The 119954-nt window shown below is 47.9% G+C and overlaps 8 protein-coding genes and 1 non-coding gene across 22 annotated transcripts in view; 6 read left to right on the plus strand and 3 right to left on the minus strand.

Moving 5' to 3' along the window:
- Nucleotides 1–1424, minus strand: part of Iho1 (interactor of HORMAD1 1) — a 21011-nt gene extending 19587 nt beyond the window's left edge. The window contains exon 1 of the mRNA XM_050139350.1: nt 1369–1424. Within this exon, the coding sequence (XP_049995307.1) occupies nt 1369–1424 (56 nt within the window). The remainder of the gene's footprint in view (nt 1–1368) is intronic.
- A 7326-nt stretch (nt 1425–8750) lies between these two features.
- On the plus strand, nt 8751–22839 carry Cimip7 (ciliary microtubule inner protein 7). Its single transcript, XM_050139356.1, has 4 exons — nt 8751–8777; nt 10697–10810; nt 21805–21861; nt 22423–22839. The coding sequence occupies exons 1-4, from the start codon at nt 8751–8753 to the stop codon at nt 22837–22839; spliced, it is 615 nt and encodes a 204-aa protein (XP_049995313.1).
- Nucleotides 22840–23473: 634 nt separating this feature from the next.
- Nucleotides 23474–28835, minus strand: Klhdc8b (kelch domain containing 8B). The gene is made up of 6 exons (XM_050139354.1): nt 28381–28835; nt 26882–27394; nt 25647–25811; nt 25087–25311; nt 24638–24739; nt 23474–24287 (listed from the first exon to the last, which is right to left on the minus strand). The coding sequence occupies exons 2-6, from the start codon at nt 27255–27257 to the stop codon at nt 24091–24093; spliced, it is 1065 nt and encodes a 354-aa protein (XP_049995311.1). The 5' UTR covers nt 27258–27394; nt 28381–28835; the 3' UTR covers nt 23474–24090.
- Nucleotides 28836–37066: 8231 nt separating this feature from the next.
- Nucleotides 37067–45990, plus strand: Ccdc71 (coiled-coil domain containing 71). 2 transcript variants are annotated; one of them, XM_050139352.1, is made up of 2 exons: nt 37067–37143; nt 39424–45990. In XM_050139352.1, exon 2 carries the CDS (start codon nt 39476–39478, stop codon nt 40775–40777), a length of 1302 nt encoding a protein of 433 aa, XP_049995309.1. In that variant the 5' UTR covers nt 37067–37143; nt 39424–39475; the 3' UTR covers nt 40778–45990. The 2 variants fall into 2 exon arrangements, with proteins under 2 accessions (XP_049995309.1, XP_049995310.1); XM_050139353.1 differs by having other exon boundaries at nt 37092–37114.
- Nucleotides 45991–52292: 6302 nt separating this feature from the next.
- Nucleotides 52293–66053, plus strand: Lamb2 (laminin subunit beta 2). Of its 2 annotated transcripts, none has more exons than XM_050139330.1 (33): nt 52293–52404; nt 52487–52572; nt 52689–52861; nt 52951–53086; nt 53170–53243; nt 53660–53848; nt 53950–54013; nt 54244–54446; nt 54534–54654; nt 54967–55155; nt 55328–55507; nt 55600–55712; nt 55933–56012; nt 56102–56234; nt 56414–56572; nt 56649–56776; nt 60339–60471; nt 60820–61012; nt 61087–61230; nt 61417–61648; nt 61721–61884; nt 61973–62197; nt 62286–62503; nt 62605–62701; nt 62790–63162; nt 63463–63647; nt 63721–63962; nt 64042–64390; nt 64672–64879; nt 64957–65098; nt 65293–65469; nt 65563–65722; nt 65800–66053. In XM_050139330.1, exons 2-33 carry the CDS (start codon nt 52488–52490, stop codon nt 65934–65936), a joined length of 5406 nt encoding a protein of 1801 aa, XP_049995287.1. In that variant the 5' UTR covers nt 52293–52404; nt 52487; the 3' UTR covers nt 65937–66053. The 2 variants fall into 2 exon arrangements, with proteins under 2 accessions (XP_049995287.1, XP_049995288.1); XM_050139331.1 differs by having other exon boundaries at nt 52293–52398.
- A 184-nt stretch (nt 66054–66237) lies between these two features.
- Nucleotides 66238–78563, plus strand: Usp19 (ubiquitin specific peptidase 19). 8 transcript variants are annotated; one of them, XM_050139337.1, is made up of 27 exons: nt 66238–66405; nt 67745–68004; nt 68232–68264; nt 68406–68534; nt 68622–68755; nt 68833–69138; nt 69267–69483; nt 69610–69766; nt 70251–70322; nt 70438–70553; nt 70652–70872; nt 71345–71540; nt 71620–71753; nt 71868–72026; nt 72108–72218; nt 72713–72823; nt 72910–73011; nt 74150–74290; nt 74383–74501; nt 74703–74840; nt 74936–75249; nt 75352–75462; nt 75551–75767; nt 75844–75996; nt 76092–76252; nt 76331–76509; nt 78090–78563. In XM_050139337.1, the coding sequence occupies exons 2-27, from the start codon at nt 67881–67883 to the stop codon at nt 78204–78206; spliced, it is 3972 nt and encodes a 1323-aa protein (XP_049995294.1). In that variant the 5' UTR covers nt 66238–66405; nt 67745–67880; the 3' UTR covers nt 78207–78563. The 8 variants fall into 8 exon arrangements, with proteins under 8 accessions (XP_049995294.1, XP_049995296.1, XP_049995295.1 ...); XM_050139339.1 differs by having other exon boundaries at nt 70658–70872; XM_050139338.1 differs by having other exon boundaries at nt 68836–69138.
- A 4883-nt stretch (nt 78564–83446) lies between these two features.
- On the plus strand, nt 83447–90811 carry Qars1 (glutaminyl-tRNA synthetase 1). The gene is made up of 24 exons (XM_050139349.1): nt 83447–83605; nt 83798–83945; nt 84278–84387; nt 84531–84606; nt 84827–84891; nt 85448–85501; nt 85641–85701; nt 86022–86093; nt 86210–86295; nt 86418–86504; nt 87516–87615; nt 87732–87810; nt 87891–87999; nt 88098–88228; nt 88324–88416; nt 88715–88852; nt 88938–89025; nt 89105–89248; nt 89329–89433; nt 89589–89681; nt 89793–89920; nt 90014–90080; nt 90154–90279; nt 90668–90811. Exons 1-24 carry the CDS (start codon nt 83489–83491, stop codon nt 90716–90718), a joined length of 2328 nt encoding a protein of 775 aa, XP_049995306.1. The 5' UTR covers nt 83447–83488; the 3' UTR covers nt 90719–90811.
- A 138-nt stretch (nt 90812–90949) lies between these two features.
- Qrich1 (glutamine rich 1) overlaps nt 90950–119954 on the plus strand; it is a 43044-nt gene continuing 14039 nt past the window's right edge. The window contains exons 1-7 of one of the 5 annotated variants that reach the window (XM_050139347.1): nt 90950–92071; nt 93474–93597; nt 106063–106392; nt 109938–110969; nt 116534–116711; nt 117287–117441; nt 119778–119892. In XM_050139347.1, coding sequence (XP_049995304.1) covers nt 106084–106392; nt 109938–110969; nt 116534–116711; nt 117287–117441; nt 119778–119892 — 1789 coding nt within the window. In that variant the 5' untranslated portion in view covers nt 90950–92071; nt 93474–93597; nt 106063–106083. Of the gene's footprint in view, nt 92072–92391; nt 92765–93473; nt 93598–106062; nt 106393–109937; nt 110970–116533; nt 116712–117286; nt 117442–119777; nt 119893–119954 lie in introns of those variants that run through there. The other 4 variants (XM_050139345.1, XM_050139346.1, XM_050139344.1 and 1 more) reach the window with 4 other exon arrangements.
- On the minus strand, nt 96481–96591 carry LOC126500063 (U6 spliceosomal RNA). The gene has a single exon (XR_007591241.1). It is a non-coding gene; the product is annotated as a U6 spliceosomal RNA (small nuclear RNA).

The following is a 119954-nucleotide window of genomic DNA, read 5'->3' on the forward strand; positions in this document are numbered from 1 at the left end:
TGGCACACGCCTTTAATCCCAGCACTCGGGAGGCAGAGGCAGGCGGATCTCTGTGAGTTCGAGACCAGCCTGGTCTACAGAGCTAGTTCCAGGACAGGCTCCAAAGCCACAGAGGAACCCTGTCTCGAAAAACAAAAAACAAAACAAACAAACAAACAAAAAACAAAAAACTCTTAGCCAGAGCTGTCATTCTAACCCCTAGATTTTTCTTTTCTTTTTTAAAATCAAATTGGCAAATCTCCTTGGGAAAGTGTTAGAAAGGAAAAAAAACTATCCAGTGATGAAAGCACACAAAGAACAATTTAAATTCCTTTTCAGAGATTTCCCCCAATTTAGAAATGGTAGGCTTATTTTAGCCTAGTGGACACTAGTCTAAAACCTCAGTGGATAATACATACGGCTATGCACAGTCTTTTATTGGGTCTTGCTGGTAGCTGGACTGGCTCTTCTCTTCAGAGCAGCTACAAATTATATTGCAGAAACAAACAAATCTGAACACTATACTGATTTTATTTCTTCCTATTCCAAAAGCATTGTTTAATTCAGGTCATTTTCAAGATTTGAGGCTCTATATCTGATTCTCACAGATCCAGTCCCAAGACCGAAATGTTGCATACAGAGCTGATAAACACAGCTACATTGATACTGCCTATGGGTGTGTCTGTGTAGACGTTAACATGTATATTCATGTGGGTGCAGGTGTATGTATGGGTGTGTACATATGCATGTGTGAACACATAGAAATCAGAGGACAACACAGAGTGCTTGTCCTTAAGTGCCTTCCATCTTTTGTTGGAGACATGATCTCTCATTGGAACTTATGATGTGGGAGTCCTCTTTGTGTGCTGTGATTACCATTAGTGAATAAAGAAACTGCTTTGGACCTATAGCAAGGCAATATTAGGTAGGCAGGGAAAGCGAGACTGAATGCTGGGGGAACGAAGGGCATCCAGGAACCAACAAGTGGCCTCCTTCCAACAAACTTGGCCATATAAGCCAAGCTGGCTAACCTGTGAGCTCCCAGAGCTGTCTGTATCTTCCGTCTCATCATGGATGGGATATCAGGCACATGTCACTGTGCCCAACTTTTTACATGGGTCCAGTGATTCAAACTCAAGTCTTTACACTTGACAAGCAAACACTTTACCCTCGCTGTCTCCTCTACACCGACATCACCTTTTTAATCAAAATAAGTGGGAGAAAAAAGACAGCATAGAAAGGAATAGCAGTATCAGAGAAGAAAAGGAGAGGCAATATGGATGCCTCTAGCACTATTCAACAGTCACTCCAGCTATAGGAATGAGATTTCCTAGGACATCAATAAAACCACAGGACTTAAATGTCTAAGAAAATAACTAGAAAACTTACCCAGAGCCTGAGGGGATACTGAGCATCTCCTTGATATTCCAAACATTAAAATTCATTTTAATACTTCTATTAGAGAACAGAGAAATATTTAGAACATTAACACATCATAACATTTTCAAATGTACTAATTACATGTAAGAACATTTCAGCAGTTTTGTTCTGATTCAATCGGTGAAAAATTCCACTACTTAAATGTACCCGAAATAAAACATTCTCTGCTACCAAATTGCATGATGAGCCAGATGTGGTGGTTACACAGTTGTTTTTTGTTTTGTTTTGGTTTTGGTTCTTTTTCGAGACAGGGTTTCTCTGTAGCTGTAGCTTTTTTGGGGGGCGGGGGGAGCCTGTCCTGGAACTAGCTCTCAGATACCAGGCTGGCCTCGAACTCAGAGATCTGCCTGCCTCTGCCTCCTGAGTACTGGGACTAAAGGGTTGCACCACCACCGCCTGGCTTCCGACTTAATTTGGGGGTACAGGTGGGGGACAAAGAACAAGAGATAGACCTGGAACTCCCTAATACCCCAGGCTATCCTAGAATTTGCCATTCTCCTGCTCCATTTCTGAGAGTCTGAGGCCCTGCAGTGAAACCTTCCAGCATTCCCTCCACACCCTAAGTCCCGTATCCTCTACTCGCCACCACACACCCTTCCTTTAATGCAGAAAGAGCAAGTCTCTTCCTCAGACTTCTGGTCCCTTCCACATAATCTCCAGGAGGAATTGTTAACTCATATTGTCTGATCAAGAAGCTCTCTCCAAGGGCTAAAGAGATAGCTTAATGGGTAAAGGCGCTTGCTGCCAACCCTAACAAGGCAAGTTCGATCCCCAAGACCCACATGAGGGAAGGCGAGATCCAATTCCTGAAAGTTATTCTCTGACCTTCACAAGACTCCCTCCCAAGAAGTAAGTATAATAATACAAAATGTTTTGAGCGGCCCTCCAAGCTCCTGGATGGCCATTCCTATGTGTTTCCTGGATTAGTTCCTTTTTTTTTTTTAAGTTTTGTTCATAACGATTAAAGTTTTCTTTGTTCGGTTTCGGTTTGTTCCTAACAGTAAGGCAAATTCCAGTTGGCGTCTCTGATTCCCCCGTCACTGACTTCCAGGTTGACGCTGGGCGTGTCTCCCTCTGGAAGCCTCGGCCCAGGCTGAGTCTGAGGAGAGCCTCAAGCCCTGAGGAAGGGCAGTCACTCTGCCTGCGGGGTCCCCAGGCCCCAGTCTGTTCCCCATCTCTTCCCTCCCCACACCTCATGCCCCCTCCTCGCCCAGACCCTCGTGTCCTCACCTCCAGCGCCCGCACCACACGCCTCACCTTCAGGCTTCGCTAACGCGTGAGGGAAATCCCGCCGAGGCGAGGCCCCGCCCCCGGGGAGCGCCCACCAATGAGAATGCCGCTCCTTGGCTCCGCCCCACTACCGCACGAGGCCAAAGGGTTTTAATGGTTTTAACGGTTTTAACGGTCCCAACAGTTTTACTGTTAGTCACGATCCAGCACCTATCACTTCAGGGAACGAAGCGCCTTCAGCCACTACCAGCTCATGGACCCCAGGCCCGGCACAAGTCCTCGGCCCCACCCTTCTTCTAACCTGAAAAATGCAGGCCCAGGGTCTGACGAGATGGCTCAGCGGTTAGGGGCACTGACTGCTCATCCAGAGTCATCCAGAGGACCAGGGTTCAATTCCCAGCGCCCCCATGGTGACTCACAACAATCTGTAATAAGATCTGGTGCCCTCTTCTGACATGCAGGCAGAACACTGCATGCATAATAAGTAAATAAACCTTTTGTTGTTGTTTTGCGAGACAGGGTCTCTGTAGTTTTGGAATCAGTACTGGAACTCGCTCCCAGAGGGACAAAGGACTATCTCTAGATGGACGGACCTTTAGGAATGTGATCTGACCTATTTTTAATTTAGTTTTTTTTTTTTTAATCTTTTTATTTTTTTGAGACAGGGTTTCTCTGTAGCTTTGGAGCCTGTCCTGGAACTAGCTCTCTCTCTCTCTCTCTCTCTCTCTCTCTCTCTCTCTCTCTCTTCTTTTTTGTTTTGGGTTTTGTTTGTTTGTTTGTTTGTTTTTGAGACAGGGTTTTTCTGTAGCTTTGGTGCCTGTCCTGGCACTAGCTCTTGTAGACCAGGCTGACCTCAAACTCATAGAGATCCGCCTGCCTCTGCCTCCCAGTGCTGGGATTAAAGTCCTGCGCCACCACCCAGCTTGTTTTGTTTTGTTTTTTAACCAAGGCAGATGGAAAAGAGGAGAAAGCCAAGGCCTGCCAGATTCACACGTTCAAATGGGCTAGTGGGATACAATAGTAAACTCAGGGGCCAGCAAGATGATTGGGCAGATTAAGACCCTTGCCACTAAGACCAAGTTCTGGGTTCGATCCTCAGAACCCACAAGGAGAGAACTGAGTTTTTTTGTTGTTTTTTTTTTTTTTTTCAAAACACGGTTTCTCTGTGTAGCCCTGGATGTCCTGGAACTAGTTCATGTAGACCAGGTTGGCCTCAAACTCACAGAGGTCTGCCTGCCTCTGCCTCCCAAGTGCTGCAATTAAAGGCATGTGCCACCACTGCCTGGCCAGGCTGTTGTTTTAATAAAGTCTCACAGCCAGGTAGTGGTGGTGCACACCTTTGATCCCAGCACTCAGGAGGCAGAGATCTCTGTGAGTTTGAGGCGAGCCTGGTCTACAGAGTGAGTCCCAGGACTGCCAAAGAAACCTTGCCTTGAAAACAAAAACAAAACAAAGCTTCTCACTATGTCGCCCTGACTGTCCTGGAACTCACTCTGTAGAACAGGAGGGCCTTGAACTCACACAGATCTCCGGCCTCTGCTTTCCAAGTGCCAAGTGCTGGGATCAAAGCTGAAGGACACCCTCAAAAAGGTTATTTTAACCTATGTGTCTGTGTGTTCATGCTCAAGCCACTGCATATGCATAGAGATCTGAGCACAACTTTCAGGAATCTTAGAACTCAGTTCTAAGACGAAGCCAGCCTGGTCTACATAATGAGTTCCAGGACAGCCAGGGCTACACAGAGAAACCTTGTCTCGAAAAACCAAAAGCCTGGTATACAGAGCAAGTTCCAGGAAGGCTCCCAAAGCTACAGAGAAACTCTGTCCTGAATAACAAAACCAAACAAACAAACAAACAAAACAACAAAACAAAAACAAACCCTGTCTCAAAAAAATAAAACAACAAAAGTAAACCCAAGTAACAAAAACGATAAAAGAATGATTGCAACAGTGCCCATAAACCTCAAAATAATTATAAGTAAAAGTCAGACACAAAAGAGCACATATTACATAGTTCTATTTATATAAAATCTTAAAAACGCAGATGTTTCTATGGTGACAAAACGGTGCAGCCAATTGCAGTGTGCACTTTCAATCACAGCACTTGGGGTGGAGGCAAGACATTCAGAAGTTCAAGGTCTTTTTCACTACAAAGCAAGTTTGGGGTCATCCTGGGATACCTGGGACCTTGTCTCAAATGAAGTAAGCAGCAGTAAGTCTGGCATGGATGCACAAGCCTGAAATCCCAGCACTGGAGTAGGTAGGAAGATCAAAGTTCAAAGTTCAAAAGTTCAAAGTTGTGCTGGCCTACACAATGAGTTCCAGATTATCCAGGACCCATAGTAAGATCCCATCTCAAAACACAAGCAAAACCCACAACCTAGTTGGAGCATATGTAACATATGGAAGGCCCTGAGTTCCATCATTTGTACAGGAAAAAGTAACCTGAGTCCTGATATCCTAGAACCTGGAAAGCAAAGGTAGGTGGATCAGGAATTGGAGACCAGCCTGGGTTATGTAGTCAGTTCCTGGAAAATCTGAAACGCAGAATGGAAAAACCCTGTCTCAAAAACAAAACAAAACAAAACAAAAAAGTTAGTTGGACCTAATGTCTTGAAACTACAGGCCCAGGGCTTGGGATGCTGAGGCAGTAATATTTTGCTGTAAGTTCCAAAGAAATTTGAGAACCTAAAAACCAAAAAATGATTAAAAATTTAAGAAAAGATAAAGCTGGTCTGGTTCAGGCATCACAAGTACTTCCACGTGACATAAAGTAAGTTCAAGGCAAGTCTAAGTAACTGTCACAAGTAAAAATAAAATAACAGGGATTGTAGTTTAGTAGAAGAATGCTTTGCTTAACATACAGTGAGACCTGTGTTTGATTCCCACAAATATGATGGTGTTGATAAATTATTGTAACATTACAGATAGAAGCATGGTGGTGCATGTCTAAAATTCCAGCATACAGAGGCAAAGACAGGCAGACTAGGATGTTAAAGCCATCTCTGTTATGAAATATTATTTTAACTAGGCAAAGGTGTGTTACATTTGTTTATGTCTTAAATTAACCCATTTCTATTCATCTGTTTATTAACCAATAAGGTTCCTGCAGGTGTCTTTCTCCTTTGGCAGCTACATGGCGTCTCCTTTACTCCATCTACTCTCTCTATATATCTCTGTTCAGATTTCCCACCTGACTTTATTCTGCTCTGCCATAGGCTGAAGCAGGTTCTTTATTAACCAATGATAATAAAACATATTCATAGCATACAGAAGGGAATCTCACATCATCTTTTGGGTATATCCCCAACAGTCGTATTACTGGGTCTTGAGGTAGATTGTTTAATTTTCTGAGAAATCACCATACTGATTTCCAAAGTAGCTGCACAAGTTTGCTTTCTCACCAGCAATGGAGGAGTGTTCTCCTTACTTCACTTCCTCTCCAGCTCTCCAGCATAAACTGTCATCAATGTTTTTGATCTTGGCCACTCTGATAGGGGAAGTTGGAATCTCAGAGTTGTCTTGATTTGCATTTCTCTGATGACTAAGGATATTGAGCATTTCCTTAAGCATCATTCAACCATTTGAGATTCCTCTATTGAGATTTCTTTGTTTAGATCTGTATCCCAATTTTATTGGATTATTTTCTCTTTTGATATCAAGTTTCTTGATTTTTTTTTTATATATTTTGGAGATCAGTCTCTGTCCGATGTGGGATTGGTAAAATATTTTCCCATTCTGTAGGCTGTTGTTTTGTCTTGTTGACCACGTTCTTTGTTTTACAGAAGCTTCTCAGTTTCAGGAGGTCCCATTTATTAATTGTTGCTCTCAATGTCTGTGCTACTAGGGTTATATTTAGGAAGTGGTCTCTTGTGCCAATGTGTTCAAGTGTACTTCAAGAGTAGCCAGTACCTTAACCACTGAGCCCTTCCAGCCCCAGTTTCTGCTCCTTGACTAGCTGAACAATCAACTACCACAAACCATTGCTGTTGTAACTTCCTAGTTGTGATGAATTATGAGACAAAATAAACCCAATATCCCTTAAGTCAGGGTATTTTATCAAAGCAATAGGAAAGTAACTAAGATGAACCCCAAATTTGAAGGCAATTCTGTAACATTTCATGCTCATGCATTTCTAGTACTGGATAGGAGAGGTGTATCATTACTATGAATCATTTCATATTGATGTGCGAGAAACACTGGGATAGACTTTCTGACAACAACAAAGCCACATTTGTCTTCTGTTGTTGAACTTTGTTTTTCTGTTTGTTTGCTTGTTTGTTTTAATTTGTGTGGAAACCCATAGATTTGACTCCATTCCATCTTGACTTAAGGTTCAAACCTATTCTTGATCCTCAAGGCCAGATAATTGGATGTTTGATCTAAGGCATGGTTATTGGATGTTTTGAGAATTTGGAAGTAATTACACTTGCTTGATCCTTGTGTCATGATATGGAAGGATTTTGCCCTCCCTTTCTCCTTGGGGTATATAAGGGTTATGAGAAATACCTTTGGGCAGATACCGTATTCACTGGAAGCCCTTCTAACACTATCTTCTGTTTCTTGTCTACTTCTTTCCTCAATACTCACTCCCCCTTTGAAGCACATTCGAATAGGTCAGCTTGTTTCTGACAAATTTGAGAGTAGAGAGAGATGGCTCAGCAGTTAAGAGCACTAATTGCTCTTCTAAAGGACCCAGGTTCAGCTCCCAGCACCTACATAAAAGCTCATAACTTCCTGTATGTCCAGATCCAGGGAAATTCAACACTCTCTTCTGGTGTCTATGGGTACTGCATGCATGTGGTGCCCATACACACACATGAAGACAAACACTTATTCACATAAAATAAAATGCAATTGGAGGTTTCACTCTTGCCCTCCAGTTCCTGAATAACCACTCAGAAGCTTAATATTACTTCTAAATGTTTGGCTGATGGCTCAGGCTTATTACTAGCTAGCTCTTACATCTTAAATTAACCCATTTCTATTCATCTATGTGTTGTCACATGCCCATGGTGTTACCTCATTTTCTAAATGTCTCGCCTCCTCAGTGGCTGGACGGTATCTCCCAGACTCTGCCCCTCTTTACCTATCTCTATATTTGGATTTCCCATCTGGTTCTACTCTGCCTTGCCATAGGCCAAAGCAGATTTATTTATCAACTAGTGAGAGTAATACATATTCACAGCATACAGAAAGATATCCCACATCAATAAAATAATCTTTTTTCTTCTCTTTCTGTCCTACCTCACCTAGCTCTTTTTTCCCCTGACCTTGCAGTTGAGCTCCTATTGGAACCTTTCTGGATAGCCAGCTTCTTTTGGTAAAAAGAAAAGGATGAACTGCTCGTTTTCCTGTTTAGATAAAACGGAAAGTATATAATTGGCCCAAATTAACGCCAAATCTCTTCTCCCTCATGTAAGCCCTACGGCATTCACTTGTAAAAAGTGCCATTCCTAGATAATGGTGGTGGCAAATACCTTTAATCCCAGCACTGGGGGTTGGGGTGGGTAGCAGAGGCAGGCAGATCTCTGTGACTTCAAGGCCAACCTGGTCTACAGAGCAAGTTCCAGGACAGCCAGGAATACACACAGAAAAACTCTGTCTTGAAACATAAAACAAGACAAAGAAAAATGGCATTCCTAGTCACATAAAACCTGGCATAAGTAGGCAAAGCTTGATTATGAGGCAGGAATTTTTCCTAAGAGCAATCAACTCTTTGATATTTTTTCTGACCTTATAGAATGCTTTCTAAATTGATGTCCCTAGCAGCATTGTTATGGAGTCTTTAAGTCAGTGTTTGCCTCTAACGTGGTCTTTAATGTTTCACTGGCTGTGAGTTCATAGGATCTACTGTGGAGCTCTGCATGTTTGTATAAAGACTCTCCCAGGACCCCAATGACCAGAGCTGGAGTTCTCTCAGCAGAGCAGTCAGACAGGAGAGCCAGAGGCTGGGTCCCGCCTTGACAGCTGCATTGTGCAGTCACAGCCTCCTTTTGTTACTAAGCAACAAAAAGCTGACCTCTTGAGGTTCTCTCTCCTCAGATGTAGCATCAAAAAGACAAGAGGAAAGTTTCCCTTTTTGGCTGTCTTCGTGGAAGGATGCAAAGTGCTTTAATCGGCTCCTGGGTAAGAGTTAATCCTGGCCCTCCGGCCAGTGTGAAGTCATGAAGACAAAGTGAGGTGCCAACCGCATCAGCATCCTTATCTGGGTGGCAGAGGCCTTGAGCTGCCCTCTCCCCCTCCATATCTCCATACCCCTGAAAGTTGCCTTGCTCCCCGCTCTCTTGCTAGCCAGCCAGCCTCTTAGCTTACGGCATTCAGTTCTTCATTGTCTTTCCAAGATTCATTAAACCTTCAGGACTAATTGTTCTCTAATTGGCAACATCGGGATATCAATATTTTTATTTATTTCCTGGGCCCATCCCCCCTGGAACACAGTGAATGGTGTTGAACTCAAATATTGCTAAACCGAGTAAGGAGTGAGGGGAGCCCACACATAGTGCAGGACCAGGTAGACAGTTAAGGTGCAAATCCTCAGTGAAATGGAAGGAGATCTCAAGGGCCCACTGTTGTGCTGGAGGCCAGCCTCAAGCCAACCCCCTCTGCTTAGGGTTATGATTATGGAGGACTCTGATCTCCAAAAGGACTCAATACAAAAGGCTTGAGTCATAAGAGTCCCCCAAATGATATCAGCACACAACAGTCCTTTCACAGAAATTTACTCTTTAAAAAATGAACTTTTTGTTCTTTTATGTGTATGAATGTTTTCTCTGTATGTATATATGTGTGTCTGGTGCCCAAGGAGGCCAGAAGGTGGCATCAGATTCCCTAGAACTAGGAATATAGATGCTTGGGAGCTACCATGTGGGTGCTGGGGATCAAACTTAGGTTCTCTGGAAGAGCAACCAGTGTTCTTACCTAGTGAACCCTCCAGCACTAAAATAAATGTTTTTATTCTTTGGCCATATAATTCATATACGTAAATGTATTTGATCATTTTTATCTCCCCTCCCCTCTCTCCCCCCACTCTGAGTACAACTGAACCCCTTATATTTCCAACACAGCTCCTTCTACTCTCTTATCCTTTGTTTATTTTTTATTTTATGAGACACAGTCTTCCACTGTAGCTCAGGCTAGCCCCGGAACTTTCTATGTAGCTCAGTATAGCCCTAAATTCACAGTACCCTCCCACCTCAGACGTAGCCACTGCTTAGATTACAGTCATAAGCCACCATGCCTGGCTGATGAGCGCTCATTTCTGGTTTTCACTAGTACCTTCCTGTGGTGTATCTGGAAGGGCCTCTATTGGTTATGTTCTCTGTTGGGAAGGTCTTCCTTGAGTGATCCATGTCCAAAGGTGCTTATTTTTGCCCCAGAATAGCAGAGTATATGGGAAATGAGTGTCCACAGCCTTGTCAGTAGGTTAAAGTAAACATCTATTGGATTCTTGGTTCTCAGGGCCCTTGACCCACTATTAATATTATGGGGGAGAGAAACAAAGGGGACATGCTTTCAGATCTAAGGGAAGCACCACCCCACTCAACAGTAGCTTTATCTACAGAAATATAGTCTGGCACACACCTTTAATCCCAGCACTCGGGAGGCAGAAGCAGCTGAGTCTCTGTGAGTTCAAGGCCAGCCTGGTCTACAGAGTGAGTTCCGGCAGGACAGCCAAGGCTGTTACACAGAGAAACCCTGTCTCAAAAAAAGAAAGAAAGAAAGAAAGAAAGAAAGAAAGAAAGAAAGAAAGAAAGAAAGAAGTGAAGGAAGGAAGGAAGAAAGAAAGAAAGGAAAAGAAGAGTATGCTCTGACTAGACAATGCCCTTTACCTTTCACACACACATAGCCCACATAGATCAGCACGCTGAGACCACTTGTCCCAATGAAGGATGGGGACAGCTCTGTGCTGGCCCCAAAGCAGGAGTATTGCTCCTCTGCAAGTTTTAATGTCAAAAACTGGAGGAGTTTCTGACATTAGATTTCTTGGAAGTCTGGGGTAGGGATTTAAGTGGACTTTACCATCATTCACCTCTAACTTGTTTCAGCACAACAGTGGCTTCTACGGGCACTACCGGGGTCAGGTCAAGAGTGAGAGCGCTGGAGAGTACCGCCTTGCAGCCAAGCCCCCTCCTCCAGCAGTGTTCCTGCAGAGATGTGAGGTACAGGGCATCCCTGAGGGCAGTGGGAAGGAGAGGGCTATTACTGCCTCTTTCTCTCTCTTTTTGTTTTTTTGGGTTTTTGTTTGTTTGTTTTTCGAGACAGGGTTTCTCTGTAGTTTTTATTTTTATTTTTTATTTTTGAGCCTGCCCTGTAACTAGCTCTTGTAGACTAGGCTGGCCTCGAACTCATAGAGATCCACCTGCCTCTGCCTTCTGAGTGTTGGGATTAAAGACGTGCACCACCACCACGCCGGGTCTATCCCTGCCTCTTCTCAAGAGCATCACCTCAGCCCTGACAAGACAGGCAGCTGGGAACAGCCTACCCCTGGGACAGCAGGAGGTCTGGACCCTTGTCCTTGATTGAGGTCAGATCTCTACCAAAAGGGTAGAAAAGAGTAGGTACCAAAGTAGGCAGTTTTGTTTATAGGTCTTTCTGGATGGGAGAAGGTTCTAAGCCAAATTAGGGTGGGTAGCAATGGGGAATAGAACCTTCAAAATCAAGAAAGCAAATCTTGAATTTTGCTGAATTGCCCTTAATTTCAGATTTTTTGGGGCCCCCAAAATCCATGACCAGCCTCCCAGGCCTAGGACTTGGGCATGAGCAGGAAGCCTCCTCTTGGGCAGGTGGTGCCTAATACCAGCCAGCATACCTTGCCGGGGAGGACTGGGAGGACAGGGAGCACAGGTGGCTTAGAAGAACAGAAATGGAATTCAAGAGCCGAGGAGGGGGATGCAGGCCTAGCCCTCCACCATTTTCATGCCTGTAGACAAGGAGAAGCTGAGATGTGTACACCAGTCAGGGTCGCAGCACTGAGAAGCACCCTCAAAATAGGAAAACTCAGGGGTGTTTGCTTACAAAAAACAGCAGGTATGGAGGCCTTAGGAAAAGATGGCCTTACAAGATTTTGTTTTGGAGGGAGGATAAGAATTGAAACAAGGTCTCATTCTGTAGCTCAGGCTGGCCTTAAACACATAATAATCCTCCTGCTCCAATGTCTCAAATCTAGAATTACACCCGTGAGCCAGCACATCCAGCTAGTGTCACTGTATAACAGCCAAGTGTCTGGCTTGGTTGTACATGTCTGTAATCTTAGCTACGTAGCAATACCCTGTCTCAAACACATAGGTTGGAGGTGTAACTCAGTAGCTCAGTAGTCAGGTAGAGTGTCTGTCTAGTGAGCACGAAGCCATGGATTTGATCCAGAGCATTGAATAGACAAGGCACATGCTCATAATCCCAGCACACAGGAGGATCATGTATTCAAAGTGTTCCTCAACTTCATAGTGTGTTTGAGTCCAGACCCTGTCTCAAAACAAAACTGATCAAAGAAACCAAAAGACTGGCAAATGGTCTTTATTGTTATCCCAGAAGGGCCGAAAGAGATCTTTCAAAAGAGGCAACATGAATTCTAGAATCCAGAAGAGAAAGGTGTGCAGGGAGGAGCCCCAAAAGAATCAAGGCTCCTGAGAACAGAAACGTAGTCGGCCAAGGGCAGAAAGGGACAAGAAATATCTCCTATTTTCCTGTCTCCTCCCTGGGTTTCCCAGTGGTCATAGTGATGTACATACTCACTCTGCCTTCTAAACAAGGACGGGGAAGAGGAAAGCCCAGAGAAACACACCCCACCCACTGAAGCTTCTTGTTCCCCAGCTTTTTGCCAGATCCTCTGGGATCTGCCATCTGGGTTCTTCAGGAACTGCTTTCTCAGGCTGACAGCTGGATCTTGGAGGTTGCCATGTTTCTTAGCATTCTTAACATTTCCAGTTGGAAGGACTTATTGTCAATACTTACAAAACTGGGCTCAAATGCAGCTTCTGATTGCCCATCAGCACCCTCCTTCCTTTTGAAACCTGGGTGTGGTGGCATACGCCTGCCATCCCAGCACTTAGAAGGTAAATTCAGGAAGGTCAGGAGTTCAAAGGTAGCCTTGCTACATACTGAGCCCGAGGTCATCTTGTCCTAAGCCAAAGAGAGAGAAAGGAAACGCGTGAGCTGGTAGTACAGAGGCAGAAGCGATGCAGAACCTTGCCGCTGGATTTTAACACTTTCCTTCAGACAGCGCTCATCCCAGAGCGCAAGCATCCTCTTGATTTGTTAAACCCGCCCTTCAGGAACAGACAGGAGACATGTTTTGGCTGATGAGCCAACTGAAGACTTGAGGCATTTTCTAGTATTATCAAATGCCCCAAGCAGCTTGATGTCTATGTATTGGAGCTTGATTGAATAAATGTCAAGTCTCATTGCTCTTTCTCAGTCTAAGCCTATTTTAATTAATAGGGCTGCCCAGGGAATGTGCGCATTTTACTTCCCATTGGCTGAGAGGCGCCAGCTTCAGCAGGCTGATTGCAGCTCGAGCTGTTTGTTTAAAAGCCTTTCTGAGATGCAGCAATGCTTTTCTCTGGGTTAGAGCAGGTGAAAATTTCATCTATGACATTCGGGTATGGGAAAATTTTTTTTCTTCTTTTATTTTCCTTTGAAACCAGATGGATTTTTTCCTAGCCTTTACCTGCGTGGCGCTTGGGAACTGTAATGTCAGTCCCGTTTGTTCCTGAAGTCAGACAAGAAGAGTCACAGACACTCTTGGACGCAGCAGGTCCTTTGGCTGCAGTGCTGTGTCCCTGTCCCACCCCATGCACTGTCTCCTTCCGACACAGAACCCCACTGACTTGACACTGTCCAGTTTCCCCAGGACCCTTGGCTCTCCCAAGTGTAAACACTGCCTCTTCCCAGCGGAACCTATCTTTCTTCCTAAGGCCTCTTAATCAAGACTTATGTCTCTAGTCCCACGTGCTCAGATACCACGGGCCCCTCAAGAGAAGAGAAGCCTAAATGGTTGGGAGACAAAAAATGCAGCTGATGCTTCTTCCGAAGGACAAGAGTACCCAGAGCTGCCTGGGCGGGGAGGAAATGACTCCCTTCTCACCAGGCTCCCACAGTTGTGAGCGAGCAAAACTGGAATCAGTGGGAGTTGAGAGATTATCCTGCCACTGTAGGAATAATGAGCTTCCAGAGCCAGAGTTGTCTCCAACAACAGAGGCATCCGTTCTAGGCTGTGTGTGACTCTGCTGCTAAGAATAGAGATGGGAGGAATCTAGAGGTCAGTTGGAGCTTGTCCTGGGCTTTCAGAATGTCATTTGTGTGTGTGTATTTGTGTGCACATGTGTATATATATATGGATGTCGTCATATCTACCTTGAGACAGGGGTTCCTCTATGACTTGGGATTTGCTAATTCAACTAACCTGGCTGGCTAACAAGTCCCAAGGAATCTTTCTGTCTCTGCTTTCCCAGGCCTGAGGTTACAAGAGTGCACCACCATACCTCACTTCTTTTTTTTTTTTTTTAATTTATTATGTATACAATTTTCTGTCTGTGTGTGTGCCTGAAGGCCAGAAGAGGGCGCCAGACCTCTTTACAGATGGTTGTGAGCCACCATGTGGTTGCTGGGAATCGAACTCAGGACCTTTGGAAGAGCAGGCAATGCTCTTAACCACTGAGCCATCTCTCTAGCCCCCCATACCTTACTTCTTATGTGGGTTCTGGGGATGGAACTTAGATCCTCATGTGCGCAGAGCAAGCAAGAGGACTGACCTAACTTCACAGGATCCACTCCCCCCACACCTATTTATTTATTCTTTAAGGCTGGCCCAGGCTAGCTTTGAATTCCCTATGTAGATGTGGGTGAACTAGAACTTTGTTGCTGTTTGGGAGAGAGGGTCTTTAATCATTTGGAACTAAAAATGGCCTTGAATTTCTGGCCATCTTGCCTCTACCTCCCAAGTGCTGATATCATAGGAATGTGCCATCACTTGCATTGTAACAAGACTTTTTCTGTCCTGCCAGATAACTCCTAAATAATGACATGGAGACTTCTTATTAATTATGAAGCTTGGCCTATAGCTTAGGCTTGTTTCTAACTAGTTCTTATATCTTAAATTAACCCATTTCTATTACTCTACTATGACACGGCATTACCTTTCTTCCTCTCTTACCTCCTGTTTCCTCCTATGTCTTCTGGTGTCTTCTGCATGCCTAGATTCCTACTTTTCTTCCTTTATCTCCTATTTATTGTCATTCAGCTTTTTATTACAACAACCACAGCAATACATCTTCATACAATGTACAAATGTCCCATAACATTTCCCATTTTCTGTCTAAATGAAAAGGAAAGGTTTAACTCTAACATAGCAAAACTATATACAGTAAGAACAGTTATCAGGTATGAATTACATTCACAATGTCCAGTTCATTAGTATTGGAAAATTCAAGGAAAACACTCCATTATCTATCCAGTCTTGACGAGTACAAACTTTTATACTTGATTTACTGTCTATCAAAACTAAGAAAATCTGTAATAAATATCTAATCTTCAACCCCGTCACAGACTCGAGAAGGATATAATATTACCTGATTAAATAGGAAGGTGCAGGGCAAGCAACTTCCAAAACTAAGAAACAACAGAGATAACTGACTGCCTGGACAATCACCAAAGGTTCCTTTGCAATATTAGAGTATACATCTTTTTTTACAGGCCTTGATTATCTGACAGGCTTTTTGGTAAATCAGGAATTTTGAAGGACTGTCCTACCTTGTCTTGGCAAAGTTTGGCAGTTTTGTGTTATGCTTGGCCAATTTGGACACCATACTTTCAGCAGTAGAGGTGAGGGTAGTTTCTTGCCCAGTGGTTAACTTTGCCACAGTAAAAGCAAACTCCATATGGAGGTTCTTTGATACCCATCATCTTTTTTTGAAGTAGATTTGTTGCTGTCAGGAGCAGACACATCTCATTGTCATGAAAAAGCCTTATTTTATTAAAACATATTACATGCCATACTTTATAGCTCTATCTTTGAAGACCATCTATCTAGCTAAAATATAGCTCTATTTGACTGGGAAAACATATGTAACATGACTATAAGTTTAATTGTCATAGATGACATAGATGGCTAACCTGTATTTCTTTATTATCCTAAATTGCTTTCAAAGACTAAAACTTCACATTATTTTTTTCAAATTCTTTTTTAAATAATTTATTTATTTTTATTTTATGTGCATTGGTGTTTTGCCTGTGTGTATGTCTGTGTGATGGTGTATATTGGTGTTGGAGGTCCTTCTGTCTATGTGTTGATTTTATTGGTTAATAAATAAAGAAAACTTTAGCATGGGAGGGGGAAGGCAGAGTCAGAGAGAAGTCATGGATCTATCGCCTAAGATAGACACTGGAAACTTTAGCTGGTAAACCACAGCCACGTGGCTATACACAGAATAATAGAGGCAGGTTAGTTTAGGATATGATTTTAGCCAGAAATATGCTTAAGCTATTGGCCAAACAGTATTGCAAACAATATGGTTTTCTGAGTGGTTATTTCATGGCTGGGCAGCCGGGACGAACAAGCAACCCTTCCCCCAACAGCATATAGGTTGGTTTACTTCAGCAGTTCCTCCCACAATCCAATGTCTTTCAGCAGCTGCTATTTGTTTAACATTCAAAAAACTCAAAGTCAACAAAGCCCCATACAAGATCCAGATGCCTTGTGTATTTCCCATCTTTATGTGGCTTGTTTCCTTTATATTACTTTACTCTCTCTTTAAAGACTTTACTTCATTATTTTTAAACTATTTTTTCCTATGACTATACCCATTTTTTTTATTGTATATGTTTAAAGGTTTTCTTGGTCTGGACCACTTTACAATGTGCCTGCAGCCTTCTCTGATAACATGAGGAAACCTTAAATCTGCTTCTCGGCTCTGCACATGGCACTGGCTGGCTCACGTCTGCAGGCATGGCTGGGAGCCACGTCTCTGTATGTTGTGGCCCACCTGAGAGACTGTGGGACTAGGAAGCTGTGTCTGGTTCCATGTTTGTGCGTTTCAAACTTTTAAAAAAAGCTTTCTCAGTTCCTATGTGGAATACTTGCCCCTATGTTGGATGCCATATTTAATGAGTCTTTTTCTGTTCCACCAACCATCTCTCAATTAATGACACAAAGACTTCTTATTAATTATGAAAGTTGGCCTATAGCTTAGGCTTGTTCTAAACTAGCTCTTATAACTTGAATTAGCCCATTTATATTAATCTACCATCACACAGCATTACCCTTCATGCACCTCCTGTTTTCTCTCTGTGTCTCCTGACATTTCCTGGATGCCTGGATTCCTCCTCCTCTTTCTTTCTTTCTGCTTTCAGAAATTCTACCCGTACTTTCTGCTATTGGCTGTTCAGCTTTTTATGACAGCAAGACATCTTCACAGAGCTTACAAATGTCCTACAGCATTGCACTTTCTGCACTGGTGAGACACCCTCGAGGCTTGTGCATGATGCGCGTACTCTCCTAACTGAATGCACCCAGTTCGACCTTGAACTTATGCTCCAGCTACTTCCTTTGTTTTAGGATTACAGGGGTACACAACAATGCCTGGTGACATTTGCTTATTTACTTACTTCATCTTACAGGCCTTAGATTTTTTTTTTCATTGAAATGATTATACATTAACAAATGCTTAAAAGAAATACTAGAGAACCCATCTGTAATTTGCCCAGTTTTCTCTTAAGAGAAACATTTTACAACGCTATAGCAATTAACATGATTGCAATTCACCAATCTCATTGAAAATGCCACGTTTGTATTTGCATTGGTATACATGTACTTGGATTGATAGGGTGTTACTCAGCGCAGGTTCACATAGCCACCAGCAGAGTTAACTTTCTGACAAGCATCACCAAGAACCACGGTGCTGGCCTTTTACCAGCATACCTGCCTGCCTCCTGTGCCTGTGCTCCTTCCCAGTTCCTACCAACCTGCCTTCACTTCTAAAATTCTGCTGCTTGAAAATGCTTAGATAAGTGTCACGGTTCACACTTAGAATTCTGCTACTAAGAAGGCAGGAAGCCTGTGACTTCCAGGTCAGCCAGGCCTACGCAGGGAGACCTTGTCTTAAAAGAAAAAAAAATTATCCAGGCATTGTGGCCCACCTCTATAATTCCAGCACTTGGGAGGCTGAGGTAGGAGGATGGCTACAAGTTTGAGGCTAGCCTAAGCTACACGGTGAGCCCAGGACAGTCTGAGCTGCAGTGTGAAATCCTGTCTCAACAAATCAGTGACTTAAAGGGGGAAACTGCCATCTAAGTGTAATAATACAGTATGCAACCTCGGAGCTTGGTTTTTCTGGCTCAGTGTAATTTCCTGGAGAGTCATCCAAGGAGTTATGGCTATAAATAGCTCATTTCTTTTCATTACTAAGTAGTGTTCTATGGCTTGTATGGATTGGATTGTTTGAGCATTCGCTTTATTAAAGGGTATCTGAGCTGATTCCAATTTTGGCTCTTATAAATAAAGCTGCTGTTAACATTTGTGCAGATCTTTGGGTGAGCATAAGTTTTCTTTTCTCTGGGATAAATGCCCAGAAGCTCGGTTGCTGGATCATATGGTAGTGGCATCTTTAGTTTTAAAGAAGCTGTCAAGCTGTTTTCCATTGTAACCTTGCCATTTTACATTCCCACCAGCAGGGCATGAATGATCCAATTTCCCTGCTTTTCCCACTAACACTTGGCATTGTCTCTATTTATAGTTTTAGCCATTCTGATACGTGGGTGATGAGGTTTTACTGCAATTTTGATCTGTGCTTCTCCAGTGTTTAATGCTGTTAGGCATCTTTTCGTGTTCTTTGCCATCTGGATATTCTTTTTTTTTTCTTTCTGTGAAATATCTTCATGTAATTTGCCCATTTCTTGTTAGATTTGTTTGTTATTTTACTATTGTAATGATATCGATCTTTATATATTCTAGATTCTAGTCCTTCTTGAGGATGTGGTTTGCAAGTATATTTCCCCCCTGTCTGTAGCTTGCTTTTCATCGTCTTCTTATGGATTTTAATAGGAAAATCCTTTTGGGAGATAGGGTCTCCCTGTGTGGACCAGGCTGGCCTTGAACTGGTGACCGACCTCCCACCTCAGCCTCCTAAATGCTGGACAGCTGTCATGCCTGGCACAATTTTTTAAAATGTTTATTTTTATGGGTGTAGTGTGTGCCTGCATGATTTTCTGTGTACCAAGTGTGTGCAGGAGCTGGAAGAGTCCAAAAGTGTTTACCCCTGCACCTGGAACTACAAGTGGCTGTGAGGCACCTGATAGGAATGTGGTGACTGAACCTGGATCCTCTGCAAAAGCAGCAAGAACACCTAAGCACTGTAAGACCTCTCTGTAGTCCCCAAGAACAGAAATATTTTAAGTCTGATAAGGTCTAGTTTTTAGTTAGTTTGTTTGTTTAGTTGGTTGATTGGTTTTTGTTTTTCTTTTTTTTTTCTTTTTCGAAACAGGGTTTCTCTATGTGACGGCTCTAGCTGTCCTGGAACTAGCTCTTGTAGACTAGGTTGGCCTTGAACTCACAGAGATCTGCCTGCCTCTGCCTCCTGAGTGCTGGGATTAAAGGCTGCACCACCACTGCCTGCTGATCTGTCTGCTCCCACCTCCCACCTCCCACTTGCTGGGTTGACAGCATTGCCTCCCACACCTGCCTTGCCTTTTCTTCTTTGACTTTGATTTCAGTGTCAAGTCTAAGAACCCTTGGCCTGGTCTAGTGTCTGAAGAGTTTCTCCTTTTTTCCTTCTAAAATATCTTGATTTTTGGTTTGCTAATTATTAGTTGATTTTGGGGTTTGCAAGTGTACGTGTGGTGTGTGCTGAAAACCCACTCCCTACCACTGAGTTAAGGCCCCAGTTCCAAGAGTCCTGGGATTTTAGTGCCAATTGTTCATAAGAAATGCTGGCCAGCTTCCTGTCTTCATCGAGTTATGCCGTTTGGAGATTACTTCCAGATATATAGTAGCTGAAGTAGGAAGTGCCTAAAGGTAGACAGTTCTACCACAGGCTTCATTTGACTGAACCACCAATCTTTGGTGAAGCTAGTTCCCCCCCCCCTGTCTCTCTCTCTCTCTGTCTCTCTGTCTCTCTGTCTCTCTGTCTCTCTCTCTCTCTCTCTCTCTCTCTCTCTCTCTCTCTCTCTCTCTCTCTCTCTCTCTGTCTCTCTGTCTCTCTGTCTCTCTCTCTGTCTCTCTCTGTCTCTCTCTCTCTCTCTCTCTCTCTTCTTTTCTCTCTTTTTTCTTCTAGTACTGGGGATAAAAATCCAGAGCCTCAGCCCAGCTGGACTAGCACTCTACCACTGAGATACCCCAAATTCTGCATTTTATCTGAGCTTGTTGCCAGTCCTTGCTGATCCCATCGGTGGAGATCGCACCAGGTCAGGACTAAGGAAGGAATCTTTGGTGTGTTTAGAGAGACTAGTATGGCGGAAGTACAGTCAGAGAGAAGGACCTTTGTCTTCCTGCTCTCATGACCACTATTATGATTTTGGTTGTTACAAACATGAAAAGCTTTTTGCAGATTTTTGGCGAACAAGATGTGGCCTGGTTTCTGTACACGGGAAGTTCTGGCTAGTGAGAAGACGATAGACTGGAAGTGGGGATCTTAAAAGCACAGGCATAGGTGCAAAGCTCTTGTGATAGTTCAGGCAAGAGGTGATGATGGTGGTTTTGACCAGGACAAGCCAAGTGCAGCCTTCCAGCACCTGGGAAGGACCTTCAGGTTCAACCTGGGCTGTATAGTGAATTCCAATTCTGCTTGGGCTGTGTAGCAAGACTTTTCACAACAAATAGGAGACTCAGCAGCTAAGAGCACTGGTTGCTCTTCCAGAGGTCCTGAGTTCAATTCCCAGCAGCCACATGGTGGCTCACAACATCTATAATAGGATCTGACACCCTCTTCTAATGTGCAGGTGTACATGCAGAGCGCTCATACATACATAAATAAATACATAATTTAAAGAATTCAAGCAAGTGGCGGTGGCACACACCTTTGGAGGCAGAGGCAGGAGGATTGTTGGACTCTAGTGTCCAAACACCGAGAAGGAGTAGCCCCCAGAGACCACACACCACAGCCGATGCAAAAGCATGAGGATTTTATTAATTCTGTCATGACAGGGTCCCCCAGCATTCGGGAAGCCAAGGGACCTCGAATAGCTGGTACAGTCTATTTTTAAAGGGGCCACAGAAGCAAGGGATTTATTCTTTGACTATTCTGATTGGCTTATTCGAAAGGGCTATTACCAATAATTGACTGGAGAGCTGTTGCCAGATCAGATGAGGTAAGAGGTTATTTTGACCCCATTTCCCAGGGGACCGAACCAAAGCATACGTATATGGGTAATTGTTCACGAACTGAGTACGTGCGAGTGTAGCTGTTAGGTCCTTGGTTCCCAGGGGAGGAAGGGAAGCACTATGGCACAGAAGCTGAGAGGATTCAGAATTGTCAAAAATGGCTTCAGGGTTGTCTTAAAGTCTTACAGGATCTCTGTGAATTCAAGGCCAGCCTGATCTATAGAGTGAGTTCCAGGACAGTCAAGCCTACACAGAAACACTGTCTTTAAAAAAAATAATAATAAAATAAAACAACAAACAAACAAAAATGGAGAGAAGACTCAAGTATTTGGATCTCGCTGTCAGGTGCCATGGCCTGAACTCTAGGGAAAATGAGTTCGGAGGTGATCCATCAGTGATGTGTTTCGAGATGCTCTGCCATGCCTTGTCACGACGATATGGAGTTGGCAGCTGATTACTGAGCCTGGATCCAGCAGATGCCCTCAAATAGAGACAGACATAGTCATTTCCAGATGTCATTGAGGGCACAGAGCTTGGCTGTGCTGTCAGGGAGTGTGGGTGGAGGAGGAAGACTGAGCCTAATCCTCAGGAACTTAGACTGAAAGCTGTCCACCAATGACAGGGTGTCCTGGCAGACATCCACTGGTCCCAGAGCTTCTATTTAGGGCACTCTCAGGACAAGAGAGACGGGGTGGGGTGAGGTATTGCTTTCGTTCCTCTTTACCCTTTCAGGGTGTTGGCACTTTAGCAGTTTAGAAGTAGCCTCCCCCCCTCCGAAGGAGGCATCTGCAGGAGCAGGTAAGCATGCCCCTCCCCTTACCTTCCTTCTCATCTTCTTTCAAGGAGCCAGCAAGGCAACACTTCTTCTCCAAGCACGACAACCGCACTTCCTTCGACAAAGTGAGTGCTGGAAAGAGGAAGGGGGAGCCGGGCGGTGGTGGTAACCCTTTAATCCCAGCACTGGGAGGCAAAGGCAGGCGGATCTCTGTGAGTTTGAGGCCATCCTGGTCTACAAGAGCTAGTGCCAGGACAGGCTCCAAAGCTACAGAGAAACCCTGTCTCGAAAAACTAAAAAAAAAAAAAAAGAGGAACGGGGAGGAGTCCCTGACTGACAGAGGATGGAGCCGGTAGGGCAGAGACACAACCTTTAGGAGAGCAAAGGTTTCTTCAATAAGCAGTTTATCTATTTTCCCTAACCTTTCCCACGGCTAAATAGCCCATTCCCCAGACAGAGGCAACTCTGCCTTGGTTTTCTTGGCTAGTTTCCCCAACAGTGTACAAATATCCCAGGGCGCCACTCAGGGGCTTCACGCTAAGGTGGATGGCGTTACTGAGGATGCAGGGTACAGGTTAGGAGGCCTGGGACAATGCCAGCATCACCGAATTGTCATGGGATTAGATGGGGCCCAAGCAAATCCTGGATGCCAAGACTGTGGGCCAAGGGCCCGTACCGTTGAGAAGGGCCCCTACTGCCTGCTGCAGGGAATTGGAAGACGGAAAGACCTGGAACGCCTGTGGAAAAGACACACCTTCCTGCGCTGGGCACCCTGCGAGCTGGAACTGAGCCAGCAGCCGCCTCTGGAATCTTCCTACCAGATTGATTTCCCGTCAGGCACAGGACTGGCTAGGCTCCCCCAGCGCCTCGTCCACTTTGTGCAGGTCCAGCCTCCCTATGCCAATACCACCTACCAGCACAACTTTTGCCAGTCGTCCCGGGGTGGCCCTTGTGGTAGTGCCAAGGTAAGGCCCCAAGAGCCAGTCACTGAAACGCTGCCTAACCTCCCAGGAATCCCGAGGCCCAAGCTGCTGCAGCACTACCTTCATGCTGGAGTTTCTGAGTGTTTAAATTGGTCCCAAGCATTAAACAGGGTCAGCTGACATAGCGGCCTGTTTGTACTGACAGCCCAAGGTGTCTCAGGGGCCTGTGATCAGCTTGCTACCAGGTCCTGTGTCTGGCTCCCATGGCATGTGTGCCAATGTTTGTGTGCTGGGCTGGGGAGAAGCTGTCCAGGGAGCCCTGCCACTAAGTGAGAAAGGCTAGGGCCTGCGGCAGACTCAGAGTCCAAGAAGGTCGCCTTGACCATGGGTGGATTCTAGGGACCAATAACTTCTCAGTAGCTGTACCCTCTTCTACTCAGTGGAGCTATGGGGAACATAAAACCTGAGGGTCCTAAGTGAGCAGCCTAGAGAGGGCAGCTCCCTCCAAGGATCCAGGTGCCTTGAAGGATTTGACCCTTCGGCCACACAATCCTGCCCAAGAGATGTCTCCCCACAAGGAGACTGCCCCAGCCACCACACCACTGAGCCACTGGGACGTGATTTCAAGGTCATCCTAACCTTGACACTCAAGACGCCTTACGTTACCTAAGCCAGAGCTGAGGCTTAGCTGGAGTTGAGACACAGGTCACTTAAGGCTAGAAAGCATAAGAGGCTCCCTGTGGGCTCTCGTCCCTGGGAGTCGAGGCCTCCAAAGGAGGGCAGGGCAGGAAGAGCATCAAAGCCGCACAGCAGATCTCATCAGGTTTTTTATTTCTACATCCAAACTCCCTGGGTCCTCACAACAGCCCTGTGAGGTAGGTGGGGCAGGAAAGTTTCAGAGCTCCCCATTCACAAATGAGGATGCCGAGGCACAGAGAGGTGAGACGGCTTGCCCCAGGTTAGAGGGCACAAAGCCGGCAGTCCTCTGAGCCTCCGGCAGTCCCCATATTCTCTCCTCCATTTCTTCTGTGATCTCCAGCCTCAGAATACTCCTAGGGTCACAGGGACCCTCAGGGAAGGCTGGACGCTCAGACTTTTCCAAGAATGGCCACTGGTGAAGGCCTGGTCAACTCTCGGGGCCTATCCTGGGAGACCAAGGCTCTTCTCTTCCACTTCAGAGTTGACAGAGGACCTATAAGTGCTGGAGCTAGCTATGGTTGTGAGTGGATGGTGGTAAAAACAGGTGTAAGCATGTGTGTCCTGTGCTAAAGACAAAGGCTCCTGCAATCCCAGTACCTAAGGCAGTAACTCAGCTGCCCTCTCCTGTGCCTCCCTCATCCTACAGAGCCATGGGGAGCTCCCTCAGCACTGAAAAGGAGCCCAATCTGCTTCTCTACTGAGCTGCTCTGGTAGACAGGTCTCCCCAGGCCTTCAGACCCCATCACGCAGACACAGTGCCTCCACAGCTTGACTGGGGCCCTGGGCCACACCTCCAATAACGAACAGCCGGGGCCCAGCCTGTAGGCTGGAACAGGAGCATCGGGCTGTAGGCATGGCAGGCAGTGCCTCCCAGCGTCGCCGTGCCAGACTGAAGCTCTCCACGGAGGCCAGAGGGCACGGCTGGTTCCCTGCAGGAAGGACATAGATGGTGATAAGGGGCTCAAGGCCCTTTTACTCCCTTTCCCAGACAATGGCCCAGTAAGTACTACCCCAGCACCCGCTCGCTCCCAGTGCTTGCTCTTCGTTGCCCAGAGTTCATCTTTGTTTATTCATTTATTTTTGCTTTGGTCATCTATTTGGTCACTTCCCCAGTCAGGCACTGGGGGACGCCCTGAGAGCTGGGACAACCACAAGGCCCCTGATTTACAGATGGGCAAAGCGACGACAAAGCTCTGACCCCAGAGTCTAGAGAAGGCGGTCCTTCTAGAGATACTCTTTTCTGCTTCGTACCTCCTCTCCCTCAGCTCTGCAGACTTACCGAGGCCCCCAATAGCCACAATGTTGCCCCCTAGGGAGCCGACCACAAAGTCAGCCCTCTTATCCCTCATTCGCAGGCTACGAGGCAGCTTAGTCCAGGACCCTGAAGGAGAGAAGACATGAGATGCACACACATAGACACACACAGCCGCGAGGAAGAGACGATCTAAGATGTATACGCACATATACAGATGTGAGGCATGCCTGCACAGACACACGCAGATGCAAGGGAGAGAAGACGTAAGACGTATGCACACAGATGACATATACAAACGTGAGGCATGCGTGCACAGACATATGCAGCGCGAGGGAGAGAAGACATAAGGTGTACGCACACAGGCACAGAGATGCACACAGACATAAGGGTATGTGCGCACACGCGCGTACACACACACACATTGCTCTTGTATCCCATAGGGAGCAGGACAGACTAGAAGGGGTATTGCTCACCATGCTCCAGGTCAAACATCTCCACAGTGTTGACAAAGTGTGGGCGGGAGTAGAAATTGTGGGGCCCAGGCTGCTGCAGGCCACCCAGGCTAAAGACACTGCCTTCAGCCATAGCACAGCCAGCAAAGGCTCGGCGGCTGGGCAGGCTTGGGTGTCGGGTCCACGTACGGGTCTCCAGATCAAAAGCTTCAAAAGCAGTCACTGGGAGCTTGCCCTGGCGGCCTCCTGTCAAAGGAATGAAGCACCCGGGATAGAGCCCCGAGGGCTTGGTGGCATCTTACCAGGTAGCTGAACTGTCCATCCCAGGCCACTCCACCCAGCTGTGTACACACCGGACTATCGGTCATTCATGAGACCACGTAAACCCTCAGACGCTGAATTTAATTTTCCAACCCCAGTTGGGCCACCAAGGAGGCCTCAGAATAGGACTGGATTACCACCGACAAAACTTGTCAAATACTGACATCTCAGACTAAAACTGATCCCTAATCCAGACAACCTATAGGGATGGAGACATCTGGACTCCTTTTTTCCCCTTTCCCACATCCTTCAGCCCTTACCCAAGACATAGATCTTGTTCCCATGCAGGAAGGTGGAGGCCCCGTAGCAGGGTGTGGGCATAGAGGGTAGCGACAGCCAGCAGTCCCGGCGGGGCTCATATACCCGTACCTGGGCCTGGGGGGCCGTGTCAGGACCCATTCCCCCCAGGGCATACACCATACCATCTGCACAGAGAAGAATAGTACTTCAGACCCCACAACCATGTCTGGCTGGTGAACCCCACCCTGAGAGCTCCTTTGGTCAGGCCCAGGGAGGGGATGGAGACCCATGTGTTTGTCAAAAACTTTGTTGCCCATCTGAAGTGGGAACTAGGAGACTGGGATTCCAGCTTTGGCCTAGGCTCCTCCAAGTGAAGAGCAGGAGGCAGCCGATCTAATTATAATCCAGCACTGTCTCCCTGGAGACGCTATGGCAACCAAATCTGGCATCTAAGCAGGCTAGCCTGGACTGGTGGTCAGACCAGGAGGCCACAAGGTGTGTGTGTGTGTGTGTTTAGGGGGGGACTCCCCTAGTGGGGGAGGGAAGGGATAGATTAAGACAGTGGTAGAGGGAAAAAGAGACTTGCTCTGCATGAAGCTCAGTCTGGGAAGGGAACTCAGGGGATGAGCGAGGGGAAGACCTGGGACTGGGAAAGGAGCGGGAGCCTGTGGGACAGAGCCGTGAGCCCCTGGCAGCACCTCTGCACCACGCTGTTTGACTAGAGGAGGTCCTTGCCTTCTGTTAGGTGTTCAGAGTCAGCTAAGGGCACATCGACAGGCCTTTGGGTGATGTGTCAGGCAGCTGGGGGCTTCCATGGCAACCACCTCCAGGTCAGCTTGGCCTTTGTCCACATCAGGATCCCTAGTGTGTGTGTGGTGGGGGGAGGTCTAAGCACTTAAGCACTTGCTGGGCTCAGAGCCAAGGCCTTGCTCCCCTCCCCCACTCCAGACTATTTATAACTATGGGAGTCATTAGGCCACACCCCCCACTGTCTCTTAGTAACAAAGAATGGAATAGGGTAGTGGCTGGGGTCTCCCATCTTTCTGAGGGGCCTTCTGGACTCTGACCCCCATCTCACAGCCCAGAAAAGGCAATAAGCAGCAAGTTGCAGAAAGCCTAGATAAGAGAGGATTCAGGAGGCACAGGCATGTCTAAGACAGTACCTATCCAGTCTCTGAGATAACAGACCCGGTCAGGAGAAGAGAAAATGTAGGCTGTAGGGCACCTGAGGGACGTTCCTTGATGAGGCACTCACCTCTCTCCACAGTCGCAACCCCCATGGCTGCTTGAGGGAGGGTGGCCCGACGCTCCCAGCGGCCTTCATCAGCCAAGAAGGCCTCCACAGCAGCTACTGGGCTCTGGACTTCATCCACGCCACCCACCACTAGCACCTGCTTCCCCAGAACCACAGCAGCTGCACCAGCCCGGGCAGTGGGCAGGGGTGCTAAGGCTAGCCATGTGTGTGAGGCCATGTCCAGTGTCTCAGCAGTGTCCAGAGGTAACCCAGCCCGGCCACAGCCCCCCAACACCAGCAGGTGCCCATCCTGGTGTGCCACTGTGCCATATACCCGGCAAGTGGGCATGGGGGGGAACACCTGCCAAGCAAAGGCCCGGCCACCTCCTGTAGCCATGTTGCTCACTGCCAGTGGCAGGCCATGTTATTTGTTCAGGCTGTGGGCCTCCCTGAGGGGGACACGATAGGGCCTCATCTTGAATCTGCCAGGGCTGTAAGGCTGTGTCTGACCAGTCCAAGGGACCTTGCCTTCACCTGGAGGAGAGATGGAAAACAAAGGATCAGGGCCACTGTCAAGAAACAGATGAATGACACACAGCTAGAGGCAGGCCAGGCCCGAAGTCACTGATGGGGAAGGATCTGCTCCCTTTGACTAACACTCCACTGGTGAAGATCCTCCTGTAGTGGAAAGGAGGATCGACTCCAGATTCCCAGGCAGCTTTCTCACTTCCCATAGAGGCCTGGGGGGGCTCCCCCCACCCCGAACACCGAAAACTAGCAACTAGCAACTTCATTGCTTTGAGTGGAACGGGAGGTAAAGTGACTAGAACCCAACTCTCTGTCCCAGCGCCCTTCCTTCCCAGTAAGACTTATCCTGGTTTTCCAAGAGAGGAGTTCTGAGTCCTCTGCACACAGGCATCTAGTGTGGCCTGGACAGCCATCAGGGTCCCTCCCCTGCAGTCCTTGACAGGAAGCAGCCCAGTCTACAAAGTACAACCTTTATATCAGCAGTCAGTCAGTCTTGGTGTGAGGGATTCAAAGGGGACAGACCTCAGAATTACACACTCCTTTCCAAGTCCATCCTCAGGGGTGTGGCAGTGCCAGCAGATTCCCTGGGAGGGATGAAGGGACTGGTGGGGGGATCTCATGAGTACAGGATTTGAAGGTGCCTGAGTCCAGGGCTTTTCATGGAGGAATAAACAGCTGGAGCTGGATTCCTGAGCCCCCTAAGATCACATTCTTTAGCCTTCCCCTCTCTCTCTCTCTCTCTCTCTCTCTCTCTCTCTCTCTCTCTCTCTCTCTCTCTCCCCCCCCCCAAGTGTGTGTGTGTGTGTGTGTGTGTGTGTGTGTGTGTGTGTGTTGGGGGTCTTCACTCAGTCCCAGGATTTGGTAGGACAGCCTCCTGGCCCCAAACTTCCAGCTCAGAGGAGAGTGGGGGGCGGGTCTGTCTACTGGGCTTAATTAAGGCTCTAAGCTTCATGCCCCAAACTTCCCTTGAGCGAGCCTCCCGCGGGACTCACCCGCTGGATCTCTGATGTCGCCAGGGCACCGGTCCGCTGTTCCGCCTCCGCTGACGCTGGTTCTGGCTAGGGCTGAAGCTGGGCTCTGGTGGGGCTCCGGCACCGCTCAGGCGTGGGGCGGGGCTGGTCCAGTTCCGCCCCTCGCTCCCCCTCCCCAGATTCGGGGAAACCTCCTCCCGCCTTAACTCTGCACATGCCACGGCAGGAGTAGGGTGCACGGACCCACGGTCACCCAAAATGAACAGACAGGCATATGGACATCCAACCGGCCAGGATTTAGGATTCCACCTGGGGCGATGACAGAAACGAGGCAGCGGCGAGCAACACAACACCGGTATGGTGAGCTCCGAGGCGGATGTCGTTCTGAGTCGGATCCCCTGTGGGTGCATTCAGCAGGAGCTAGCCAGTGGAACCTGAGGCCTTTTAGGGGTCGGAGCCCGCCCATCACAACTGAGCCTTGAGGTGTCCAACCATCAGCTTTGCAGCGGCGCCCCCTGGAGGACACTAGGGCTGTAGCCTGGGCCTTGGGTTGGGGAACCCAGCTGCCCTGTCCTAACCAGGACACAACCTTGACACAAAGCCAGCCACAGAACAGATCCTATAGTGTACACTGAGACCACTAGCAGGTGCGGCGGAGGAGCCGGCTGTGCTAGCCTTAGGACCTATCCCGTCCTTCTTTACAGAGAGCCGGGTTATTCTTGGTTAGATACGAGCAGATGAGCTAAAACAATCAGAGCCCAGGTGTCTCCGCCTAATCCTATACATCCTGAGACTGGGGCTACTCGGGCTGGGTGACTGTCCATCTTTAGGATACAGGGCTTGCCTCTAGCCAACTCTGTGGTCATGTTGATAGCAGGTTGATGTATCAAAGACCGACCTCCTTCCCATTCAAGCCTTGGCCCTGCCTATCTTATGAACTCCTTGCAGTTTGTTGGCTCAACGGCTTTGTTCCCCTTTGGGTACAGTGTTTAATTTTCCCAAAGCAGATCCCGAGCGAGCAGGTGACCTGAGTGCCTGTAGTTAGTGTGGGAGGTGGAGCCTCTGCTGGAAGCACCCGCAGAGGAGTAGCAGGAAGACCAAGGAGAGCAGCCAAAGAAGGAGGTGTCATCAAACTAGTTACACTCTGGGTGACTGGAACCAAACACTCCTGGGGATTCTGGGAGCTGATGAGGAGCGTGGCTCTTACACTGACACTGCTCCCAAGGGAAAGGGAAACTGCCGAACTGAGCTGCACACCCCATCAATCACAGGTTGAGAGCTGTTTGGAGGCATTAATGCCTTTGCCTGCTCAGAATGTGCATGAACCCTTCCTTGTGACAAAACGGGGCCTATAGCGCTTTCTGAAGCTGGTGGTTCGAGGTGGAGGGCATGCCCAGGAATGGTGGTGCAAAGACTGGCTACAAACGCAGAGCCTCTAAAAGGCCCCTGCTCGCCTATGCCCCTTCTCCAGCTCCCCAGATTGCTCTGTCTTAGGGCACCGGTCTCTACCCTCACAGGGCTACACGTACAGCCTCACACTCACCGTGTCCCCTCCCTTTTCTTTACAGCTGCTACCGGTTACAAGCTAGCTGTTTTTAAATGTCTCCCATCACTAAGTCAAGGTCATCTAGTCTTGCTCTCTCCAAATTTTGAAGCCATCTGTCCCCACAGATTCCACCACCTTGTTATCTGCCACCTCAGTCTACTGCCACTTCATCCTCCAAATTGTTATTTTTCCCACAGTTGGTTTAGGGGACTGGAGAGATGGCATAGTGGGCCTCTTCCAGAGGACCTGGGTTCAATTCCCAGCACCCATACAACAGCTCATAACTGTCTGTAATTCCAGTTCCAAAAGATCTGATACACTCACATGACACCCATGCAGGCAAAACACCAATGCACATAAAATAAAAATAAATTTTAAAAATTAGTGTTTTTCTGCTTTGAGACAGAGTCTTCTGTAGCTCAGACTGGTCTTGAACTTGGTACATAGCCAAGGATGACTTTGAATTTCTAAGTCTCTCATCTCCTCCTCCCAAATGCTGGGATTACAGGCATACCACCTTGTCCAGTTTGTACAGAGAGGAGGAGGAAACCCAGGGCTTCCTGAATGCTAAACAAGCACTCCACCAACTGAGCTGTGCCTCCCACCCCCAAAATTGCTTTTGAAAGTCACCATGTGTATTAGTCAAGATTCTCTAGGGGAACAAAACCAATAGAATGAATACATGCTAAAAGGGGACTTAGGCGGTGGCGCCTTCAATCTCAGCACTCAGGAGGCAGAGGCAGGAGGATCTCCGTGAGGTTGCGGCCATTCTGGTTTAGAGAGCAAGTTCCAGGACAGCCAGGGCTACACAGAGAAAGCCTGTCTCAATAACAAACAAAAACAAGAGATTTAGACAACAGATTGGTGGCTCAGAGGTTAAAAGCACTGGTTGCTCTTACAGAGTGTAATGGTAAAAATAAAATGGCGCTGTTCCTCTAGGACAGCAGCGGGGGATGGGGTAGAAGGGTGGGGGTGGGGAGGAATCCACGAGGGGCAGTAGGTCCCAGGCAGGGAGAGACAGGCACACCATGCAGAGTGAGGTTGGATATTTATTTAATGGGTTGTGGAAGGGAAGGGGGAATGGAAGAGGGAGAGGAGAGGAAAGGAAAAGAAGAGAGAGCTCAAAGCTGGGAGAGGAAGGAAGATCTCCTTGCCTAGGTGGGGATGGGAGTGGGAAGTGGTGGTGTGTGGGGCTTGTCTCTTAAAGGGACAGGACAGACCATTACACAGAGGGCCTGGGTTTGGTTCCCAGCACCCACATAGTGGCTCTCAGCCATCTGTAATGATCTGACACCTCTCCTGACCTCTGCAGGTACAGGCATGTACATGGCACACATGTACACATACAGGCAAAATACTCATACACATAAATCTTTAAAAAAGATTTTTTTAAGGAAAAGGGATTTACTAGACTGGCTTAAACTATACATCTGGGCAGTGCAACAGCAGGCTCTAGGGACTCAGTCCTTGGCGCCTCAGCAGTCCCAATCTAGCACTGAAGGCCTGGAAAGCTTCTGGGAAAACCACTAGTCTTCAATCCACATTAGAATCCTAAAGAAGCTGGGTTCTGGCACCAGAGAAGGAATGAAATGGCAGTGGTGGCATTGGTAGCCGCTGAAGCAGCATCATCAGTCTAGAGGAACCTGCTAGCAAGACTCATGAAGATAAAACAAAAAACAAAATCCTTTCTGTCGGACCTCCTTCATCAGCTGCTATTAGAATGTGCTGTTCACAGTTAGAATGTGTTTTCTCACAAGGATGTCAAGTGTCTCTTAGTTTATTCCACTTACAGTTAAAGGCTAACACGGTGGTGCACACTTTTAATCCCAGCACTCAGGATGCGGAGACAGTCAGTCTCTGTAAGTTTAAAGATATTCTGGTCTACAGTGAATTCCAGGTCAGCTAGGGCAAATAGTTAGGACTTGTCTCAAAACAAAAACAAAAATGGGGCTGGGAAGATGGCTCAGTGGTTAGGGTGGCTCCTGTTCTGGCAGAGGACCTGAATTTGGTTCCCAGTACCCGAGATGGGCTGCTCACAACCACCTGTAACTCGAGGTCCAGGGAATCCAGTGCCCTGTTTCAATGGGCACTGAATGTTATGCACATATGTACATACATATATATAATTAAAATTTAAAAACAAGGGCTAGAAAGATGGCTCAGAGGTTAAGAGCATTGCCTGCTCTTCCAAAGGTCCTGAGTTCAATTCCCAGCATACACATGGTGACCACAACCATCTGTAATGGCGTCTGGTGCCCTCTTCTGGCCTGCAGGCATATACACAGACAGATTATTGTATGCATAATAAATAAATATTTTTTAAAAAAACTTTAAAAACAACAAAAAATTCAGATTCAGTCAAGTTGACAAGATTAACCATCATGCCACACCACCGTAAGACTGTTGGTGAGATTTTGCAGGCTCTTCAAAGTCTAACCCTTTGTGACTTTGACCCCTTGGGGGCAGGTTATCTTGCTTTTTAGAATCTTTTGCAGGACCTCTTGCTCTTCTCAGGGAGTAGCTCAATGTAGCCCTATAATTTAGGGAGACTCTATCTCAAAGGTGGGCCTGAGACTCCAGAGCCATCTCAGTTGGTAATGTGATTGCTATCCAAGCAGGAGGATCTAAGTTTGATCCCTAGAACCTACATTTTAAAAAAATCCCTGTGTGGAACCAGGTGGTAGTAGTGATGCATGTCTTTTATCCCAGCCCTTGGGAAACAGAGACAGGTGGATTCCTGTGAGCTCAAGACCAGCCTGATCTACAGAGCGAGTTCCAGGACAACCAGAGCTATAGTGAGACCCTGTCTTAAAAAACAAAACACAACAAAACCTCCAGGAGTAGGACTGTAGAGAAGACTCAGCAGGAAAGCGCATATCCTATAAACACTGGCATTCTTTGGAAGCCACACAGAAGCCAGGCAGGTATGGCAGCCTGCCTGCAATCCCAGAGTGCTAGAGGCATTGAATCCCAGACTAGGCAAAATGATGGACTCCAGGTTCAGCCTGTGACCTTGTCTCATTACATGTGGTGGAGAGCAAGCTGGGGAGTTGACTCATAAGGGAAAAGTGCCTGCCACCAAGTCTGACAACCTGAGTTTGATTCCAGAAAACCTACATTTTAAAAAATTCTAGTGTGGAGCAATAGATGAATGATAAAACCAATTCCTGAAAGTTGTTCGTATGCCAAGAATGAAAACACACAAAATAATGTTTAAAAATGAAAAGCTGCCAAGGCATGGTGGCACAGGCCTTTAATCCCAGCACTTGGGAGGCAGAGGCAGGCAGATCTCTGTGAGTTCTAGGCCAACCTGGTCTACGGAGTTAGTTTCAGTATAGCCAGAGACCGTGTCTCAAAAAATCAACGAAAACAAGAAGGAAGGAAAGAGAAAGGAAGAAAGAAAAGCCAGGCATAGTGGTGCACACTTATTTGTAATCACAGTACTGAGAATGTGGAGACAACAAGCCTTAGGGCTTGTTGGCCAGTTAGACTAGTCAAGTCAGTGAGATCTTTTCTTTCTTTTTTGGGGGGGGTGTGGGAGTTGAGACAGGGTTTCTCTGTAGCTTTAGAGCCTGTCCTGGAACTTGCTCTGTAGACCAGGCTGGCCTGGAACTCTCAGAAGTGCTGGGATTAAAGGAATGGGCCATCACCACCTGACTTTGTTTTTCTGAGACAGGGTTCCTCTGGGCAGCCCTGACTGTTCTGGAATCCAGAACTGATTTCTTTGAGCTCAAGGCTACCCTGGTCTATCTAAGTGAGTTCTAGACCAGTCAGAACTACACAGTGAGACTCTGTCTCAAAACAACAGCAAAGATAATGGCTCCTGAGTAACACTGATACCTGAATGTGTATTCTGGTTTACACAAACATGTGTGTGCATGCACACACACACACAAGAAGAGAGATCTAAGTGCAGTACTTACTTGTCTAGCATGCATAGGACCTAGGTTCACACAGCTGACACCCATGCCCCCAAACAGATTTGGCTCTGGTTTTCCAAAGTAGCAAATTTAGAATTTATTGGGAAAATCTCTCCCAAGCTGCATCCTTTTTCATTGGATTACCAGTTGTGTCTGCTCTGGTAGATAAGGGTTAAGGTCACTCCTTGTAAGAGGTCAAATGAGACCAAGAGTTGCACCAGTGAAACAAGGTGTCTCTCCCCACCTCATCCTTATCAGCAGTTATCAAAGACCAAGGTCAAAGGTCAAGTGATAACCGTGCTCTGGTGACTGTCACCTGAGAGTTCCACCTCAGGCTTAATATCAGGACACCCCTTTGATATCTGGGTACCCCTAACATTCACCATTCCTTCAGTAACCATACATAGAAGGGGCACAGATAGAATGGACCTAGCCTTCTTGTACTCCATTTTGCTTTGACTTCTGGACAATTCCAGAGAGGAATCTCCTCCTAGGACACACCTGGGCCACTGTCAGCCCTGGGCGCACCAAGCTCTGCCTCCAGGAAAGAATCTTCTGTTTGCCCAGTCTTGGTTCACCTGGAAGACAGTTGTGCTCAAAAGTGAAGTTCAAGCCGGGCAGTGGTGGCGCATGCCTTTAATCCCAGCACCCCGCAGGCTGAGGCAGGTGGATCCTGGTCTACAAGAGCTAGTTCCAGGACAGGAACCAAAAAAACTATGGAGAAACCCTGTCTCGAAAAATCAAAAAAAAAAAAAAAAGTGAAGTTTGATTGGTCCCAAGAGTGAACAGACAATCCAGACCCCCAGCTAGGGACAAGGACAGAGGCAGAAGTCACCCACGGTTGGAACCTGGAGGTGCTGTTGGAACCTCCTGATGTAGGCCCATAAGACCCTTTGTTTTTCTACCAAGACAAATGTTTAGAAGCACCGATCCCAGATTATCAGGAGGTTTTGTGGTTTCTGTCGGATGCCTTGGCTACCCTTGAAGGTACTCAGGACTCTCCCATGGGTGTCAGGGCCCTGAGAAGTGGGACCTTGGGCATTGCTGAGTTGAATGGATATTTACATTTCGGGGTGCCTGAGTCCCTCTAATTAGGCTGGGAAATAGAAAATAGCTAAAGGATCTTGGTGTCCTTTAAAACAAGAAGACTAGTACCCAGCTAAAGGATCTTGGGGTCCTTTGAAACAAGACTAGTACCCAGCTAAAGGATCTTGGGGTCCTTTGAAACAAGAAGAAGGCTAGTACCCAGCTAAAGGATCTTGGGGTCCTTTGAAACAAGACTAGTACCCAGCTAAAGGATCTTGGGGTCCTTTGAAGTAAGAAGAAGGCTAGTACCCAACCCCTACAGAAGGCATTCCAGCCACTCTCCTATCCGTTCCAAACTCTAAAGGTGTAGTGATAGTTTGTGTTTTAACAAAGTTTGCCTGAGGAGCAGAGTGCAGAGCCAAGCCACTAGATAGAGTCCAGGCAGTGGTAGCATGCACCTTTAATTCCAGGATTTGGGCGACAGAGGCTTGTTAGTTCCAGGTCAAGCTGGGCTACACTGAAATTGATCCAATATAAAAGAGAAATAGAGTTCACACAAAGGTCATCCTGGGACTTGGATCTTGTGCTCTTAATCCCAGCACTAGGAGAGGTGGAGATAGGAGTGATAAGGCTGGACGGGGAGAGGAATATAAGGCGGGATATAAGGTGGGAGGAGACTGGAATTCATTGCAGTTTGAGGAGCAGTCTAAGAAGCAGTCTGAGGAAGATGTCTGAGGCAAGATCGCCCCTTTGGTCTGAGCATTGGTAGAGGTAAGGACTCTAGTGACTGGCTACTCTGCTTCTCTGATCCTTGATCCTTTAGCTTTCACCCCCTGATAGCTGACTCTTGAGTTTTTAAGACCTATTAGAACTTGCATTACACAAAGGTAGCACCATTGTGAGGATTCGGGAACAGAGCTGTAGCAATACTTCTGTCTTGTGGCTCCGGTTCTGTGAAAGGGCCAAGTGCTTCCACTACCTCATCCATGAAACCCAAGCTTCCCTCATGACTCCCAGCCTGGACTAGGAAGCAATTGTCCAGGGGGCCCTTTGTTAAGTGCCATGGTGTCAGCATGGTGGTGCTTGCCTTCGATCCCAGCAATTCAGGGCTGTGCAGAGACACCGACTTAAAAAAGTTTTGAAAAGAATTTTTGTTGTGGGAGGTCCTTCCTCAACAAATTTTGACTGTTCATCTGAGCTCTCAGGTTCCTAGGGTTAATCTCGACCTGGGTCCTCAAGTGCTGTGAGGGGTGGGCTCTCATCACCCTCCTGCCTACAGGACGTAGGTAGGAAGGCCGAGTTTGCAATCTCCCCAGCCACAGGGTGGGGACTGTGGGCAGAGTTAAGACTGAAAATGGGACTTGGTGCTGTTGAAGTGAACTGGCTGAGCCACATCTTGGCACTTCATCTTTGCACACATTCCTGGGCCAGTGTCTTCAGGCCCACGCTGATGCACCATGACTCACAGACTGACCATCTGGGACCCCAGGTTTCCGTGTATCACTTGTAGCCACACGTATACACCAGTCATTCATGGAGTAAGCTGGGGTAGGCCCCATGCTCAGGAGGAGAGGAGGGCCTCCTGCTTTACAGGAGGTTTATTTGTGGTGAAACAAGGGGACTATCCTGAGACACTCCTACCACACACACTCCATTTTGACCTGATCCATTGCCGGAGACAGAAGTAGGCCCTGGGATGTAGAATGTCCTAGACATTGCCAGGAGTCACCCTGATGTCTGAAAAGGCTGGAGGCAGGGGCAGCAGACCAGAGACCCGACCTTTCAACCCCAGATCAGGCTCTCCTTTCTGGAATTCCCCTCACTGCGCTTAAAAGGAGCTTGCGACCTTTGCGGGTCGCCACGTGCCACCACAACACTGGAATTAATAGAGTGCTCTTGTTATTGCATATGTGACTGGCAGTCATCTTTGGGGGCTTCTCTTGGACCCCAACAATGTCCTATACTATACATTAGGTTATTTTAGAAAAATGTTCAATAGCCCCCAGGCCAATCCTAACTGGGCGCCTGTGGCTCTTGCCATGTACGTGCCTCAGACTCCCATACTGAATCAGATGGGTTTGAAGTTGTCTTTGTGGCCACCACCTCCAGGCAGCCCTCCCTGGCACTCAACCTGCTCCGCCCCCAAATTGGGGGGGATTAGAGGTCAAGGGTCACAGGGCGGCCCAGGTCCCGGAAGCGGAAGCGCAGTACACTTCCGGCTCGCAGCAGGCGGCCATGTTGGAGCGGCGGAGGCGGCGCAGAGGTGCGTCCTGGGTCCCCGCGGCGGCGCCGGTAGGTTGGAGCCGCGGGCCTAAGGGTGCCGCAGAGTGGCGGCCGGTGATGCCGCAGGGCGGCAGGGTGATGGGGCTGGCTGGCCGACCCTCCCGGATCCTCATTCTCCCCGGGCTTGGCCGAGACACCCCACCCCCACCCAGGACCCCACCCTGGGGCTGTGCGGATCCTGTCGGGCTACCACTGTCCACCTTACACATTTCGTCGCGCCGTGACCCCGACTCCCTGTCGCCGTTCGGGTCCCGGGGACGCGGTCTCAGCCTGAGGGCCCCGGTCTGCCCCGACCCCAGGCTGTCTGATTAGTACTCCTATCCCCAGTTTTCGGTCAACTTCCTCTGCCTGCTGGCCCCAAAGGAATGTGCGAAGGCAAGTGTGCTTGGCTGCAGCTCTGTTTACAAAGCTGCTTGGAAGCCAAGAAGCACTCCCAAGGGCTCAGACTGACCTAGGCCCCCGCCCCACACTCTCAGCGCCGGAGGTTTGGGGTAGGAAGTAGGTCCCTCTCTGTTATACAGTTCACAGCCTACCCCTTCAAAAAAAAAAAAAAAAACAAATAAATAAAAAAGAACTAAAGTCATGTGCAAGGATTGTACTTGGAGAGCATCCTCTGGGGGAGGGGAAGTGCCTCAGACACCTGAGGATCCAAGAATGTTTCCAAACAAAGAGCCCCAGGGCACTTTCTCTGGGGATTCTGAAGACGGCCTACCTGCTCCATTAGAGCTGTGCCGAGCGGCTGCACAGACGGGCCTCAGGGCCCCAGGGATCTGCCTCATCCCAGCTGATCTTTTAATGCTCCAGTGCAGCTGGGGAGTTTACCTCTAGAATCCCTCCAGTGCTGCAGCGATGCTAGCTGCAACTCACGATTGCTGCTCATCACTCTTTAAGGAGGCGTAGCGCAATTTGCGGGGTCCCAGACAACTGCATCTGTGCCATATTGAGGTCTGCTACCCTTTGAAGTCCAGTTAGGACTTTTAATGACCTTTAATGACCGCTTGACCTATCTTAGATGGAACTTTATCTTCCATTGGTTTCATAGCTTGGACTCCTTGGTCTAGCTGCCTGGCCCTTGCTCTCGCTTTAGAGATGTTTGCACCTGTTATTCAACAGCTTTTTTTTTTTTTTTTTTTTTTTTTTTTTTTTTTTGAGAGTCTAGCTCTTTTGTTGGGGGGTTGAACTCCAAGACTAGAGCGAGGACTTGGTCTTTGGAGTACCCTGTCTGTAGACCCTGAAAGCAGCCTCTGCTAGGCAGGGAGATCAGCCACCCCTCATTGGAACACTGGCAGCTGGGGTGGACACCGAGTATAAGTCTGGAGCAGTTGGGCCTGTGTTCAAAGCCCTCAGTCTGTGTTTTCAGCAAGGCCCCACCATCCGCCGTGTGTTCCTTACTCTCTTACTTCACAGCCACTTCATAAACTGTCACCCTTTTGCTCCATCTGTACCTGCTGCTTTTGTCACTCGCCTAGAGTTACTGCTCTCAGGAGACCTTTCCTAACCTCTTAGTAAGCTGACCTGGGGACACCATACACTCCCAGGAAACTTCATGGTAATTGTGTCCTGACTTCAGGACTGGGCTCTTAGAGGATAGAGATATGTTTCTGTATTCCTGGGACTGAGTCTAGATATTTGATGTCAAGAAAAGACAAAACAAACCAGGCATGGTAGTACAAGCATGTTGTCCTAGCTGCTTGGGAGCCTGAGTGGGAGGATCACTTGCACCAACCAGTTCAAGACCAGCCTGGCAACATAGCAAGCTCTATTTCAAAGAGTAGAAAAAAATACAGAATTTAGCCGAGCTCTTGACACACGCTTGTAATGCTGACACTTGGGAGGTCACAGCGGGAGGATTACCAATTTGAGGCCTGTTTGGACTATATAGCAAGCTCCAGAACCGCCAGAGCTAATGAGACCCTGTGTTCCAAACGACCGAGTATGGTAGTGTTTGCCTGTAACCTAGCACTGGAAAGCTAGTGGCAAAGGGATTGGGATTCAAGGCCAGGCTAGCCTGTGTGAGACCTTAAAGCAAGAAAAGAAAAATGCCAGTGATTTAAAATGAGCCAGACTGAAATCTTCCCAGAAGCCCAGCAATAGGCTAGATGGCTCTGAGGTGTTTCTGATCATATATCCTAAAGAAACACCAACATGGGAGAAGGTCAGGAGACTCTAGAGAATGATTTGTAATGGCCAGACCCATCTTTCATAGTGGGAGCCTTGCTTGACTTACCAGCCTGTCCTAGGTCATACCTTGGTACCATTCTTATCAACTCTTTTCTTTTTGTTTTGGAGGTGCCAAGTGCTGATTTGTGGATACCAAGGCAGATTCCCAGTGCCTAATGCCATGAGCATGGTAGTGCAGCATGTGGAGGAGAAAGCTGTGCACTCCTGGTCACGCATCTCCACGGCAGGGAAGAAAGCCCTGGAAGAGGCGCTGCTTGTGTTTAATCCCATGAGCCAGGATCTCAGTGCCACAGAGGCCCAGCTTGTGGCCTTCCTACAGGGCCTACGAGACGATGGCTTCCAACCGACCATTCTGCGAAGTTGTGATGTCTATGGCTATAGTTCATGCACAGCCAACCCCCCCAGCCAGACAAAGCTACAAGCTCGCGCCACCAACCCATCTGCCACAGCACTTCCAGCCAGGGGTCCCCAGACTGCTGTGCCGCTTCCTGCAAGCCAGGCCACACTGCTGCCTGTGCCACTGTCTGGCAGGCTGGCTAAGGGATCCACACCAGCCCTGGCCAAGCATGCTACCACTAACCTGCTGCTGAGCTCCCTGAAGCAGTCCAGTGCCAGCCACACCAGTGGTACCACAGTCGGCTTCCCTGCCCACCTCTATCCAGGTGTCTACCCTGCCATGCGGCTCTCTGTGGTCCTTGAAGCACTGGTCCCACTCAAGACTCCTTGCTTGGGGGATAAACACAAGGCACAGTCTCTGCAGCCGTCACTTGCAAACTCTTCCCTAAAACTGAAGAAAGGTTCGGGGAACCCACAGTCCAAAGCATCCAGAAAAATCACAAGCAAGGGCCTCAAATGCCTGAATAAGAAACATCCTGGGGCTTCTCAGCGAGGTGCTGGGACCCAGAGCAGTGGCCTACGCATAAAAGGGTGCTCCGCCTCGGGCACCAAAACAGTCCAGGCCAAGGCATCTCGAACACTGACCAAAGCTGCTCGTGCCCATGCCAGTCGAGCTCAAACCCAGAACAAGACAGCAAGGGCCAAGGCAGCAAAGCCCAAGCCCAGGGCAGCCAGAGCCAAAGCCCAGGCCACTGTGGTGAGGGACAAGGCCAAAGCCAAGGTAGTCAAGGCCAAGGCCAAAGCATCTCGGACCAAGCACAAGGGAAGGCCAAAGGGATCTGTCCATACCAGAACTGGAAGGGCAAGCCTGAAAAATTGCCCTGAGACTGTGGGGAAGAAGAGGAAGAAGGCTGAGGAGGTAAAGGGTCTCCCTCCTAAGAAGAGAGCACGGCTTGTGCTCCGATCCCCTAAGGCATGGCTGGGGCCTGGAAAGAAACCTCACAAGTCTCAGACTATAAAGGTAGACAGGAAATGCTCAGATGATGAGGTTCGACAGTGGGCCCAGCAGATCCTCCGCGTGAACCTCTCTCCAGTAGTGTGGCTGCAGCCATTGCTACCGTCTTGATTCCGTACTCAACATCCTGAGCTGTCCGTGTGACCAGCAGCACAGTGTGCCCTGCTCGTGGACTCTGCAGCTCCCTGGACTCTGGGTACCTTCCGAACCCTTGTGGTCACCAACCTCCTTTCAGAAACTGAGGATTTGGGAAGGGTGGGTGTGGGAGGGGTGTTCTCATGGCTCAGTGCACTGTGACTTGTCCCTCGAGTTGTATGTCTGATGTTCATCTATCATGTTTTATACCTTTCCACCTTGTGGTCTCCCTGCTCACCCTCCATGCTCTCATTGATGATTGATCTTGCTGTGTGGGGGCTTCTGGCAGGAGCCCGCCAGAAGTAGCCCTGGGAACAGGCTTGCAGAGAGTACCCTGGCAGCTTGAATGAAGTAGGCCATCGGTTTGAATGCTAGGGTGATATTATGGAAGGACAAAGCTCCCAGGCTTCTGGAGAGATGTGGGGAAATCCGGGTGCTGCTTCTGTAGATGTGAGAGAGAGATCCTGAGGGCGGGGCAGAGCCGCGACGAAGTAGGGCAACTCACCTTAAGTGTCCCAGTTTTGAACCAGATGGGCCCCATTCAAGATGGGGAGCCACTCTGGCAAACCCCGCAGCTGCAGGGGTTTAGGCCAGGGAAAGAAGCCTTTGCGGTACTGCTCTCTAGAGGCCAAGCTTTAGGGCTTTGCCTGGGGAGAAGGAACAGGCTTAAGAGGTGTGAGGTGCTGCTTCTCTGCTGAACGTGACTAGCCTCAGTTTTCTCCAGAGGCTGGGCTTCGAATCTGGGCCACTAAACCTGCCCTTACTGTCCAAAAATTTTCGCTGTAATTGGTAGTGGATACAGGAAGGCGTCTACCTGTACCTCAGCAATGCTTTCTGACTGGATTCCACATGCTCCATCTTCCTCAGAGGTCCAGCCTGACCATCCCTTAACATGGCCTGTGCTTTGGATATTGTTGTTACCTTCGGCTTTGGAGAAGAGGCTGGGTCATCTGTCATCCACTGTCCACTGCTAGCCGCTCAGGCTGGAGGAAGGTAGTGGTTGGGAGGTAGGGAATGTGCAGTCCGTGCACTTGGGAATTTGAGTATGAGTTTGAGGTCAGCATCAGCTACGCCCCCCCCCCCCAAACCTCTCTCTCTCTCTTTATTTTGTTTTTTTTGAGATAGGGTTTCTCTGTGTAGCCCTGGCTGTGCTGAACCTCTCTTTGTAGATCATGCTGGCTTCGAACTCAGACATCCACCGGCTGGGAATACAGGTGTTTGCCACCAGATCAAGCCCAGGGCACTGGAGAGATGGCTTAGTGGTTAAGAGGACTTAATTGCTTTCCTGAATTTGGTGCCCACAAAAAGGCAGCTCACAAAACACTCCAGGGGATCCCACACCCTCTTGCTTCCATAGTCAGAGGCAGGCAGAAAAAGGCAGAAAGAAAGAAACACATAGACAAATCTTTTTTTTTTTTTTTTTTAAGGCACAACTGGATAAAACATCAACTCTTTGGGAAAAGGCTATCTTGAGAATCTTGAACTTTAGTGATGTCGATAAGCAAAGGAATCGTGTGAAATCCCTTAAATAAAAACTTAACTGGCTAGGCTGGAAAGATAGGCTGGATTTTAAGAGCACTGGTTGCTCTTCCATAAGACTCAGGTTCAGTTAGGCATACATGTAGTGCAGACTTGTATGCAGGTAACATCCTTATACACATAGAAACAAATGAGTTATAAAACTTACTGTCTTTACAACAGCAGTAAGAACAATATTAATCATGGGTCAAGCCAGGGCTGGGAGATGGCTTAGTTGGTGAAGTGCTTTCTGTGCAAGTATGAGGACGTAAGTTCAGATCCCTAGAACTCCAGTCAAAGCCAGGTGTGTACCTGGACACCAGCACCGAGTCGGGCAGATCCAGCCAGTCTAACTAAATTAGAAAATCTGGGTTTAATGAAAGACCATAGCTTGAAAAACAAGATGGAGGCTAGAGAGGTGGCTCCGGAGTTAAGAGCATATTCTCACACAGAGAACCTGAGTAGTTCTCAGCACTCGTTAGCTGTCTCACAGCCACCTGCAACTCTAGCTCCAGGGGATCCGATTCTCACTTCTGCCCTCCGTGGGTACCTACGTTCACACACACACTTAAAAAATATAAATTGACCTCAGTCTCGCCTGCTGGGTGTGGTAGCACACATCTTTAATCCCAGCACTCGGTGGCAGGGACTGATGGGTCTCTGAGTGAAAGGCCAACCTGGTCTGCTTAACCAGGTCCAGGACAGCAGGGCTATGTAAAGAAACTGTTGAAAAAAATCTCTTAGAGCAGGTCTCTCACTATGTAGCTTTGAGGGATCTGGCACTGGCTGTGTAGACCAGGCTAGTCTTGAATTAGAGATCACCTGCTTTGGTTTCCCGAGTGCTGGGATTAAAGGCGTGCACCACCAGCCAGTTATTTATAAACTAAATACTGTTTCTTAAAAACACATAAGATTGGGAACTAGAGAGTTAAGAGCAGTAGTTGCTGTTGCAAAGGACCAGGGTTACATTCCCAGCATCTACAGAGTACCTCACAACCACCTTGTGACTCCAGTTCGAGCAGATTCTGCCCTCTTCTGGGGCACTGCATGGGCATGTTATACAGCCATACATGCAGGCAAAATAAAAATATATAAATCTTTAAAAAAAAATAAGATGGAGACGCCATTGAGGAAAACATCCTATCATCAACCCTTGGCTTTCATATGCACCTGCATAGGCAAGAATGTCTGTACGTCACAAACACACACACACACACAGAGAAAGCATGCTCAAGACCAAGCCAGAAAGGAGGAAGAAAGGAGGCATTCCAAGTTTTGGTGCATGTGTGTAATCCCAGAACTCAGGAGGCTGAAGCAAGAGAATCTCAAGTTTGTGAGACCAGCCTGGACTACACAAAACTCTTGTCTCAGAAAAGAAAAATCCTAAAGGGGTGGGGGTAGGGAAGGGATCCTGTGACAAAGTATTCATGATACTGTCACCTCCCTTTCCACACACCAAGTGGGGCGGTTGTTCTACCCAGCCCTTTCTGCTTTGAACCAGGAACAAGACACTGATGGTTTGGAGAATAAAGGGAGAACAGCAGTCTGTGCAGGCCACCATCTTTCTGGATTCTGGGAGGTTCTTGGTGCTTTGGGGGACACAGGATTTATGCAGTGCAGCTGTCAGTCGTGTAGGAGATCACAGGCCTAGACCTGTACCAAGAGGATTGACCTACCAGTGGAGAATGTAGGAAGGATAGACTATGGAAAGGAAGAAGAGTGAGACTAGGCAGGGGATGGCAGTTTACAAGACCAGGAGCAGGGCTTACCCCCAGGAGATCTGAACCATGGAAAAGATTTGAGCAGGAAAGTGGATTGTTTGGAAGGAAAGCCTATGGACTCTGCGTAAATGGCTCTGAGCGAGAGTTGGCATTGTCTGGAATGCCTTTTGAGAGAGAGGAGGTAAAGATTCAGAAGACACTAGGAAACAGAAATAGGGCCTGAATGAGCTGTGAGGAGGGGTGGCAGGCGTTGGTGAATGAAGGTGGGCCTACTGATCCCACCCGGCGCTCTCTACCGGCCTGCTAAATTACGTTCCTGTGGCTGATAAAGGTAGCACCTGAGCTAGGTCTCACAGGCTGCAACCACACATTTGCCGGAGTTCCCTTGCAGGCTTCGTGGAAACAAGAAAGACCCCAACACTGGCTGAGACTCGAACTTGGGGGCAGCCCATATGGTTCACTGACCACTAAGTGTGTCTTGAGCGGGCAATGCCCCCACTGTCCCCAAGTCATTGATCAACACCTACAACCACCATGCCTGGAACGTATGCTTTTTGAACTAGCATCTGCAGTGGTAAGTTTTCAGGGCCAGCAGGTCTGAAGTTGAGGGCCTACCGTCTCCTTTATCTGAATGATTTCCTTGCCCTGTCGGTCTTCCCAGGGAGTCACTGTACTGTGGAGCAATTTTCACTGAGATAAAAGCATCCACTTTGGAGGGAAGTTCCTTAAGACTTTGGATGTTCTAAACTTTGGAATCTAAGGGAGGCAAAACATTCCATTCTCAGAAGGTTCCTGAAGACACAGGATGTTCTAAGGGGAAGTGAAACATTCCATCCTTCAGGGAGGCTTCTTAAGATACAAGATATTCTGCCCTGAGATGGTGGCACTTGCCTTTAATCCCAGCAGAGACAAGTGGATCTCTGTTTGAGATTAGCCTGGTCTACAGGGTGAGTGCCAGGACAGCAGGCTGTTACACCCATAAATCCTGTCTCAGAAAAACAACAATAAAAGAGATACAAGATATTCTAAGGGGAAGTGAAACAGCCCAGTCTGCAGGGAAGCTCGTTAAGCTCAGGAATTCAGGAAGTCCTTGAAGCTGATAGGACTAACTAGGCCCCTTCCGCCTAAGCAGATAGTGGTAGTAAGGGCTGCTTTGAGACCTTCCTAGACTAGTTAAACTGACCAGCTAGACTAAGACTGACTAAGCTGTCTGGAAGAAACAGATCTGTCAAATCGCCTAGAAGTGACAGACAAGCTGCCTGGAAGAGGCTCAGGCTGATCAACTGTTAGAAAGCCTGCAGACTGTGCATTATTCTCCAGGCTTCCAGCTTTCATGGTCTGTCACCCGTGCTGGGATAGGCCTTGGTGAGACAGTTGTCTTCGGGTCATTTCTGATCCTGTAAGTAACCCCAATAAAACTCATCGCTTCACCAAGTTGGGCTTTGCTGGTATCTGTACATTGTTCTGTCCTTGGTTCCCTGCCTGGATTGAGTAGACTTTTGTTAACATATCCCTTAGGAATAGTGCCACTTAGGACACTCTTAGATTATTTAAAGCTGGAATGCCAGGGGGCTGTTCATGTAAGATAACAAGCCAAACCAGGCGGTAGTGGTGCACTGGGGAGGCAGAAGCAGGCAAAGCAGGCAGATCTCTGTGAGTTCGAGGCCAGCCTGGTCTACAAGATCTAGATCCAGGACAGGCTCCAAATTCACAGAGAAACCCTGTCTCAAAAAAAAAAAAAAAAAAAAAAAAAAAAAAAAAAAAAAAAAAAAAAAAAAGGAAAAAAAAATAAGAAAGAAGAAAAAAAGTGTTTTCACTTCTGTAAACATGGTTGGTTGCCCCAGCCATGATCAACATATCACATATGGGAGGTACCACATGGGCAGGAAGTATGTCAGGATGTATGCTTGCCTCCACTCAATTGGTTTTACCTACTAACATCATTCACAGCCATTTTCTAGGAATCCCAGTATGGGTTTGGCCCGTGTCCATCGTCCTAGCCAGTATTTAACACATTTAACAAATGCTTCAATTTTGGCTCAAAACTTGTGATAGTGGTCTTATTCTCGGCCAATGCGATTAAAACAGAAAGTGGAAAGACAGGCTTGGTCTGACCTTCAGTGGGACCATGTTTTTAATTCATGGCGAGGGAGCATTTTGTCAACCACATGTGCAAATGGACAAATGCCTATAAAGGAAGATAGGATGTGGCCTCTCATGGGAATGACTTCTGTAGTCTGTAGGGAACTCTGGGAAGTGTAGTCTTTCAGCAGGAGACTCTCAAACACTGTCATACTTAAGGTGCTACCCACTTGGGCTATTTATAATTCTGTGAGGGGGCAGTGCCTATGCAGGCAAGGCTTGGCTGGTTGCATTGTGAAGGTTGCTTCCCTAGCTAGTGGAGCCTCCTGTAGTGTGCTTCCTACTTGCAAATGTCTGCCATTCATGGGCCAGGAGGGAGTTGGGGGGGGGCACTATGGGTCAGTACTGTGAAAGGTGAGCACTTCCAAACAATTTAGTATGCTCCTGCCTTTAGATGTTTGTGTGGCTACTATGGAGACCCTGTTGTACGAATTCTAATTGGTCTTAATAAAAAGCCAGTGTCATTTAGGGAGTGAAAGCTGAAAGATCAGAGAAGCAGAGCAGCCAACCACTAGTTCTTACTTCTATGAACTCCTCAGACCAAATGGGGTGTCCTGTCTCTACAAATCCTCAGACTGAATGCCTTGAGTTCCTGTCTCCTTCCTCCTTATGTTCCTCTTTCCACCCAGCCACATTCTTCCTAAGTCCATCTTCCTAGTGCTGGGATTAAAGGCCTGCGACTCCCAAATACTGGAATTAAAGGTGTGAGCTATCATTGCCTGGATCTGTTTCTCTTTTAGACTGGGTCAATCTAATATAGCCCAGGGTGGCCTCGAACTCACAGAGATCTGTCTGCCACTGCCTCCCAAGTGCTGGGATTAAAGTCATGAACTACCGTGCCTGTCTACTCTTATTTATTTATTTATTTATTCATTTTGTTTTTTTTTTGAGACAGGTTTCTCTAGCTTTGGAGCCTGTCCTGAAACTAGCTCTTGTAAACCAGGCTGGCCTTGAACTCACAGAGATCTGCCTGCCTCTGCCTCCTGAGTGCTGGGATTAAAGGCGTGCACCACCACTGCCCAGCTTCTTTTTTATTTTTAATTTTAAAGTTCTTATTTATTGTGAGAGGGAGCATGGCACAGTGTGGGTGGGGGCGGAGGATGGGAAACAGTCAGTTGGTTTCTTCCTGTCTTTATTGAGAACTCTGATCACCAGGCTGACCCAGCAAGCGTCCTTACTTGCCAGCCATTTTGCAGGCTCTAGACATCTATCTTCACAGAGTACCTATTGTGGGAAAGGAAGGCCAACTAGAGGGAGTAATATGCATGCCATATAAGACAGGAAGATGAGTTAATGTAATGCAACTACTGTGTCTTCTCCCCTCCTGTTGGACTCTGGCGTCCAAACACCGAGAAGGAGTCGCCCCCAGAGACCACACACCACAGCTGATGCAAAAGCATGAGGATTTTATTAATTCTGTCATGACAGGGTCCCCCAGCATTCAGGAAGCCAAGGGACCTCGAATAGCTGGTACAGTCTATTTTTAAAGGGGCCACAGAAGCAAGGGGGGTTGTTCTTTGACTATTCTGATTGGCTTATTTGAAAGGGCTATTACCAATAATTGACTGGAGAGCTGTTGCCAGATCAGATGAGGTAAGAGGTCATTTTGACCCCGTTTCCCAGGGGACCGAACCAAAGCATACGTATATGGGTAATTGTTCAGGAACTGAGTACGTGCGAGTGTAGCTGTTAGGTCTTTGGTTCCCAGGGGAGGAGGGGAAGCACTATGGCACAGAGGCTGAGAGGATTCAGAATTGTCAAAAATGGCTTCAGGATTGTCTTAAAGTCTTACACTCCCAGACAGACTTGAACTTTCTGACTGTGTATGTAGAATAAAGGTCCTAAACGCCGGGCGATGGTGGCGCATGCCTTTAATCCCAGCACTCGGGAGGCAGAGGCAGGCAGATCTCTGTGAGTTCGAGACCAGCCTGGTCTACAAGAGCTAGTTCCAGGACAGGCTCAAAAGCCACAGAAAAACCCTGTCTAAAAAAAAAAAAAAAAAAAAAAAAGGTCCTAAAGATACAAGAAACCATACCTAGGACAGCACACATACATGTTGATCCTATCCAGGCCGCTACTCCTCCTGCTACCTCGGGTACCATTAATTATGAGAAGACCCCAGGAAGAGTCCATGCTGGCCCTGCCAGGGCAATAGCGATATTGATTCTCAAGACCTTGCAGGCCGTGATTCCATCTAGCGAATGCTGCTAACATCATTTGCACTCTAGCCACGGCCCTCACTCTGTCCCTTGCAGACCTGGCTGCATGGCAGTACCTGTGCTCTGGAGGCCGGCCATGTGAACACACGCATGGAGGAGGGCGGGACCTCAGATGGCTGGATGCGCTCTCCCTCTACAGATACTGTGGTCTTTCTTCTCTTGATGTTGTAGCCGTGACCCTGGGCACTGTCTTTGCCTGGTGTCAATCTGAAACTAAAACCTGTTTCTGCAGCCAAATCAGCAAGCAGTCCCCTGCCACACTCACACCCATAGGCATTAGTTATTTTTCTTCTGTCTTCTGAAACTTTGGGGGACCCAGGGCTGCAAATTTGGCAGCTGCATGCCCAAGACACTTTGCAATCAATGTGTCAACGCGGTATGTGAGCCTCTGTCATACAGAACATGTGACATTAGCCAGTTTTGAGGGAGCACATGCCTATGATGGTATGTGACTTATACCTGGTATTAGTACTAGTGTGTGTTGTGACAAGCAGTTATCAGTCTTTGTCTGAGGATGCCTGTGCCCAGTCCTATGTCTAGCCATGCATTATTGTGTGGACAGACTGTTATGAGAGGGTCAGGGCAAGCAGTGAACTTGATGGGGTTGGTGGGTGGGGTCGAGAATTGCCTGAAGAGGCGCAGTGGAGGGTTAGCATGGAGAGCATGGTGTAGGCAGATCCCCAGGAAGCAAGTGTTTCTGGGAAGTGCATGGTCAGTGAATGAACAGGATGACGCCGGAAGCATGGTTTGTCTCCTTGGTGAGACAGAGAGTGGAAGACAGAGACATGGTGTTTCCTCCAACAATAAAAATCAGATCCCTCCTTACCCTTGAACCCTGTCTACTGCACAGGCGACTCTGATTGCCTCCCACAGGAGTCCTGTAACCTGGACATGGCATGCATAAATTTGGAGCAGTATCAAGAATATTTTATTCAGATATGGTGCCACATGTCTGTTAGTCAAGAAGCAGGAGGGTGAGTTCAAGGTTAGCCCCAGAAACAGTAGCTTTTCTGTCTCAAAAATGAAAAACCAAAAGAAATTGTCAGATTTCAGGGGACTGATTTGGAACCTACAGCCGTCTTCATGGTGTAACCTGCCATGGCTGCTTTGAGCATGCATACTATCTTAGCAGTGCATTCACAAGGTTCCTGCGGGGTTCCTGATGCTTTTGTTTCCCTTAGCCTTACTTACTTCTTTTAGACTTACTTTGATTAGTCTTAGTATGTAGTCCAGGCTAGCCTTGAGTTCATGGTGCTCCTCCTTGCCCCCTAAGTTCTGGGATTACAAGGCCTTGGCACCTGGCCTGGCTCTAACACTTGGTTCTTGTAAACATTACCCCGAGGAGTTGTTAGAGGCAGGTGAAGGGCCTGTGAAAGTTAGGATAAGGTACTCTAGATTATCAATCACGGATCTTGTGGAGGTCTGTGACCCCCTACACCATTCTCGAAGATGGCGATGGTGTGGAGCTGGTATTGTGGTGGAGGCTTGGCTCTTTCCTTATGATGGGGCACAGACTTCTCCCCTCAGTGCCCTTTATCTAGTTAAAGGCTACTGCGGGGCTGGAGAGAAGGCTCATGCCCTTGCTGAGTTCGGTTTCCAGCACCCACATTGGGCAGCTCAAAACTGCCTGTAGGGACTGGAGAGGTGGCTCAGAAGTTAAGAGCATTGCCTGTTCTTCCAAAGGTTCTGAGTTTAACTTCCAGCAACCTCATGGTGGCTCACAACCATCTGTAATGAGGTCTGGTGCCCTCTTCTGGCATGCAGGCATACACACAGACAGAATATTGTATACATAATAAATACATAAATATTTTTTAAAAACTGCCTGTAAATCCAGTTCCAGAGGATCCAACGCTATGTCACCTGAACGCCATAGGCACACACACAACACATTACATACCTTCACGTACACAGACACACACACACACCTTTAAAAAAAAATCCCGCTTTCCAGGCGGTGGTGGAGCACTACTTTAATCCCAGAACTCAGTGGCAGAGGCAGGTGAATCTCTATGAATTCAAGGCCCGCCTGGTCTACAAGAGCAAGTTCTAGGACAGCTAGGGCTGTTACACAGAGAAACCCTGTCTCAAAGGGGGGAAAAAAGGATTCTGAAGCCAGCTGAGCTGGGAGTTACACTAACAGTGACCAGGAAATCTCATCTTGGTGTTGAGACCAGAGAGCTCACTGAGTGCCCTCTGTCTTCTCTGTGATGTCCCTCACTGGCCCTCTAACCTTGCCACTAGAGCCTTGACACCCTCTAATGTCTTAACCCCACCCCCAACCTTTATCTGATTTTTTTTCCTACAACATGATCTTCTTTTAATTAATTAATTAATTTTATATCTGGACCAAAAGCTCCCCTCCCTCCTTTCCTTTCCCTCCTCCATAATGGCTCAGCAAGGGCCAGGCCTCCCACGGCAAACCAAGCGGCCCTACGACTAAGCACCTCCTCCTGTATTCAGGCTGAGGAATGAGTTTCCAAAGCACCGGGAACAGTCTGATCTAAAATTCTGATTCATGACCTCTAGCATGCAAGAGCTTCCCTAGATTACCCACAGGACCCTCTAGATGACTGCAGACTTTACTCAAGCGACGGGGAAAATCCAGCCGATTGACTGTCCCGCCCCCATTCTCCTTTGTGAAGCCGAAAGTTTCCTCTGAAGAACGCTTAGCTTTCCCCACAGGTGCCTGCAGCTTCCAGTAATCTTTGCTTGATCTCCGGCAATCCGTTCATAGCTGCTGGTAGCTGCGGCACTCAAAACAAGCCTCACGGACCCTGGACCCACCCTCTTCCCGCCCGAAGTCCCAGGGGTCTGGGTGGGGCGCGCCCCTAGAGGGTGCGCGCATTCCAACTCTTTGCTCCCGGGCTGCCAGAGGACTGGAAAGTCCGGAACGGATATATAACCACAAGAGTCGGATCCACACGCTGCTGCTAGGGTCCAGGGAGGATCTATCACCCAGATCCCACATGCGGGTAGCTGAGTAGCTACAGACCATTTTAGTCGGGAAGCAGGCACTGCTTCTCGCAGTTCGTTTGCTATAGTGACTATGGACGGTTGAGCTCCTCAGAGTTGTGCTTCTACCAGTATCTCCCAGAGTTCAGTCCTGTTTTGTCCTTTGGGTAATCATAAACCTTCCCACGGGTCCAATAGAATTCCAGTTTGCATCTAGTTTGCCTCCTTGCTGATGCTGTGACCCTGGGAGCCCAAGGATGATTTGACAGTGGTTTCCAGAGTGACACCAAGAACAAAGACCATGAGCTCCTTAGATCTACCTTCCAGCTCTCAAAGACCGCAGACCTTTTCTATTCCCCCAGCTCCATAAGCCCCTTCCCTGACACCTCAAGTATTACTTTTCATCTTGCCCTGGTCTCTATACAAATCTGGACTTTAGGAATATCTTGGAGATACTTGGACGAGGCTGTTCTCTGTTTTTGAGCAGCCTACTCCGATTTCTCTTTGGAGAACACCCTTTTCTTTTCCTTTTTTTTTATTTTTTTATTTTTTTTTATTTTCGAGACAGGGTTTCTCCGTAGCTTTTGGTTCCTGTCCTGGAACTAGCTCTTGTAGAGGAGGCTGGCCTCGAACTCACAGAGATCCGCCTGCCTCTGCCTCCCGAGTGCTGGGATTAAAGGCGTGCGCCACCACCGCCCGGCTCACCCCTTTCTTATTAGCGCTTCTAACTAGGCTGCTAAATGCTAAGCGCACCTCTGTTGCTCTTCTAAATAAACCTCGTCTTTGAAAAATTCCGGGTGAAGTGGCCAGTGTCTGGTTCTTGGGATAAGGGTTGTTTGAGGAGGGCAGGGATATGGCTCGGGTTGGGGGCTCTATCCTAAATTCTAATCCTGGCTAAGATCCACTCCATGTTTTCCTTCCTTCCCTGCTTTCCAACTTTACTCAAAGTCGTCAGACTCTCTGAGAGTGTGGAGGAGTGACTGCTGGACAGACCCTGGGACCGACTGAGGGCCTGGAGGCAGACCAGCCCAGTACCTACACGGTCAGGGTCAGCACCAACCCCAAGGGAGGTGGTGGACTTCGTCTTCGGACTCTTTACCTTCCCTTAACATGATTTTACTTCTCTTCAGGATGGAGTGGGCCTCAGGAGAATCAGGGAGGGGCCGGCAGGGACAGCCTCTGCTTTGGGAACTTCGCTTGGGCCTACTTCTAAGTGGTGAGGGGGCCTGGTGAGGGCTAAAGTTATGGGATGTGATGGTAGGTCTGGGGGTGGCTGGCTGTCCCAGGGGCCCAAGGGAATCACTGCTGAACTGGTTAACCCACTGCCCCCAGTGCTGCCTGCCACATTGGCACAGGTCCCTTCCTTGGATGTACCTGGCTGTTCTCGAGGAAGCTGCTATCCAGCCACTGGTGACCTGCTGGTGGGCCGTGCTGACAGACTGACTGCCTCATCCACGTGTGGCTTGCAAAGCCCTCAGCCCTACTGTATTGTCAGTCACCTGCAGGTGCTGCTGGGGACAGGATGAGAGGCTGGGCCAGGGCGGGGTTGGCACTGGCTAAGTAAGGTACTGCTACTGACCTCCCCCCAATCCAGGACGAGAAGAAGTGTTTCCTGTGTGATTCCCGACGCCCCTTCTCTGCTCGAGACAACCCCAATAGCCATCGAATCCAGAATGTCGTCACCAGCTTTGCACCGCAACGCCGGACGGCCTGGTGGCAGTCAGAGAATGGTGAGCCCTGGAGTAGGTCATTCGAGTGATCAGGGCTTGCACACCAATAACCTCAAAACCTTGACCCCTGATTCCTGCTGCAGGTGTTCCGAGAGTCAGCATCCAGCTGGACCTGGAAGCGGAATTCCATTTCACCCACCTCATTATGACTTTCAAGGTGCCTGCCTGTCAGTGAACCTGCCCCATTGTCCTGATTTCCTCCCCAGTGCCCCTGGACAGAGCCCTAGCTCCTCAGCCCAGCTTCCCTGAGATTGTGGGTGGTGTTTTGACTACTCGTGGAACAAGGTCGTTTCCTGTATAGCTTATATAGCAGAACACACTCCAGCCCTGTGCACATGCTCTCCTGTCCCGCCTTCTTAGACTAGGCCAGATATGGTCTCTCTGGGCCTCTGCCCGTTAGAGGCAGCTATCAGCCCTGGTCTGCTCATTGCCTGGTTTTCAGCTTTTCATAGTCACCCACTCTTGTCTGTGAGCTGCTTGGCCCTGATCACGACTAAGCAGGGATCTCAGCAGCCTAGTTTGGGCTGAGGTCCTGGTTCCTGCTAATCGGATGTATCCCCCTTCCCCAACCAGACATTTCGGCCTGCTGCCATGCTGGTGGAGCGCTCTGCAGACTTTGGCCGCACCTGGCATGTTTACCGATACTTTTCCTACGACTGTGGGGCTGACTTCCCAGGAGTTCCACTGGCCCCACCTCGGCACTGGGATGATGTGGTTTGTGAGTCTCGCTACTCAGAAATTGAGCCATCCACTGAAGGCGAGGTAAGGGCTGGGATCTGGGCAGAGAATAGGGAGGGACCTGTGGGGTTCATGATGCTCCTGAAGCAAGGTCCGATATCTCTGTGGGCTTCCTGCCATGCCAGGTCATCTACCGTGTGCTGGACCCTGCTATCCCCATTCCAGACCCCTACAGCTCACGGATTCAGAGTGAGTCCTGGACTGAGGCTGGCACAGTCCCAGTGTCCGGATGGGGACTATTTGGGGCCTCAGCAACTATTTTGGGTGCTTCCTAGGGCAGATGCCAAGCCCAGTTTAGCTCTGGTGGCAATGGAAAAGAGGTCTCCCAAGGTGACCTTGGCAGCTGCAGCCCCTGGGTGGGTATGAGGCAGCTAGAGCTTGGCCCATCTAGGTAGATGAAACCCTCTTTCCCTTCTTAGACCTGTTGAAGATCACCAACCTCCGTGTGAACTTGACTCGGCTTCACACACTGGGAGACAACTTGCTTGACCCGCGGCGGGAGATCCGGGAGAAGTACTATTATGCCCTCTATGAGCTTGTTGTCCGTGGGAACTGCTTCTGCTATGGACATGCCTCACAGTGTGCCCCTGCGCCAGGGGCACCAGCCCATGCCGAGGGCATGGTACGAGCCTTCAGGTGGCTGAAGTAGGGTCGGGGAGGGATGGGCATGGCTAGATAGTGCTGGCCACCTGCCTATATGTCTTCACAGGTGCACGGGGCCTGTGTCTGCAAACACAACACCCGCGGTCTCAACTGTGAGCAGTGTCAGGACTTCTATCATGACCTTCCCTGGCATCCTGCTGAGGACGGCCACACTCACGCCTGTCGGAGTGAGTGAGACACTGGGCTCTGTAGCCTGGCTGTGCCTGGTTCAAACCAAATGCTGGCTGGCCAAGCCCTAAGTAACTAGGCTGTGTCTAAAGGGTGCGCAGGCTTTGCTGACCCTGAGGACCCTCAGCCCTCCTCTGTAATCTGCCCTGGCTATTAGTACCATGGGATTTTTGAAGCCTTGAAGTTCTTAAACTGCCACCTGTAAATTCCGGCCCATGGTGCTGACAAAAAGTGATGCCATTCCTCCCTCCCTGTGTGTGTCCCTTACCTTGAGGGCCTGGTTTCTCAGCTGGCCTTTGCCTTCTCCCCAGAGTGTGAGTGCAATGGACACACTCAGAGCTGCCACTTTGACATGGCCGTGTACCTGGCGTCTGGAAATGTGAGTGGAGGCGTGTGTGATGGATGTCAGCACAACACAGCTGGGCGCCACTGTGAGCTCTGCCGGCCCTTCTTCTACCGCGATCCAGCCAAGGACATGAGGGATCCAGCTGTGTGCCGTCGTAAGGCTGGGATTGGGTATGAGGGAGAGAAAACTGAGCCTGGGTCAGGAACTAGGAAGCCAGAATTTGTGTGGTAAGGGCTTGGGGTGGAAACAGAACAGGAATAGGGGAAGGCTTAAGACTCATTCTGGGCCATGGGATAGGATGACTTTACACTCCTCTTTGCTTACAGCTTGTGACTGTGACCCTATGGGTTCTCAAGACGGTGGCCGTTGTGATTCCCATGATGACCCTGTGCTGGGACTGGTCTCCGGCCAGTGTCGCTGCAAAGAACATGTGGTTGGCACTCGCTGCCAGCAATGCCGTGATGGCTTCTTTGGACTTAGTGCCAGTGACCCTCTGGGATGCCAGCGTATGTGCTTCTTGTCCTAACTTCTATGCTGACCTTTAACCCCTGAGCACTGCTCTACTTCCTACAGTGCTAATGGGCCTCTTCCACTGCAGGTTGTCAGTGTAATTCACGGGGTACAGTGCCTGGGGGCACCCCTTGTGACTCCAACAGTGGAACCTGTTTCTGCAAGCGTCTGGTGACTGGACATGGCTGTGACCGCTGCCTGGTACAACTGAGGGATTTGGGGTTCCTGGTCCTGGACTTGTCCTCAGAGCATATGACTGGGGGTAAAGTCCAGTGGGTGGGTACTGAGAACTTAGGGTCTCGTCCTGAATGAGAGGCCTCTGGTCTGGGAGGCCAAGGACATATTCACCAATCAGCGTAGAGGCTTGCTGATGGGTGGCAGAGAGGTCGGTTTCTGGTCTCCAGCAATCCCTCTTTCCTAGCCTGGCCACTGGGGTCTGAGCCATGACCTGCTTGGTTGCCGCCCCTGTGACTGCGACGTGGGCGGTGCCTTGGATCCTCAGTGAGTGCTGTAACAGGGACTCGGAGGTGGCATGGTGGTGGCGGGGAAGGTAAAGGGGGTAGCCCCTCAGTAACCACAGCACTCCTCAGGTGTGATGAGGCCACAGGTCAGTGCCGCTGCCGCCAGCACATGATTGGACGGCGCTGTGAACAAGTACAGCCCGGCTACTTCCGACCTTTTCTAGACCATTTAACTTGGGAGGCTGAGGATGCCCGAGGGCAGGTGAGATGTGGTGGGATGGCTAGAGAGGAGGGGCTGCGGGTGGTGCCTTGGAGGGACTGGGGTACTGTCCAGCCTTAGGGGAGGTCTTGGCAGGAGAAAAGGTGTTCGGGACCGACTGTGGCAGCAGAGGTAGTAGTCACCTGAGTCCTCATCCCTGCTTTGACCCTGTTGACTCTCAGGTGCTTGAAGTGGTAGAGCGGCCAGTGACCAACCGAGAGTCTCCGTCCTGGACTGGTTCAGGCTTTGTGCGGCTGCGGGAAGGTCAGGAAGTGGAGTTCCTGGTGACCTCTTTGCCAAGGGCCATGGACTATGACCTGCTACTGCGCTTGGAGCCCCAGGTTAGACCCTGTGACAGCTGACCCGTGATGACATTCTGGATGTGCAAGAACCCTCTCCACTGTCCTCTTCCCCCAGGTTCCTGAGCAATGGGCAGAGCTGAAACTGACTGTGCAACGCCCAGGGCCCATGTCTGCCCACAGTCCCTGTGGGCACGTGCTGCCTGAGGATGACCGAATTCAGGGGATGCTTCAACCAAACTCCAGGTGAGGCTTGTAGGGCCAGCCCTCATTCCATGCAGATCGCCGGAAAGACCACGTTGCTTGGTCATCTGGTCTTTCTTTCATGGATGTCTTCCTAGGTACTGCTTGCCAGGTCCATGGCTCTGTTCACAGGAAAGTCAGAGATGAAACAGGGCCTGTTTTCCATAGAGTGCAAGTTTCAGAGTCAAAGCATTAGGTGATGGGAAGTCCCCCAGTGTCACTCCAGGAGGACCCTGATGGTGATGGTTGCAAGGCAGTGGCATCAGTGTAGGGATGTAACTATGTAACTGGTTACGGTTCCTTTCCTGTAACTTTTCATTGCTCTGTTGGCCACCCTGAGCCTCCCTCCTCCTCCTTTTTTTTTTTTTTCTTTTTTTCTTGTTTTGTTTTGTATTTTTTTCAAGGCATGGTTTCTCTGTGTAACAGCCCTGGCTGTCCTGGAACTTGCTTTGTAGATCAGGTGGGCCTCATCTACAAAGATCTCACAGAGATCTGCCTGCCTCTTTATTCTAATTGCTGGACTAAAGTCATGTACCATCACACCCAGCTCCTTCCTTTTTCCTTTTTGAGACAGAACCGCCTACATCCCAGGCTAGCCTTGAACTCACTAGGGGGCTGAGAATGACCTTGAACTTCTGCCTTCTCCATCTCCCAAATGCTGAGGTTATAGGAGTATGCTGCAATACCTGGCTTATATTTTTTATGTATTTATTTTATGTTCATTGGTGTTTTGCCTGCATGTATGTCTGTGTGAGGGTGTTAGAAGCTCTGGAACTGGACAGGTGTGAGCTACCGTGTGGGTGCTGGAAACTGAACATGGGTTCTCCGGAAAAGCAGCCAGTGCTCTTAACTGCTGAGCCATCTCTCCAGCCCTTGTTTTTTCTTTAGTTATCATGTAAATATTCATACATACACAGAAGCAAAGAGAATAGCATAATGAACTTGGCTGTATCCATTGTAGACATTTTGACAAACTTGTGTTTGGCAGATTCCTCTCATTGCTAAGTGGAGAATAGAAAGAAAGGGGCCAGTGTAAAAGCTGGAAGGGCTGTTGGAGACCCTGAGTGAGATGAATTGGATGGAGGTATAGTAAAGATAATGAGCAAAAAAGGCTTTTAGACTTAGAAAGGAAGAGGAAGTAGAGAAATGAGTCTGATTTGGGGTCTGGATATTTGGATGGGGATGGAGGGGCATGAGGTAGAAATATAGCAGAATGTGTGCCCCCACCCCAGATGCAGGATCTCTCTTTCTCTTTGTTTTTTGTTTGTTTGTTTGGCTGTTTTTTTTTTTCTTTTTTTTCTTTTTTTGGCTGGTTTTTTCAAGACAGGTTTCTCTGTGTAGCCTTGTCCTGGAACTCACTCTATAGACCAGGCTGGCCTCAAACTCACAGAGATCCTCCTGCCTCTGCCTCTCAGGTGCTGGGATTAAAGGCGTGCCCCAACACTTCTAGGCTCAGATCTGGGATCTTTTTATAACATATCCCAGACTGGCCTGAGACTTGTGGTGTTCTTACCTTAGCTTCTCAAGTGCTAGGTTAAAGGTGGCATGCCACCATGCCTGGCTGAGATGGAACAGTTCTGAGTGTTTGGCTTAAGTGAGTGGCTAGATTTCTGTGTCTGGGATTACTGGGAGGCGTAATATTGGAGTAAAAATTTGGTTCCTGTGAGCTGGTTGTGGTACCTCATGCCTGTAATCCTAGCACTTGGGAGACAGAGGCAGGAGGATCAAAAAGTTCAAGGTATTCTTGGCTACACAGCAAATTCAGTGTCTACCTGGAACACATAAGACCTTGCCTCCAAAAAGGAGAACTGAGTAGACAGAAGGAAAAACTAGAGTTGCAGAGAGCGGCACAGAGGCTGAGAAAAGAATGAACTCTCAGGCTGCTGAATGCTTGAACCAGATAAGAATAGAATGGTGACCTCTGTGTTTAGCTACGTGGAGGTCATTGGTGACCTTGATACAAAGTGGGCCAGAGTCCGCTGGAGTAGAAGGCTTACCTGGCAGTGACTGCAAGGGTCTCTATAGACTTATTGGGTGGGAAAGCAAAAATGAAATAGCAGCTCGGTGAAGATTCGGATGGATTTGGGAGTGAAAGAATGCACGTGTAGGTGTATACGTAAATCACTTAGGGGATAGGATTACTGTGTCAAGGGAGAAGAAACAAAGGTCTAGGATGTAGTTCAGTGATGCCTTCTAAAATTTAATTAATTTATTTATTTATTTTTAAATGTATTTGTTTATTGTTTTTTGAGACAGGGTTTCCCTGTGTAAAGGCTCTAGCTGTCCTGGAACTTGCTTTGTAAGCCAGGCCAGCCTAGAACTCACAGAGATCCTCCTGCCTCTGCCTCCTGAGTACTGGGATTAAAGTGTGCACCACCACTACCCAGCTCAGGGATGCCACGTCTTACTTTAGCAGTCACAGAGCTGTAGGTTCAATCCCTGGAGCTACTGAATGAAAAAACAGTCACTAATATTTTAATTGGGTCTTAAAACAAAACAAAATAAAAAAAACAAATAGCAAAGAAAGAAACCAAAATCCAAAAAGCCAGGGCTGGAGAAAGGATAATTCCCTTCTTAACAGAACACTTGCTGCAGCTGGGAGGTGGTGGCGCATGCCTTTAATCCCAGCACTTGGGAGGCAGAGGCAGGCAGATCTCTGTGAGATCGAGACCAGCCTGGTCTACAGAGCTAGTTCCAGGACAGCTAGGACTGTGACAAAGAGAAACCCTGTCTCAAAAACAAACAAAAGAACACTTGCTGCTCTTTCAGAGAACCCAGGTTTGGGTCCCAGAATTCACATTGGGTGGATTGCAACTGTCTTTAACTTTAGTTGCAAGGGAGTCAAGAACGCTCTCTTTTGGTCTATGTGGGTACTTGAATACATGTAGTGTACACACATACAAATATATACATATATGCACGCACACATCCATACACACACACAGACACGTAAAAATAAAAACAAATAAAAAAACCTGAGCCGGGCAGTGGTGGCACTCCTTTAATCACAGCATTTAGGGAGGCAGGAGGATCTCTCTGAGTTTGAGGCCAGCCTGGTCTACAGAGTGAATTCCAGGACAGCCAGAGATACCTAGGGAGACCTCGTCTCAAAACCCGCCCCACCAAAAAGAAAAAAAAGCAAAAAAAAAAAAAAAAAAAAATCAAGCAAGCAAACAACAAAAAACTGACAAATTGCCATGTCAGGAGACAGGTGGATGCCAGGTTTTGTATTTTCAGTGATATTGGTTCTTCTGTCCAGATGCCCTGTCAGGGCCTCAGCAGGTTGTCCTAGTCTGGCTCGGCTGTAGCCTCTGCCTTGGTCAGTAAGTTTGATTGCCATGAGTGGCAGTGTCTAAGACCCAGGATAAGATCTCTGGGAGTTCGAGGCCCACCTGGTCTACAGAGTGAGTTCCAGGATACCCAGAGCTGTTACAGAGAGAAACCCTGTCTCGAAAAAACAAATCAAAAACAACAACAACAAAATTAAATAAATCAAAGGCCCAGGATGATGGTTGCACGGACCCTGAGTGGCATCCTGTGCTGTCTCTGTCCTCCCCATCCCCAGGGTTTTAGTGTTTCCCAGACCGGTCTGCCTTGAGCCTGGTATCCCCTACAAGCTGAATCTGAAGCTGCTGCGAACCGGGGGACGTACCCATCCTGAAAGCTCCTACTCTGGGTCTGGACTACTCATTGACTCGGTAACATACCTCTCTCGCTCATATCAGCCAAGAAGGCGGGGCCTCTGGGGTGGGGTGGATACTGTGATGGTGGTGATGATTAGGAGGGTCTTGTGATAGGCAGTCCAGCGGGAGGGGGGCGGGGGGGGGGGGTGGCACACACCTTTAATCTCAGCACTCAGGAGGTGGAAGCAGGTGGATCTCTGTGAGTTCGAAGCCAGCCTGGGACAGGCTCCAGAGCTACCCAGAGAAACCCTGTCTCGAAAAACCAAGGGGAGGGAGAGAGAGTAGGTTAATGGCAGCGGTAAGTCAAGCTCTCTGACAGTACTGATGCCATCTTATGTGAGCTGCATTCTTGCGTCTCTCCAGCTGGTGCTACAGCCCCATGTCTTGGTACTAGAGATGTTTAGTGGGGGTGACGCTGCTGCCCTAGAGCGCCGTACCACCTTTGAACGCTACCGTTGCCATGAGGAAGGTCTGATGCCCAGCAAGACCCCTCTGTCTGAGGCCTGTGCCCCCCTCCTCATCAGTCTGTCCTCCTTGATCTACAATGGTGCCTTACGTAAGTGTAATCTTGACACGAATTGGTAGGCAGAGGTGGGAACTTAGCCTAATCTGCTCTTCCTCTTCTCACAGCATGTCAGTGTGACCCTCAAGGCTCCCTGAGTTCTGAGTGCAACCCTCATGGTGGCCAGTGCCTGTGCAAGCCTGGAGTGGTTGGACGCCGCTGTGACGTCTGTGCCACTGGCTATTATGGCTTTGGCCCGGCAGGTTGTCAAGGTATTTGTCTATCTCCTTGTCTCCCCTCTTCTCTTTCCTTTCCAGCGTCAAGACTCCCTCTTCCCTTTCTTTGCTTCTTCCTTCATCGACTCCACCTTGGATCCTATACTTTTAGGTTGGGGGGTCCCTTGATTTTTCTATCATTCCTCACCTTTCCCACCCTGACTGTCTCTACCTTATCCCCAGCCTGCCAGTGTAGCCCTGATGGGTCACTCAGTGCCCTGTGTGATGGGACTAGTGGACAATGTCCCTGCCGAACTGGTGCCTTTGGTCTTCGCTGTGACCACTGTCAACGTGGCCAGTGGGGATTCCCTAATTGCCGACCGTGTGCCTGCAATGGGCGTGCAGATGAATGTGATACTCGTACAGGCGCTTGCCTGGGCTGTCGTGATTACACCGGGGGCGAGCACTGTGAAAGGTGAGCCTAGTGCAGGTGTGAGTGGTTGGTGGCTGGGCAGGCTGCCTGTGGCTAACCTCCATTTCCCTGCAGATGCATTGCTGGCTTTCATGGGGACCCACGGCTGCCCTATGGAGGCCAGTGCCGACCTTGTCCCTGCCCTGAGGGCCCTGGGAGCCAGCGGCACTTTGCCACTTCTTGCCACCGGGATGGATACTCCCAGCAAATTGTGTGCCACTGCCGATCTGGTTACACCGGTGAGTGGGTAGGGCGCACAGCACAGGTATGGGATCAGGGTGAGGTAGCTCAGCTCAACACTCATAGTTTCCTCTTGACTGTTGACAGGACTTCGGTGCGAAGCTTGTGCCCCCGGGCACTTTGGAGACCCATCAAAGCCAGGTGGCAGGTGCCAACTGTGCGAGTGCAATGGAAACATTGACCCCATGGACCCTGAAGCCTGTGATCCCCACACAGGACAGTGCTTGCGTTGTTTACACCACACAGAGGGGCCCCACTGTGGCCATTGCAAACCTGGCTTTCATGGGCAAGCAGCCCGACAGAGCTGTCACCGTGAGTATGGATATGGGGAGAGATGGTTGGGGCAGGTTCTGCTGGAGATAGCTTCCCTTCATTGTTGTGTCTGTCTTGGCTTGCCCAGGCTGTACCTGCAATCCTCTGGGCACAAATCCCCAGCAGTGCCCATCTGCTGACCAGTGCCACTGTGACCCAAGCAGTGGGCAGTGCCCATGCCTCCCCCATGTCCAAGGCCTTAGTTGTGATCATTGTGCCCCCAACTTTTGGAACTTCACCAGTGGCCGTGGCTGCCAGCCTTGTGCTTGCCACCCAACCAGGGCCAGAGGCCCCACCTGCAATGAGGTATGGAATCCTGGAGATATCTGGGTATGGGGAGTCAGTTAGCTGCCTCATAGGCACGACTTTTGGTAGAGACTCTGAGCCTTGCTGTGTTTGTACCCTAGTTCACAGGGCAGTGCCACTGTCATGCCGGCTTTGGTGGGAGGACTTGCTCTGAGTGTCAAGAGCTCCACTGGGGAGACCCTGGCCTGCAGTGCCGTGGTGAGAAATCTGGAGAGACAGAGTGGATAAAGACTGCCTCGGTGTGCATCACAAGGGCCCTAATACTGTGGTTTGTCTTTTTCTGCAGCTTGTGATTGTGATCCCAGAGGAATAGACAAACCTCAGTGTCACCGCTCCACAGGCCATTGTAGCTGCCGCCTAGGCGTGTCTGGCGTGCGCTGTGACCAGTGTGCTCGTGGCTTCTCGGGTGTTTTTCCTGCTTGTCATCCATGCCATGCATGTTTTGGAGATTGGGATCGGGTTGTACAGGACTTGGCTGCTCGTACACGACGGCTGGAGCAGTGGGCACAGGAGTTGCAGCAGACGGGTGTGCTGGGTGCCTTTGAGAGCAGCTTTTTGAATATACAAGGGAAGCTGGGCATGGTCCAGGCCATCGTGGGTGCCCGAAATGCCTCAGCTGCCTCTACTGCAAAGCTTGTAGAAGCCACGGAGGGACTGCGGTATGGATAGAGCTAAATAAATATGGTGGGGCCGGGTGGTAGTGGTGGACTCCTTTAATCCCAGCATTCTGGAGGCAGAGGGAGACGGATCTATGTAAATTTGAGGCCAGCCTGGTCTACAAAGTGACTTCTAGGACAGCGAGAGGGCTACACACAGAGGAAATTCTGCTTCAAAAAAAAAAAAACTAATTAAATAACTAAATAATAATAACTTACTAACTAAATACATGTGGTGGGGTGGAGCAAAGGTCCAGAAGATCGGGAATGAAGCCTCTTTGAACCTGCCCCCTATTGATATAGCCATGAAATTGGGAAGACCACCGAGCGCCTGACTCAGGTAGAAGCAGAGCTAACAGATGTTCAGGATGAGAACTTCAATGCCAACCATGCACTCAGTGGTCTGGAGAGAGATGGGCTTGCGCTTAACCTCACACTGCGGCAGCTTGACCAGCATCTGGATATCCTCAAACATTCAAATTTCTTAGGTTAGTTGTCGGTTAACTAGGCAGGTGGGCCAGGGCCGTGGTTCAGCTGACTGACCCCTCTGATCCCACGTAGGAGCCTATGACAGCATTCAAAATGCCCACAGCCAGTCTGCAGAAGCAGAACGCCGTGCCAACACCTCCACCTTTGCAGTACCCAGCCCAGTGAGCAATTCAGCAGATACCCGGCGTCGGACAGAAGCGCTCATGGGTGCCCAAAAAGAAAACTTCAGGCGCAAACACTTAGCCAACCAGCAGGCACTGGGGCAGCTCTCTGCACGCACCCAGACCCTGAGCCTGACTGGCATAAATGAACTGGTAAGGTACAGGAAAGGGGTGGGATAGGTTGGTACAGGTAGTCTTCCCACGGAACCTTGATTTGTTTTGTACCTGGCAGGTGTGTGGGGCACCCGGAGATGCACCCTGTGCTACCAGCCCTTGTGGGGGTGCCGGATGTCGGGATGAGGATGGGCAGCCCCGTTGTGGTGGCCTCGGTTGCAGTGGGGCAGCAGCCACAGCTGATCTGGCACTGGGCCGGGCTCGGCACACACAGGCAGAGCTGCAGCGGGCACTGGTAGAAGGTGGTGGCATCCTCAGCCGAGTGTCTGAGACGCGTCGGCAGGCAGAGGAGGCACAGCAGCAGGCACAGGCAGCCCTGAACAAGGCTAATGCTTCTAGGGGCCAAGTGGAGCAGGCCAACCACGAGCTTCGAGAACTTATCCAGAGTGTGAAGGACTTCCTCAGCCGTGAGCCTCCCTTGTGGCCCAGGCCATGTGGTTGTTTTCCTTGTGTGTGTGTGTACTTGAGTCTCAGGGTCTGCAATGAACATGTGTTTTTGACCCTGTGTCTGGCCCCTGAGTCCCTATCCAGTCAGTGTCCCTAAGTCTCTGCCCCTTACATTGTCCCTGTCCTTTGTTTACATCCTTATATGCCTCTTAGCAAACTCCTATGGCATGTGCAGTATGAGAGCCCACATAGCAGGATGATGTTCCCAGGCTCATGCTGGCCCTTGCCTGTGTCTCCATAGAGGAGGGAGCTGATCCTGACAGTATTGAAATGGTAGCCACGCGCGTGCTGGAGCTCTCCATCCCAGCCTCGCCCGAGCAGATCCAGCACCTAGCAAGTGAGATTGCAGAACGTGTCCGAAGCCTGGCAGATGTGGACACAATCCTGGCACATACTATGGGCGATGTGCGTCGAGCTGAGCAGCTACTCCAAGATGCACAGCGGGCACGGTCTGACCCCAACCCTGACCCCCATTCCTGAAACCTGGTCCTGATACCTGCAGACCCTGATCTCCCCTTTTCCTCAGGAGCCGAGCTGAGGGTGAGAAACAGAAGGCAGAGACTGTACAGGCAGCACTGGAGGAGGCTCAGAGGGCACAGGGCGCTGCTCAGGGTGCCATCCGGGGAGCAGTGGCTGACACACAGAACACAGAACAGACTCTGCACCAGGTGTGGTCTCCCTAGGACATCAGTGGGACAAGGTTATGGACATATATACTATGTATCTGTTTTGTTTTGTTTGAGGCAGGGTCTCACTATGGAGCCCTGGCTGACCTGGAGCTCACAGAAATCAACCTGCCTCTCCCTCTCCCTTGCTGGGGACTAAAAGCAGATCTGTTTAAACCCGGGCCCCTCTGTGACAGGTCCAGGAGAAGATGGCAGGTGCAGAGCAGTCGCTGAACTCTGCAAGTGAGCGGGCTCGGCAACTGGATGCTCTCCTGGAGGCCCTGAAACTGAAACGGGCAGGAAATAGCCTGGCGGCATCTACAGCTGAAGAAACAGCTGGCAGTGCTCAGAGCCGTGCCAGGGAGGCCGAGAAGGTGAGTTGAGGCAAAGCTGTTCTGAGGGAGTATGGGTAGTGTAGTTGGGACTCCGCTGTACTAGCATACTGACCCTGCATTTACCATCTGCAGCAACTGCGGGAACAAGTAGATGACCAGTACCAAACCGTGAGGGCGCTGGCTGAGAGGAAGGCCGAGGGTGTGCTGGCTGCACAAGCCAGGGCAGAACAATTGCGGGATGAGGCGCGGAACCTGTTGCAAGCTGCTCAGGACAAGCTGCAGCGGCTACAGGGTAAGAACCCGAGTGGGCAGAAGCTAGAGAGGTGGGATTGTGGGAGAAAGACCTAAACTGTGCCTTGACTCTTCTAGAACTGGAGGGCACCTATGAAGAGAATGAACGGAAACTGGAGGGCAAGGCGGCCCAGCTGGATGGGCTGGAAGCCAGGATGCGCAGCGTGCTCCAGGCCATCAACCTGCAGGTCCAGATCTACAACACCTGCCAGTGACCACTCCCCCGGGCCTAGCCTCGTCCCCAAGCACTGTTCCACACGCGTGTTTGCCCACACTTTAATTAAAGAGCTTTTGGCTAGCAAGTGCTTTCAATAAACCAGTGTGAACCTCCATTGTGTTGTCGGGCCTTTGATGGGAGGGGTGGAGGACCGCTATACATTGTCATCAGTAGGACTCTAAGCGAAGGCCAAAGCACCACCGGAACCCCTCTTCTTTCTTTCCGGCCCTCCCCAGAGCTGCCCTTCATTTCGGTCCCCACTCTTGCCGGAAGTGCGTCATCAGCTTCCCGCTCCGCCTCCCAGAGCCGTATCTAGAAGTCGAAACAAAACAAGCGGCTGAAGCGGCCGGCGGCGGAGCCGGGACGGGGGAGGGGCGCGCCGGAACCGGAACCGACCCGACGCCGGAACCGGAATCGAGAGCGGGTTGCCAGGGCCCGAAGAGGGCTGGTGGCGGCGGTCTCGCTCGGTGAGTGCTGCGGGCCGCAAGTCGCCGGTTGCCCCAGCGGGAAGGCCGCATTGGCCTGTGGCGGCCTGTTCAAGGTCACGGGCCGCGCCCGCCCCGACATCTCGGCATCTCGAGCCCCGCGCTGTGCGGGGCCCACCGATGCCGACTGAGCCGTTATGCTACCCCCGTGGCCGGCCTGTTTTTAAGAGGACTAGAGCGAGGGTGGCTTCCTGGAGGAGGTGGTGGCAGGCCTGGGATTCGGAGGTTGGAGTCGGGTAGCAGCCTAGATGGGGCGTTGGTCCGTGGTCAGTAACTCTGCGCAGCCTTTCCGACCAGCTGGGATCTTTGGATAGTCTCTCCCGCCTCGACGCCCTCCGAGCACGGGGAAGGAACTCTAATAGGGCCTAGGTGTAAGGAGGAAACGGCGGGTGTTCTGCCCTCAGGCCTGGACGGGCTGTCACCCAAGATTCAGCTCAGCTCTCTGACCGTACAAGGGTATTTTTATCATCCCATCTTCCCCAAGGGAGCATAGATGCATCTCTTCTGGCTGAACAAGCCGGGCTTGAGGATGCTTTGGGTCCTAGGTCTGCAGTCCATCTCTCCACTCTCGCTTCAGTCTCTGATTTTGAGAACTTCATTTTGGATGTAGAAATCCAGAATCCACCCACAGGTGGATCAAAGCTGATGAGTGAAGGAGCCTGGAAATAGGGCAGTGTCTGTTCAGTGTCATGCTGGATGCCCACCATCGTGTCTCAACACTTGAGTCCACTCTTCTTTGGAGCTGGGGAGAGAAATTCCCTCTTTCGGTGGAGACAATAAGCCCGTGTAGTTTCAGGAGGAGGAGCAGGGAGCCGAGCAGGACCGTTTTAGGGCTGTGGCAGCTCTGGGGTGGGTCCATTTTCAGCTATAGAGCCTGGCCTTTCTACAACTACTTGATGGTCTCCGCCTCTCCTGCCTTCCTCCTTCACCTTCTGCTTGCCTGGTGGTGACTAAGCAGCCAGTGAGAGTGAAGGAGGGAGCAAGTGCTCTTCTCAGAGTGCTAGTCTTGTGGGTTGGAGCCATGGCTCCTGTCCAGAGGGTGAGCCTGGTCCCAGGCCATGACTGCCTTGACCTCGCACTTCCTTAGTGCACTGTCCGGCATTGTGGATCTTTTGGAGACAGTCAGGAGGTGTGGCCTGAAGCAGTTGCTGCTACATGAATTATTTATTTCCTCATAGGGTAGCTTCAGAGTATATAAGGCTGCCTCAGATGGTGACAAGATACTGCCATTTAGGGTCAAGAGTGTCCTGAATTGCGGAGTCCTGGTCGTAGGCAGGGAGCAAATTGACTTTGGCAGTGAATCCTGGTCTATTTTCATTAGGCTGTTGGTTCCTTGCTGAAGAATTTGTCTGCAAAGAGTTGCCAAGATAGCTGGGCCGGGAAGAAAGCGCCGCAGCCCTGACCCAGACGCTGTTGCCGACCCTGGGGCACTCTGGCTGGCTACCAAGCGGCTCAAGATGTCTGGTGGGGCCAGTGCTACAGGCCCAAGGAGAGGGCCCCCAGGATTGGAGGAGGCCACTAGTAAGAAGAAACAGAAGGATCTCGCAAACCAAGAGAGCAAAGATGGAGATCCTAGGAGAGGTAGGAGTGGCATTTCCAGATTCTCATGGCTGCTTCTTCCCTTGTCTCTGGACATGCAATTTAGAGGTCTGTTCCTCCCTCCTTTATCATGGCTTGATGCTGAGAAAAAGACCCATTGCAAGTTGGATGAAGCCTCAGCCTTAAACCCGAGGAGCTTGGCTAAGATCCAGACGGTGGGGTCTTGGATCTGGCTCTTCATTATTGTCTGTTTTTCCTTTTGTTGCCAGTGTCTACTCCTCGAAAGGAGCAGACCAAAGAGGGTGAGTAATAAATGGGGCTTTTCAGTGCGATTTGAGGGGAAGGAGAATTTAGCTCTCATCCGAGCAGTAGGTTTGGCTTTTTAACCTGTGTGTTGGCCGTTAGCAGTGACCTCTCTGAACCCTTTGCCATTCTCCATATAGAATTGTTGCTTGATTGGAGACAGAGTGCAGATGAAGTGATTGTCAAGCTGCGAGTAGGAGCGGGTCCTCTGCGTCTGGAGGAAGTAGATGCAGCTTTCACAGACACAGACTGTGTGGTGCGGCTTCCAGGTATGTTCCTCTGCCCTGCGTACAATGTTTCCTTTTGCATTCTCTAGTATCCCTTACCTCAGGTCACTGTTGCTACTCTCTTTCCAGATGGTCGGCAATGGGGCGGTGTCTTCTTTGCAGAAATACAAAGTTCTTGTACCAAAGTACAGGCTCGGAAGGGGGGTCTCCTACAGTTGGCACTACCCAAGAAGGTGCCTCTGCTCACCTGGCCCTCTCTCCTGGTAAGTTCCAATTGAGTGTGTGGGCCTTGGGGATGCCTAGTGTATTCAACAGGGTCTAACTGTTGTATCTTTGGCAGAAGAAACCTTTAGGGACCCAAGAGCTGGTGCCAGGGTTGCGGTGTCAGGAGAATGGACAAGAGCTGCCTCCCATTGCCCTGGAGCCAGGCTCTGAGCCCCGCAGAGCTAAACAGGAAGCCCGAAACCAGAAACGGGCCCAGGGCCGTGGTGAGGTAGGCTCAGGAACTGGCTCTGGGGCACAGGCAGGGCCCAGCGCCAAGAGGGCTGTGCATCTCCGCAGAGGGCCAGAAGGGGAAGGGTCCAGGGATGGCCCTGGTCCCCAAGGTGATGCTCCACCCTTTCTATCTTCTGACCCAGCCACCCAGGTGAGAGTTAGGTGCCTATTTGGGGACTGGGGAAGGAATGTGGACTAGAGTGGGTGCCACCTGCCAGACCCAGGGCTAAATCTTGCCTCTTTTTTTCTTTTTCTTTGTGTGTGCACACGCGTGATTAGGTTGAGGTTGAGGAGCAGCTCCATGTACCACCACTGAACCCTCAAACCAGTCTCCTGGGCTCAGAGAAGAATTTAGGCCTCTTGACAAGAGAGAAGACAGTGTCCCCGAGGAATGACCCAGTCTCCCCAGTCATGGTCCGGAGCAGAGACCCTGAGAAGGATGACCATGTCAAAGAGGAGATGGCAGTAGGAGCAGATTCTGCAGCTTTGGTGGATGGTAAAATCGGGATTGGCCAGACAGACCCCAGGTTGGGTTGCGAGGTTGATGGTGGGTAGGGAGGAGTGTAGTAACAGGCTGGAATTTGTCTTGGATTGGTGACCCTGAGTCATGGTCTCAACATAGACCCAGAGTCCATGGTGAACCTGGCATTTGTCAAGAACGACTCGTATGAAAAGGGGCCGGACTCAGTGGTGGTGCACGTGTATGTGAAGGAGATCTGCAGGGACACTTCGCGAGTGCTTTTCCGAGAGCAGGACTTCACACTCATCTTCCAGACCAGGTGTGTAACTGGGGCTGGGACAGTGGTCTCAAGTGGGGATATGTTTCAAGCATTTTGTTGTTGTTGTTGTTGTTATTGTTGTTTGTTTGTTTGTTTGTTTGGTTTTTAGAGACAGGGTTTCTCTGTAGCTTTTGGAGCCTGTCTTGGAACTAGCTCTTGTAGACCAGGCTGGTCTCGAACTCACAGAGATCCACCTGCCTCTGCCTCCCAAGTGCTGGGATTAAAGGCTTGTGCTGCCACCGCCTGGCTGTTTTTTGTTGTTGTTGTTGTTGGTGGTGGTGGTTTTTGTTTTTGTTTTTGAGACAGGGTTTCTCTAGCTTTGGAGCCTGCCCTGGAATTAACTCTTATTGACTAGGCTGGCCTCGAACTGATGGAGATCCACCTCTCTCTGCCTCCCAAGTGCTGGAATTAAAGGTGTGTGACACCCCCGCCCGACCTCAAGTGTTTTCTTTTGTCCTTTTCCTTCCCTGCTTTGCCTCTGCAGGGATGGAAATTTCCTGAGGTTGCATCCAGGCTGTGGGCCCCACACCATCTTCCGCTGGCAGGTGAAGCTCAGGTTGGTGGTGCCCAGCCCCACTGCTGCTACTGTTACTTGGGTTTCCATTTCTCTGGCTTGTTTAGCTTGGCACCTGCTTCGTCTCAAGTCTCTGAACTCAGCTTTTCCCTGACAGGAACCTGATTGAGCCAGAGCAGTGTACGTTCTGTTTCACGGCCTCTCGCATTGATATCTGCCTCCGGAAGCGGCAGAGTCAGCGCTGGGGGGGACTGGAGGCCCCGGCTACACGAGGTCTGCACACGAGCTCCCTTCATTGCCCCTGCCCTGCCAATCAGGACCCCTGTCACACATGCTGCTAACCACCAGCCCTCTCATTCCCCCTTTTTAAGGTGCAGTGGGTGGTGCAAAGGTTGCCGTGCCGACAGGTCCAACCCCTTTGGATTCAACCCCTCCAGGAGGTGCCCCCCACTCCCTCACAGGCCAGGAGGAAGCCAGGGCAGTGGAGAAGGAAAAACCCAAGGCTCGATCTGAGAACACAGGACTGGATGGGGTGGTGGCCCGAACCCCCTTGGAGCACGTAGCTCCAAAGCCAGAACCACACTTAGCCTCGGTGAGAATCTTGGGCTGGGAAGGGCAAAGAGTCAGGCTGGAAGATGGGTGGTAGTGGGGTACACCTTCAATCCTATCACAGAGGAGGCAGAGGCAGGAGGATCTCTATGAGTTTGAGGCCAGTCTGGTCTACAAAGTGAGTTCAGGACAGCCAGTGCTATCATGTAGAGAAACCCTGTCTCAAAGAAAGAAAGGAAGGAAGGAAAGGGAAGGGAAGGAAGGAAGGAAGTAATAAAAATAATGAGGCCGAAGCCGGGCGGTGGTGGCGCACGCCTTTAATCCCAGCACTCAGGAGGCAGAGGCAGGCAGATCTCTGTGAGTTTGAGACCAGCCTGGTCTACAGAGCTAGTTCCAGGACAGGCTCCAAAGCCACAGAGAAACCCTGTCTCAAAAAACCAAAAAATAAAATAAAATAAAAATAATGAGGCCGGGGGTATCAGGGCTGCTCTGTCATGTTTCCTTTGCTCCCACAGCCCAAACCCACATGTATGGTGCCTCCAATGCCTCACAGTCCGGTGAGTGGAGATAGTGTGGAGGAGGAGGAAGAGGAAGAGAAGAAGGTGTGTCCGCCAGGATTTACTGGCCTTGTCAATTTAGGGAACACCTGCTTCATGAATAGCGTCATTCAGTCTCTGTCCAATACTCGGGAACTTCGTGACTTCTTCCATGGTGAGGTCTTTGCCCAGGAGCCTGGGGTACAGGCAGAAGGGGAAGCTTTGTCTCTCACACCTTTGCTTGACTGTTCTAGATCGATCCTTTGAAGCTGAAATTAACTACAATAACCCACTGGGGACTGGTGGGCGGCTGGCCATTGGCTTTGCTGTGCTGCTCCGGGCCCTATGGAAGGGCACTCATCAAGCCTTTCAGCCCTCCAAGCTAAAGGTGATTTGTGATTATTCTCAGTCTTGTTTAGAGAGGATTCAGGGAGCTAGCTAGTGAGGGGCCTGGTGAATGGGTATTAAGATTTCTTATTAACACTTTGACCTCCCCATTCAGGCCATTGTGGCAAGCAAGGCCAGCCAGTTCACAGGCTATGCACAGCATGACGCCCAAGAGTTCATGGCTTTCTTGTTGGATGGGCTGCATGAGGACCTGAATCGGATCCAAAACAAGCCCTACACAGAGACTGTGGACTCAGATGGGCGTCCTGACGAGGTCAGTCAAAGTGGGGTTGTAGGGTAGGGTTTGGGTGGCGCAGCTCTTAGGTCTCCTCAGTTCTCACCATTTCTTCCTCAGGTGGTGGCTGAAGAAGCATGGCAGCGGCACAAGATGAGGAACGACTCATTCATTGTGGACCTGTTTCAGGGCCAGTACAAGTCGAAGCTCGTGTGCCCTGTGTGTGCCAAGGTGCGGTAGACTCCCCTAGAGAGAGGCACCCTAGTTAGTTAGGCTGGTTTGATCAGATTGAGTTGTGCATTTTCAGGGAGTACTGGGCAACATTTGGGGAAGGAAGGTCGAAGAGAGGCCTAAGGTTCTGTGTGGTCCTGAGGATTCAGCAGGGTAGGCTTCCTGGCTGAAGTTGGGGCAGGGGAGAGATGTGGATGGATAGGTGTGGTGTTGCAAAGATAAGTAAGGTGTGCCGAAGTTGTGGGTCAGGTTGGAAAGGCATGTGGGATACAGGTGAAGGGAAGCTTGGGTTGGCTAAGCTGCCAGAAAAGGAATCGTGCCTGAGGAGGGGCGTTGGTGGGCCCCTTTGCTCAGCCTAGTGCTCTCTCTGACTGGGAGTTTGCTGACTGGCTGAGGGAGCCCTGAGGACCATCAGAGAGCCTGCATCAGGCTCTCCAGGAATAATGAGCATCTCGATCCCTTGTGACACCCTAGTGTCACCTTTGCGTCCACAGGTCTCCATCACTTTTGACCCGTTCCTTTATCTGCCGGTGCCCTTACCACAAAAGCAAAAGGTTCTCCCCATCTTTTATTTTGCTCGGGAACCCCACAGCAAACCCATCAAGGTGAGTAATGAGCCTCTTCCCTCTGGGCCATCCTAGAAAAACGTGACTCTCCTTCGCCCCCACTAACTTTACCTTTGTTGCCAAAGTTTCTGGTGAGTGTTAGCAAGGAGAACTCCAGCGCAAGTGAAGTTTTGGATTCCCTCTCTCAGAGTGTCCATGTGAAGCCTGAGAACCTGCGCCTGGCTGAGGTATATCTCTTTACCAAGTTTCTGCATGTGTGGCTACCTAAGTTTTTTTTTTTTTTTTTAAGTATTTTATGAGTGTTTTGCCTACTTGTATTCATGTATGTGTGTGTACCATGTTGTGTGACTGGTGCCCATAGAAGCCAGGCGATATGGTGTTGAACCTCCTGGAACTGGAATTACCGACAGTTGTGAGCTGCCATGTATGTGCTAGGAATAGACCCCCCCACTCCCCATCCCACCAAGATCTTATAGAGCAGCCAGTGCTCTTAACTACTGAGCTATTCCTCCAGCCCCATATATGTATTGAAGGACAGACAGACATGTACCATTAATGGTATCTAAAGATGTGTATATGAATGTAAATACTTCGCAGAAACTTAGTTTGTAGGTGTTTATTGAGACCAGGCCTTGGGCTGTGTTACATAGGATCCTGAGTTCTCAGCCAGCATTAGTTTATTCCCCTCTGAGGTGCCTCTTCTCTGGGATAAGGAGCTTTGGCAGAGCTTGAGCTTGGGCAGGATTATCAGGCCATTTTCTCCATTCTTTTTTTCATTTTTGGTTTTTTGATACGGTTTCCATTTGTATAGCATTGGCTGTCCTGGAACTTTGTAGTTCCAGACTGGCCTTGAACTCACCCAAGATTCATCTGCTTCTGTTTCCTAAATGCTGGGATAAAAGCACCACTGCCTGACTTTTGTTTTTGCTTTCCGAGACAGGGTTTCTCCATGTAGCTTTGGTGCCTGTCTTGTAGGCCAGGCTGACCTTGATCTTACAAAGATCCACCTGTCTTCCTCCTGAGTGCTGGGATTAAAGGCCTGTGCCACCACCGCCCTTTTAACCCAGCAGCTCCCATTTTTTCTTGGAGTATGAGTGTGGAAGAGGCTATTTGAATGTGGACCTAGTTCTCGTAGGGGTAGAGGCCCTCAGTATGATCCATGTAGTTGACTCTTGCCTAGGTTTTGTCTCTCAGGTACTCCAATGTACTCTCTGCCACTGGGCGGGTATATTCCTCTTTAAGACCACAGGTCCTTTTCTTCCCTGTCCCAGTAGACTTCAGTGCATGACCAAGAGACCTTCATGGTGCTGTGAAGCAGACCTAGAGAAAGGGCTTATCACCTGGCATCTGTGTGTTTATCTCTAGGTAATCAAGAATCGTTTCCACCGTGTTTTCTTGCCCTCCCACTCACTGGACTCTGTGTCCCCAACTGACGTGCTCCTCTGCTTTGAGCTGCTGTCCTCAGAGTTGGCTAAGGAGCGGGTAGTGGTGCTAGAGGTGCAGCAGGTAAGTGGGGGACAACCTGGTGCCACGGGGCCCCGGTGGGTGCTGGTCACTCCTGCCTTTAATGCTTTACTGAGCCAGATGACTCACCCTAGCGCCCCCAGGTACCCAGCATCCCTATCTCCAAGTGTGCAGCCTGCCAGCGGAAGCAGCAATCAGAGGACGAAAAACTGAAGCGTTGTACCCGTTGCTACCGCGTGGGCTACTGCAACCAGTGAGGAACCCTATGGCCTTGCCCCTCCCATTTTCTCCACCTGACACTTGCCATCCTGTCCTCTCCACACAGCAGCACATATTTTAAGCCCTCCCCCATTTGTCCATTTTATCAGGCACTGGGGGGCAGGGCTGGCACACCTAGTCACCAGGGCTTCAGACTTAGGTTTAAGCCCCTAGTCTTACCACTCCTTCCTTCCAGGTTCTGCCAGAAAACCCATTGGCCTGACCACAAAGGCCTCTGCCGCCCTGAGAACATTGGCTACCCCTTCCTGGTCAGTGTACCTGCCTCACGCCTCACTTATGCCCGTCTTGCTCAGCTACTAGAAGGTTATGCCCGGTAAGAGCTCAGAGGACTAGTGTGGGCAGGGAGCAGAGGTGCTCAGGTGTCGGACAACAGGTCAGAATTCTTATTGCCTTGTTGTCTGCTTGTAGATACTCCGTGAGTGTGTTCCAACCACCCTTTCAGCCTGGCCGAATGGCCTTGGAATCACAGAGCCCTGGATGTACCACATTGCTTTCAGCTAGCTCTCTGGAGGCTGGAGATAGTGAGAGAGAGCCGATCCAGCCTTCTGAGCTCCAGTTGGTGACTCCCGTGGCTGAGGGGGATACAGGGGTTCCCCGTGTGTGGGCACCCTCTGATCGGTGTCCTGTAGCTAGCACCAGTGGAATTTCTTCTGAGATGCTGGCCAGTGGGCCTATTGAAGGTTGTTCATTACTTGCTGGTGAGAGGGTGTCCCGGCCTGAAGGTAAGCTCTGTTGAAATGCTTTGGGTGTTGCAGGAAAACATTGGGGAAGGTTGTTTAGACCGTAGTGGACAGATAAGCACTGATTGTCCTGCTTCGTCTTAGCTGCTGTGCCTGGGTACCAACACTCAAGTGAAGCCATGAATACCCACACACCCCAGTTTTTCATCTATAAAATTGATGCATCAAACCGAGAGCAACGACTTGAGGACAAAGGTGTCTGATGCTTTGGGTGGAAGTTGTGGGGTAGCTTGGGCTGGCTGCTCCACACGGCTGGGTGACCACTATCTCTGCTCATCTCCAGGGGAGACACCATTGGACCTAGGTGATGATTGCAGCCTGGCTCTTGTGTGGCGGAACAATGAACGCCTCCAGGAGTTTGTGTTAGTAGCCTCCAAGGAGCTGGAGTGTGCCGAAGATCCAGGCTCTGCTGGTGAGGCTGCTCGTGCTGGCCACTTCACCCTGGACCAGTGCCTCAACCTCTTTACTCGGCCTGAAGTGCTGGCACCTGAGGAAGCCTGGTGAGGATGGGGCAGCAAACTGTTGGCGATGCAGGCTGGAGGGAAACTTGTGGTTCTGACTCTTCTGTCCCTGCAGGTACTGCCCACAGTGCAAACAGCATCGCGAGGCCTCCAAACAGCTGCTGCTTTGGCGGCTGCCCAATGTGCTCATTGTGCAGCTGAAGCGCTTCTCCTTCCGTAGTTTCATTTGGCGTGACAAGATCAATGATTTGGTGGAGTTCCCTGTTCGGTGAGCACTGAGTGAACCCTGGTGCTGGTGACTGGACAGGGCTTGGGCCCTGGGGGCATGCTAATTGCCTCACCCTTCTCTGACTGGGACTGCAGGAACCTGGACTTGAGCAAGTTCTGTATTGGCCAGAAAGAGGAGCAGTTGCCTAGCTACGACCTGTACGCTGTCATCAACCATTACGGAGGCATGATTGGTGGCCACTACACTGCCTGTGCACGCCTGCCCAACGATCGCAGTAGCCAGCGCAGTGACGTGGGTGAGGGCACACACAACCAGCAGGCTATGGTGGGATGGTGGTACAGGCCGTGTTCATATTCTTCCCACCCTGCTGTAGGCTGGCGCTTGTTTGATGACAGCACAGTGTCAACTGTAGACGAGAGCCAGGTCGTGACACGGTATGCCTATGTCCTCTTCTACCGTCGGCGGAACTCTCCTGTGGAGAGACCCCCCAGGGCAGGTCACTCTGAACACCATCCAGACCTAGGCCCTGCAGCCGAAGCTGCTGCCAGCCAGGTGAGGCATGGGGGCGGCTTGACAGTCTAGTTGGTGGACAGGGCTGGGAATATAGCTCTCTTTCCTCTACAAGCCTGCAGAATTCAGAGATGGGGTTCCTTGACATTCGGGCCTCACCCAGGGGCATTCTAGAAGACACCTTAGGAACACAGTCAAAGGTATACATACATAAACATGCTGCCAACGGTGCGCACAAAATCCAGGTCCGAGAACTGCCCTGAACCTCAGCAGGCGTGCTACTATAAGCAGACTAACCCTCACTTCTCCCAGCTCTCCCCCACATTCTCCACATGCCACCCTAGAGACCCTCATTGGTGATTACCCTTGTGTTCTGGTGTACACTCAAGATATCCCTGTCAGAGATGGCTGTCACCTCCAGTGCGGTCACACTTTCTGTGGGAGCAACTCTCCCTACTGAACCTTGGTGCTCTTGGGTCTCGGTTGCTGACAGGGTTCCAGGGGTTCGTGAGCACAGCCACTCTGCTCTCTCTACCATCAGCCTTCCCTGTACTTCGTTCCCTGTACTCCCTTGAGACCTTGCTGTCAGGCTCACAGACACAACACAACGGTCAGGATCTGGGCATGGGTAATCCTGAGGAAATTGCCATGAGGTTGGCTGCTTAGCCTTTGTGAGCTGATCCCTTCTTTGGGAAGCCTGGACTAAAATCTGACCAGGTAACACTACTCCCTTGCCTGTGAAAAGTTAAATGTGGATTAAAAGCTGCCTAGAGGAAGTCAAAGGCTGTTAGAATTTTCATATCCTAATGTTCTCAGTTTAGAAACCTCCATGCTGGCTACCTACCTACCTCCCTGCTGCTTGATCTGGAATGTGGGGGCTTAGGCCCGGTCACCTTGATGTGACTGTCTTGGCTAGGGGTCTCAGGGAAACTGGGGCCTCCCGTCCTCTGGGTGCTGATGGCCCTTTCCACATACCATAGGCTTCCCGGATTTGGCAGGAGCTCGAGGCCGAGGAGGAGATGGTGCCCGAGGGGCCTGGGCCTCTGGGTCCTTGGGGGCCCCAAGACTGGGTGGGGCCCCCACCACGTGGCCCTACCACACCAGACGAGGGCTGCCTCCGATACTTTGTCCTGGGTACCGTGGCGGCTTTGGTGGCCCTTGTGCTCAACGTATTCTATCCTCTGGTATCTCAGAGTCGCTGGAGATGAGCTCACCTGCAGGCACCTCCTGTGAGCTGGCCTACCTGCCTGCTCACCAGGCCATGCCTACCTTTGTGGTGGGGAACAACTCTAGGCTCTGGGCCTCAGTGTATGTATCTGGTGGGAGACTTGTGAGAACTGCAGCCTCTTCAGGGGCAAAGTATCCTAGGGTATGTGTCCATCCGGTTGTCTGTTCCTCTGACCCTTGTCCTAGGGCTTGGCCCTGCTGGAACTATTTCCTGTATTTAAAGTGTTAATAAAATGAGCATTCAGGCCCGATCTCGTCTCTCTGTCTAAACGCCGCTGCTGTCTGCGCCTGCCTAGGGGCCCTCCCTTGGGTGCCGGGGCTCTGAGCCAGCACCCCCGGGATGCCAGGCAGTATGCTGGGCAACCCCCAACCCCTGTCCTCGTATTCTGTTGCAGGGACTAGGCCCTGGCCAGGCCCCCGAGGTGGCCCCCACGCGGACAGCCCCTGAACGCTTCGCCCCCCCTGTGGACCGCCCAGCCCCCACGTACAGCAACATGGAGGAGGTCGATTAGCAGGTCCCTGGCTGATGGAGGGACTGGGTTTGGGGGATCCCCTTCAGAAGGCCATCTCTTTTCCACTTTTCCTTCTGTCACTCAGAGGACACTGGTTCCACCAATGGGAAGCTGGGGGGGCATGATCTGGGGGTGGGAACCTCACAAATTGTGACCTCATCAATTGGTCCCCAGATTAGTGGGCCTTGGCTTTTTCAGCTGCCTTCAGTGCTGTGTGTTTCTCAGTTGTACCTTTGATTCTTTCTGACCTGCATTATAAACATTATAATTTTATTCTAAAAATTGTAATTTTTTTGCATTTTGGAAGTGATTGCTGCTGTTTAAATATATTTTAAAAATAAATAATGAATAAGCAGACTTAGTGACTGGTCCACAACATGTGGCTACCTCCCCTCCCTTCTGCAGTAGCTGGTATATGTGTGTGTTTGTATTAAAGATCTCTGAGGGGAGATGAGGTCACAGCTCATTTTCTCTGGGTCATTGTAGAACTTGGTTGTATGACAAACTGCCTGCCAAAAGCAATTTCAGGAAGAAAGGGTTTACTTAGGCTCATAGTTTGAGGGTCCAGTCATCATGGCAGAAAAGGCATGATGCAATTGGTTCAGCACCTCTGAAGTGAGGAAGCAGGGAGTGATGATGGCAGCTCAGCTCACTTTCTTCCTTTTTATTCAGACCCTAGCCTAGGGGATGAATGGTGCTGCCCACATGTAGGGTAGGTCTCCTAGGTGATTCTAGATTGTGTCCAGTTCATGTTATTAACCATCAGTCATGAAGCACCACTACCACCACCACCCATGGTATCAGCTCCCTGGAGGCTGCCTGCTACCCAGCAACCCATTGGTTCTGCCTCCCATGTTGAAGTGGCTGTAATTGGCGTTGAGATTTTAGGGCATCCAAAAAGAGTAGTACCCATGAAACTGTAACATTGGTTAAAGGTGCAAACCCTGTCTGGCAGTGGTGGCGCACACCTTTAATCCTAGCACTTAGGAGGCAGAGGCAGGTGGAAATCTGAGTTCGAGGCCAGCCTGGTCTACAGATCAAGTTCCGGGACAGACAGGGCTGTTACACAGAGAAACCCTGTCTTGAAAAACAGTGAAAGTGCAAACCCTGGAGCAGCCTGGGGTTAACAAACAGCTCATTAGAGACTGCAGGGAAGGAGAGCCCCTGGGGGAGCTGCCCTCCTTTCTTCTCAAGCCTACCAAGTTTAAAAACACCTGTATCCCTTGAGAGAAAAGATGAAGCCCCTGCTCTGAAAAGAGGATAAACAGAGGACCAGAGAGACAAGCTCACTAAACTTCCTACTCTAGAGGGGCTCTGGGCTCTCAGACCATGGCTTCTGGCAATTGCCCAAGGTTACTCACCCATAGGTCATACCTAGGCTTCAGGGTCTCTGCACCCTTGTACACTTTCTTCCAGTACCAGGAATTTGTGTAGTCAAGTGCTCTATCACTGAACTAAGTTCCAACTCCTGTACAATCCTGTACAAACACGAGAAACCTTGCTTCTGTCTGGATCATACTGTCCCTCTGCAACCTCCAATTACTTGAGTAGAATGGGCCTCTTTAGAGGATGGTGGGAAGCAAAGGTAGGAAGTGGATATTTAAGAGCAGGGCTGGAGAGATGGCTCAGTGGTTAAGTGCTTGCTTTCCAGACTTTCTGAGGAACTGAGTTTGATTCCCAACACCCACATATCACGCAGCTCACAACTGCCTAAAACTCCAGCTTCAGGGAGTCTGACCCTCTCTGTCCTCTTTGGGCACATGCATTCCCACGACCCACACCCAACCCCTCATGCAATTAACACCTAGAGAAGCCAGAAGTAGAAAGACAAAAGACAAAATGGAGCCAGCAGCATCTTGAAACCCACAATCCAATTACATGAAGCTCAGTATGCAGATCTGACTTCAGAGTTGGGAATTAGGGGCAGCAGCTACTGGAGAATCCTAACCACATGATTATAATTGGCTTTATCCGGTGGGGACCTTGTATAAAAGGCCATGTGGTGGTTTGGCTTTGTAGAGCTGACTGGATGAGCGGCCTTTTAGAAATGGAAATGCTAGCCGGGCGGTGGTGGCGCATGCCTTTAATCCCAGCACTTAAGAGGCAGGCGGATCTCTGTGAGTTCGAGACCAGCCTGGTCTACAAGAGCTAGTTCCAGGACAGGCTCCAAAACCACAGAGAAACCCTGTCTCAAAAAAAAAAAAAAAAAAAAAAAAAAACCCTGAGAAATGGAAATGCTAACCTGGGTGTTGGTCCTGTCAGCCAGGATGGCTGGAGGACGTTGGCAGGAATGGGCTGAGTAACAGGATTGTGTTGAGTCTTTAGTCTGTGCAGCACTTACTTTGAGCCCATGACACTGCCATTCTGTGGCCTGTATACTTTTAGTTTATGCCACTAGACTTGTTTATGCACCTCGCTGCCCCTATGCTATGATGGCTTTTGCTGGCTGCTACCTCGCTTTTCTATTTGGTCATTTTTCTTGGAGGATGTACTCCTGTAGGAAGGATACCATAGAAGCTAGGGCAATATAACTGTAAGTTATGGTTCCTGGCATCTGTTTAAACATCCTATTGTCATCTGTCACTGTGACACGGCACTGGTGGAGTTACTATCTCATGCTGTTCTGCTGAGCTATTGAACCCACAGGGTGTCATGAGGAGACTAGGTAAAGGAGGATGCAGGTCTTAACCCTATTAAGGAGGCCATTGCCAGACTTGCAGGACTTAGTGATGGTGGTGACTGAGGTGTTATGATAATTCTTGGGGTGGCGTCAGGTATTGAGGGAAACATTGGCAGTGGCAGGTTGTCTTTTGTTTTGAAACAGGGTCTTGCTATGCAGTTAAGGCTGGCCTCAATCTCATGGCATTTCTGCCTTAGCCTCTTAAATGCTAGGATAACTGGCATATATCACCATACCTGGTAAGGTGGTCTGTATGGCTCTGCTCATTGTGGGCAGTACCCTTGGGTCATGTTGGCTGGGTTTCTGCAGCTGCAGATGTCACAGTGCTTGTCCCTGCCTATGATATGGCTGTCCTGCATCATTTAACCAACTCCCAAACTTGGCCTTGCCCATGAATAAACTCTTGGGTAAGTGGAGGCTCAGGATACAGGATTGGATCTGGATAGTGCTTTAACGTGTGGCTCTGGAGAGAACCTGGCAAGGTGATCATTATGTGGGACTCATATGTAAACTCAGACATGAAATTTGGCTCGTTGGTGGGATGTCAGCACACAGCAGGTCACACAGGCTGTGGTTACAGCCTTGTCAGACTCCTGCCCAGTCCTTTGAGACCAGAAGAACATCCAGTTCTGAATTTGGGAGTTTCTTTACCATTCTACACAGCTGCTGGCTTTCTCGCTTTTTACATGAAGAACTTGTGTGTTTTAACTTAGCAAGTCTTGGAAGGTAGCAGACTGGAGAATTGCAAGCACTCCAACCACAGCCAGGATTAGCCCAGCTCTGTTTCTCGCTGTCCCTGTATCCAAAGTCCTGTGGAGGGATTTGCTTGTGGGTTGTGGTTTGTTTGCCTCTGTGTGTGATACTTGCCTACTCTGAAACAGGTAAGTATGGCACTAGACTTTAAATCTTAGTTTAGTTTAAAAAAAACAACCCATTGTTGCCCAGGCTGGCCTCAAGTTTCCAGGGGGAAGCTTGGATTATAGGTACAGACCACTGCACTGGACCTGGCACAAGATCTTCCTTCCTTCCTCCCTCCCTCCCTCCCTTCCTCTCTCCCTCCCTCCCTCCGTCCCTCCCTCCCTCCCTCCTTCCCTCCTTCTTTCCTTCCTTTTTTTAGACATAGATGCTGGGTGGTGCTGGTGCATGCCTTTAATCCCCCAGCACTTGGGAGGCAGAGGCAGGCGAATCTCTGTGAGTTCTAGACCAGCCTGGTCTACAAGAGCTAGTTCCAGGACAGGCTCCAAAGCTACAGAGAAACCCTGTCTCTAAAAACAAAACAAAACAAAACAAAAAAAAGAAAAAGACAAAAAAAATATGGAATCTTCTATTTTTAATGTTATTTTTTCCACTTAAAATTTTATTTTATGTATATGGGTATTTTGCCTCTATGTGTATCTGGCCATCACTTGTGTGCCTGGTGCCTGTGGAACACAGAAGAAGGCATTAGATCCCCTGCAACTGGAGACACAGATACTTGAACAGCTATGTGGGTTCTGGGAAATGAATCAGGACTTTGGGAAGAGCAGCCAATGCTCTTTTTTCTTCTTTTTTGTACTATGAATTATTTAAAGATTTATTTATTAAGTATACAATGTTCCTCCTGCATGTAAGCCTGCAGGCCAGAAGAGGGCACCAGATCTCATTAGAGATGGCTGTGAGTCACCATGTGATTGCTGGGAATTGAACTCAGAACTTCTGGTCTTCTGAGCCATCTCTTCAGCCCCACCAATGCTCTTTTTAACTGCTGGTACAGTTAAGAATATCCAGCTCCCCAAATATCTTTTATTTATTCATTTCTTGATAATTCCATATATGTAAACACTGTATTCTTTTTTGTTTTCTTATTTTTTGAGACAGTTTTACTATGTAGCCCTGGCTGGCCTTGAACTCACATGCAGTCCACCTGCCTCTGCCTCTGGGATTAAAGATGTATGCAGCCTCTCCCAGCAACAATGTATCCCACTCCCCAGCTGCTCTTATTATCCCTAGGCACCTAGTAACCCACTTGATTCAGTCAGTGCTGCCTGTTGGCATGTTCCTCTGAAGTCGCGCCTGGCCTTTCTCTTTCCTCTTCTTGCCGTGTCCCAGTAGGCATTTAAAATGCCAGGGTAATGTGGTCCCAAATAGGCCATTTTACACATTTTCTACAGTGATCTGGACCGGAAAATTCAGGGAATTCATTTTATCATCTGTTTCCATGACAACTCAAAAGCTGTGACGTTGAAAAACGCGACTGGAACTCACTTTTGCTCTCCAACAAGATGGGGTTGAATTCCTAGGGCTGAGGGAGAAGAGGCCAAAGCTGAGTCTGCTTTGTTTTTAAATACTTTCACTCTCCACACCCGAGGCAAATCTTCTAAACCGCTTGGACTCCACCCTGCCAGCGGCCTTAGGGCCAGGGAGGCGGAAACCAACTGGCCGGAAAAGCCAGTTGGGGCGCTTGCTGGCTCTAAAACGGCGTTGACTCTCTGCCGGGCCCGCCCCTTTCCTCAGGAAGGCCACCATTGGTTCTTTCCCAGGCTTCTTATTCTGATTGGTCAGTGAGCGAAGGTCGCTGTGCAGATGCGGCCAAAAGTTTCTTTTAGTTTCCGGTGTCTCTGCTATGGCTGCTTCGGATTCCCTGACGCTGTTCACCGGCCTCGGCCTGAGCGAAACCAAGGCGCGGGAGACCCTCAAGAACGCGGCTCTGAGCACTCAGCTGCGGGAGGCCGCGACCCAGGTACGAGTCCCTTTCCCCATGGCTTCAGCTGCCTCCTGTGCTCCAAAGCAACGTGGGGCTGAGTCCAGATCTTGATTTGCTCCGGGTTTCCCGTGTGTTGCCTGTGGGGAGAGGAAACTGAGCTTCACAGCAAAGTGGTTCCATCCTAACCCTCTGGGCATGGGTCTCTCCCCCTGATTCCCCTGACTTCAGGCGCAGCGGACTCTGGGCTCTGCCATTGACAAGGCTACCGGAACTCTGCTGTATGGCTTGGCCTCCCGACTCAGGGATACCCGGCGTCTTTCTTTCCTTGTGAGCTATATAACCAATAAGAAGATCCACACCGAGCTCCAGCTGAGCGGTGAGACCCCTGCCTGTCTTACCAGTTCCACCTTCAGTCCCCCTCTTTGCTTTTCCGGTCAAGATCCCCAGTTGCTTTCTGAACATCAGGTTGTGGACAGGCACTGGAGCATGGAGTGGGAGACCTCTGGTATGGCTAGGAGGATTATCACAATGAGAGCCCTGCTTCAGAACACGTTTCTCTTCGCTGTGGCCTCAGGGTTCCTTTCCAATGATGCCAGGGCTTAACCTCTTAGGCATCCAAGTAGCCAAAACAGTTGAAGTTTCATGGCATCAGGGGCCCATCCATCCCCTTCTTGGAGCTGAGCTGTCCAATTGACTTTCCCTTTTCAGCTGCGCTTGAGTATGTGCGGAGTCATCCCCTGGATCCCATTGATCCCGAGGACTTCGAGCGGGAATGTGGTGTGGGTGTGGTGGTGACACCAGAACAGATTGAAGAAGCCGTAAGTCCTCAGGCTCCGGATGCACCTAGTTATGCCCTGGAATGAGTGCCGTAGCTTCTCCATGCAGACCTTAGGCAGGAGTGCAGGTCTCCAGGCTGTTTCTGGAGAGGCATTCCTGAACCATATGGTTTGGCTTTCTGTAGGTGGAGGCCACCATAAACAGGCATCGTTCCCAGCTCCTGGTGGAACGGTACCGTTTCAACATGGGGCTATTGATGGGTGAGTAGGATCGGGAGCGGCAGTTACTTACAGGTTGACCATCTAGTTGTGCCTTCTGTTTTGGGCATATATGAGAGGGAGGAGGGAATATGAGCAAGGGACTCACTGTAAGTGTCTGGGCCAAGGTTCTGATTCCTGTGTCAGCTAGGACTTCCTTGAGGAGAGGGGGAAAGAGTACCCCCTTTTGCCTCCCTGCAGCTTCTTGTGCCCATACTCTTAGGAGAGGCTCGGGCTGCACTCAAATGGGCAGATGGCAAAATGATCAAGCACGAAGTGGATATGCAGGTGGGTACCTCCCTAAGCTGATGCTCGAGCCCCACTGAGGGATAAAGGGGAAGGAGACCCTATTCTTAATCTGACAGAGATCATGGAGCCAGTGTGGAGGGGATAGTACCTGACCTGGGCCTCTGAGTTAGGAGGAATCACTTTCTGTGAAGCTCAGTTTCCTCTTCCCACGAATTGGTGATGTGGCCTTCATCTTGAAACGCTGGCAAAGAATCACAATGATGACCAGCTGAGGTAGACTGTTTATCTTGATGCTGGGCCCACATTGTTTCTCTGTAAATGGCAATGTGGGTTACCTGGGCCCAGGATAAGTCCTCAAGAAGGAAAAGGCATTCACATGAGGAAGCTTCATGGGCAGAGGCAGGCATTTTCTGAGTTCGAGGATAGCCTGGTCCACATAGACCCTATTTCAAATAACAACAAAAGAAACCCATGAGGAGATAAGATGGGATGGGCTAGATGGGCTCTTGTGCTGGCAGAGAGGCAGGAAGGGCTCCTTCAGGAGGCTCTTGAGAGAGGACACTTCTGTCTATGCTTGATTCTGGTATCTGCTCAGGTTCTCCACCTTCTGGGTCCCAAGATGGAAGCTGATCTGGAGAAGAAGCCCAAGGTGAGGCTGGGCGCCCCTCAGAATGCCTGTGATGAAGCAGAGATAGAGTGACACCTAGGGCTGGAGAGGGGGGTGTCTGAACCCATTTCCTCAGCAGGGCTTGTCCAGAGAGTCTGATGCAATGCTATGCTTCTCTTAGGTGGCAAAGGCCCGGCTGGAAGTATCAGACCGGAAGACAGCAAAGGACGCGGTGGAGAACGGTGAGAAGTCAACCCCGTTTCTGCCTTCTGGACATTGTGTCTGAAGGACTGTACAGCACGGGCCTCTCAGGCCTTGTCTTACTTAGCCATCTCTCTTTTTTCTCAAGACTGGGATTCCTGGAGTTTCCTTTATTTCCTTTGTCCCAGACTGGCATTAGGGACCTAAGGAGTTTGGCTCTGTAGCTCTTGTCTCTGGGGACTGGAGAAGAGGACCCTGTTCAGATCTGGTTTCAGGATGTTGATCACAGCCATAGATATTTTCCTGAGTTGGGCATGGTTGTTATCTCTAGTAGGCAAGGTTCTTGATTTCTTCCCTGCAGGTGAGGTTCCTGGCCAGACCCTGTCTCTAATGGAGCAGCTCCGGGGGGAGGCCCTTAAGTTTCATAAACCAGGTAAGGGGGTACCTTGAAACTCTGGAGTCGAATCGTGATTAGCATTATAGCCAGGCCTGTAGACTCAGCCTCCTTGGCTAACAGCCTGGCCGTCAGATTTGTTCTGATCCTGGCAGGTGAAAACTACAAGACTCCAGGCTATGTGACCACTCCACACACTATGGATCTGCTGCAGCAGCACCTAGAGATCACAGGGGGACAGGTGTGTAGGGTTATGGCTTGAGTCCATCTCACCGATTACCATAGCCTCCCTAGGAATGGGCATCTGTTTCTGTTGGGTGATCTGAGCTCTATTCCCAATAGTGTCCCAATCCCTTTGCTCAGGTACGTACCCGGTTCCCCCCAGAGCCCAATGGAATTCTGCATATCGGACATGCCAAAGCCATCAATTTCAACTTTGGTTATGCTAAGGTAAGTATGTGTCTGTGTCCCTGGAAAGTAATATGATCACTGGCTACCCCTGACTGGATTCCAGAAAGATTTCTTTCTTGCCTTTTGTACCTGATGACAGAGACCATAGAGGGAAAACACATGTAACAGGCATCCTCAGAAAATGCTGGGTTCATTGGGGAAAAACTAAAATAATTCTTTAGATAGGGCTTTCCTCTATAGCTCTGGCTGACTTTGAAATCAGAGATTGCCTGCCTCTGCTTCTCAAGTGCTAGCATGTACCACTATACCCTGTGGATGTGAGAGAATTTCTTGAATTCCTTTCATTTTATTTATTTATTTTTTTAAATATTTATTTATTTATTATGCATACAATATTCTCTCTGTGTGCATGTCTGCAGGCCAGAAGAGGGCACCAGACCTCTTTACAGATGGTTGTGAGCCACCATGTGGTTGCTGGGAATTGAACTCAGGACCTTTGGAAGAACAGGCAATGCTCTTAACCACTGAGCCATCTCTCCAGCCCCCGAATTCCTTTTATTTAACTTTAAAATTTTTTAGTGCTAGTCATCAAAAGAAGACATTAATTAAAACAAATATTCTTCGGGCTGAGAGGTGGTGGTGCACACCTTTAATCCCAGCACTCAGGAGGCAGAGGCAGGTGGATCTTTGTGAAGCCAGCCTAGTCTACAGAGTGAGTTCCAGAATAGTCAGGGCTACACAGAGAAACTGTCTCATAAAAACGAGTTGTGTGTGTGTGCACATACCTGCACTCATACATGCACTCATGCACACTCATGCTATTGCACATATGTGGATGTCAAAGAAAAACTGAGTCAGTTCTTTCCACCATAATTTTTCAGATCAAACTCAGGTCCTAAGGCGTGTGTAGCAGCTGCTTCTGGCTGCTGCTGTCTCGCTGGGGTAGTTAACTTCTGATAAGCTTGAGCTCTGAGAGTGTCTGAGTTGGATGATGTGTCCTGTAGGGGCTTATGAGTATGTGGGACGTCACAGGTGCTCCAACTCTTCTAGGCCAACAATGGTATCTGTTTTCTGCGCTTTGACGATACCAACCCTGAGAAAGAAGAAGCAAAATTCTTCACTGCAATTTATGACATGGTGACCTGGCTGGGTAGGGATTGGGTGAGGCCTGGGCAGGGCTGGTGGTGAGTGGACCTCTTTGTGGGTCATGGCTTTGCCAGTTAGTGTTTCTTGCTGGCTCTTCATATTATGTCTCTACTGCCTCAGGTTACACACCTTACAAAGTAACATATGCCTCTGACTATTTTGACCAGCTGTATGCCTGGGCTGTGGAACTCATCCGCAGGTGAGGCCAGGCCCATCATGTTGAACCAGGTAAACTGACCAGGTCATGGACAACCTGCACATTCATATCCCTTTTCACAGGGGTCAAGCTTATGTGTGTCACCAGAGAGTGGAGGAGCTCAAAGGCCACAACTCTTTGCCTTCACCATGGAGGGAGCGGCCTGTTGAGGAATCGCTGCTGCTCTTTGAGGTGGCATCCCGGAAGGACAGCTTGGTTTGGCAAGGCCAGTGTGCTAAGGATGAGATGTTTCTGTGTGTAGAGGTAGTCTGAGCTCTTGTTCTCCTCAGGCAATGCGCAAGGGCAAGTTCGCAGAGGGTGAGGCCACACTTCGAATGAAACTGGTGATGGAGGATGGCAAGATGGACCCTGTGGCCTACCGAGTCAAATATACACCACACCATCGGACAGGGGACAAATGGTACATATTGGTATGGGGAGGGGTGGATTAAGGAAGAGCCAGTGGGATAGGGCAGAGGGGACGGGTTAGTGGGATCTGCTGTCTATGTCCCACAGGTGCATCTATCCCACCTACGACTATACACACTGTCTTTGTGACTCCATTGAGCACATCACCCACTCATTGTGTACCAAGGAATTCCAGGCTCGGTGAGGAGGCTGAGCTTATGGGATGGGTAGGGTAAGGGAATTCCTTTTTTGTTTGGAGTGTGTAAATGCATGCAAGTGGGTGTGCGGGTGCCACAGCACGTGTGTTGAGATCAAAGGACAGTTGTCAGAGTCAGCTCTCTCTCTGCACTAAGTAGATTCCAGGGAGACAACTCGGTTCTTCAGACTTGGCATTAAGTACCTTTATCTGCTGAGCCCTCTCAATGGCTTCTAGTGCCTTTTCTCTGGTCTCTCCCTGGCCCCCCACGTGGCCAGGTCTAACCTTATCCTTCCATCCTAGACGGTCTTCCTACTTTTGGTTATGTAATGCGCTGGATGTCTATTGCCCTGTTCAGTGGGAATATGGCCGCCTCAACTTGCACTATGCTGTTGTCTCAAAGCGGAAGATTCTCCAGCTTGTAGCAGCTGGTGCCGTTCGGTAGGTATGGAGCTGGGTTCACCAGAGGTGTAGTACCAGTGACTTGTGCTGTTTTAAGGTCTTTTGACTATCATCGTATTCATAGGGACTGGGACGACCCACGGCTCTTCACACTTACAGCCCTACGACGACGGGGTTTTCCACCTGAGGCCATCAACAACTTCTGTGCTCGGGTATGATCCAGTGGATTGAGCGGGTAGAAACAGCCTAAGTGTGGCTTTGTGGCTGTAGCTATGACTGTTTTCCTGACAGGTGGGAGTTACAGTGGCACAGACCACAATGGAACCACATCTTCTGGAAGCCTGCGTGCGTGATGTGCTAAATGATACAGCTCCACGAGCCATGGCTGTGTTAGAGCCACTCAAAGTTGTCATCACTAACTTTCCTGCTCCCAAGGTGGGCTTATCTCAGTGTGTGCGAGAGTACACGGGGATCCTAGTATCTGGCCTGACAGAGATCCCTATCTCCTGATACAGTCCTTGGACATCCAAGTGCCAGACTTCCCAGCTGATGAGACCAAGGGCTTCCACCAGGTTCCTTTTGCTTCCACTGTCTTCATTGAGAGAACTGACTTTAAGGAGGTAAATGGGGGTCTTGTAGTATCCTCATCCCTTCTCTAAGTCCATCTCCTTCCTGCTTTACCATGAACCAATCCCTGATAAACATGGGGTTGGGAGAAGCCCTGTACTTGCATGATGCTTGCAGCCCCTGTAACTTCCATGATTCTTTTCTCTAGGAGTCAGAGCCAGGCTATAAGCGCCTGGCCTGTGGCCAGCCTGTGGGCCTGAGACATACTGGCTATGTCATTGAACTGCAGCATGTTGTCAAGGTAAGAGGCAGCTGCAGTCTTTGCGATATTGCCTGCTAGGGCCAAGCTTTGTGTGTAGCTAGCGGTCTTTGTGATGGTTCCCTGGTCTGATTGCATTTCCCTCACTTCTAGGGCTCTAGTGGCTGTGTGGAGTACTTGGAGGTGACCTGTAGAAGAGCTGATTCTGGAGAGAAGCCCAAGGCCTTTATTCACTGGGTGTCACAGCCTCTGCTGTGTGAGATTCGCCTCTATGAGCGACTGTGAGTGAACATAACTGGCATTGGGGCAGTCACACGAAGGGAACTGCATGTTGTGGCTCTCCAGCTCAGGCCTGATTTTCACTCTGGCCACAGATTCCAGCACAAGAACCCCGAAGACCCTGTTGAAGTGCCTGGTGGCTTCCTAAGTGACCTGAACCCGGTAGGCTCATGGAGTGGGAGCTGAGGGTGGTGGGCCTCCCGGCTGTACAGCTACTTCAATTCTCTGCCTGCAGGCCTCACTACAAGTGGTGGAAGGAGCGTTAGTGGACTGCTCCGTGGCTTTGGCAAAGCCCTTTGACAAGTTCCAGTTTGAGCGCCTCGGATACTTCTCTGTTGATCCAGATAGCCAACAAGGACAGGTGCTTACCTTTACCCACAGTACCTTTACCACTGCAGTACTGATGGTGGCAGCTATTCACTGTAATAAACACTCCCTACATTCTCTTAGCCTTCACCGGTTAAGGGAGGGGTATTCATGTGTTACTTTTGAGGAAACTAATTTTAGAGGGTTAGGTCCAAGCACAAAATTTAATAGGGATCCTGACCTTTTTACTCTTCAAAGTAGCATGCATGCTTAGAGGTTGTCATAATCCTCATGAGTCTATGGCACGGCAGCAGCACAGTTATTATTTAGCCCCGTATCCAATATTGCAGAGTTATTGATGTTCTGTCCCTTGAGACATCACTTCCTTGGGGAAGAGTAAGAGGCCTGCTTCTGGGCTGTTGGTCATTTTTCTTGCCTTTCAGCTTGTCTTCAACCGAACTGTCACACTGAAGGAAGATCCAGGAAAGGTGTGAACTGAAAACATGTGGACCTACCTCATCCTGGGAGCTGGGGGTGCCCTCACCACCCCATACTCTATTTCAATAAAGAATAACTAAATCTCTGGAGTCCATTTGTTGTTTGCCTTTCTAGTATTTGAGGCCTCTGGAGATATGCTGTGTGAACTGCTGGTGGTGGTGCTTACACACGCAGTCTGAAGAACGGGCTTCCCCAGGACAGAGGGAGTGCCAGAACCGCTAGTTCTCAAAGACAGGTGCATGGCGGTGCATGGCGCGGGGATTAGGTCTGCACTTTGTATGAGAAACCTGAGGGCCCCGGGAGATGCTGCTCCAGTTATCAGTCGGAGGGAGGGCTTTAGGTTTGTCTGGAGCCAGGCAGATCAACAGAATGATCATTCAGAAAAAAACTGTCTCCTGCGCAAACAGAGTGAGATAAAGTGGCCTTTCAAGCTTAGAAACCCCAGAAGTCTCCCTGGATGCCTCTACAAACTGAGGCTCCTGATCCAGCTGCAGTTTAGGTTGGATCCCATCTCAGAGAAGGACCTCGGAGGAGTTTGAAGAGGAGTTTGCCAGGACTGGAACAAGTGCAATAGGCAGAAAGACTCACCCAGAGGCTGATTGCTCTCTGGGTTGCTGTCAGTTGCTGGGGAGGCTGTAGGTGAGTGCCTGCAGCTTTAACGCCTTCCACATTTTCCCTGTATACAAACACTGGGCTACCCAAGGCCCGCTTTAAGGTGGACCTGACTCTGGTAAACTGATCTCAGATGGCAGCTGAAGGTGAGCATTCCCAAGCTGTTTTCTCTAGAGTACCCGCAGCTCCGAGCATTTCCCAGGGGCGGTACAACTGTTAAAGCTGAGCCCAGTTTAGGGGTTTGTGGGGCCACCTTAACCACGATGCCGAGGTAGGCCGGGCCACGCCTCGCGAGGAGTTGAGCGGGCTAGGGGAGGCGCCAGCGGGACACCGTAGGTGGGTTCAAGAAGCACGCTTCCAGACCCCGGGCGGGAGCAAAATAACCCCGGGGTATCGAACCCCAGGCTTAAGCTCCTCCCCTCATGGAGGGGCGTCCATGGGCGTGGCGCTCCTTTCAACAACCAGGGACCCACTCTCAGTCCCACCGATCTCCCTCTCACTCAGAAGCGTTCCCTTTAAGTCTGACCGGCAGCTCTCGCGGGATCCGCTGCTTCCATTCTCGCGAGAGGTGTACTCCGCTCCCATTGGTTGTGAGGGTTGAATGTAAGATGGCGCCCAGGGAGCTGTGAGGAGAAAATCCTGTCGGTCTTGGAGCAGCGACGGCAGAACCGAGGCCCCGGGCGGTGAAGCGGGGCCGGCGGGTAGAGCGGAGGCAGCGGCGGCGGTGGCGTCGCCGGGTGAGGGCTCTGGTGGTGGCGGGAACGCAGCCAGGCTGTGGCACTGGGGCAGCAGGCCCACACCACACAACGGCGGGCGGGGGCGGGCGGGCCGCCGCCGCTGGGCCCCAGCGACCTCGGGCCGGCCGGGAACGGAGACCGGCCCTCGGCTCGCGCGCCTCCGCCCCGTCGGTGGGGGAGGGGCGGGCCCGGGCTCCGGGTGGGCGCGGCGCAGGGGCACGCGCCTCGGGGCGCGCGCATGAGCCTCTTTTTTTTTGCGCGCGCGCGGTAACGCGCGCGCTGTGCGGTCCTCCCGTTGCGCGTTGCCGCTCGACGTGCGCGTCCCCGTTGGCTCTCAGCTGTGGCCCGTGGGCTAGAGCGGCTTCTGGGGCGCGCGCCTCTCCGCGACCCCCCCCCCCCCCGGTTGTGCGGCGCGCGCCCTGCTGTTGGTTAGTCGCGCCGTCCCGAGTGCGCGCAGGACGCCCCCTCCGAGCGGAGGGCCGGCAGCCTGGCGGACGAGCGACTCGCTGCGTGGGGAACGTGGAGGGTTGGGCCCTTCCTGCTTTGGTGACGTCCGGGGCTGCGGTGGCCTAGGTCCGCAAAGAAACCTAGCGGCTTTGCTGTCTGGCTTGCGGCTCCGTTCCTCTGCGAGGCAGACAAGATTGCTCGTACTAACTGAAGAATGCTGTCATTTAAGGAAGGCCCACGTACTGGGTGGGTGCTTGGGGAGGGTGCTACCCTGCTTCGGAAACGGAGTCCTATTGGCCAGAGAGGGCATTGGGTCCCCTTGGGTTTTTTCACCTTGTACTGGTGCTTTGTGACGAGGAGAGAAGGTTAATTTAACACTGCAAGGCCCTTCGTTAGTGCCTGCTTTTTCTTCTATGAGAAATCAATTTGTCCATAAGCGCAGTTGATACACGTCACCTCTGTGCGCTCCGGAAAGAGATCCTCTAATGTGTATGGTACCAAACTCTCCAAGCTTTAAAATTCCGCTTTAAATCCTTAAATGCTGCTCCCCCCACGCCCCCGCATGGGTGGGAGGGGCTTGCTTTTCTGTTCCGAATAAGGGCCGGTTCTAAACGTTGATAAACTTGATCAATGATTTGCTTTTTTTCTTTGTATTTTCTAAAGTATCCAGCAGAAATTTCTAAAATCTTCCCCTGTCACTACAGAAATCAAGTGACTTAAGTCCTTCTTAGTTTTTTTTTTTTGCTTTTTTTTTTTTTTTTGTCCCAGCACCGTGATCTGGTGTCAAGGAAATCTAGGTTTGTGAAAGAGAAATATGGAAAAATATGCATCTCCTTTTTCTAACACAAAACATCTAGTTTATTATACAGTTTGATCCACTAAGCTTGAAGAAAAGCAAGCTAAAAGTAATCAAATTTGGTAGTAATGTTTCTTTTTAATAAACTATCTTTTTAAGAACAAAATTAAAACTTAAAAAGAGGCTGAGGATGGAAGGAACTTCTTTGTTCTATCTTCTTCAGAATGTTAGAAGTCTTAAGAACTCAGGACAAGCAGCAGACATACATGCAACATGGTGACTGGTGAGTTAAAATCATTCATATGCTGGAAGTATGTGTGCAGTCCGTTACCCCCACCCCCTTGATGATACTGAAACTACAAATCCTGTCATTCATTCTCGGTGTTGTCCGCTAGAAACCGCAAGCTGCTAGAAAACTGCAGATGTGGGAAACTGTTCCTTGGACAGTGGTCCCTTAAAATCTACGTCAACTGAACATGCAGGATTACATTGCAAAGCATCAACTAAGACCTAAATGGTTGAAAAGAAAAGAAAAAAAAAACAAGTGAGGTTTTTTTGAGAATGTAGTTATAAACTTTTTATACCTTTTAAGCTTGCTTATTCTGGATTATCTACATTTTTTTCAAACATGTTTCCATGAACTAATATTTACCTGATAACTTTTAGTTCTCTGGGATAAGCTTTTATACTTCTCCAAGAACTTAAACAGTTCCATATCTCCTTGCAAAAGCTAGTGTTGATGTTGTGTCTCCAAACTAAAACTCAAAAAGTTGTTGAATTTTACTGTGAATTTGAGTTGCTTGAAAAAACAAAAACAACATAAATCAAAGCCCCTTTAGGGACTTTGGGTGTGGCTGTCCTCTTTTATAACAGCTACAGAATCAAGGATATTTTCCCGTAAGCTTGCATGCTTAGTCAGTAGTGGTTTGTGCTTGATGTGCCATGCTTCTCACTCCTCTGCTTTATCTGTGAGTATCTGTTTCTGAGTTGGCCTCAGAATGGGGTGTTACACGAACACCTTTTCTTTGCTCTTTGCTCGCCTGCATTTAGTTCCAGGTGTAAGTCCTCTGAGCTTCAGTATTTTCCCTTCTAATATTTGATTATGATTTCTGTTTTTACCAGGTTTTTGTTTGTTTTTGTTACTTGGTGCAGAGGATTGATCCTAGAGTTTTGCACATGCTAAGCATGCACTTCACCACTAAGCGACTTCTCCAGCTCTGAGTTGTGATTTGTTGTATTAAACTGACTTGGCTGCATGAAGAAAAAGATGTACAGTTTTGCTTTCTTCAAAGGGGGAAAGGAATGGTTCTTTGGACCCACTTAGAAGGCTGATCTTTTTCTCTTTGAGATGGGTTTTAGGAATTTTGGGTTGGCTTGTTGCTGTGGAACATGATCTTGAACTTCTGCTCCTCTTGCCTCTGCCTCCCAGGTGCCGAGATTATAAATATGCTGCCACCAAACTCATTCTGTGTGGATGGGAGATCAAACCATGGGCTTTGTACATGCTAGACAAGCACACTACAGCACCCTCCCTTAAGGTTGTGGAATATGTAGGCACTGTTTACAGATCAGATTAGTGTAACTACACCTAAGAAATAGAATGCCATCATCCCTGACCTGTTCCTCCTCATAGCATCTCAGTTCTTGGAGATAACTTTATGTTTTAATGTGTATGGGTGTTTAGTCTGCATATATGTCATGCACTGTGTGTATGCAGTACCCTCAGAACCAGAATAGGGTCGGGTGTTTGATCGCCTGGGCCTGGAGTTAGAGACAATTGTGAGCTGTTATTGGGGTGCCAGGAATCAAACCCAGGGCCTCTGGAAGAGCAGCCAGTGTGCTTGACTACTGCTAAACCATTTCTTCAGCTTGATAATCTTGTCTTTATATTTACCATCTCTGTATCCATAAACATAGTTTTTTTTCTTTTTTTCAATCTGTACGTACACAGGCAGTCTTGTTTTATGATGATTATTGTTGTTTTCAAGACAGGATCTCACTATGCACCTTTGGCTGTTCTGCAATGTTTACCATGTAGACCAGGCTGGCTCTGAACTCACGGAGATCCACCTGTCTCATCTCTGCCTCCCAAGCTTACTTTATTACTGTCTTCTGCTTGATGTCCGTTTCTGTATTATTCTGTTGATACTCCATAAATTTCTATCCCATGCTAGTAAACATTTAAATTGCTTCTAGTTTATAGATATCAGTGCTACTATTTTCAACTTCACTAGTCAATTTACAGCCTATCAGTATTTGATAAAAAATATGGATTTTAAATTCTTAGTTGACTATGTGTTGATTTTTTTTTTATTCTTTATTTTATTATTATTTTTCTTTTCGAGACAGGGTTTCTCTATAGCTTTGGAGTCAGTCCTGGAGCTAGCTCTTGTAGACCAGGCTGGCCTTGAACTCACAGAGATCCGGCAGAGCCACCCTCTGCCCCTGAGGACGTGCTGGGATCTAAGGTGTGTGCCACCACAGCCTAGCAAATCTGGGATTTCTAAGAAAAGGCATGGGATGAATGAGTGGCCCCAGGCAATAATTTCTTTGACAAACAAACTTTATAGTGGGTTAGTCTTAAGAATAGAAGTAGGAATCCAGGCAGAGGTAGTGGCGCACACCTTTAATCCCAGCACCCAGGAGGCAGAGGCAGGCAGATCTCTGTGAGTTTGAGGCCAGCCTGGTCTACAAGAGCTAGTTCCAGGACAGGCTCCAAAGTTACAGAGAAACCGTTTCTCGAAAAAAACAAAACCCAAACCGCCCCCCCCCCCAAAAAAAATAGGTTTTCCATTTTGCTTCCTTGACAGTAACTGTTTACCTTATTTAGATCAAATATGGCTAACTTCTTAAAATTAGTCTTCTTTTAACATGTGAAAATGCAGTTTTTAAATCAGATTAAGCTATGAGAACCATTCTTATCGTCTACATTCTTTTTTTTAAATATTTATTTATTTATTATGTATACAATATTCTGTCTGCGTGTATACCTGTAGGCCAGAAGAGGGCACCAGACCCCATTACAGATGGTTGTGAGCCACCATGTGGTTGCTGGGAATTGAACTCAGGACCTTTGGAAGAGTAGGCAGTGCTCTTAACCTCTAAGCCATCTCTCCAGCCCTATAGTCTACATTCTTGCCTCTTTTTTGAGACCCAAACCTCTCTCAAATACCTACTCTATAGTCTACATTCTTTTTTTTTTTTTCTTGCGCAGGGGCCATGCTAATCTTCTCTGGTATCGTTCCAATTTTAGTATATGTGCTGCCGAAGCGAGCACTATAGTCTACATTTGAGAGAGGTTTGGGTCTCAAAAAAGGCAAGACTGAGGGAACTTGGGTTGTCTTCTCATAGAAATACAAAACCTCACAAAACCATGGCTAATCCAAAGGTAATCTTGATTGTTACAGTCAGTCACTGATTGAACTCCTTGTTATACACACCCAACTCCCCACTCACCCCCATTCCGCCTATTTCTGTACTTGACCAGTCAAACAAGCAAACAACCCTTAGGACTCCTAGGCAGAAATAAGTGACTCAAGAAGGGGTGAGTGTGGTGAGTACCAGAATCATCTTTCTCTCTCTCTCTTTTTTTTTTTTTTTTTAAATGCGAAACAGGGTTTCTCTGTTTAATAGTCCTGGTTGTCCTGGAACTCACTTTGTAGACCAAACTGATGTCGAACTCACAGAGATCTGCTTGCCTCTGCCTCCTGAGTGCTGGGATCAAAGACATGCACCACGACCACTTCCTGCCTAGAATCATCTCTTAATACCTAAATGGGAAAAAATTAGCCACAGCACCACTGGAAATGATTTTTGAGGAATCTTTTCCATGAGTACAGTGTGTTCTAGTAATAAAATGGTAGCTTGTATGTTAAATTTCTGTCAGGTATTATGTTGATAACACGTTGCTAAACCAAGTAGAGTGAGGCAGATGAGTAGCATAGAGAAAGTGCGTGCCTTGGATCTGCTGATGGCAGCTGTTTCCAGGTTCTACCTATCTACTGTGTTTTCTCTTTTTCCATCGTTACTCTGTCCTGATGTACAGATACTGGAGGTACTCACTATGTTCCCACATCTTCGTGTTTTTTAGAAGTCTTATAATTTCCTTCCTGCTTTTCACCTGCTCTTTGGCGTGCAACTAATTATGAGTCTTATCTCTCGAGTGGCGTAGTTTATTTATTATGGAAGCTTAGCCTTTGTGTCTTTGTGAGCAGCATCTTGAAGATTTTAACATCCTTCATTATTATGTAAACTTTTGGTGTTCAATGATTTTTGTTTGTAAGAGTTGAAGGTTCTTAGGGAAAAACCATACTATTCATAAAAGGAATTGTTTTTGTCTTACTGTTGCGTATAAGGGAGGGGGATTGGTGATTTGGTAAGTATTTTGTTATGCAACTTGTAAAGTAGAGTAGTAAACAGAAAGGAACTTAGATTTATCAGTTAATTGTTAGTGTTCTGGTATTTTTGACTTTTTTTTTCTCCTAATGTAGAACTAAACAATATTGGGCCATACAAGTAAAATTGTATTAACTATCTTTTTGTTTTGTATTTACACATCTAATCTATGTTTCTGTGTCAGGAAGTATTTTCAAAATTGTTTTGTGGCATTGGGGCAAGAAAAACGTCCCTTATTCCATTTCTGACATGCTTTATTCTTTAATTAAAATTAAAAAAAAAACTTAAGAGTTTTTTTTTTTTTGCCAGGCCGGTGTATCCCAGACTTGCTTGTAATTTATGTAGTCTAGGTTAACATGGTTGTAGAGCCAGGCAGTGGTGGTGCACGCCTTTAATCCCAGCACTGGGGAGACAGAGGCAGTCTGTCTGGTCTATGGAGCGAATTCCAAGACAGTCAGGGCTGTTACACAGAGAAATCTGTCTCAGAAAAGAGATTTTTGGTTATATAGATGGGGCAGTGGAGTCCCACTGGAAGCAATCTTTTATTAGACAGGGTTTCTCTGTGTAGCCCTGGCTGTCCTAGAACTCACAGAGATTTGCTTGCCTCTGCCTCCTGAATGTTGAGATTCAATGTGGGCACAACTAAACCTGGCTCACAGTATTGTTTTACAGTACTCTTAGGAGCTAAAGCTCTATCAGTGGTAGAGTACTTCCTTAGTATGTGTAAGGCCTTGTGTTTGACTCCCAGCCCCACTTTAAAAAAAATACACAGAAGACAACATTACAAGTGAATGACATGGTAGAGAGAACTTTTAAATATTTAGGAATTTGGGCATGATAGCACACACCTTTAATCCCAGAATTTCCAACACTTAGGAGGCAGAGGCAGAAGGATCTCTGAGTTCTATGGCCAGCATGGTCTACATTGTAAGTTGTAGTTTGTCTCAAAAGTGTGTGTTGTGTATAGCACATGAACTCTTTGAAAAATTTGCTATAAGGGTGTTGTCTTTGTTGTTTTCCAAAGCAGCATTTGTGTATCAGGTTGAAGCTAGTTTGAACTTTTGTTTATTGGGATATTGAACTGTAATGGATAGTTTCAAGTTTGTAGGTTATAAGGACAAGAAATGAAAACTAGCTGTGCTTTCTATAACAATTTGCAGGTTTGGAAAGTTCGTTCAAAGTAACTTTTTTAAGTAAAAGTTTTGAGTTCTGCGTTGGGAATGGCTCAGCAGATACAGGCACTTGTTACCAATCACAATACTTATTAATCCCCAGGACCCGAATGGTAGAGATCAGACCCCAATGGATTATCCTCTGACCTCTACACACATGCAGGTATACACACACAAATACATGTTGTTAAGAGAAATCCATGTGTGTCTGTTTAAGGGGTATCAAGGATTTATTACGATATGAAAGGGGAAATAGATTTATGAATACAGGATATGCAGAGTCCTTTGAAAACTGGGGACTGATTGCACACTGCTTCATGTTGTCTGATTTAGTCTTCACCCAAGGGAGCAAGAGAGCATGACCACCTTCCCTCCTTTATTATAAGAGGTCACCTGTAGGCAGACAAGAAGCACTGCCTATGTTGGGCCAGACAGCCCACGGTGGAGCGAATATCCACTACATACATGTAATTTTTTTTCTCTTTTTGTTTTTTCGAGACAGGATCTCTGTGTATAGCAGCCCTGGCAATTCTGGAACTCAGACCAGGCTGGCCTTTAACTCATGTCTCTCCCTCAAAAGTGCTGAGACTGGGATTAAAGGTGTGCACCACTACGTCCAGCTGCATAATGAAAGTTTTAAAAATAAAGTTCTCCATTGAATCCATTTGTTAAAATGTTTTCGCTTCCTTTGGGTCTTTGTTTTATTTTATTCTATTTTTTAAAAAGATTTTTTTATTTATATATTTTATGTACATGAGTGCTCTGTCTTTATGCTTGCCAGAAAAGGGCATCAGATCCCATTACAGATTGTGAGCCACCATGTGGTTGCTGGGAATTGAACTCAGGATCTCTGGGAGAGCAGGTACTGCTCTTCACCGCTGAGCCTTCTCTCCAGCCCTGTTTTGTTTTGTTTTTGTATATTTTTTTCAAGGTGGTTTCTCTGTAGCTCTGGCTGTACTGGAACTTGCTCTGGAGACCAGGCTGACCTCAAACTCAGATCCTCCTGCCTCTGTCTTCTGAGTGTTGGTATTAAAGATGTTCACCACCTTGCCCTGCTAGTTCGCTGATTTTATAGACCTGTAGGGAGTTTCAAGTTGAGCTTACTCTCAAATGTGCTTTGACTTACACTTGACGTACCACATGGTGTTAGCTGATTCTAAGCTTAGACCACTGCAGAGTTTTACTGTGGATTCAGCATTGAAGAGCATTGGTTGTTCTTTTAGAAGACCAGGTTCGATTTTCAGCAAATTGAGAAGGTGAGGAGTTATTCAGATGACTCAAATCTTAGGTTGTAAATGCTTAAAATTTGTAAAGAATCAGTGAACAACCAGGGAGTGGTGGCAAACACCTGTAATCCCTGTTTCAGACCAAGTTTATGTTCTAGGACTCCTTTTTATTGTTTTTGTTCCTTTGCACAAGGTCTTTCTGGCTTCAAGCTCATAGCATATAGCTATGTGCTTGGATTAGATATGTGTACTACTAATAGTGCCTGTGTGTGTGGAGGCCAGAGGTTGGTATAATGTGGCCTTCTTCACTCCACCTTATTTTCTGGAATAGGCGCTCTCATTGAACCTGGAACTCATGGCTAGGTTATTGTGGGCAAGTTCTTTAACAATTGAGCCATTTCCTCAGCCTTCTATTTGCTTTTTTGTTGTTGGTTTTGGCGTGTATGTACATACGCATGTGTGTCCTGGTTCATGTATTTGTGGGAGGCCAGAGTTTTAGCGTTAGGACCTTTTAGTCACTCCTTAGTTTATGACATGGCCTCCTGTATTATAGAGATGACCTATTTAACTTGACTCCTTGGGGTGGATGTCGAATGACCCCAAAACCATCAGAAAACACAGACATTTATATTATATTATGGTTCATAATACTAGCAAAATTACAGTTATAAAGTACCAATGAAAATAATTTTATGGTTGGAGTTCACCACAACATGAGGAACTGTATTAAAAAGTTGCAACATTAGGAAGATTGAGAACCATTGAACCAGTTGGTTTGTTTTGCAAACCTGAGGGATCTACCTGTCTCTGCCTCCCCAGTGCTTAGATTACAGTCTCAAGCTGCAGTGCTCAACTAGGGATTGAACTCAGGTATTCATGTTTGTTTTTGTTGTTTGAACTTTTTTCCCAGTACCTGTTCAGTTGTTTTTTTTTTTTTTTTTTTTTTTTTTGGTTTTTCGAGACAGGGTTTCTCTGTGGCTTTGGAGCCTGTCCTGGAACTAGCTCTGTAGACCAGGCTGGTCTCAAACTCACAGAGATCCGCCTGCCTCTGCCTCCCGAGTGCTGGGATTAAAGGCGTGCCCCACCATCGCCCGGCCCAGTTTTTTTTTTTTTTTAATTTATTCATTTATAATGTATACATTGTTCTGCCTGAATGTATGCTTGCTTGCTAAAAGGGGGTACCAGACACCAGATATCATTGCAGATTGTTGTGAGCTACCATGTGGTTGCTAGAAATTGAACTCAGGCTCTTTGGAAGAGTGGCCAGTGCTGTTAACCTCTGGACCATCTCTCCAGCACCCACCTGTGTTTTTTTTTAATATTTATTTATTATGCATACAATATTCTGTCTGTGTATGACTGCAGTCCAGAAAAGGGAATCAGACCTCATTACATCATGTGGTTGCCGGGAATTGAACTCAGGACCTTTGGAAGAGCAGGCAATGCTCTTAACCACTGAGCCATCTCTCCAGCCCCCATCTGTGTTTTTGAGATAGGATCTTGTATGTCGCATAGCGCAAAGTGGGCTGGAACTCACTATATAGACTGGGCTGACCTTAAACTTGAAACTGTTCTCATGCCTGTCATCTCAGTTCTAAAATTTCCAGGCAGCTTCCTTTTAGCTATCTGAACTTTATGTGTGTATCTCACATAGTTACGTACAGGAATTAGTCCACCATAGCTTGCTTGCATGTTGAGGTAACAGGACAACTTGTAGGAGTTGGGTCTCTTCTCCTACCCTCGTATAGGTCCTAAGAGTTGAAGACTTAAACTCAGGCGTTTGAGGCATGGTGGCAAGTGTCTTTATCTACTAAGCTATTTTCCTGGCCCTGCACAATTGGGGATCCAAATATCCTATTTTAAACAATATCCCCTTTGTAATGGAGTTGGAAAAACTGAAATATGTACCAGCATTGTAGACGACATGTGAATATGTTCTCATGTAATCTCACTTTAGTCTCCTTTAGAGCAGAAGGGTGTTTGTAATAGATAAGAGTCCTGTATGTTAGGAAATTTATAATATTGAGATGTTGAGGGGTTTGTTTTGTTGTTTGGTTGGTTGGTTTTTATTTTTAAGATTAATTTATTTATTCTGCCTATAGTGTTCTGCCTGCACCGCATGCCAGAAGAGGGCACCGGAACACATTTTAGATGGTTGTGAGCCACCATGTGGTTGCTGGGAATTGAACTCAGGACCTCTGGAAGAGCAGCCAGTGTTCTTTACTTCTGAACCATCTCTTTAGCCTCAGAAGGTTGGTTGGTTTTTCAAGACAGTGTTTCTCTGTGTTGCCCTGGAACTCACAGAGATCTGCTGTTTCTGCCTTCTGAGTGCTGGGTTTAAAGACGTGCAATGCCACTGTGAGATACTGAGTATTTTTGAGTCAAGGTTTCCTGTATCCCAATTTTTTTGTAGCTGAGGATGACCTTGTTCTTCCTGTATTACATCTCCCTAATGTACCACTATATCTAATTTAGGAAGTTTTTGAGATTGAACCCTGTAGCTTTGTCCTAAAAGACAAGCAAGCACTTTACCAACATGCCAGCCTTGCTATTTGGTCTTTACTATGAGAGCCATCTTCTTAAGAAAATTGGAGGATTGATACATTCTGTGTCTGTAGAGTGAGTCAGTAATTTTGGGTCACTCACTGAAAACCTACTTTGAATCTAATGAAGCTGGGCATGGTGGTATGCATTTTAATCTCATATAAAAGGGAGGGAGATGCTAAGAGTATCTCTGAGTTCAGTGCCAGCCTGGTTCACATAGTAAATTCCGAGCCAACCAGGGATATAAGATTATCTTGCTGGGCTATAGTGGCCCACGCCTTTAATCCCAGTACTCAGGAGGCAGAGGCAGGCAGATCACTGAGTCTGAGGCCAGCCTAGTCTACAGAGTAAATTCTAGGACAGGCTTTAGAGCTACACAGAGAACCCTGTCTCGAAAAACAAAAACAAAAAAGGAGAGAAAAAGGGGAAGAATTAGAATATTTAAAATTTTATTCATGTGTATATGTTTCTGCCAGTGTTGGTTAGTTAGAAGATAGCACTGAATCCTCTGAAGCTGGAGTTACAGGCTGTTGTAAGTTTTTTTTTTAAGATTTATTATGTATACAACATTCTGCCTCCATGTATGCCCGCACACCAGAAGAGGGCGCCAGATCTTATTGCAGATGGTTGTGAGCCACCATGTGGTTGCTGGGAATTGAACTCAGGACCTCTGAAAGAGCAGCTAGTGCTCTTAACCACTGAACCATCTCTCCAGCCCAAGCCTCTTGATGTGAGTACTGGGATTTGAACCTGCATCCTCTGGAAGAGCAGCAAATGTTCTCAGCCTTCTCTCTAGCCGCAGAAGACTCTTAATTCTTTTGCTAGACCTTGAATTATAAATGTACGAAGTCTGTAAGCACCTGCCATATGTGGACTGTGTAGAGAGGAGTAGGACAGTTTTGTCTGCCAGTAGTTTCAGAGTCAGGTGAAAGGAAGTTGATGATTGCCCACAAGCCTGAGTCTGCAGCATAGGTGGAGCATCTTAGTAGTGACACTAGTGTTTCTTGCCTATGGCTCAGGGGAATAAATCACTTTTCCAGACATTTGAGATCAACTGAGAGTCCTTTTTTGGGGGGATGGGGAGGTGGGGCTGCCCAAAAGGATACTGCAGAAGCTGTGTTGACAGTCAATTTAGTGTCCATAGATCATCGTGCTTTTTGTTCTTGTTGGCTTGTTTTTTAAACTTTCTTAACACCCATCATTCATCGCATGTGTGTTTGTGTGTGCCAGGACACATGTATGGAGGTCAGAGGGCAGTTGTGGGAGTTGGTTCCTTTCTTCCATAATATATGTTGTAAGGGTTAAACTTAGGTCACAGGTCTTGAATGAAAGCGTTTTTTACTATTGAGCCCTTGATGGCCCTTTTGTTTTGAAAGTCTTATCAGTTGCTTTTGCCACCTTGCAGATAGATGACCTTGAACTTCTGGTTCTCTGGACTCCCTCTTCTGAATGCTGAAGTTACAGACCTAAAACCTAATGCCCCCCCCCCCTTTTTTTGAGGCAAAGTCGAATGATGTAGCTCAAGCTGGCCTTAAACTCATGATCCTCCTGATTTGGCCTCCTCAGTGCTTGAATTACAGGCCCTTCCTGGTTCCAGGTTATTTTTGTCTTAGATACTTGATGAAAAAATGTGTAAAATCGATTTCTGAATTTTAGTAGTAGTGACTTAAATATTTAAGTTACTTAAGTTACTATTTCAGTTCCTTCTAATTTATTTTAGATTTATCTGTTTTATGTGGATAGGGTGTTTTGCCTCCACGTACCACATGCATTCATGCTACCACAGAGGCCAGAAGAGGTTGTCAGATTCCTTTGAATTGGAGTTACAGGTGCTTGTGAGATGTTGTGTGGATACTGGGAATTGAACCCTGGTCCTCTGCAAAAAGGTGCTCTTAACCACTGAGCCATCTCACCAGCCCCACTTAAAGTTATTTTAATAAAATTAGTCCTGCCTCTGCCTCCCTAGTGCTGCCTGTTTCTCAAGTATTTTTCCAAGCCTTACACACACACATATTCTTTCATGTTGACTCTGAGGTAAGTGCTATTTTATTCCTATTTAATAGAAGAAAACTGAAGTTAACTGGTTTGCCTAGAGTTAACACAGTTGATGTCAAGGTGCAATATGAAATTAGGTAATAGGGCTCTAGAGCCTTATTTTTTAATGTTTTTAGCCAAGCTGCCAAAGAATGTGAGCAGTATATGGCAAAATGAGATTGTTGGTCTTTCCTTTTTTCTTTCCTTTGCTCTTTTCTTAGTGGTGTCTTAGTATATGTAGCATGTAGTTCCTTCTGGCCTTTGGCTTGGGATACTCTTGCTTCAGCCTGCCATGTACTGGGATTACATGTGTATAGGTGAACAAGGAGTGCACCCCTAAATCCAGCAGATTTTTGGTGTTTCTTTTATGTGTTTTTTTTTTTTTTTCTCTGTGTGACAGTCCTAGCTGCCATGAAGCTCACTGTGTAGACCCAGGCTGACCTCAAACTCAAAGAATGCCTGCTTCTACTTCCTGAGTGCTGGGATTAAAGGTGTGCGCCACCAGCAATTTCTGGTGTTACTAGTAGACAGCAGCATGCCCCTGTCTCTGAGATCTTGATAGATGGCATACACAAATAATTCTACTATACGTCACAGCATTGGAGTGGCACTTACTGTGAATTTGTCTCTGATTTTATACACATGACATGTGTGCCCATACATTATCTTGTACACATACTCCTAATGATAAGACCAATGAGAAATGTAAACATTAAAATACCCCCACAGAGCCGGGCATAGAACTTTCAAGGCAGATGCAGATACATTTCTGTGGGCTTACCAGCCTGCTTAACATAGCAATTGCAGGTTAGCCAAAGGTTCATAGTGAGCTCCTATCTTTAAAAAAGAAATCCTGCCGGGTGTTGGTGGCGGTGGCGCATGCCTTTAATAATCCCAGCATTCTGGAGGCAGGGGCAGGTGGATCTCTGAGTCCGAGGCCAGCCTGGTCTACAGAGTGAGTTCCAGGACAGCCAAAGCTACACAGAGAAACCCTGTCTCAAAACAAAACAAAAAACCAAAACGTCCTACAGTTTATTTTTGGGGAGGGGGAAGGTGGTATAATAAAACTTTGCTTTGAAATACACATTCCATTCTCATTATCAGAGTAATTGTCTCTGAATTTCAGGTTTTCAAGATATACAAACAATAGGGTTGGTAAGATGGCTCAACAGATAAAGCCACCTGTTGCCAAGCCTGATGATCTGAGTTTGATCCCTGAGTCCCACGTGGTGGAAAGAGAGAACCAACTCAAGTGGGTTGTCCTCTGACCTCCACACGCATGCCTTGGCATGTGCATGCCCACTCCTAATAAATTAATGTAAAAAATAAACAGTATGCTAACAGTAGCAAAATATTGACTGTCCATTTTAATTTTAGGAACCCTAAGGACTCTGCAATATGAATAATTCTCTGGAGAATACCATCTCATTTGAAGAGTACATCCGAGTGAAGGCGAGGTCTGTCCCCCAGCACAGGATGAAGGAATTTCTGGACTCACTGGCGTCTAAGGGACCAGAAGCTCTTCAAGAGTTCCAGCAGACTGCCACCACCACCATGGTGTACCAACAGGGTGGGAACTGCATATACACAGACAGTACTGAAGTGGCTGGGTCTTTGCTTGAACTTGCTTGTCCAGTCACAACCAGTGTTCAACCACAAACTCAGCAAGAACAGCAAATCCAGGTTCAGCAGCCACAGCAGGTTCAGGTAAGAGGAAATACTAAGTTGGAGCCTATAAATAAACTTTATATTTTTCCTCACAGTTTTGATTAGTTAAAATATACCTATACAAATGTTAGAAATGTTGGAAGTTGCTGGGTGGTGGTGGCAGTGCACAACTTTAATCCCAGCACTCGGGAAGCTTAGGCAGGCATATCTCTGTGAGTTTGAGGCCAGCCTGAGCTACAGAGCGAGTTCCAGGACAGGCTCCAAAACTACAAAGAAACCCTGTCTCACCCCCCCACCCCCCGCCAATAAAAAAAAAAAAAAAACAAAGAAGGAAAGAAATATTGGAGATTGTTTTCCTAACATGGAGAATCTTTCCTATTGTTGGTGCTCTCTTTAGTCACTGTAAACTTATGAAATCTGCAGGTATTTGATTTTTGCTTTAGAAAGCTTGAGCAATGCAGAAAGCAGAGGCTAGCACTGAATTGAGTGTGACAGTTTCATGTGACTGAGCCTTTTCTTCTTTCTGTGACAACCTGAGCAGAAAGCACAGGACAACTAGTTTGGACTCATTGTGGAAAGTGCGGCATCATTTGGAACCTGCCTTAAAATTAAAATCTGGTGTACATCTCAAATCTTGATCACTGCTGGCAGTAGTACTGCCTACCTTTAATCGCAGCGCTTGGGAGGTGGATCTCAGTGAGTTCGAGGCCAGCCTGGTCTACAGAGTTCCAGGACAACCAGGACTTTCACAGAGAAACCCTGTCTTGGAAAACAAAAAAATCTTGGTCACCTATAGATTTCTAGGTTGGCATTTTCTACTTATTAGCCTCAGATAATGCTGCGATAATGCTTATTCAAAATGGAAGAATGGAAGAGTGAATACATTGACTGAGGCATAGGTTTTTTTTTTTTTGAGGGAGCTTTAGAGGAAATAGTTTCCTTCAAGTAGTTTTGGTTTTTGTTGGTTTTTGCATTGTATTGTGGTTGAGTTTTATTTTACTTTAGATACATGTATGTTTAAGTGAGGGTATCAGATTCCCTGGAACTGGAATTACAAACAGTTGTGAGTTTTAGGAACTGGTGACCTACTACCAGGTGTGTGTGCTGTGAATTTTATGCATCTCCCTTTCTTTTTTTTTTTTTTTGTTTTTTTGTTTTTCGAGACAGGGTTTCTCTGTGGTTTTGGAGCCTGTCCTGGAACTAGCTCTTGTAGACCAGGCTGGTCTCTAACTCACAGAGATCCGCCTGCCTCTGCCTCCTGAGTGCTGGGATTAAAGGTGTGCGCCACCACCGCCCGGCTTTATTTAATTATTTATTTACTTACTCATTTATTTATTTATGACGTAGAGTATCTCTGTGTAACAGTCTGGCTGTCCTGAAACTCCATTTGTAGACTAGGCTGACTTTGAATTCACAAGAGATTCTCTTGCCTCTGCCTGCCTAGAGGTGTGATTAAAGGCATGTGCCACCACACATGTCAATAATTCATTTTTTGAGACAAGGTTTCTCTGTTGCTTGAAATCTGTCCTAGAAGTTGCTTTGTAGACCAGACTGGCCTTGAACTCAGAGATCCACCTGTCTCTGCCTCCCAAGTGCTGGAATTAAAGGCGTGTGCCACCACCACAGGGCTAATAAGTTTTCTAAAAATTAAGTAAGATTGTCTACATACATACTTAAAAGCATAATTTTAGTTAGTTTTATTCCTGAGTGACATCACACTTAAACATTGGCTTGTGGTGTAACAGTTATTGTATACATGCTAGCTTTTACTCTTGGTGGTGGTGATGTTTATTGAGATAAGATTTCTCTATATAAGATTTCTCTGCCTCTGTCTGCATAGTGCAAAGACTTTAGGTGTGAACTATCACAACCAATGTATCTTACCTTTAAGGTATTCTTTCCCTCTCATAAAAGACTACCAAAGCAAATGTATTTCAGTCACTAGTTTAGTGTTTTTTTTTTTTTTTTTTTTTTTTTTTTTTTTTTTTTTTTTTTTTTTTTTTGAGACAGGATTACAAGTTCCTGTCTTAATCTCTGCTTTTAGTCAAGTATAATCTTGAACTTCTGTTCCCAAGTGCTAGGATTACAGACCCTTGTACCCAGTTCTTGGCAAATTTTAGGCAAGCACTCTACCAACTAACAAACTGAGCAATATCTCTTGCCTATGTGTTTGCTGTTACTGTTGTTTTTGAGACAGAGTCTTAACTTTCAGAGGTTAAGCTAGAACTCAGTAAATAGTCACCTACAAACGGCTGGGAGTGCTGGTGCGCACTACTACTGTCACGTGCTAGGGATCTACCAGCAGTGCTACCTCCCCCAAATAAAATTGGATTTAAAAATCCAGTGGTGGCGTATGCCTTTAATTCCAGCACTTGGGAGGCAGAGGCAGGTGGATGGATCTCTGAGTTCGAGGCCAGTCTGGTCTACAAAAGCTAGGTGGACAGGCTCCAAAGCTACAGAGAAAGCTTGTCTCGAAAAAACAAAACAGCAACAACAACAACAAAAAAAACCCAACAGCATTATATTTATAAAATAATGTTAAATTCAGTTGTAATGTGTTTTGTTATTGTTAGTTGGGGTTAGGTCTCAAACTCACTGTCCTCCTGTATCAGTTTCTCAAATGTAGAATTACAAGTGTGCACCATGACACATAGCAGAATCTGCTTTAATTATTTTGTGTGTATGTGTGCCCATGTGTAGACCAAGCTGGCCTCTCTTAACTCACATAGGTCTGCCTGCCTCTGCCTCCTGAGTGCTGGTATATTAAAAACATGTGCCACAGTGGCTTGCAGAGGAGTTAGATTTGATTCAGGTAATTGGATGCTGCTGGTTTTTTTTATTTGTTTGTTTTTATTTTTTTAAAAAATCACACTATTTATTTTGGTTTTTCGAGACAGAGTTTCTCTGTGTATCTTTGGCTGTTTTAGAACTCACTTTGTAGACCAGGCTGACCTCGAACTCACAGAGATCCATCTACCTCCCACTTGGGAGGATTAAAGGCATGCACCACCATGCCCAGCTTAAATAAAATTTTAGTTTATAAGATTTGACACTTTAATTTTATGTTTATAGTTTTGCATATGTGTATGTCTGTGTATCTGTGTACCACATGTGTGATGCTCTTGTAGTACAGAAGAGCATGTCAAATCTGGAATGGCACTTACAGAGGGTTACCACGTGGGTACTAGGAGTTGAACCCAGATCCTGAAAGCGTAGTCAGTTCTTATAATGACTGAGCCAACACTCCAACCCTAATAAAGACAAATTTAAGCATATACTTACATATATGCTTATACCACTCTACAAATGTGCAAAAAAACCAAAGGGGCACATGTTCAAAAAAAATTAAAAGTGAAAAGTGTTCTAATGGTTTGTTCTTAGATCTCTGTTAATCATCTTATTTCCAGGGGTAGATATATCTTACTGTAAATTTTATGTATGTTGAAGAAGTTTTCCTATGGGTTTGGTGGCATTGTGACTGCCAGAAGCCTTGACTGATGTAGTCCCCCTTGCTCATTCATGTTACAGGGTCCTGGGAGCTGTATGTCGCTTGCTTTACTCACCGTTGAATCTTGTTCCTGCAGGTACAGGTGCAGGTACAGCAGTCTCCACAGCAAGTCTCAGCTCAGCAACTTTCCCCTCAGTTCACGGTTCACCAGCCTGCTGAGCAGCCTATCCAGGTCCAGGTGCAGATCCAGGGCCAACCACCGCAGTCAGCAGCCCCCTCCATCCAGACCCCATCTCTGCAGAGCCCCAGCCCCTCGCAGCTGCAAGCAGCCCAGATCCAGGTGCAGCACGTGCAGGCAGCCCAGCAGATCCAGGCTGCAGAAATCCCAGAGGAACATATCCCACATCAACAAATCCAGGCTCAGCTGGTGGCTGGCCAGTCTCTTGCTGGGGGTCAGCAGATTCAAATCCAGACCGTGGGTGCCCTTTCCCCGCCACCGTCCCAGCAGGGCTCACCCCGGGAAGGAGAACGGCGGGTTGGCACAGCCAGTGTCCTTCAGCCAGTGAAGAAACGCAAAGTGGACATGCCCATCACCGTGTCCTACGCCATCTCAGGGCAGCCAGTGGCCACCGTGCTGGCCATTCCACAGGGCCAGCAGCAGAGTTACGTGTCTTTGAGGCCAGACTTACTGACAGTAGACAGTGCCCACTTGTACAGTGCCACTGGGACCATAACTAGCCCTACAGGAGAAACTTGGACCATCCCTGTTTATTCTGCCCAGCCCCGGGGGGACCCTCAGCAGCAGAGCATTACTCACATTGCCATTCCCCAGGAAGCCTACAACGCAGTCCACGTCAGTGGCTCGCCCACAGCCCTGGCAGCTGTAAAGCTGGAGGATGACAAGGAGAAGATGGTGGGCACCACATCTGTAGTGAAAAACTCCCATGAAGAGGTAGTGCAGACCCTTGCAAACTCTCTCTTTCCAGCACAGTTCATGAATGGCAACATCCATATTCCAGTGGCTGTGCAGGCCGTTGCAGGCACGTACCAGAATACGGCTCAGACTGTACATATATGGGACCCACAGCAGCAGCCACAGCAGCAAACTGCACAAGAACAGACACCACCACCACCCCAACAGCAGCAACAGCTCCAGGTTACTTGTTCAGTAAGTGAGACTAAATCTGTAGGGAATTTTCCTTCCTTGGATTCTGGTGTAACATAGAATTCACTATAGTGTGTGGATTATTTATTCCATTATGTTTGTCTTAATAGTGATAGTATAGTTGGGTGATGGTAGCGCTTGCCTTTAATTCCAGCACTGTGGCAGGTGGATTTCTTGTCAGTTTGAGGTCAGCCTGATGTACAGAGTGAGTTCCAGTAGAGCCAGGACTGTTTCACAGAGAAACACTGTCCTGAAAAACAAAGTTTAAAAAGTAGTGATAATTATATAGGGCAAGGAAGAAAAGCAGTGGATGAGGCTATATAAACAGACAAGAAGTTTATCATTTTTGGAATTAATGACCAGTAATTCTTTAGATTTTAGAGTATTTGGAGTGGGGTGCCTGTAATATTTCCTTGTAATATTTTTATGGTGAGAAAAGATAATACTATGATGAATGGAAGACCCCAAAGTGTTATATATGTCTCTGGGCTACTTACATTAACAGCTGTTGTTGAGCCATTAACACACAGGTAGTAAATTCATGGTGGAGAGTTTGTGAGATAGATTTTCCCTTTATTTATCCTTTAATATGATATAAACAAGTTAAAAGACCTGAAATACCTCTTAGTAGATCTATTGAAAGGTTCTGGATGTGGGTGTACACACCTGTAATGCTGGCACTTGGGAGGCAGAGGCAAATAGATCTCTTGAGTTCAAGGGCAGCTTGCAAGTTGTAGGCCATTCAGGACTATGTAATGATACCTTGTCTCAGAAAACAAAGTAGGAAAAAAGTGGCAAAAATAAGAAAATTAGCAACTAGCCTGTTGTGCATGCCTATTTAATACCAGAGCTCCAGAAACTGAAGCAGGAGGATCACAAGTTCAGGACCAGCCTAGGCCACATAGCAAGACCATCTAAAACAAAACAAGACAGTTTCTTCAGTGTTTATACCACTTAATAGCGCATGGAGAAAACAATTGTGCTTTAATTTGAACTTTAAGAAGAGCTGGTGAGAAAGTAGGAACTCCACAGTTAAAATGGTTTGGGGAGAGCCATGCCTTTTCTGAAAGCCTTCATTTCCTGATTTTGTAGTGAAACCTTCCTCCTTTGGTCTCATTTTCATCTCCATCTTGATCCTGGTTTCTGAGCTGTTGTCACTTAGATATTTTTCTTTCTTTTTTTTTTTTTTTTCAGTATTAGAGATTGAGCCCAGGACCTCACAGATGTTAGGGAAGAAATCTACCCTGAACTATATCTACAGTCTTTTTGTTTAGTTTCATGTAACTCAGACTTGACCTTAACACTTGAACAGCAGATTCTTCTGCTTCAGTTGAATGTGTGGGCCACCACACTTGGTTTTATGTATGATGAGGCTTAAATCTAGGGCTTCATGCATGCTAGTCAGTCATCTATAGTCTTATTCCCCTCAATCCTCCATTTATTTATTTATTTATTTATTTATTTATTTATTTATTTATTTATTTATTTATTTATTTATTTTTGAGACAGTGTTTCCTCTGTAACTTTGGAACCTGTCCTGGTACTAGCTCTTGTAGACCAGGCTGGTCTCGAACTCACAGAGATCCACCTGCCTCTGCCTCCCGAGTGCTGGGATTAAAGGCGTGCGCCACCATCGCCCGGCGGCATTTTTTTTTTTTTTAAATGGCTAAAGGTACACACAGTTGTAGATGATCTCCTGGCAGCTAACATCCCGAGTGTTGGGAGTAAATGCATGTGCCACCTACACAGACAGTTCAAGAAAAAGAAAACCACCAAATGGAAGTTGCTTCTTGTGATCAGACCCACTGCTGCTAAGACAACTTCTCCTAAGGTTCGCATTCCCCTTCTCTATCCCAGAATTTACCAAGAGGGAATTCCAACCTCCAAGAACAGCGTTAATGGGTAGGGTACAGGGACAAGGCAGAGTCCTTCTTAGCACTGTCCTTCCAGTTCCATTTCCACTCAAAAATGTGCTGTTCTTCCCCACCTGTAGCCTGCCACGGCATTCCCTAACTCGCCATTGTTGTTGCGGCAGAATGCTGGCAAATTTTGTTTTGTTTTGCTTTATTTTATACAGCCCAGCCTGACCTACAACTACAGGCATGCAAACCACTCCAGAATTTTTTTTTTTTTAATTCAACCAAAAGTCCTTTCTTTAAGTAGGCACAGAGACAGCAAAACCATCGCATGCTTCCGTGGCTAGCACCCAGAGATTCTGGAGCTAGGGACACAGAGTGGGTCAGCCGTGGACAGGAGGGCCAGGCTCCACAAGCCCATCTTGATCTGGTTTTAACTGGTTCTCTTGCCTTAGCCTCTCAAGTAGTTGAGATCAGATGTGTATACCACTACATCCAGCTTCAGTTGTGGGTTTTTATTGTTATTTTTGAATCATGTCTGGATTTTTATACTTTTTTTTTTTTTTCTTTTTGAAGCACAGTTTCTCTAAGTAGCCCTGGCTGTCCTGGAACTTGCTCTTAAACCAGGCTGGCCTCAAATTTAGAGATCTGCTTGCCTCCACTTCCTGAGTGCTGGGATTAAAGGTGGGCACCACCATGTCTGACTTCTCGTCAGGCGTCTTAAGGGTGCCAGGCACACACATACTGTGTGAGCAGACATGAATGCAGACAAAGCACCCATGTACATAAAGTAAAATTTAAATTAAACAGAAAAGGAGTTGGGGAGATTGTCCTGCATCCCCATAAAATGCCAGGCATAGCAAAAATATCTAACTTCAACACTGGGGTCAGAGACAGTGAATTCTAGGAACTTATTAACTGACCAGCCTAGCCCAAACTGATGAACTTGGGGTTCAGTGAGAGAACCTAGCTCAAGGGAGTAAAACTGAATAGTAATGATAGAGCAGAACTCTGTCTTTCCCTGTCCTCCTTAGGTCTGCACATAGGTGTATGTACCCACGTGAGCGCAGAAAAACATCTTTTGAACAGGGCGTGGTGGTGCACGTATTTAGTCCCAGCACTCAGGAGGCAGAGGCAGACAGATCTCTGTGATTTCAAGACTAGCCTGGTCTACAGAGTGAGTTCCTTTACCTGTGTCAGTAAAACATCAAATGTTACTTCTAGTTTTAATAAATGAGTGTTTTGTATGTAATCAACTTGGATGAATGTAGTCTAACTTCTGACCTAACCAATCTCCCCCCTCATTTTAAGTTTTCCCATGTTATTAAATAGCTCAACTTTTTTTATTTGTTTGGGTGGGTGCTAGTAGTGCTGGAGAGTGATTCCAGGGTTTGTGAGTGTGAGACAAGTACTCTGATGACGTTTGTGCAGGTTCCTTGTGGAGTCCTACTCAAACATAGAACAGTTTTGAGTCTCAACATGACGCCACGAACACATTGCTTTATCTCCCTGCTAAAAGTATTTTATTAGCTGGATGGTGATAGCACGTGCCTCTAATCCCAGCACCTGGGAGCAGAGGCAGATGGATCTCTGAGTTTGAGGCCAGCCTGGTCTATCTAATAAGTTTCAGGACACCCAGGGTTGTACAGAGAAACCCTGTCTCAGAGAAAAATGAAAATGGATTATGTACTTAGGGACGAGAGTATTATTTGAGAAAAATCCTGAAAAGTAGAACTTCAAGCTGGCATGGTGTCTGATGCCTGTAGTTCTATCATATTTAGGATGTTGAAGCAGGAAGATCAAGAGTTTGAAGCCACCCTGAAACCCTGTCTGAAAAATACAGAAGTTTTATAAATTGGAAAAACCATGAAGAGTCTCAAGTCTTATCTCGGATTTTACAGTGACAACATAGTCTTCACTATTTGTTTTTACTTTTCTTTGTCTATTGATTGTTCTATACTAAAATTATCAGGGGAACATTGGTTCTTCTCACCCCCTTAAATGTTGGATTATATGCATGGATCATGCCTACCTCACGGGGGATGGGGTTACACTTCAAGGATCACAGGCAGGAGTATACTCCTACACACCAGTCTCCTAGGGCTCCGTAAGTGGTAAACCAAGCACTCAGCCATGCTATTCTAGCCTCCCTAGTGCTGATTCCAGCCCTTTGTCATAGAAGACCATTCAAATTAGAGTCTGGGAATAGGTCCCAGACATGGGCATTTTCCTACCAGTTTAGGTAATTTTTAAGGTAGAAGAAAGGTTGTTTTTTTGTTTTGGTTGATAACAGAGTTTTATGTAACCTACTTGGACTTAAAGGTATTACACAGCTAAGTGTGGCCTGACCTCTCTTTACCCCCCCCCAATCTTCCATATGCTGGAATTACTGATTTATACTACCAGGTTTGTGACTAAATTTTAAGAATCTCTACTCTGCACATTTGGAATTGGATATATAACCTACAGTTTAGCAATCTTGTTTCTACTTGGGAATTTCTTAGATATGTGATCTTCTCAGGTCCCAACCCAGATGTTTTCAGTCACTTTTAAACATTTTAATAAAATGCTTAAGTATTTTATTTGCACAGTGAAAATTTTTAAAAAGATTTATATATTTATTATATATATAGTGTTCTGTTTGCATGTATCCCTGCGGGCCAGAAGAGGGCACCAGATCTCATCACAGATGGTTGTGAGCCACCATGTGGTTCCTGGGAATTTAACTCATGACCTACCTGGAAGTGCAGCCAGTGCTCTTAACCTCTGAGCCGTCTGTTCAGCTCTGCACAGTGAATTTTTGAAGTAGTGTTTGAAAATAAGCCTCTTACTTAGGGAGCTTTTAAAAGATTGATAGCTGGGCAGTGGTTGTACATGCCTTAATCCCAGTACTCCAATAGCAGAGGCAGGAGGGTTTCTGTGTTCCAAGGCCAGAGAGAGTTTTCCAAGACAGGCTCCAAAACTATAGAGAAACCCTGTCTCAAAAAACAAAAAGACTGAAACTTGGACTCTACCCTTTGGAGAGATTCTAGGGAGGTTTGGGGTATTGGCAGTAGGTTTTGTTTTCTTTTGTGTGCATGTTTCTTTTTCTTTTATGTGTATCTTTCTTTTTTGGGGGGGGGAGGGGTCTCTCTAGGTTTCTCATTGGCTGTCTTAGAACTCGCTCTGTAGACCTGGCTAGTCTCGAAATTAGAAATCTGCCTGCCTCTGCCTTGAGTGTTGGGGTTAAAGGTGTGTGCCACCACTACCTAGTTTTCTTGTTTGGTTTGGTTTGGTTTTTGTAGACCCAAGTCCTACTTTCATAGCCCTGGCTAGCCTTATATTTTCTATAAAGCCTGGGCTGGTCTCGAACTTGAAGTGACACTGCAACTCTGTCTCAGCCTCCAAAGTACTGTCAGTACAATCATGTGTTTCCATGCTTGGTCTATAGTAGTGGTTTTAAATGAGAATCAAGAGCTAGCAAAATGACTTAGTGGGTAACAGCACTTTCTCCAAGCTTGTCTTCCTGAATTCAGTCCCTCAGAACCATATGGTAGGAGGAGAACTGACTTCCATAAGTTTTTTCTGCCCTCCGCAGGCACACCAATGGCACACATACACACATACAATTTAAAAATGTAATAAAAATATTAAATGAGAACTGGTGTAGTCAGAACTACAGGACCTAATGAAAAACAATATTGACATATTCTGATGGTTTCTATCTCCTAGGCACAAACTGTTCAGGTTGCTGAAGTTGAGCCACAGTCACAACCACAGCCTTCACCAGAACTTTTGCTTCCAAATTCTTTGAAGCCAGAAGAAGGGCTCGAAGTATGGAAAAACTGGGCTCAAACCAAGAATGCTGAACTAGAGAAGGATGCTCAAAACAGACTGGCCCCCATTGGGAGTGAGTGTTTCAGAGGGAGGGGCGGCTTGGATGTGTCTAAAACTTAAGTAGAAGAAAAACAGAATGGCAGGCAAGTAGCATCTTTGACTCTGAGGACTAGAGAATTTCTTTGGAAGTATACTTTTTTCTGATGAACAGGGTGTACTCCTCACCCTGTAAAATGGACAGGATTTATGGGATTTGCCCGTCCAGATTTTTAAATCTTTGGATTTCTAGTGTCAACAGAGACCAAGGCAGAATGGCTTTTGGGAAGAACTGGGAAGTGCCAGTGAGTTGTGTTTAAACCCTGTCTTGTTTTGGCCTCATTTATTTGCTCATATTATAGAATGTGGTTTTTGCATTTCTCTGCTTTCGTTTCTTAGCCCTTAGGGAAAGGAAACCTATTGATGTGATAGCATAATAGCATATGTTACTGCGTTAATAGAGCGGTTCTGAGCACAGATTCAATGGCCATTCCTAGCCCAAACCTTGATGGGCAGTATCTTCTCTGAGCTCGCCTTTGAACAATGTGATCAGCCAGTTAAAACGTCACTGTTGCCAGGACTCCCACTCACCCTTAGGAACTTGTGTCACAGGGCGCCAGTTGCTACGATTCCAAGAAGATCTGATCTCCTCTGCTGTGGCCGAATTGAATTATGGCCTCTGTTTAATGACACGCGAAGCTCGTAATGGAGAAGGTGAACCCTACGACCCAGACGTACTCTACTACATTTTCTTGTGTATACAAAAGGTAGGAAGCAGATCTGCACAGGAACTTGTTTGAACTTGTTCTCATTGGATGCTTTCATAGTACTCTAATTTAGGAAAGTGACAAGTACTCGGGGAGACAAAGCAGGCTGATTGTTAGGAGTTCCTGCTGGCCAAGGCTGCATAGATCTTGCCTTTTGTTTGTTTTTGTTTTTAAATAATGGCCTGTATGTTTTCTTAGAAAAGAATATATGCAAATAAATATGTATCATTCTACCACTTTGGAAATCATGTGTTCAAGTATTTAATGAGGATCAGTGAAGTAGCTCAGCCCATGAAAGTACTTACTGTTTAAGGCTGATGACCCAAATTTCATCCCCAGAACTGATGGTGGAATGTATTTAATGATTAACTTTTTTAAAAAATATTTATTTATTTATTATGTATATAATATTCTGTCTGTCTGTATGCCTGCTGGCCAGAAGAGGGCACCAGACCCCATTACAGATGGTTGTGAGCCACCATGTGGTTGCTGGGAATTGAACTCAGGACCTTTGGAAGACCAGGCAGTGTTCTTAACCTCTGAGCCATCTCTCCAGCCCCAACTTTTTTTTTCTTAAAAACATTTGTTTAATTCATTTTCTTAAAGTAAGCATGTAGTTTTCATAAAGTTACTCAATCTGGTGCTCGAGTATAACTTTTATTATACCTTACATTAATACAAAAAAACAGTGGTTTGAGGGAGTATGGCTAAAATTGTATACCAATCTTTTTGGCTTTTCAGGATAACAGAGAGGCTGGTAGAATGGCAGTTTAGGGGAGCAGAGGTAGATTTCTTCATACTCAAGACTCTAAAGGATTCCACAGTGTGATGTTACAAGACTTGTCTCTTGGAGCTTACTCTATTGCCTGGCTCTGAAAACAGTCAGCCTCCAGGTTTATTCCTTTCCTTCTGGTCCTAACCCAGAACTACCCAAGGTCTCTCACGTGCTGTCTCTATTCATAGAAGACGGTGGTAGTGTAGTAATCTCAGTTTATGAGAAAGGAAATGAAAAAACTTACACTTGTTAGGGCCTAAGAGTACTTACTACTCTTAAAGAGGACATGTATTCAGTTCCCAGTACCTACATGGTGATTCACTGCCATACCTAACTCCAGTTCCAGGAGATCCAGTGCTTTCTTCTGACCTCCAAGGACAGTAGGCATACATGTGGTGCCAATGTGTAGATGAAGCACTTCTAGTCATAATGTTGACAAGATTAAAGTTGGATGTGGCAGTATCTACCTTTAATTCTAAGCACAGTTGTGTGGAACAGAAGCTGATAGAGGTTGAGACCCTATCTCAAAAAGTTAAGCCAAATTAAAAAAAAAAAAAAAAGATTGTACATGTTACCACAATACAGTAACCTTAACAGACAGGGTGACACCACCCCGGCCCTTTGGGGGGGGGGAGCGGTAAGGGAGACAGTTTCTCGATATAGCCCTGGCTGTCCTGGAACTCACTTTGTAGACCAGGCTGACCTCGAACTCACAGAGATCTGCCTGCCTCTGCTTCCTGAGTGCTGGGATTAAAGGTGTGTGCTACCACACCCAGCTTCTAGTCTTGATTTTTTTTTTTTTTTTTTTTTTTTGCATTGGTGTTTTGTCTCCTTGTCTATGTGAGGATGTTAGCTCTTGGTGTTACAGATAGGTGTTAGCTTCCATGAGAGTGGTGGCAATTCAATCCAGGTTCCCTGTCTGTCCTCTTTGACAGCTGAGCCATCTCTCCAGTCCCCAGTTCTATTCTTGATTTTTAAGAGATATTTTATTTGATATGTATGTGTGAGTATTTCTGTGTATGTATGGGCACTATGTGTAAGCAGTAGGGGCTATGTGGATGCTGGAAACTTAACCTTGGGTCCTTTGAAAAGGCAGTAAGTGTTCTTAACTACTGATCCGTGTCTCCATCACGTCGTTCCCCCCCCCCCCATGATTTTTACTATAGTACCTTGCCTATATGTATAGTATTCACAAAAGATCCTTTAGTTCATCTGTCAGTAATGTAAATTTCTGTTAATGTGATTTGAGGTATGCTGTGGGAATGACACTAGTTGAACAATTCTAATTTTATCTCGTTTTGGTTTTTGGAGACAGGGTTTGTCTGTGTAACAGCCCTAGCTGTCCTGGAACTAGCTCTCGTAGACCAGGCTGGCCTAGAACCCACAGAAATCTGCCTGCCTCTGCTTCCCAAGTGCTGGGACTAAAAGGATACACCATCACCCCCTGACTTTTTGTTTGTTTGTTTGTTGGAGAGAATAAGGAAGTGGTGGTAGTGAAAAATGTTTTCCAAAGGTTTTACTCGAGATTACCAGTAACATTTGTCAATTACTTTTCTTTTAGTATCTTTTTGAAAATGGAAGAGTAGATGACATATTTTCTGATCTTTACTATGTTCGTTTCACGGAGTGGTTACATGAAGTTCTGAAGGATGTGCAGCCCCGTGTCACTCCTCTTGGTAAGAATTTCCCTTGTCTTTGAATTTCCTTCTTTCTTTACTGTCTTTTTTTTTTTTTTTTT

The sequence above is a fragment of the Alexandromys fortis genome, unplaced genomic scaffold, assembly GCF_014885135.2.
Source record: "Alexandromys fortis isolate MF-2015 unplaced genomic scaffold, M_Fortis_MF-2015_v1.1 scaffold_36, whole genome shotgun sequence".
NCBI classification, from domain to species: domain Eukaryota; kingdom Metazoa; phylum Chordata; class Mammalia; order Rodentia; family Cricetidae; genus Alexandromys; species Alexandromys fortis.

What these genes read in the sequence shown, in the direction of transcription:
- Klhdc8b (XM_050139354.1), bottom strand. Translation starts at nt 27,257, where the DNA reads ATGGCTACAGGAGGTGGCCGGGCCTTTGCTTGGCAGGTGTTCCCCCCC. An exon ending in GATGTTTGACCTGGAGCATG is followed by an intron (nt 24,740 to 25,086) that starts GTGAGCAATACC and finishes TCTCTCCTTCAG; the next exon opens with GGTCCTGGACTAAGCTGCCT. An exon ending in TGTGGCTATTGGGGGCCTCG is followed by an intron (nt 24,288 to 24,637) that starts GTAAGTCTGCAG and finishes TCCTTCCTGCAG; the next exon opens with GGAACCAGCCGTGCCCTCTG.
- Qars1 (XM_050139349.1), top strand. Translation starts at nt 83,489, where the DNA reads ATGGCTGCTTCGGATTCCCTGACGCTGTTCACCGGCCTCGGCCTGAGC. An exon ending in ACCAAGGAATTCCAGGCTCG is followed by an intron (nt 88,417 to 88,714) that starts GTGAGGAGGCTG and finishes CTTCCATCCTAG; the next exon opens with ACGGTCTTCCTACTTTTGGT. An exon ending in CAGATAGCCAACAAGGACAG is followed by an intron (nt 90,280 to 90,667) that starts GTGCTTACCTTT and finishes CTTGCCTTTCAG; the next exon opens with CTTGTCTTCAACCGAACTGT.
- Lamb2 (XM_050139330.1), top strand. Translation starts at nt 52,488, where the DNA reads ATGGAGTGGGCCTCAGGAGAATCAGGGAGGGGCCGGCAGGGACAGCCT. An exon ending in CAGCCCATGCCGAGGGCATG is followed by an intron (nt 54,447 to 54,533) that starts GTACGAGCCTTC and finishes ATGTCTTCACAG; the next exon opens with GTGCACGGGGCCTGTGTCTG. An exon ending in GGATCCAGCTGTGTGCCGTC is followed by an intron (nt 55,156 to 55,327) that starts GTAAGGCTGGGA and finishes CTTTGCTTACAG; the next exon opens with CTTGTGACTGTGACCCTATG.
- Ccdc71 (XM_050139352.1), top strand. Translation starts at nt 39,476, where the DNA reads ATGAGCATGGTAGTGCAGCATGTGGAGGAGAAAGCTGTGCACTCCTGG.
- Cimip7 (XM_050139356.1), top strand. Translation starts at nt 8,751, where the DNA reads ATGCAAAGTGCTTTAATCGGCTCCTGG. An exon ending in GTGCTTTAATCGGCTCCTGG is followed by an intron (nt 8,778 to 10,696) that starts GTAAGAGTTAAT and finishes AACTTGTTTCAG; the next exon opens with CACAACAGTGGCTTCTACGG. An exon ending in ACCGCACTTCCTTCGACAAA is followed by an intron (nt 21,862 to 22,422) that starts GTGAGTGCTGGA and finishes ACCGTTGAGAAG; the next exon opens with GGCCCCTACTGCCTGCTGCA.
- Usp19 (XM_050139333.1), top strand. Translation starts at nt 67,881, where the DNA reads ATGTCTGGTGGGGCCAGTGCTACAGGCCCAAGGAGAGGGCCCCCAGGA. An exon ending in TTCTGCAGCTTTGGTGGATG is followed by an intron (nt 69,484 to 69,609) that starts GTAAAATCGGGA and finishes GTCTCAACATAG; the next exon opens with ACCCAGAGTCCATGGTGAAC. An exon ending in GGAGGCCCCGGCTACACGAG is followed by an intron (nt 70,554 to 70,651) that starts GTCTGCACACGA and finishes CCCCTTTTTAAG; the next exon opens with GTGCAGTGGGTGGTGCAAAG.